Source organism: Schistocerca nitens, chromosome 2 (assembly GCF_023898315.1).
Source record: "Schistocerca nitens isolate TAMUIC-IGC-003100 chromosome 2, iqSchNite1.1, whole genome shotgun sequence".
Lineage (NCBI taxonomy): Eukaryota > Metazoa > Arthropoda > Insecta > Orthoptera > Acrididae > Schistocerca > Schistocerca nitens.
This window is the reverse complement of record NC_064615.1, coordinates 108,608,219-108,752,397: the sequence shown is the minus strand read 5'-3', so window position 1 is coordinate 108,752,397 and position 144,179 is coordinate 108,608,219. Positions and strand designations below refer to the sequence as shown.

Genomic DNA, 144,179 nt, shown 5'->3' with positions numbered 1-144,179 from the left:
GAGTAACGGTTATTAATGTGATAAACGAATTCCACATATTCAGGTGTAACAATGCTCTCTATCTAAGTAAAATGAAATGAAATGATCGTATGGCATTGTTGACCGGGAGGCCCCATGCGGGGAAGTTCGGCCGCCGTATTGCAAGTCCTTTTTAGTTGACGCCACTTCGGCGACTTGCGAGTCAATGATGATGAACACACAACACCCAGTCATCACGAGGCAGAGAAAAGTACCTGACTCCGCCGGGAATCGAACCCGGGACCCCATGCGCGAGAAGCGAGATCGCTACCGCAAGACCACGAGCTGCGGACTATTTAAGTAAAGATTACGGTACAGAGAAACATGGATGCTTATGTTACAACTGCCAGGCGATAAAAGACGTCTAAATATGGAACAAATAAAAGAAGTACACCACTTCATTTGTCTTACAGAAAATGATGCACAAAGTCCCTTTCTGTTTGGTTCAGTGATCTCTATACCATCTGGATATCGAACTTCATCTGTCTGAACGTGCTGGACAACGATGCTCGTACTTTTTTTTTTACTTTATTGTTATTTTAATACCTGTACAAATCAGGTAGGCTGGCAGCGGCACACTACGCCGCTCTTCAGCCATAGTGTTTACAATAGTATAAGAACGGAGAATGATAATGAACATAGTGACGGGCAAAAGAGAGAGGTCACAGAGACACAAAAAAAAAAAAAAAACACGGAGTCGTTCACACGTGACGATAACAACACTGAAAACACGTTGGCACGGCGCACAGATCACTGATGAATCCGACGGCACAAGTGAACGTAGTAGTGGGACGGCGGACACCAAAAACACTAAACGACGTCACACACACGAGACACAGAAGGCGATGATCTCCGGCGCGCAAATGTTCACTATGCGTGTGCAAGTCCGGGGACCTGCCAAGAGAGGAGGAGGAGGAAGGGGAGTGGGAGAGTGAGAGGGGAGAGCAGAGATGCCACGGGCAGGGGAGATAGGGGGGAGGGAGGAAGGGGGAGAGGTTCAAAAAATGGTTCAAATGGCTCTGAGCACTATGGGACTCAACTGCTGAGGTCATTAGTCCCCTAGAACTTAGAACTAGTTAAACCTAACTAACCTAAGGACATCACAAACAACCATGCCCGAGGCAGGATTCGAACCTGCGACCGTAGCGGTCTTGCGGTTCCAGACTGCAGCGCCTTTAACCGCACGGCCACTTCGGCCGGCAAGGGGGAGAGGAAGCCCGGGGGAAGAGGGGGGTGGTAGGGGACGGGGAAAAGGAAAAAGAAGGGAAGAGAAGAGAAGGGAGGGAGGGTGCTGAAAGGAAAGGACACCGGAAGTGGGGGGCGGGGCAGGGTCAAAGTTGATAGGAGGGGTAGATGGAGGGGACGAGGACATCATCAGGGAGAGGGAGCTGGCGGAAGCCACCTTGGGAGAGGGTGATGCTCATACGTCGTTTCCTGACTAATAACAACATCGCTGCTACGAAACATCACGAGAACGCAAAACGATAATACTCTTCGATTCTGCTCCAAGACCAGCCTATTACACTGCACAGTGATACAAAATTCAGAGCCAAGAAAACCAATTTTTTATGATGTGCTGAATGGTGGAACGTTTTTGGGCCTAACTACAACATGGCAGACTATGCAAATGACAGGAACGGCAGCCATGCCGAAATTTCATTCTCTGAGATCTGACATCTATATGAAGGTAGTATAAAGATCTCTGGTTTGGCCTGTTTAGCAAAAGCCTCTGGTCAAACCTCACAACGTTGATTTTAATTGCTTGATGTAAATAAAACAGAAACTCATATAGTATTACAGTAGTAATGTGCCACATTGGTATCCCTGTTTCATTCTTCATATGTTCACGTAATATCATTGTTGGACGAATAAACAAATTTCATAGAGAGCATATACAGGGTGATCCATTGATCGTGACCGGGACAAATATCTCACGAAATAAGCGTCAAACGAAAAAACTGTAAAGAACGGAACTTGTCTAGCTTGAAGGGGGAAACCAGATGGCGCTATGGTTGGCCCGCTAGATGGCGCTGCCATAGATCAAACGGATATCAACTGCGTTTTTTTTTTAAAATAGGAGCCCCCTCTTTTTTATTACATATTCGTGTAGTATGCAACGAAATATGAATGTTTTGTTGGACCACTTTTTTCAGTTTGTGATAGATGGCGCTGTAATAGTCACAAACATATGGCTCACAATTTTAGACGAACAGTTGGTAACAGGTAGGTTTTTTAAATTAAAATACAGAATGTAGGTACGTTTGAACATTTTATTTCCGTTGTTACAATGTGATACATGTACCTTTGTGAACTTATCATTTCTGAGAACGCATGATGTTACAGCGTGATTACCTGTAAATACCACATTAATGCAATAAATGCTCAAAATGATGTCCGTCAGCCTCGATGCATTTGGCAATACGTGTAACGACATTCTTCTCAAGAGCGAGTAGTTCGCCTTACTTATGACAATGCGCTGTAGCATGTTGTCAGGCGTTGTCGGTGGATCACGATAGCAAATATCCTTCAGCTTTCCCCACAGAAAGAAATCCGGGGACGTAAGATCTGGTGAACGTGCGGGCCATGGTATGGTGCTTCGAAGTCCAATCCACCTGTCATGAAATATGCTATTCAATACCGCTTCAACCGCACGCGAGCTATGTGCCGGACATCCATCACGTTGGAAGTACATCGCTATTCTGTCATACAGTGAAACATCTTGTAGAAACATCGGTAGAACATTACGTAGGAAATCAGCATACATTGCACCATTTAGATTGCCATGGATAAAATGGGGGCCAATTATCATTCCTCCCGTGATGCCGCAGATTTTCCGTTGCCCAATAGTACATATTATGCCGGTTTACGTTACCGCTTTTGGTCAATGACGCTTCGTCGCTAAATAGAACGGGTGCAAAAAATCTGTCATCGCCCCGTAAATTTTCTTGTTCCCAGTGGCAGAACTGTACACGACGTTCAAAGTCGTCGCCATGCAATTCCTTGTGCATAGAAATATAGTACGGGAGCAATCGATGTTGATGTAGCATTCTCAACACCGACGTTTTTGAGATTCCAGATTCTCGAGCAATATGTCTGCGGAGCAATATGTGTGCGGATTAGCAGCGACAGCATGTAATGGTACTTGAAACACGTAACCATTGCGGCACCTCACCTCAACCTCTCGATACCAGCAATATTTTACAGTGTTTCGGTAAAGTAGTTAACATATTTCTGAGACATTCAGATTTGATTTCATTAATGTAGCGGTGCTTTGATACATCGATATGTTTATATTGCAATGATATTATTCTTATGTGTATTATTTCTTTTGTCACTATGATCTTTGACGTACTCGTAACTCTGAATTTTGGGCGCGTAAGCGGTTATTGGAGAGTGAAGTCTTGGTCGTCATGTTGAAAAGACGCAAATTGTAATCAGTTTATGAAATGCGAACTTTAACAGTGAGGAAGATATTTTCAATTATGTTTTATATTGTGAAGTGATGGTGCAACAAAAGTAATAAAAAAGAAGTGTAACTTAAATTCGGAGTGCTGATTATTTTTTTGTTTCATCACCATTGTCTTAACTTGCAAAAGTTTAATCTTCAAGAACGGTTTATGAAACACGTCTATAAAACTTTTGAATATCGCAGAATAACACCTAGACCTCTTTGCATCCGAGCTTGAAATCATCACTACCTAGATTTTTCAACGATTGAGCGAGGAGTTCACAACGAGACCAGCGTGTGAAACACGAAAGGATGAATGCCTAGTTTATCAATTATTTCATGAAATGACTTTATTAACTGTGCTCTAATAACACCTGCCACATAATATAACTTTGTTATTGGCCGAAAATGCAATATTTAGCAGCGTGAGCAACACTACAATCATAATTAAATTTTACCTTTGTTGTGGTAGGGTTGTTAGAAGCAGTTAAAACACTTACTTGGGCATCATCATTTGTTGGAGGTCGCGGTTGATGCTTCACAAGTGGCTGAACGCTTCCTGCTTCCTTAAATAACGTAACTATCCGGCGAACGGTCCGGACACTTAGATGATGTCGTCCAGGATACCGACCAGCATACTTAGCACACAGCCGTTGAACATTTTGATGACAATAGCCATACATCAATACGATATCGACCTTTTCCGCAATCGGTAAACGGTCCATTTTAACACGGGTTACGTATCACGAAGCAAATACCGTCCGCACTGGCGGAATGTTACGTGATACCACGTACTTACACGTTTGAGACTATTACAGGTCCATCTATCACAAAGGGAAAAAAGTGTTCCAACTAAAACATTCATATTTCTTTACGCACTACACGAATATGTAATAAAAAACGGGGGTTCCTATTTAAAAAAAAAACGCAGTTGATATCCGTCAGCGCCATCTAGCGGGCCAACCATAGCGTCATCTGGTTTCCCCCTTCAAGCTAAACGAGTTTCCCTAGCGGTCTACAGCGCCACAGTCATGGACTGTGCGGCTGATCCCGGCGGAGGTTCGAATCTTCCCTCGGGCATGGGTGTGTCTGTTTGTCCTTAGGATAATTTAGGTTAAGCAATGTGTAAGCTTAGCGACTGATGACCTTAGCAGTTAAGTCCCATAAGATTTCACACACATTTGAACATAGACGAGATTCGTTCTTTGTAGTTTTTTCGTTTGATGCTTATTTCGTGAGATATTTGTCCCGGTCACTGTCAATGGATCACACTGTATATATAACAGAGAATGAACTTTCTCTCAGCTGTAAAAGTGAGCCACACTGTGATGCAGAAAGCCCTTCTCTGTAGCGGCTACAGTTGGAGCTGGCTTTCGCGCTTAGTTAATGAACCTGGAACAGAACGCACTGCTCATCTTAGGATCTTCTGTATTTTCGCACTGTCCTGTCAGGTACGAAACCAAAACTGACAAGGAACATTCAAGTACTGGCCGAATAAGGTTTTTCTGAGCTACCTCCTGTGCTTGGACCACAAACCCTGAGGATTCTGCTAATGAATCTCAGTCTGGCATCTGCCTTATATGCAGTTATAATTTGCATAAGATGTACAGTCGTTCCACCGTATGCATGCTCATAGATATTTCATGGATTTGACTGCTTCCGGTCATTGTTTCCCGATCCTATAAGCAAACAGTAATGAGTCCCTCTGCTTATTTATGCGCTATACGTTACATCTGTTTATGTATGGGATGAACTGACAATCCCTTTACTTACAAATCTTCCAGGGCTGACAGCGTTCCAAGTTCTGCGTGTACAATAACATCTGCGAAGAGCCTCATCAAACTTCCGACGTTATTACTAGGTCTTTTATAGATATTCTGAAAACTAATGGTCCGATAAAACTTGGATGAGGTAATGTCCGGGGTTACTTTTATGTTTGAAGAGTGTTGGAAGTAGTCTTCAATCCAGTCACATAACTTGTCATATTGTTTTTCCTGTCCCTTTGTCTGGCATCAGCGTACCTTCGGCACGTTTATGAACCGATTTGGCATGGATAGCTCAAAGCGTGGTAGGATGATCTTCCTGTCGCTACCCCGTTACCGTCCGGGGATAGCGTATTTTATCCCAACTGTTTGCGTGTGGTGTTATTCATGTGAAAGTGGACCAAAGTTCTCCGGAAGTTTGCGAATCGTGTAACTGAGACGGGACATGGGAAACCGCCTAAACACCACATCCAGACTGCCACACCGACCCTCGTCTTTAACTTGGTGGGCGGATTCAATATGGGCATCGCGGCGTTTTAACAGGCACGGCTAACCGGGCGGGTAATCACATAACTGGTCTGATAGCCCATAATTAGACTCGCGCCCCACTCTGCTTTGGCAGTACCGGTACGTGAATTCTTACCGTGACCGCACTTGGCATCATGGAAGCTCCGACGTCGGACAAAGGGAACGATGCACAGCAAAGGTAGTCAACCTTTTTTTACCTACCGCCCACCTTTGTATCTCCATTAGTAGCAAAATTTTCAAAGGCCAACTGGTTCCCAGTAACAGTGAATTTTAGAAACGCGGAGTAACTTTACTGTGTAAAATTTACAAAGGAGTGTTACAACAAGCACATAATAATAATCGCTTAGCACATGCGTGCTCAAAATTTTATGAAAACCTAATGAAAATCAAAGGACCTTCTCAAGTCTCAAACACCTATGATCTATATAGCACCATACGAACAGCAGTGCAGAGGCTTTCACACGACGTGGTTTCTACATCTCCACATTGGTTGTTCGGAGAAAAACGCACATTCAGTGATGGGTACGACCAAAGTTACTTTGCTGGTTTTTCCTACATGCCGTGATTCTGAAACCCCATTACGATAGTGTCCTTGAAGGAGAGGGAGTTCCACGTATTTCCAGGCAGAGATCGTAAATCAAAAATAACCAGCGAAAGACGAGATAGCAATTAAATATTTTCTAGGGACAATGGTTTGCGGGACAGTAGAACATTTTTCCATTCCACAGGAGTCGAGTAAGAAGTCGAGTAAGAAGTCGGGTGAATGTTAGGCCCTAAAGACGACGAGATACAAAACGAAGGTTTGTATACTATTGTACTTGAAACTTGTATACAAGGTATAACATACTATTTGATACATGACTGTCAGAAAATAAGCTGCTGTTTTGTAAAACAAACAGAGGCACTGACCTTCTGTTGTTCCGCATCGATGTAGCAACTTATATGGCCACAAGTGGTGGCGACGAGACGTGGTGGTCTTCCGTCTGTGTCTGCGTCTGTGTCTGAAGCTCGCACCCCAAGAATGAAGCAGTTCCGTGGTCTGAAATATAGAAGAAAAGGAGGATCACTGCGTCAAAATGGAGAGCTGAAAGCTCGTGTTCTCATCACAGTATTTCGATAGACATTACAAAATTTTCGGTTCAGCAACTACACTCCTGGAAATGGAAAAAAGAACACATTGACACCGGTGTGTCAGACCCACCATACTTGCTCCGGACACTACGAGAGGGCTGTATAAGCAATGATCACACGCACGGCACAGCGGACACACCAGGAACCGCGGTGTTGGCCGTCGAATGGCGCTAGCTGCGCAGCATTTGTGCACCGCCGCCGTCAGTGTCAGCCAGTTTGCCGTGGCATACGGAGCTCCATCGCAGTCTTTAACACTGGTAGCATGCCGCGACAGCGTGGACGTGAACCGTATGTGCAGTTGACGGACTTTGAGCGAGGGCGTATAGTGGGCATGCGGGAGGCCGGGTGGACGTACCGCCGAATTGCTCAACACGTGGGGCGTGAGGTCTCCACAGTACATCGATGTTGTCGCCAGTGGTCGGCGGAAGGTGCACGTGCCCGTCGACCTGGGACCGGACCGCAGCGACGCACGGATGCACGCCAAGACCGTAGGATCCTACGCAGTGCCGTAGGGGACCGCACCGCCACTTCCCAGCAAATTAGGGACACTGTTGCTCCTGGGGTATCGGCGAGGACCATTCGCAACCGTCTCCATGAAGCTGGGCTACGGTCCCGCACACCGTTAGGCCGTCTTCCGCTCACGCCCCAACATCGTGCAGCCCGCCTCCAGTGGTGTCGCGACAGGCGTGAATGGAGGGACGAATGGAGACGTGTCGTCTTCAGCGATGAGAGTCGCTTCTGCCTTGGTGCCAATGATGGTCGTATGCGTTTTTTGCGCCGTGCAGGTGAGCGCCACAATCAGGACTGCATACGACCGAGGCACACAGGGCCAACACCCGGCATCATGGTGTGGGGAGCGATCTCCTACACTGGCCGTACACCACTGGTGATCGTCGAGGGGACACTGAATAGTGCACGGTACATCCAAACCGTCATCGAACCCATCGTTCTACCATTCCTAGACCGGCTAGGGAACTTGCTGTTCCAACAGGACATTGCACGTCCGCATGTATCCCGTGCCACCCAACGTGCTCTAGAAGGTGTAAGTCAACTACCCTGGCCAGCAAGATCTCCGGATCTGTCCCCCATTGAGCATGTTTGGGACTGGATGAAGCGTCGTCTCACGCGGTCTGCACGTCCAGCACGAACGCTGGTTCAACTGAGGCGCCAGGTGGAAATGGCATGGCAAGACGTTCCACAGGACTACATCCAGCATCTCTACGATCATCTCCATGGGAGAATAGCAGCCTGCATTGCTGCGAAAGGTGGATATACACTGTACTAGTGCCGACATTGTGCATGCTCTGTTGCCTGTGTCTATGTGCCTGTGGTTCTGCCAGTGTGATCATGTGATGTATCTGACCCCAGGAATGTGTCAATAAAGTTTCCCCTTCCTGGGACAATGAATTCACGGTGTCCTTATTTCAATTTCCAGGAGTGTATTTCAGTTGGTAGCAAGCTATCGCGAATACTACTAAAATCCGTAACCCATCTAACTTTTCTTAAAATGCTACATGTTGGTCTATAGTATTAACGCCGTGCGTCCTTTCTAACAAGGCAACCTCCCCATCGCACCCCCCTCAGATTTAGTTATATGTTGGCACAGTGGATAGGCCTAGAAAAACTGAACACAGATCAATCGAGAAAAGAGGAAGAAATTGTGTGGAACTATGAAAAAAATAAACAAAATATACAAACTGAGTAGTCCATGAGCAAGATATGTAACATCTAGGGGTATGTGAGCTCAGTAGCGCTGTGGTCCAGTGGTTAGAGTGAGCAGCTGTGGAACGAGATGTCCTGGGTTCAAGTCTTCCCTCAAGTGAAGAGTTTAAGTTTTTATTTTCAGTTTATGTGACAAACTCTTATGTTTTCATCACTTTTTTGGGAGTGATTATCACATCCGCAAGAAAACCTAAATCGGGCAAGGTAGAAGAATCTTTTTACCCATTCGCCAAGTGTACAAGTTAGGTGGGTCGACAACATATTCCTGTCATGTGACGCACATGCCGTCACCAGTGTCGCATAGAATATATCAAACGTGTTTTCCTGTGGAGGAATCGGTTGACCCATGACCTTCCTATCAAATGTTTTCGGTTCCCATTGGAGAGGCACGTCCTTTTGTTAACTAATCGCACGGTATTGCGGTGCGGTCGCAAAACACAGACACTAAACTTATTACAGTGAACAGAGACGCCAATGAACGAATGGAGAGAAAATAACTTTGCGAAAATAAAGAAAGCAAACTTTTTACTCGAGGGAAGACTTGAACCCAGGACCTCTTGTTCCACAGCTGCTCACGCTAACCACGGGACCACGGCGCTCCTGAGCTTACACTAGCCTGGTTGTTGCCTATCTTGTACATGGACTACTCAGTTTGTATATTTTGTCTATTTTTTTCATAGTTCCGCACAACTTCTTCCTGTTTTCTCGATTGATCTGTGTTCAGTTTTTCAAGGCCTATGCACTGTGCCAACTCATAACTAAATGTGAGGGGGGTGCGATGGGGAGGTTCCCTTGTAAAAGTAGTCAGCTACATTTTCTCTGGTATTTCGGCAGATATCTTCAATTTAGTTTTTGAGTAGTGTAGTTCCAGTCAGCCCAAAACGAATACTGCTTGTCACGTTCCATGCGAGGCCCTGTGCCGACGGAAAGCGGTGGTTTGTTTTGTATTACAAACAAACTGATTGTTAAAGCGGAATTTTAGGTACGGATTCGATATATCAGTCCTAAATCACTCCAGTGCGATATTTGTTTTATCGGTATGTATTAACAGGAACTTTAAGACAAGATGAATAACCAGTACTCCAGTAACGGCAGCACTGCGCTGAACCGCGATAACAGCTAGCGTCGCCAAAAACTTCGTGTTTTACTGTTCCCCGTGCCACATATCGATAAAACGAATATTTCACCACGCTAATTTGGGACCGTTCTATCGAATGGGCTTCTGAAATCTCGCTTTAAAAATCATTTTGTTTGTAACGGGAAAGCTCCGATGTTTTATGTAGATGCTGGGCATCGCATGAAATACGTGTAGAGCAGTATTTGTTTGGGCTGACTACAATTACAAATTTCAAACACGAAATATGAAAAGTTTGTCGAAACGTCAGAGAAAATGCTCCTGACGTAGACATCTGCGGTGCACGATGCCTCCTCCGCAGGCAGAAGTAAATTATAATGAACATCTAGACAGGGTAAGGAATTCCCAATGTTACATCATATATGTGATTCTAAACACACTCCTGACCCGCTAACAGAATGAGGTAAACCGGACAGTCAAGTTCTCTTTAAAGACTGAAACCTATTTTATAATTTAATTGCTTATGGAGTCCGAAACTACGTTACATGTCTGTGGGTATCACACAATGACTTTTAGAAAATGGTAAGGATTAATTGAATACTATCACCAACCGACAAACCTTATAAGTAATATAAAAAAAACGTAATATGCTTTGTTACAGGAATATTACTTAGAAAAAGGAATAAACATACCTTGCAATTTTCTTCTGCCTGCGGAGGAGGCATCATGCACTGCAGGAGATGTCGCAGGCTTACCTAAACAGTACACAAAAGAGCAAACGTTAAGGATAGCAGGAATGCGGGAAATCAATAGAAGAAGTCTGAAATCAGCGCAAAAAATAAATTTCAGTGCGATTAAAATATTGTAAAATCACCATATATGCGTGGGCATAAAAAGATATAAATACGGTAGTTACAAATAAGTTGGAGTTTTTTCGGGAATCTAAACAAACCTTTCAGAAATAAATTTCAGACATGCCCGAAATGAAATTTTACACTCAATACGTGTTACAAGATTTTGTATTACGACAGAAAGGCGTCTACTTTCAGTAAGAAAGTTCTCCAAACACTATGGGTGCAGCGAGAAACTGAGATACGGATTTTGAGATTTTTAGTAGAGACAGGAATGTAAATAAATAGATCAGGAGTAAACCGGAATGCAAGATGCAATCATGATTGCCATGAATTTGAAACGGACGTGGGTGGGCCATGAAGTGAGTTGATCGCATGGTAAATGGACGAAGGAAGTCTTTTGTTAGGTGTCAAGAGATTTGGAAATGTGGGTAGTGGACATCAGAACAGGTTGGAAGCAAATTTGATACATATCGCCTGTAGAGATATAGATGAGGCTTTATCCAGCCACGGATGTCGAACGGCTGATGGTTATCTGCTAGACGTGGAACAATTGGTCACTATCACGCCTGTAAAAATCTGATTATTAACGCATGTAATGCGGAAGTCATTGGATACAAAATTAAGATTAAAGAATTTGGATGGAACAAAACACCGGGAGAGCATAGGGATCTGGAATTATTTCCCAAACAAGCACCTAAATGGCGTCTTTTCTAATTGGTATTATTGACAACGCAATGGAAACGCTACACTACCGCTTGCAGCACGTCCCATTGGTCTGAAGCTGAAAACGTCGCTTATGGTATTATAAAATGATTATGAGATTGTGTCGTTTAAAGTAAAAAATGAAAAGAATAGAGTGTTTTCTTTCGTTCTGGGAGTGCCATTGTTATCGTGTTATATCAGCGCGTGATGCAGATATGGTGCTCGATTTCTTCGAGCTATAGCCGTAAAGCGTCTAAGATATTAGTAGTAAATTTATTCCTGGGAAGCAATTTGCAGAGGACTCCTTTCGTATCACACCAGCTGCATATGATATTTTTGGAAGGGAAAAAGTATTTCGTTGGTTGTTGCTTTACGAACAGACTTAAAAAAGTGGTTCAAATGGCTCTGAGCACCATGGGACTTAACTGCTGAGGTCATCAATCCCCTAGAACTTAGAACTACTTAAACCTAACTAACCTAAGGACATCACACATCCATGCCCGAGGCAGGATTCGAACCTGCGACCGTAGCGGTCGCGCGGTTCTAGACTGTACCGCCTAGAACCGCTCGGCCACCCCGGATGACGATCAGACTTACACTATTCTTTTCTTTGTGCTGATAAATTTACGCTGCCACCGGACATCACTATTCAAACGGCAGGGTTGATAATCACCCTATAGCTGAAATTTATTCACAGTTGCGAATTCGAACCACCATCAGTAGTATAATAGAAAATAACAACGAAAATTTGTGTCGTACCGGGACACGAAACCGGATTCCCCGCTTTACGCGAGGTCGCCTTAGCCGTTTGGCTATCCGAGAGTGGCTCACAGCCCTACTCAGACTTCCATTGTCGTCGTTCCTGGGTCTCAGCCTGTACTCGTACACACATTATGTAATTCCTGAACAGAGGGAGGGGAAGGGGGGGGGGGCGGCATACGATAATGCATCGCGTGTGTTGTTAAGAAGAACGACGCGATGTTCCTTCCTTGAGACGCATCAATGACGACATATGGAAGATTGTGTCTGCCAATGGATCGATAGCGTCCGGGTAGCGAGAGCACTTAAGGCGATCACTCGCGCAGTGAAAGAAATCTGGGTTCGACTCTCAGCCCAGCCGGCTGCGGTGGCCGAGCGGTTCTAGGCACTTCAGTCCGGAACCGCACGACTGCTAAGGTCGCAGGTTCGAATCCTGCCTCCTTAGGTTACTTAGGTTTAACTAGTTCTAAGTTCTAGGGGACTGATGACCTCAGATGTTAAGTCCCATAGTGGTTCAAATGGCTCTGAGCACTATGCGACTTAACTTCTGAGGTCATCAGTCGCCTAGAACTTAGAACTAATTACACCTAACTAACCTAAGGACATCACACACATCCATGCCCGAGGCAGCATTCGAACCTGCGACCGTAGCGGTCGCTCGGTTCCAGACTGTAGCGCCCAGAACCGCACGCCCACTCCGGCCGGCCTAATTCCCATAGTGCTCAGAACCATTTGAACCATTTGAACTCTTGCCCCGGCACAAATTTTCACTGTCGTTATTTCCTTCTGCAGCTGATTGTTGTTCGTATTCGCAACTCCAAATACATCTCACAACGGCTGCGGTCGGCGCAGTGCCTGTTCTGTCGGACAAACGTGCATGTCTGAATGAACATCGCGTGTTAAGAAGAACTAACAACACATACATTGCTATATCGTATTCATCCTACAGGCGTCAGCACATTCACCATTCATTGGGAGAAATGATCATATCACCGGGTTCTCCTGAATTTTTCAAACAGCCGAAGAACCAGTCGCCCTGTTACTTACTGCTTACAAGAACTGATGGCAACTGTCAAAATGTGGTGAGACTCAGTTACATAAAAATGATGTTGTGGTGCTAAGCGAAATGAAATAATTGTTCTTTAGACCAAAGATCCTCCTCATGATAGGGAAATTAGTCGCTGTGTAATCTGTTCACCTGAATTGGAAATGTGCCATGAGTGAACCGTCGATTGCGGTGTAAGCCTTAAGAGAACTGTTTACAAACTCATACGATACGATAAACCCACTTTTTATACTGCGTGAAGCTACAGGATCTCCAGAATGACACTAATGGCAAGAAAATCCGCATGAGCCGGACAGCTACCGATATTCAAAAAAACTGCGTTTCTTGGTAATGTCTTCCCCGGCGTCCCACAGTGCACCGCTGGGGTTACGCGATGAGGATGCACATGCATTCGCTGAGGGTCTTGTCACCTGTATCGAATGTAAGAGCAAGCGAGTCTTACGAGGCAGTGGGGGAGCTGTTGGCATGTGGGGCTGATGTGGCGAGGTTGGTACAGTGTTACCTTGGGCAGCCGTTCGGTGGAAGCATTTATACGAGGGCAGTTCAATAAGTAATGCAACACATTTTCTTTCTGAAACAGGGGTTGTTTTATTGAGCATTGAAATACACCAGGTTATTCCCGAATCTTTTAGCTACACAACACTATTTTTCAACGTAATCTCCATTCAATGCTACGGCCTTACGCCACCTTGAAATGAGGGCCTGTATGCCTGCACGGTACCATTCCACTGGTCGATGTCGGAGCCAACGTCGTACTGCATCAATAACTTCTTCATCATCCGCGTAGTGCCTCCCACGGATTGCGTCCTTCATTGGGCCAAACATATGGAAATCCGACGGTGCGAGATCGTGGCTGTAGGGTGCATGAGGAAGAACAGTCCACTGAAGTTTTGTGAGCTCCTCTCGGGTGCGAAGACTTGTGTGAGGTCTTGCGTTGTCATGAAGAAGGAGAAGTTCGTTCAGATTTTTGTGCCTACGAACACGCTGAAGTCGTTTCTTCAATTTCTGAAGAGTAGCACAATACACTTCAGAGTTGATCGTTTGACCATGGGGAAGGACATCGAACAGAATAACCCCTTCAGCGTCCCAGAAGACTGTAACCATGACTTTACCGGCTGAGGGTATGGCTCTGGCTCTGAGCACTATGGGACTCAACTGCTGAGGTCATTAGTCCCCTAGAACTTAGAACTAGTTAAACCTAACTAACCTAAGGACATCACAAACAGCCATGCCCGAGGCAGGATTCGAACCTGCGACCGTAGCGGTCCTGCGGTTCCAGACTGCAGCGCCTTTAACCGCACGGCCACTTCGGCCGGCGCTGAGGGTATGGCTTTAAACTTTTTCTTGGTAGGGGAGTGGGTGTGGCGCCACTCCATTGATTGCCGTTTTGTTTTAGGTTCGAAGTGATGAACCCATGTTTCATCGCCTGTAACAATCTTTGACAAGAAATTGTCACCCTCAGCCACATGACGAGCAAGCAATTCCGCACAGATGGTTCTCCTTTGCTCTTTATGGTGTTCGGTTAGACAACGAGGGACCCAGCGGGAACAAACCTTTGAATATCCCAACTGGTGAACAATTGTGACAGCACTACCAACAGAGATGTCAAGTTGAGCACTGAGTTGTTTGATGGTGATCCGTCGATCATCTCGAACGAGTGTGTTCGCACGCTCCGCCATTGTAGGAGTCACAGCTGTGCACGGCCGGCCCGCACGCGGGAGATCAGACAGTCTTGCTTGACCTTGCGGCGATGATGACACACGCTTCGCCCAACGACTCACCGTGCTTTTGTCCACTGCCAGATCACCGTAGACATTCTGCAAGCGCCTATGAATATCTGAGATGCCCTGGTTTTCCGCCAAAGGAAACTCGATCACTGCCCGTTGTTTGCGACGCACATCCGTTACAGACGCCATTTTAACATCTCCGTACAGCGCTGCCACCTGTCGGAAGTCAATGAAACTATACGAGACGAAGCGGGAATGTTTGAAAATATTCCACAAGAAATTTCCGATTTTTTCAACCAAAATTGGCCGCGAAAAAAAAACGTGTTGCATTACTTATTGAACTGCCTCGTAGTAGACGCTCGTGAACGCTCACCTTAACCGCTTTGGCTGTCCGGTCCCGACACACGGTCAGACCCAAACTTCCACATGTCGCCGGTCCTGCGTCCCAACCTGTACTCACACACATAATATGTAATTCCCGGACAGGGAACGACATTTTTATTGAATGTTGCTGCTCGGGGCGCGGTTCTACGGGCTTCAGTCTGGAACCGCGTGACCGCTACGGTCGCAGGTTCGAATCCTGCCTCGGGCATGAATTTGTGTGATATCCTTAGGTTACTTAGGTTTAAGTAGTTCTAGGGGACTGTTGACCTCAGATGTTAAGTCCCATAGTGCTCAGAGCCATTTGAACCATTTTTTTGCTGCCCGGTATCGACGGATAAATACGCTGTCGCAGTGACCGTGTTGTTAAGCAGTGTTTAAATTCTTCTCAAAGCCCAGATGATAACGGAAGAGACAGCACAGCCTTTGGGTCGGGGTCGATCCTCGCTAGGAGCCCCACGTAAAATTTTGTATCGTTCTCTTGTTTGGATCTAGGAAACCAAACGAAGACCAAATTTGCCAACACCGTCTCTGGCGAGCAACTTGAATTTGCGCTGCAACGAACTGCTTGTCTCATTTCGACGCTAATTAACTCGGAAACGACTCACGTATCGAATTTTTTACTAACAATTATTTCTCACCACAGCTTGCCTTGGAACACCGTTATAAACTTTTCAGACTATTCGCGACCAACTCGTTTTTGCAGTGTGGACTGAGCACTAACATGAAAATGTGACGCCTTGCTGGCTCTGCTAATTCACTGTTGAGATTACAGTTGTTTGTATGCTTGAATATACTTCCGGTTTTAGCTGAAGGACAACAGGCACTCGTATCGTCTAGTAATTTGTCCAAATGTCAGTGTATTGCCCATGGACAGTGCAAACGAGTAAATAGCTAGCTTTACAGTTTGATATTCAAAAATTTATCGGCTTTTGTATTAATGCAAGCCACCGATTTATCTTGTTTAACCGTCTCGTAGTGTTGAGAGCATTATGTTCACCCACACTGTAAGTGGATCACTGTATGCCTAGACTATTCACCTATCTTTCAGCACTCGTTTCGGCGGAGTGTAATGTTGATGCTTATTGTTATTGGTGTTGTATAAGAGCCTCCCTATTAAACTGTTTCAACAGCAAATACATTCCTATAACTCTGCTCTTGTTTAAGCTTAGTGAGAGATTTTGGCTAACTGCTAAACTATTTGCTTTGAAATGATAGTGTGGTGAAGTTGTTTTTATCCTTTAACGCCTTATACGTGTCCAGGCATTGGTTATTATTTTGCGTATGACTACTACACAAACAAACAATATTACAGTTGTCCCAAACTACAAACTAATACCCAGGCCAAGAATATAGTCTATTGGTCCCTCGTCATCATCAGGAACTCCGCTGGATCGCCAGGGAAAGCTCTCAGAGGACATTCTTGAATTACATGGCGAATAGTCTGCTTTTTAGTGCCACAGTCACAACTTGCTGAAGTTATTTTCTTCCACTTGTGCAGAGAGTCGGCAACCTTTCACTGACGGGTCTTATTCGGTTAAGAACTGGCAATATCTTGCGTAGCAATTCAGAGCCATGTGTCTTGATTGATATGCGCGGAATTTTGAGTTATTCTGTCGTACATTAATCTGCCATGTGTGGATCCAGTAGTCATCAGTAATAAAGCAGTTTCCAACTAAAATTCTTGCCGTTTCAAGCGGTGGGTGATGAGAGCGAAGCCTACCTTTGCTGAATTCTTGTAATGTCTGCATGTGGGAGGTTAGGAATTCTCTGAATTTTTTTGTAGTGCTGTACAAGTGCACTTTAGCGCCACAGAGATGGAGGTGGTATGTGGGGAAATATGGGTAGGCAGAAATGAGTTGTGGGTCTGATGGTACCAATTATAAGAGACATGGTATGGTTGGGCTGTGCATCAACAAGTTTTGTGGAGCACTACTCATCCAGGGTGGTGAGCAAACATTCCACAACATGGTAAACAGTCTCACAGGTGAAATAAGGACTGTTGATGCAGTTGATCTCCATGATGTGCCACAGAGTTTCTGGAGGATATTACTTCGACCTTTAAGTTTGGAGCTGTTCTTAATAGTTGTTGTTAGTAAATGAGCATTCTATCAAAATCTCGTTATTTAAGTCATTTTATTCGATGGGAACCCTGATTTAAGATCTGATTTAGTTCCGTTACTTGGTTATCGTGTCATATTACGCAAAAAAGTGATATTCCTCTTTAGAGTGTAAAGCATATAGTGGCTTATTTCATTTGAATAAATGTGATGAAATTATTTCTTACGCTTGTTTTAGATTACTGAAGACTGTGATTCCCTCTGTATTACAGTTAATCTGCCTCGGACAGTCCACAGAATTTCGGGAGGTCGAATCCGGTGGTTATTTCGAAGATGATGTGACATGCATTCCACCAAATATGATGTTAGGTGTAAATTCTGCATGCCTTAAAAGTGTTTCCGTTCGTGGCCCTTATTGTTGTTTTTAATTTCTGTAAGCTGTTCTTTTTAATTAATTATTTTACAAAAATTAAGTAAGTGATTGTTCATGTTTATTTCTTGGTGTGTTCGTCTGTCTCCTTTCACTACCGAAATGAATGTTCTGTCTTTTGGTAATTTTGAGGTAGCTCAAATAGTACAACGGTATTCGCCACTTATTCGACGTTATTTCGCATTTCTCTGAAGAGACTAATTATTATTACGTGATTGGTAGATATATAGAGAGTATCACTTATTAGACTACTCTTGAAGCTTCCTGACGTTAAAACTGTTTCCCGATCAGGGATTCAAACCAAGAGCTTTTATCTGTAGCGCGCAACGCTCTTCTCTACTGAATCACGCGAACACGCTTCGCGTTCTGATGTAAAGCTTTAGGTTGACAATATTTCGCACTTCTCCAAACTATTCAAACTCTTCCCTATAAAAAAACATCTGACAAAGAACAGTCTCTCGTCATGTTTAAAGGGAGAGTCTGTTCTATGAAACTTTCTGAAAGATTAAAATTTCTTGCTGTTCCTGTGCTGTGACCGGGAACCTAAGATGTCCTGTAACAGTTGCATTGTGTCAGAAGGATTACTTACTTAGTATACGAGGCTGCATAGATTAGGCTTTGTTCTAGCTGACAAATTTTGTGCTGAAAGATGTACGATTTCGCCTTGTTTGACGTAAGATTTCGAACTGTGTTCATAGCGTGTCTCTGAATAGAAAATAACAACAATGATCTGAAAAAAAATCTTGAAAAAATATGAGACGATCACTTAGTGAGACGCGCACACCGCTTAATACAATTTCTTTCGCCATGCCGCTCGTCAAGAGCAAGATTCATATGCTGAGAACGTCTTATCCAAAATAGGGTATCATGGAAAGTTTAGGGACGGCGCGGTGCCAGCAGAGTCATAGTTTAAGTTTTTGGCGGGCCGTACAAGATTTGTCCATTAAACAGCAAAGAGGAGGGCTAGATAGCGCTAGGGGCTTCCCCTCCATAAACACAGTGCCATAAGAGTAGACTGCAGGGATTTTCCATCCAGTTTCTTTGTACGGACAGATACATAACCTTCAAATGAAGAGACGCAGCAGTAATATCCTGCCAAATAGCAAAGCAGCTGCAAAGTGAGAACACCACGCAAGAGATAATTTACTACGACAAGGCATTTCGCTAATACCTTGTATCACCGTCTCTAGCCTTAATTCGACGAGGAAAACAATCTACAAGTTACTTCAGGTATGTCATATTCAGATGAAGCTACTCTTTCATTATCAGGCCCCACAAAGCTACCAAATGCGAAGAAGTTGCTTACTATTTTTCACCCACTGTTCCACGTAGTACCAGACATTTTATGTGGGATAAAGTACCAGTGATTCAGCGGTCTAGTCGAGACGCGAAAATCCTCTTAAATGTTGATCGAACCATGAACTTCAGCGTGCAACCCTATGTGTCCAAAGCACATTCATCGAGCTCATGTAGAAAATAGGGTAATCGAGAATGTTGAGATACTGAATCTGAATGAGTGCGAAAACAGCCCCAAAATATCACAGAATCTCTTATGTTCAGAATGTGTTTTGGCCTGCTGAAGATTCATGCACCACTGCGAGCCGTGGCTATTTGCGAAGTGCCCACCTCCGAACGTCATTGCATGCAGTTCGCTTGGCAACGTCCGCTCTAAAACTGGTTGAGCTGAGGAGTGTTCACTGGCAGCAGGATTCTCTATCGGAATAGTGGCGACTGACATTAACAAGGCGTGAAACTCGTCTCGGGTCTCCGTTGCTTACGATCCTTTTACGGCCACCGTTTATAATCCGTGTTACGTTACTGCGTGTGGTACACCCTTCCATGCAGTCAGGTTGGAACTACGCGTTTACACCCAAGAAATCATGCAGCTACATTCACGTTATAATCGTGGGTAAGTCAAATTATGATAGCTCCTTTCTGCCATTCAGACACGAATCCACGTTGACACAACTGACTGGTTGGTTCAAATGGCTCTGAGCACTATGGGACTTAACATCTGTGGTCATCAGTCCCCTAGAACTTAGAAAAACCTAACTAACCTAAGGACATCACACACATCCATGCCCGAGGCAGGATTCAAACCTGCGACCGTAGCAGTCCCGCGGTTCCGGACTGAGCGCCTAGAACCGCTAGACCACCGCGGCCGGCACACAACTGACTGATTGATGCATATGATATGTGTGAGAAAATCAATCAGACTGATTTATTATCTAAAATTCTTTTTAAGATTTTAATCAACAATACAGTCCCCTTCAAAGTAGTTTCCTTCGGCAGCTATACAACTGCGAAGTCGTTGTTCCAGTCTTGGTAGGAGCGCTGAAGGGCTGCAACTGGTAGGGATTTAACATGTTAGTCACATTCTTTTTTTCAAGATTTCCAGAATCCCAAAATGACCTCATTTTGAGATATTTTCGAATTTTGGGAAAAGAAAAACGTCGCAGGGACTCAGATGAGATGTGTAAGGGGCTGTGTATTGGCAGGAATGCCTTTAGAGGTCAAAAACGCCTTGTGACACTGGGCGCTATCATGATGCAGCATCATCTTGTCTGCAATGTCCAGTCTCACTCGATTCACCCTTCTACTTAGCCTTTCAAGGACATATTTGTGAAAAAACACTTGGCTGACGTTCTGTCCTGGAGGACCAAATTTTTATGCTCGATATTCCTGCTATCATAAAAGCAAATCAGCATTTTTTTGAACTTAGATTTGCTCATTCGAGCGTTCTCCGTCTACGAGATGTCTGAGTTTGCCACTCCTTACTTTGCCGCTTTGGCTCAAGACCGTACTCCAAAATCCACGACTCATCACCTGGTATCACACAGCTGAACCATTCGTGGTCATTGGCAATCCTCTCAAGATGATCAATGCACACGTTTCTTCGATCGTCCTCCTCAGTTGTGAGGGTTTTCGGCCCCATTTTAACTCTAACCTTTCGCATGGGCAAAACTTCCGTCAATATTTGATGTACGATGGAAGTATTAACGTGATCCTCATCTTTAAACGTCGGTCTGATATCACCAGAGCAAGCACAAGTTCGACGTTTTCGTCGGTTTTTTTTTTTCTTTTTTTTTTTGGGAATTAAGGGTTTCCTGAGCGAGGCTCATCTGCAGAGCATGTTCCTGGCATTTTAAAAATAATTCTTGCCAGCGAATAACTTGTGATATTGATAATGATGTTCCCAAAAGAGCTGTTTCAACTTTCCAAAGGTCACACTCCCGGATTCCGTTAACACAAAACGTGATGGCATAACGTTGCTCCAAATTGCGCTGTTCCATTTACGTAACACACAACAAAAACACAATGTCACTGATGGCGCTCTCCAAAAATCACGTGATAGTCCTACGGAGCTGAAACTCGGAAAGAACACATGGAAGGGATGAAAATACCGATCTACACAAGCAGAACAACGCAGAGTGTTGTCAGTCTCATTACTTTTCTCACACACTTCGTACTCATCACCTTACTGCAATGGCCTACGTCAGCATTGGAGGGTTATACGGTCATCTGCTACCAATTCCACACCTCCTCAGTGTTGCAAAGTGGCCAGTGTGCTTTGTGTAGTTAGTTTATTATTCTAGCATAAAATACATTTCGACCACCAATATGTGTCTGCTCATTAAATTTTATGTATATTATACTTGCGTTTCATATAGTCGGCTATGTCAGATTCTGCGAGAAGAGGTCCCAGATGTTTTTGCTCCCTAGACTCGATATAGATTGTGAGTTGTTGGAGGAATGCAAAATTATAGTAGAAACTATTAGCTTTTCCTCATTTTTCGATGTTATTTTTGGACATTTGTGTTCACACACATGACGCGAATAATGAAAATTTTTGAAGGTTTGCGCAGGCCCAGTCACCTGCTGAACATTCAGAGCTTCGAAAGCTATTTATTGCACGAGGTAGAGCAGAAAAAGAGGGCCAAGAAAGACAGGGGACAACAACAGCAGAAAAGTTTTAATGACACTTCCTGAGGAACGAAATCCATATTGGATGTCAGAATCGTTTTGAACAGTGCAGAGCATTGTCATCTAACCTCAAAAACAAGCTTGTCACATAAGTAGGAGATACCCGAGAAGTTTGTTAAACTCAAATGAATTCTGCCTATTTAAAAATTCCCTTGCAGAAGGTATTGTGCCACAACACGAACCAATCGTCTGTGGCTGTCAGAAGCGTATTCAGATGTGAGTGCATGCAGTTAAAAAGTGCACAGACGGAAGCGAACATTAGTGGAAGGATCATATCTAAAAGGCTGGTTCGTCTACAGCTACGTCGGCGAAATAAGTCTTTCGGGACAAAGGTCTGTTTACACTTAGAAATTAATTGAAACACTGACTAGGCCACAACTGTGAATTACTATGAAACTTGTATTCGTAGTTAGTGATACTTTTGTACGCCATCTGTCTGTAGTAAATGTGCACTTACGGTATCGACGGCTTTTCCGTTGCATTCTGTAGTTGGTAACTGCTTTCGCGGTGAATGATGGGAAGTGAACACGACGAGGATGATTAGTCAAGACGTCGGAACCAATGAGAAAATAGTGTTCCGTACGAAAGTATGTGTTGACATACTGGAATATATTGTGCAGAATGCCGTCAAATAAACCAGAATAAGTCGTAAAATTCTAAGTGTCACTCTAAGGTTACTGCGCAGTCGCAAGCACGGAAAGGACATTTCGCAAATACTCCACAAAGTTTTCGAAGAGATCAGTGGGCTACGCTACAGATCAGTCCGTTACCAAATGTACAACCACACTACAACATCGGAATACGAAGTAGTATCCCAAGAAATCCTGTCATATTCCGATAAACGTATGATAGAACTAATGTGAAAACCAGTAACCCGGCTAAATAATCCATAATAGCCACATCAATAACCGTCATTCTCTCGCTAGCCATGACGAAAACAAAAGCAGTCAATTCGTATCTTCCACCGAAACATGTCATTAGATTCAGCGATACTCATTGGCTACTGTCTGTATTACTAGTGTGATGACATTCAAAATTTACCCACATATGCTATGCTTTATCATTGTCACATGACGTTTGGAGTTCGTGTGTGTTGGCGACAAAAATTCTGCTCTACGCATCTGATTGCTCGCTCCATAGATATTCTTACTCTATGTTGAGCGCTCTGTCACGTAAACTCTCTGGAAGGGCGTCTGAGATCATCACGAGGTCAGTTTTAGTCTCTGACCGTCTTGTTGTTTACATAGAGTATGTTTTCGTAAACGTACTAAGAAATATCCACGATCTAGAAATGCTCAATAATAATTCTGTCAATAGTTCATACACAGATGAAAATTACATTCATGAATTCACCTCCACTTACAACATCGAGACGATTTACAACAAAGAAATTGCTGAAATGCACGCGCCGAAGGTAAGGAAGCCTTCATTAATTCCATGTTATTTCATGTACATTTTCGATTTCGTATATGGTAGATGGAGTTTTGTATCAGATGAATGCTAATACGCTCGTTCATGTGTGTGTGTGTGTGTGTGTGTGTGTGTGTGTGTGTGTATGTGTCAGAAAGGGAGAATTCTCCTTCCTGAAATGATAGATGTGTTAAAATCCTTAGGTACTTCAAGTAAATCACTTTACGTATGGTCTTGCATGCAGTAACGTGTAATACCCTTAAACGGTGCCCAGGAAGCCACGATAGGAATTAAATTATGTATTTCACAACTATGATGATGCACACTGTGAAGGGGACATTTAACGTTAGAAACACTATAATTACGTGAAATTTAAAAACAAATAAATAGTGTATTGCTTCACCATAGCCAATGAAAATGGTTCAATGTACTCAAGTTATTTCCGAATACGACACGATTTTCGAGGTTGTGACTTGGTTAGAACGTAATAGTGGTTGCGAATAACACGAACAGCAGTGAAATTTATAATCTTCGGTTGTCTCAAATATTTGGCTGTTTTTCCTTAATATATCGCGGTTGCTGAGGTGGTGGCAAGGATGGGACATAACAGCTAAGCTTAAATTGCTGTGAGGGAAACAAATTACCGAGCAATGCGATTAGTTGCCCACATGCAGGTCATGTTCATTTCCCATCATTCATCACTGGATACGTTACTACCATCAGCATGCAACGGAAAGGCCGTGAGCACCAAAAGTGCACTTCTAGTGCGGTTTTTATGTAGACACCGTCTGTTGTGGAGTTACGTAACAACGATAGCCTAAGATACACTGCTGATCAATAATGAGAGTTTGAAACCCGTAAGATACTGAAAAAGATGTTCTATACCTCTGAAAGAAATTCAGAGCTTTTCCATGTACACTCACACTGTTTTTGTTGTGGTCTTCAGTCCTGAGACTGGTTTGATGCAGCTCTCCATGCTACTCTATCCTGTGCAAGCTTCTTCATCTCCCAGTACCTACTGCAGCCTACATCCTTTTGAATCTGCTTACTGTATTCATCTCTTGGTCTCCCTCTACGATTTTTACCCTCCACGCTGCCCTCCAATACTAAATTGGTGATCCCTCGATGTCTCAGAACATGTCCTACCAACCGATCCCTTCTTCTAGTCAAGTTGTGCCACAAGCTCCTCTTCTCCCCAATTCTATTCAATACCTCCTCATTAGTTATGTGATCTATCCATCTAATCTTCAGCATTCATCTGTAGCACCACATTTCGAAAGCTTCTATTGTCTTTTTGTCTAAACTATTTATCGTCCATGTTTCACTTCCACACATGGCTACACTCCATACAAATACTTTCAGAAACTACTTCCTGACATTTAAATCTATACTCGATGTTAACAAATTTATCTACTTTAGAAACGCTTTCCTTGCCATTGCCAGTCTACATTTCATATCCTCTCTACTTCGACCATCATCAGTTATTTTTCTCTCCAAATAGCAAAACACCTTTACTACTTTAAGTGTCTCATTTCCTAATCTAAATCCCTCAGCATCACCCGACTTAATTCGACTACATTCCATTATCCTCGTTTTGCTTTTGTTGATGTTCATTTATACCCTCCTTTCAAGACACTGTCCATTCCGTTCAACTGCTCTTCCAAGTCCTTTGCTGTCTCTGACAGAATTACAATGTCATCGGCGAACCTCAAAGATTTTATTTCTTCTCCATGGATTTTAATACCTACTCCAACTTTTCTTTTGTTTCCTTTACTGCTTGCTCAATATACAGATTGAATAACATCGGGGAGAGGCTACAACCCTGTCTTACTCCCTTCCCAACCACTGCTCCCCTTTCATACCCCTCGACTCTAATAACTGCCATCTGCTTTCTGTACAAATCGTAAATAGCCTTTCGCTCCCTGTATTTTACCCCTGCCACCTTCAGAATTTGAAAGAGAGTATTCCATTCAACATTGTTAAAAGCTTTCTCTAAGTCTACAAATGCTAGGAACGTAGGTTTGCCTTTCCTTAATCTTTCTTCTAAGATAAGTCGTAGGGTCAGTACTGCCTCACGTATTCCAACATTTCTACGGAATCCAAACTGATCTTCCCCGAGGTCGGCTTCTATCAGTTTTCCATTCGTCTGTAAAGAATTCGCGTTAGTATTTTGCAGCTGTGACTTATTCAACTGATAGTTCGGTAATTTTCACATCTGTCAACACCTGCTTCCTTTGGGATTGGAATTATTATATTCTGCATGAAGTCAGAGGGTATTTCGCCTGTCTCATAAATCTTGCTCACCAGATGGTAGAGTTTTGTTAGGACTGGCTCTCCCAAGGCCATCAGTTGTTCTAATGGAATGTTGTCTACTCCCGGGGCCTTGTTTCGACTCAGGTCCTTCAGTGCTCTGTCAAACTCTTCACACAGTATTATATCTCCCATTTCATTTTCATCTACATCCTCTTCCATTTCCGTAATATTGTCCTCAAGTATATCGCCCTTGTATAGACCCTCTATATACTCCTTCAACCTTTCTGCTTTCCCTTCTTTGCTGAGAACTGGGTTTCCATCAAAGCTCTTGATATTCATACAAGTGGTTCTCCTTTCTCCAAAGTCTCTTTAATTTTCCTGTAGGCAGTATCTATCTTACCCCTAGTGAGATAAGCCTCTACATCCTTACATTTGTCCTCTAGCCATCCCTGCTTAGCCATTTTGCACTTCCTGTCGATATCATTTTTGAGACGTTTGGATTCCTTTTTGCCTGCTTCATTTACTGCATTTTTATATTTTGTCCTTTCATCAATTAAATTCTACATTTCTTCTGTTACCCAAGGGTTTCTACTAGCCCTCGTCTTTTTACCTATTTGATCCTCTGCTGCCTTCACTATTTCATCCCTCAGAGTTACCCACTCTTCTTCTACTGTATTTCTTTCCCCCATTCCTGTCAATTGTTCCTTTATGCTCTCCCTGAAACTCTGTACAACCTCTGGTTCTTTCAGTTTATCCAGGTCCCATCTCCTTAAATTCCCACCTTTATGCAGTTTCTTTAGTTTTAATCTACAGTTCATAACCAATAGATTGTGGTCAGAGTCCACATCTGCCCTGGAAATGTCTTACAATTTAAAACCTGGTTCCTAAATCTCTGTCTTACCATTATATAATCTATCTGATACCTTTTAGTATCTCCAGGGTTCTTCCATGTATACAACCTTCTTTCATGATTCTTGAACCAAGTGTTAGCTATGATTAAGTTATGCTCTGCACAAAATTCTACCAGGTGGCTACCTCTTTCATTTCTTACCCCCAATCCATATTCACCTACTATGTTTCCTTCTCTCCCTTTTCCTACTCTCGAATTCCAGTCACCCATGACTATTAAATTTTTGTCTCCCTTCACTACCTGAATAATTTCTTTATCTCATCATACATTTCATCAATTTCTTCGTCCCTCTGCAGAGCTAGTTGGCATATAAACTTGTACTACTGTAGTAGGCATGGGCTTCGTATCTATCTTGGACACAATAATGCGTTCACTATGCTGTTTGTAGTAGCTTACCCGTACTCCTATTGTTTTTTTCATTATTAAACCTACTCCTGCATTACCCCTATTTGATTTTGTATTTATAACCCTGTAATCACCTGACCAAAAGTCTTGTTCCTCCTGCCACCGAACTTCACTATATCTAACGTTAACCTATCCATTTCCCTTTTTAAATTTTCTAACCTACCTGCCCGATTAAGGGATCTGACATTCCACGCTCCGATCCGTAGAATGACAGTTTTCTTTCTCCTGATAACGACGTCCTCCTGAGTAGTTCAAATGGCTCTGAGCACTATGGGACTTAACATCTATGGTCATCAGTCCCCTAGAACTGAGAACTACTTAAACCTAACTAACCTAAGGACATCACACAACACCCAGTCATCACGAGGCAGAGAAATCCCTGACCCCGCCAGGAATCGCACCCGGGAACCCGGAAAATGATCCTGAGTAGTCCCCGCCCGGAGATCCGAATGGGGGACTATTTTACCTCCTGAATATTTTACCCAAGAGAACGCCATCATCATTTAATCATACAGTAAAGCTGCATGCCCCCGGGAAAAATTACGGCTGTAGTTTCCCCTTGCTTTCAGCCGTTCGCAGTACCAGAACAGCAATGCCATTTTGGTTAGTGTTACAAGGCCAGATCAGTCAATCATCCAGACTGTTGCCCCTGCAACTATTGAAAAGGCTGCTGCCCCTCTTCAGGAACCACACGTTTGTCAGGCCTCTCAACAGATACCCCTCCGTTGTGGTTGCACCTACGGTACGGCTATCTGTATCGTTGCCACTAAACTTAAGTAATACCAGAAACTTCAAGTGTCGAACCACTGGTGATGACATATACTCCAATTAGTTAAATTTAGCCACCTTTAAATAACCTATGAGTATGAATACGTCGACCATTTTCACTTATCTTTTAATTTTCTTCGTTTAACCTGCTTATGGAGCGCCGTTTAAATTTAGGAATTAGCTTGATGGTTCCTCCCTTCTCGTCCTCCCAGACCTCTTCACGAATTCACTATGTTTTTTCTCCCCTTTATTATTACCAGTTATTGCCAATCTTATTTTTAAGATTCTCAATCTCTGCTTTTGTTACTAGTGTCTCAAACGCTAAATGATTTCTCATTTGGATTTCATGTCTTGTACTGCTTGTCCATTACAACTTTACGCCTTGGTTGGTGCTGCCAGAAGCGGAGAATATCGCCAGGGGTTCAAAGATATTCAGTTATCTCTGAGCGCTGCCAACGTTCAACAGCCTTTTAAGACCGTAAGTAATACAGTGCACGCAGTTAGGGGCGTCGATGCCTGGACTGCGGCATGCAAACAACACTGGCCTCCCCTTACCATTCCTCTTCCCTCGTCAGTCTGCATGCGAGAGCAAGGCACGCCTCCTCTCGCTCCCGACAGCCACCGCACTAGTCTTCAAATTATCATGGATCAATAGAATATTTGCGATACTTTCTTATAAACAATTAATTTTTGCCTTCTTTGAGGTAAATCTACTTGTTGTCCATTCTATAAACATGATCACACAATATCAAGGGTCTCTTGTGTACAGTGCTTGTGAACTTAGCTAGTGATGTGTGGAGGTCACATTTTCTGTTCTTTATTAAAATTTCTTTTCCTTCTTTAGGACCACATAGTTTCCTAAAAAAAATTCCACCCCTGTTTTCCAACTTCCGTAATTTTAGAGTCCCATCTACAAGTTATTGTTGATGAATGTAGTGCTTCTGTTGAAAGGACTGTATTGTAATCACTATTTTACTCTGAATTCTGTTTTCCTTTTCAAAATTGATAGCTTTTCTAAGTTTGTACCACTGTCTAAACCTCATAGCAGTAGGCCTCTGCAAATATATCTGAAGTAGCTTACGTATAAAATCGCCTCATATTGCATCTTTAGCGGAACGTTCCAGCTATTTTGTAAATATTTTTTCCTGTAATATGTTTTCTCATAAGGTATCTCGGCTCGATTATTTGCATATCTTGTGTAGTTCCTCTGTATTATATTTAGTTTCTTCTTCAGCGTCTGTGGTCGCCAATTAGGAGGTCATTCTGCTGTTTCAGACCTTTTTAGGACAACTTCCTGAGGAGTTTTGTGTTACTGGCATACACGATATGCCTCTGTGTTTAGCATGTTTTTTTCTGCAATTGGGGTATTAATGAACATTTCCATTCCTTTAAAATCGGCTCAGTTTCCAAGATCTCTGTATATTCTATTTTAGAGTTCATTTCCTCGAAGCTTCCACATCTCAGCAATAATACTATCTCCGCCAGGGGTTTTGTTGTGATTCTAAGCTACGTGGTGATATCTGCTGTTTCCTTTATTGTCGCTGTTCCTGAATCGTGATTTGCGACGGTTTTAGAAGTGGAACCTTGCTACTGAATGGTCGCATTTGAGAAGATCTTGAAAGTATCCAGCATGCATCATGCAACGCTCTTTAGTTTTTGTCTCTGTAATATTGCATTTTTTCGACGGAAACATAGCGTTGGTGACTGGTAACGAGACAGGTTCTCCTTGAGGGTTTTGTAAAAATTACTGATTTGGTTTTTTGTGGATGTCCCATTCTATTAATGTTAATCTGTTTTGTAATCCTCTTGTTTTCGTTTGCGAATTATCTTTAGGGCAGACACCCATCTTTTAGTACTTATGTTTCCATTCCATTGATTCCATTATTTAATATGGTCCTCTATAGCTTTGTCACAGCTTTTTTCTGCCATCTATGTTTGTCATTACCTGGCGACTGCCTTAATTTTAGAACTGAGCTTTCTAGTGTGCTGCACACATCTCGCCAGTCTCTTGCACCGCCGGCCGAAGTGGCCGTGCGGTTAAAGGCGCTGCAGTCTGGAACCGCAAGACCGCTACGGTCGCAGGTTCGAATCCTGCCTCGGGCATGGATGTTTGTGATGTCCTTAGGTTAGTTAGGTTTAACTAGTTCTAAGTTCTAGGGGACTAATGACCTCAGCAGTTGAGTCCCATAGTGCTCAGAGCCATTTGAACCATTTTTCTCTTGCACCTTGTTCAAGTTCGTGTTGATATTTCGTTTCAGACATTCAGCGTCTACGCTTGGGAACCACTTGTTTTTAGGTCTAGATCCACTGAGGTGGAAACTCACTTCCTTGCGGTATTATTTATCCGAGTCAAAACTCCTACTCCACCCTCTGACGTTCTGTATTTCAGACATATTCTGGCTTGTTGTTGTTGTGGTCTTCAGTCCTGAGACTGGTTTGATGCAGCTCTCCATGCTACTCTATCCTGTGCAAGCTTCTTCATCTCCCAGTACTTACTGCAACCTACATCCTTCTGAATCTGCTTAGTGTATTGATCTCTTGGTCTCCCTCTACGATTTTTACCCTCCACGCTGCCCTCCAATGCTAAATTTGTGATCCCTTGATGCCTCAGAACATGTCCTATCAACCGATCCCTTCTTCTAGTCAAGTTGTGCCACAAACTTCTCTTCTCCCCAATCCTATTCAATACCTCCCCATTAGTTACGTGATCTACCCACCTTATCTTCAGCATTCTTCTGTAGCACCACATTTCGAAAGCTTCTATTCTCTTCTTGTCCAAACTATTTATCGTCCATGTTTCACTTCCATACATGGCTACACTCCATACAAATACTTTCAGAAACGACTTCCTGACACTTAAATCTATACTCGATGTTAACAAATTTCTCTTCTTCAGAAACGATTTCCTTGCCATTGCCAGTCTACATTTTATATCCTCTCTATTTCGACCATCATCAGTTATTTTACTCCCTAAATAGCAAAACTCCTTTACTACTTTAAGTGTCTCACTTCCTAATCTAATCCCCTCAGCGTCACCCGATTTAATTAGACTACATTCCATTATCCTCGTTTTGCTTTTGTTGATGTTCATCTTATATCCTCCTTTCAAGACACTGTCCATTCCGTTCAACTGCTCTTCCAAGTCCTTTGCTGTCTCTGACAGAATTACAATGTCATCGGCGAACCTCAAAGTTTTTACTACTTCTCCATGAATTTTAATACCTACTCCGAATTTTTCTTTTGTTTCCTTTACTGCTTGCTCAATATACAGATTGAATAACATCGGGGAGAGGCTACAACCCTGTCTCACTCCTTTCCCAACCACTGCTTCCCTTTCATGTCCCTCGACTCTTATAACTGCCATCTGGTTTCTGTACAAATTGTAAATAGCCTTTCGCTCCCTGTATTTTACCCCTGCCACCTTCAGAATTTGAAAGAGAGTATTCCAGTTAACGTTGTCAAAAGCTTTCTCTAAGTCTACAAATGCTAGAAACTTAGGTTTGCCTTTTCTTAATCTTTCTTCTAAGATAAGTCGTAAGGTTAGTATTGCCTCACGTGTTCCAACATTTCTACGGAATCCAAACTGATCTTCCCCGAGGTCCGCTTCTACCAGTTTTTCCATTCGCCTGTAAAGAATTCGCGTTAGTATTTTGCAGCTGTGACTTATTCAACTGATAGTTCGGTAATTTTCACATCTGTCAACACCTGCTTTCTTTGGGATTGGAATTATTATATTCTTCTTGAAGTCTGTGGGTATTTCGCCTGTCTCATACATCTTGCTCACTAGATGGTGGAGTTTTGTCATGACTGGCTCTCCCAAGGCCATCAGTAGTTCTAATGGAATGTTGTCTACTCCCGGGGCCTTGTTTTGGCTCAGGTCTTTCAGTGCTCTGTCAAACTCTTCCCGCAGTATCGTATCTCCCATTTCATCTTCATCTACATCCTCTTCCATTTCCATAATATTGTCCTCAAGTATATCGCCCTTGTATAAACCCTCTATATACTCCTTCCACCTTTCTGCCTTCCCTTCTTTGCTTAGAACTGGGTTGCCATCTGAGCTCTTGATATTCATACAAGTGGTTCTCTTCTCTCCAAAGGTCTCTTTAATTTTCCTGTAGGCAGTATCTATCTTACCCCTAGTGAGACAAGCCTCTACATCCTTACATTTGTCCTCTAGCCATCCCTGCTTAGCCATTTTGCACTTTCTGTCAATCTCATTTTTGAGACGTTTGTATTCCCTTTTGCCTGCTTCATTTACTGCATTTTTATATTTTCTCCTTTCATCAATTAAATTCAATATTTCTTCTGTTACCCAAGGATTTCTATTAGCCCTCGTCTTTTTACCTACTTGATCCTCTGCTGCCTTCACTACTTCATCCCTCAGCTGGCTGGAGTCAGCAATATGATCAGTGTTGAATTCCTCTAGTAATTTCACGTTTTATTTTTATACTTCCGTACTGCGTGTGAGGACATGGGTTTCAAATTGAAGGCTCTACAGAAGTCTACAACAGACTTCCTACTTTTATTCGTCCTCTGAGATGCTAGGTGAAGGCATGCTAGCCATTTGCGTTCTATATCGCTCCCATCCTGCACATTGCAATCACGCAACAAAATTTGGACGTGCCATTATGGGACCTTACTTATGGTTTCCTTAGAGTTCCAAAAAGTCTTCGACTTTCTGTTGGTTTCTCCTCTGTCAGTACTTATAGGAACATGTACGTTGATCACGGCATATGCTTTGTTGCTTCATTTCACAGTAAAAATCGCAGTTTCTTGAAACGGAGAGTTAAAATCGACTACTGAACCAGTAATCGTCTTTGTTACAAAAAGGACTGTCCCAAGAACTGTTATGTTTCCCTTCGTACAAAGGGGTGGTTTACACTTATACATCCTGTACTGTTTAGAAACAGGATTATTTTTATCCAGTTAACATTTTTAATACAATAGGGGCTAGCTGACAGTTATTCAACAGCGTATTTCAAAAAATTAACCTTTACTTTCGCTTATCTTCGCTTTGTCTGGTTTAGTGCCAAATGAGATTCTAATTGCTACTAAGTATGGTCTAAATTATTTTGCTTCATTTTGTGCTTCTGTCCCCAGTTATTCTTTTTCATGCGTTCACTATAAAGATTATAGATTTTTAGAGAAGGTTGTACAGTACTTTTTCTTATATACAGGGTGAGTCACCTAACATTACCGCTGGATATATTTCGTAAACCACATCAAATACTGACGAATCGATTCCACACACCGAACGTGAGGAGATGGGCTAGTGTAATTCGTTAATACAAACCATAAAAAAATGTACGGAAGTATGTTTTTTAACACAAACCTATGTTTTTTTAAATGGAACCACGTTAGTTTTGTTAGCACATCTGAACATATAAACAAATACGTAATCAGTGCCGTTTGTTTCATTGTAAAATGTTAATTACATCCGGAGATATTGTAACCTAAAGTTGACGCTTGGGTACCACTCCTCCGCTGTTCGATCGTGTGTATCGGAGAGCACCGAATTACGTAGGGATCCAAAGGGAACGGTGATGGACCTTAGATACAGAAGAGACTGGAACAGCACATTACGTCCACATTCTAACACCTTTTTATTGGTCTTTTTCACTGACGCACATGTACATTACCATGGGGGGTGAGCTACACGTACACACGTGGTTTCCGTTTTCAATTACGGAGTGGAATAGAGTGTGTCCCGACATGTCAGGCCAATAGATGTTCAACGTGATGGCCATCATTTGCTGCACACAACTGCAACCTCTGGCGTAATGAATGTCGTACACGCCGCAGTACATCTGGTGTCTCTTGGGTTGTAGGCACATCACGGTACACATTCTCCTTTAACGTACCCCACAGAAAGAAGTCCAGAGGTGTAAGATCAGGAGAACGGGCTGGCCATTTTATGCGTCCTCCACGTCCTATGAAACGCCCGTCGAACATCCTGTCAAGGGTCAGCCTAGTGTTAATTGCGGAATGTGCAGGTGCACCATCATGCTGATACCACATACGTCGACGCGTTTCCAGTGGGACATTTTCGAGCAACGTTGGCAGATCATTCTGTAGAAACGCGATGTATGTTGCAGCTGTGTGAGCCCCTGCAATGATTCCGCACCGTACATTTACAGTCCACGGTCGCTGTCGCTCTACCTTTCTGAGCCAGCGAGGATTGTCCACGGATCAGTAATGCATGTTCCGTAGATTCACTGCCCCGTGGTTTGTGAAACCCGCTTCATCGGTAAACAGGTAGAACTGCAACGCATTCTCTGTTAATGCCCATTGACAGAATTGCACTCGATGCTTAAAGTCATCACCATGTAATTGCTGATGTAGCGACACATGAAACGGGTGAAAGCGGTGACGATGCAGTATGCGCATGACACTACTTTGACTCAGTACATCGGCTCTCGCAATGTCCCGTGTACTCATTTGTGGGTTCATGGCAACAGCAGCTAACACACCAACTGCACCCGCTTCTGCTGTGACGGGCCTGTTACGTACCCGTTTGCGTGCTACGACCATACCTGTTGCATACAGTTGGCGGTAGAAGCTTTGCAATGTGCGGCACGTTGGATGCTCTCTGTCCGGGTACCGTTCTGCATACACCCTGCAGGCTTCAGCTGCATTTCGTCGACACTCGCCATAGATGAGTATCACCTCCGCCTTTTCAGAGTTCGAATACACCATGGTCACAGTTCCTACAACACTACACTATCACAGACGTCTGGTAACACGGTGTACTACAGTTGGTCTGCGTGCGGAGACGAATGCAGAATAACAATAGCAGCAAGCGCTACATGCGGACACTGCGACAGCTAGACCAAACCACAACAGTGCACTACAGCCACACTCGTAAACACGGTCGTCATTGTAAACAAGTCCCTGCAGATGCTGCTCGCCGACCGTGGCCCGTGTTTGTTACAACACGCAACTGAACGTCGGAGGTTTCAAGCGTCAACTTTAGGTTCCAATATCTCCGGATGTAATTAACATTTTACAATGCAACAAACGGCACTGATTACGTATTTGTTTATATGTTCAGATGTGCTAACAAAACTAACGTGGTTCCATTTAAAAAAACATAGGTTTGTGTTAAAAAACATACTTCCGTGCATTTTTGTATGGTTTGTATTAAACAATTACATTGGCCCCTCTCCTCACGTTCGGTCTGTGGAATCGGTTCGTCAGTATTTGATGTGGTTTACGAAATACACTCCTGGAAATGGAAAAAAGAACACATTGACACCGGTGTGTCAGACCCACCATACTTGCTCCGGACACTGCGAGAGGGCTGTACAAGCAATGATCACACGCACGGCACAGCGGACACACCAGGACCCGCGGTGTTGGCCGTCGAATGGCGCTAGCTGCGCAGCATTTGTGCACCGCCGCCGTCAGTGTCAGCCAGTTTGCCGTGGCATACGGAGTTCCATCGCAGTCTTTAACACTGGTAGCATGCCGCGACAGCGTGGACGTGAACCGTATGTGCAGTTGACGGACTTTGAGCGAGGGCGTATAGTGGGCATGCGGGAGGCCGGGTGGACGTACCGCCGAATTGCTCAACACGTGGGGCGTGAGGTCTCCACAGTACATCGATGTTGTCGCCAGTGGTCGGCGGAAGGTGCACGTGCCCGTCGACCTGGGACCGGACCGCAGCGACGCACGGATGCACGCCAAGACCGTAGGATCCTACGCAGTGCCGTAGGGGACCGCACCGCCACTTCCCAGCAAATTAGGGACACTGTTGCTCCTGGGGTATCGGTGAGGACCATTCGCAACCGTCTCCATGAAGCTGGGCTACGGTCCCGCACACCGTTAGGCCGTCTTCCGCTCACGCCCCAACATCGTGCAGCCCGCCTCCAGTGGTGTCGCGACAGGCGTGAATGGAGGGACGAATGGAGACGTGTCGTCTTCAGCGATGAGAGTCGCTTCTGCCTTGGTGCCAATGATGGTCGTATGCGTGTTTGGCGCCGTGCAGGTGAGCGCCACAATCAGGACTGCATACGACCGAGGCACACAGGGCCAACACCCGGCATCATGGTGTGGGGAGCGATCTCCTACACTGGCCGTACACCACTGGTGATCGTCGAGGGGACACTGAATAGTGCACGGTACATCCAAACCGTCATCGAATCCATCGTTCTACCATTCCTAGACCTGCAAGGGAACTTGCTGTTCCAACAGGACAATGCACGTCCGCATGTATCCCGTGCCACCCAACGTGCTCTAGAAGGTGTAAGTCAACTACCCTGGCCAGCAAGATCTCCGGATCTGTCCCCCATTGAGCATGTTTGGGACTGGATGAAGCGTCGTCTCACGTGGTCTGGACGTCCAGCACGAACGCTGGTCCAACTGAGGCGCCAGGTGGAAATGGCATGGCAAGCCGTTCCACAGGACTACATCCAGCATCTCTACGATCGTCTCCATGGGAGAATAGCAGCCTGCATTGCTGCGAAAGGTGGATATACACTGTACTAGTGCCGACATTGTGCATGCTCTGTTGCCTGTGTCTATGTGCCTGTGGTTCTGTCAGTGTGATCATGTGATGTATCTGACCCCAGGAATGTGTCAATAAAGTTTCCCCTTCCTGGGACAATGGATTCACGGTGTTCGTATTTCAATTTCCAGGAGTGTATATCCAGCGGTAACGTTAGGGGACTCGCCCTGTATGTATAAACTTAATTGAGGGCTTTATTTTATTATTATATTTTAGCGATAATGTTTAGATTATTGTAACTTTACTACGTTTTACATCCAAATCAGTGAAGGCAGTAAAGTATAAAACAAGCTTCCAGCGGCTATTTTACGACACCATTTAATTTTTATTGGAAACTTTACTATGGGAAATAAACAACTGCATCTGCTTTTGATCAGGTTCGTCTGACAGAGAATCATCATTTATGTCTCCACGTAACAACGACAAACTACAATCGATCGTTCATAACCTCATAGTTTCAGTTTCTAAGTGTTCGATGAACTAAAGAAGGCCCATAGGGTATTGGTAATACTAGCTTTTGCCTTTTCAGATTAAATACTATTCCACAGCGTTCCAAACAGCTTTCTATATAACATTCGCGATGAGGGTGACAGTTATCCCGACTTAGATGACACTCTGCTGAATTTTCCGATGAAAATACTTAAAAATTCTGATAACATCAAAGCCGATGATAAATATTTCAGGTAATATAGTACGTTCATTATGTAAAGGATTAACATGAGAAGCAGTCTTGTAGTCGTAACTGAATTTTGTTAATAATAAATAGCTTCTATTCCGAAGGGAAGTAAGTCCCCAAACCCGCACCCAGCAGCTGTTACATCTAACTTCAGCCAATGTACTAGAGCATCAGATGTCGATCAAAGCAGTTGGTAGTTGTTAATGTGCGCTTCATAGTTCGTGAGCCTTTTTACAAATAGCTTAGCCGTCAGATATCGAAAGTAATGAAGCGCCAGTTCTGAAAAATAAGTAAATGTTAAAACTGATAATGTAACCTCCCCGCAAAAATTTAAGACAATGATAATGAGGCAAGTGTAACCTCTCCACAGGAAAATTAGTTAAGAGTGAAACAGGAAAATGGAGCCTAATGTAACCTACCAATAGAATAATGTTTAATAAAAATGTGAAATGGAACCAAGCTTAAACTCCCCACAAAATTAAAGAATGATGATTGATCATTAACCCACAATAAGATTAATTAAATAATGAACCATGAACTGAATGTAGCATCTGAACAGAAATAATTAAACCTGATAAATTTTATAAGGACAGCAGCGCTGACCTTCGGCCCTGTGAAATAATTATACCTGATAAATTTTATAAGGACAGCAGCGCTGACCTTCGGCCCTGTATTCTGAATAACAAAAGCAAAATTCTTACCTCAATAAAAACTGCAACTATATCTGCTCTTATCTATCGACACAGCTTCGTGCAATGCTGGCGTATATTTAATTTTGATTCTTGGAGGAAATGCATAGGAAAAATTCTTTAAATTGAAATGAATGCTTTTTCTTCAAAAGAGTGGGAAAATTCTTTAAATTGAAATGAATACTTTTTTTAAAAGAGTTACTTTATAAAAAATTATTATTGGGGCATTTTTGAACAAATTAATTACAATTAACATACATTACTAGATGTGCGCAATGCTGCGTCTTTACCTTCTACAACAATACATATCGTCCCGAATCGTGACCAGAGTCGCGAGAAGAGCACGCCGCCGACGCATGCCGACGTCTGCTACCGTATCCGACTGACTACTACTACAGACAGAGTACAACTGAACTACTGTTCCCGCCGACTCGCTACACGCAACTGCCTAGCACTGTCGTCTCGCGCGGTCAAGCGCAGACTAGCAACGATAAATAACTCTCTGGTCAGAGATTCTGTCATGCCTCGCCATCGCTGGTAATGAATACATACGTGTTTCAGTAATGAAGCTTAATAATGGGTGGTGTGAGGTTTACTTACGATTTAATAGAGGTTAAGATGATTGTAAAACTGACGACACTGTAACACATGTTAGAGTGTCTCACTTGGACAAACGTGACGTTAGCAACAACGCAAGCTTTCACAGCACACGCAACGTTCGTTCATCGGTCGTCCCCGAAAATTCAAATGAAAGTAAGTTCATAAGTTCATACGAGAAGTGAATGATGTGTTTTAGCTGTCATGCAAACGGCGAGAACCTATTTAAACGGGCGTCCGGAGTGGCCGTGCGGTTCTAGGCGCTACATTCTGAAACCGAGCGACCGCTGCGGTCGGAGGTTCGAATCCTGCCTCGGGCATGGATGTGTGTGATGTCCTTAGGTTAGTTAGGTTTAATTAGTTCTACGTTTTAGGCGACTGATGACCTCAGAAGTTAAGTCGCATAGTGCTCAGAGCCATTTGAACCATTTGAGCCTATTTAAACCTGCCCCCCTTTCATTTCCTCCAACTGATTCTAATCGGGTTCCGGAAAGACTTTTAGTCTTACGTGGAACTCTTGGCGAGCTGAACGAAACCATTAGCACATGAAGTAATGATGAAGATAAATTACTAGTATACGTCTCGCAGTTTCTTCGTTTTCTGGACTAATAGGAATGGCTGTTGTACCAAGGAGAATGAAAAGCTAGGAGAAATATGAACAAGGCAAAATGCAATTATTTGGTTCAATTCAAACTTGTTAATGTGTTTTTATCCGTGTCACTTTGAATTATGAACCTGTACATGCTTATTTTAGCTTTGGAGATGTCAGTTTCGAAAAAATCTCAACTTTGTTCCGTTTAGAAGTGTCAGATTTGTAAAACGTCCCGACTTTGTTTAGAACAAACCTAGAGACTATACTCACTAGCCCATAACAACTGGAAATCAATACTTATATTTAGTGTATATCTCTACTCTCCATATTCTGTTATTACTTCTGTAGTAGTGTGAAATCAGTTTCTGTTCTTCTAGAGAATCCCCTCGGTTTCTAAATATATCAGACAACGTTCCGACGTGTTTTACGCATGTTCAAATATATATCTTGATTTTCTTGTGTTTGTAATAACTGCTATTCAGGTCATTTTTGTGTTATCTTGTGTTGTGACAATAAATCAAAACAATTTTTTTTTCCAGTATCCATGATTCTGTCCAAGCTGCAGTATTTTCTTTATAACAATTCGTTTCAGCTATAGCTGTATTTTCCTGCAATTTTGTATATTTAGTTCACCCTCAGGACAACTCTTACATCTAACTAACAACCATTAATGAGATAACGTTAGAATATACATAGCACACGGGCAGTACGTAATAATAATGGTACTAGTCGTAATAATAATAATAACAATAATAATAACAGATATAGTAATGAATAGAAGGTTCAGTATTTCAGAAATATTTCTTATTAACATTGTGTTAAGCAAATTCCTCTTTTATGTTGAATGTTAGTAATTACACTAAGACAGAGGTATGACAGTAATAAGGAAAGAGTCAAATGTGGAGGAAAATTTGACGGAAGCGTGTAAGAGCGAGAAATAACAGGCTAAGGCCAGCAGCTAAAATGGAAAGGAGAAAACAGAGATAGATAGCATTGAAGAAACCATGAATTGTGGAGACAACATGACAGAGGTATTAGTTTACTGTAGGACAGAAGGAAAACAGTAAGAACATGTCAAGAGGGAAACTACACCGATATTACAGGTAAAGAAATAATCTCCTTTTTAATTCAGAGCTGTTATAAAACTCATGTTGCTGGGTAGTTTTTCTCCGGAATTGTGGGACTGAAATGGAGAAAGATATGGAGAAGACTTTGGTGTTACGTGCCGGTACAGCTAATTTCAATTTTATAGGTTGACCAATTCTGGGTGAAGAGTTGCATGTGAAGGAAGCTGTGGTATGGGTTCTTCAGCAACGTGTCAAGTACAGAGTCAACAGCGTGTACCCTACATTAATTTCTTTATAAGTTGATGCCATCCATACGGTAATTCGGCGGTAGTACACACAGAGCGTTCTATAACCTCGGTTAAATCTTGTGGTCGATCCATTCAGTGGGTGAATGGTTCTCCACTGATGGTGGGCATAAGACACCAACGATGATCAAGATCAAGAAAGCATCGAGGTCAAAATTCTCATTTCAGTGACTCGATGTTCGTATCGACTGAAGTAGTTTGGAATATGGTGGAACGACTGTTATGCGTTAATGCGGCCACTGTGTTTGTTAACTTACTACGAGGGAACTAAGTATCGTTAAAGAGAGAGAATTCTACTAGCTTAGGTTCTTCACCGATTGGATTTCGATAATATTATCACCAAGATAGTGAAACCTATACGTTAGGCTCAGGCTGTAGTTCCTGTTATCGTCGCTGGTAGCCTTAACGTTGGTCACAAGATGTCACATTGAGTCTCATTTAGAAGTACTCCATTGTTCTGTAATTTCTGTCACGCTATTATCCTCGAGTGTCCCTGTGTTTAGCAGGTAGTGATAGTCACGACTGAGTCCATGAACTCCATTGAGGTTCTGCTTTCTTGAAATTTGAGCAGGGTGCAAGGATGTCCCATGAGCGTCCACATACATCTATTCCCCAAGGAATTGTTTCATTTCAAATGTCCCCATAATAGTTTGGACCAACATGGAGGGTTATACCGTAACCTGCTCCTTCTGGTACTAGCGCAGCTTTTCTGGACAATTCAACACGTCGATCTTCCTGTACAGCGCAACTAACGAAGTCCCTTTTGGGCGGAGATGTAAAAATTCCTCCAAGTCACTCATTTCATCGGGTGTGTGTGTATGACGTAGGATTAACAGCTGCTGTTACTGCCTGCTGCAGGTATCTGTACTAGAATGCGGTGACGCTAACCTCTGCTGTTGTGAAATCTTAGCACAGCGGCAGTGTGTCTGCTCTGGAGACCGTAATAGTTTCAGTGTGGTTGATAGCTCGGCCTATATCTGGGGTAGCTTTGCCAAAAACTGCCATGGCGATGAGTTGGAGCTAATGGACGTTGAAATGCGTGGTGCATGTTTCCCTGTAATACCAGCGCTTCAATTGGAGGGCGTCCACATTGTTAGATAAGGTGCGTGATGGCTTCCCACGGGCTGTCTCGTGTGTAACAGGTCTAGTTTGTCTTATATACTACCCGAATCACAATTCACTGTACCAGACGCCGCCTTAACGTAGCTGGTCAGCTCCGCAGTTAGCCCTTGTAATAATCTAGTGTTACTTAACACTCCATGTTGCAGATAATTCAGCTGGCTTGCAAGCCATTTAGCCAGAATTATGTGGCCTTCCGCTACCATGCATTACCATGTCATTCATCCGTCTCATATCATCAACGTCAGCCAAGACAATTATTACCAATCTTCCTCATGCATCTATCCACTCCCGACTGATGACCCTGTAGTTTATTCCCTTTACTCTCCAAACCAACCAACCAACCAACCTGTTCACCCCCGTTTATGCCATCGATGGGCAGCTGTAACTGCCCCCAAAGCAACTGTAAGTGGCTTCTGATATTCGGTATGCACCACGTACTTCTTACAGCAGCCCATTCTCCTTGGTTTACCGAGCGAGGTGGCGCAGTGGTTAGACACTGGACTCCCATTCGGGAGGACGACGGTTCAATCCCGCGTCCGGCCATCCTGATTTAGGTTTTACGTGATTTCCCTAAATCACTCCAGGCAAATGCCGGGATGGTTCCTCTGAAAGGGCACGGCCGACTTCCTTCCCTAACCCGATGAGACCGATGACCACTCTGTCTGGTCTCCTTCCCCAAAACCAACCAACCAACCATCTCCTTGGTTTGTTGATGGATCTTAATGTAGGCTTGTTCAGCCTCCAAATAGTATTTGTTACTATGAGGTGCTGTACGACAGTTTTAGTGTCCACAAGTGATCTCTTATATCGATGTCTTGCTGGGTGCACAGGATTCCATCCCCTACTGACCACACATGCAGGGTGTTCACTCTTCTGAGGCTGCAAGGTTGGAGCAGCACACATAGCACCACGCTGTTTTGTGCTGTGTCTGTTGGTGATGTTGCCTATGCAGGTAAACACAAGCCACACTCCTCTCTTCTCTACATCGACCTACCTCTTCGTCTCAGTGCGTACGGCAAGGCAAACGCAGACTGCCTGGGAGCGGTTCGCTCACTTTGTCGTGCCACTATTCCTTTCCTAATCCCCTCGACCTTTTTCGGTGCCGTCACCGATAATGGTGATAAAGCGTCCGGCGCACCCTGAGGACATCGAATACGCCCAAAGCAGACAATTTTTCTATGTGCAGGAAGCTATAACTAAACATTTACCATCGATGTCAATGGTGTGGAACATGATAACAAGCAAAAAACTTTTTACTTTGGTGTGTATGGGCTCATCATCACCTGTGGACCTACACAGTATTTAGGTAATGTGGCATCACGTTGTCCCACGTGCTCCTACCACTCGAGGGCCATGATGCTAGATTTTTTACTTGTACCCATACTGGTACTTCCAAAATTCTGCATTGATGCGCTGGGTTTTACTGTGGGGATGGCATCCTCTCTATGCATTACCTCGTATGGTGAAGGTCTCGTCTTCGTGTGCTCTTTTGAATTGAAGGCTGCTGGAACAATAGTTGTAGCATATCCCAGTCGTTATGATTACTGTTGACATAATGACTCAGTATCTCCCCTATCATTCAGTGAACAGATTCTGCTACGCCATTTGCTTGCAGATGTAAAGAACTTGTTAATTTACGAATTCGTAATGAATGACAAAGTTGCTTTTTCAGTTGCATCATGGAGGTTGTACCTCGATCCGTATTTAAAGTCTGCGGTGTACCAAACGTTAATAACGAATTATTAACTGTCCCTTCACCTCTGTGTCTGCTTGTTGATTTGGAATAGCTATCATTTTTATAAAATGCAAAAAATGAACTACTACCATAAACAGATAAGGATCTACTGCTGGTATATGCCTAAAAGTACTCAACAAGTCCTATCTGATCATCTCAAATGGTTTGCTGTCCACTGACAATCTCTTCAGTGGATACACTGATTTTTTAATTGAGCTTATAGTGTGCATAGTTCACAGTTCTTTACATATTGCTCAACGTCCTGCTTATGTGTCCTCCAGCAATATTGTTCGGCTGAATGCCACTCTCTTCTACAATTTCCATTACTTGCCAATATATGATCATGTACCTGTTTTAACACTTCATTTTGCAATGTTGCACAAGCTACAAGGCGAGGTCTTAGTTTTCTTTGTTTACTTAACAGTCCAATGTACACAATGAACTGTGGCTGGATTGCAGATAGCTTATAATCCATATCAATTTCTTATGCATTCTGCTAACCTTCAGAGGTGGAATCTACTCCTTACATAGCACAGACTTTCTGACTTATGATATTGGCATTTTATCCAGAGTTGCAAGGTCGATGAGTCTCCTTAAAAATAAATTCGCTAAGTTTTACCACCCAGCTTGTTAATCAGTTGGGTAGGACTTTGAATGCTAATTGTCATCTCAGCACGGCATGATCTGTATGACCGTTAATTTTATTCTAAGCAGATAACATCAAAAATAAGTTGTTCTATACATGACACACTGATCACACTTCTTCATCATGGAGCAGCTCTTCTACATTGTATTCAGTTGTCGTGAGACATAGGTGACTGGACGTTCTGCCTCGCTCACTGACTTAGTGCGTGACTTCATGTATTGCATGACAGCACAAATTAGTTCTTATAATTTGAGAAAACTGGTACTAGTCCAGTTATTAATAATTCCTTCAACTGACTGAAGACATCCTTGCAGTCTATTGATAAGTGGAATTTCACTCCTTTCTTCAACAAATGAGTGAGTGACCGCGCTATCTCCACAAATTTTGATACAAACTTGTAATAATTTGCCAGGACTAAGAAAGACTGCTACTCATATTCTGTATGCGGTTTACAAAACACTGCATGGCTTTTATTACCCAGAAATCCGTCCAGACTCCTGTGTGACTAATTATGTGCTCCAAATACCGCACTTCCTCCTTTGTGAAGTAACATTTTTCTAACCTGAGTGTTAAGTGCAGTGCACACAACTTCTTAAACACTTCAATTAGACGTCTCCCATGTCCTTCAAAAAGTCTCTGTCTAGATTTTAGTCCCTGCAGTATCCCATTTAAGTGCCACTGAAATACGACTGATGCATTTTTCAGTCCAAGCAGCCAACATCGAGACTGTTAATGTCCTGACAGGACCGTAATTGCTCCGTTTGGCTGATCTTCAAGCACTGCCTCAAACTGGTGTTAACCACTTCGCAGATCCATGGTTGAAAAACAGGCGCATTGCCCCAGGTTATCTTATGTTTGCGTTGTAACCATCTGTAGCTTTACGCTTGTTAAAGTATCAATAGTCGCGACGAAAGCAATACCCCCTCGTATCTGCATTTTTCTTTCGTATAATTCCCAGGGACTGGTACGTACTTCTATTATGTCATACCACAACCGCTGGTTAATAAGTTATTCCATCCCTGGTAGCAGTTGATGTGGGAAATGGTACGGCTTATGATACGTAGGCAGGTCATTTCCAGTTGGGGTTCTGAGCTATGTCACTGGGTTTGCTAGCAAAGACCCACAAGCATTAAACAGATCCCCTTATTCCGGCAGTAAATGTCCTACTGCTGTCTTCTGTCCTCCATACAAATGAGTTACTTCTCTCACAATGAAGCTAAACCGGCGTCTTGCTTAAGCTTAGGGTGCAAATTTACTCTATCAAAAAGAAATCCAGCAAGATTTCTGAATTAGCGACAGTCAACCCACTTGGACAATTCCACGTCTGTGACCCCGCAACTGTCTACCCCAATGAGCACTACCTACTCGTTGCATGCATACAAAACGTCATGCTTTAAACAATTCCTCTTTATTCCTTAACGGCTCTACACTGCGGTGACAGAAATCATGTGATACCTCCTAATATCGTGTCGGACCTTCTTTTGCCCAGCATAGTAGTGCATCAAGACGTGGCATGGACTCAACAGGCCTTTGAAAGTCCCCTGCAGAAATACTGACCCTGCTGCCTCTATAGCATCCATAATTGTAAAGGTGTCTCCGATGCAGGATTTTGTGTGTGAGTTGACCTGTTCATTATATCCCATAAATAGTCCATGGGATTATTGTCAGTCGATCTCGGTGTCAAAGTAGCCGAACTTTACTAGGACCCACTCATTTCAGCCCACACTGTTATAGAGCCACGATCAGTTTGCACAGTGCCTTGTTGACAACTTGGGTCCATGGCTTTGTGGGGTCTGCTCCACACTCGAACACAACCACCAATTGTTACCAACTGAAATGGGGATTCATCTGACAGGGCCAAGGTTTTCCAGTTGTCTAGGGTCCAAGTGATATTGTTAAAAATACAGGAGAGGCAAGGGGAAGCATGAGATATCGTGCTGTTAGGAAAGGCACACGCGTGGGTCGCGTGCTGCCATTCTCCATTAACGCAAAATTTCTTCGCACTGTGTCAACGGATACGTTCGTCGTAGGTTCCACATTGATTTCTGCGGTTATTTCACGCAGTGTTGCTTGTCTGTTAGCACTGAAAACTTCACATAAACGCCACTGTTCTCGGTCGTTAAGTGAAGATCGTCGGCCACTGCGCCATAAACCTTTCACATGAATCTCCTGAGTACAAATGAGAGCTCCGCCAGCGCACTACCCTTTTTTACTTCGTGTACGCGATACTTCTGCCATCTGTATATGTGCATATCGTTATCCCATGACTTTCGTCACCTCAATGTGCAATATACTATACATTTATTGGCATATTTGTTCCCACGCTTACCAGCAGTAATTTTCCCACACCGTGCTAACCATCATCATGCAATTTGATCCTTAGCGTGCATGTACACAGTTTAAGTGCTTCCCCTTGCACCATGGATGAAAGGTATCGCAGTGTGACTCTGTTAGCAGTTTCCCCCCGATATAGAAAGGTCCATTGAGTTCTATCGTGTGTTGATTAAGATTATTTCTAAAGTGATGCTCTGGTGAAAATGTTAAGACAAAGACTGCTCAGTAACTACTGCCCGTTTGAGACAAACTGTTCGTACAAGCCCAGAGATCAATACACCAACCCAAAAACTCAACACCACTTAACCGAGCGAACGCACGAAATTTCCACCCACTTCACTAAAAATACATCATGGTGGGCTAAACCTCCTATTGTCCATGACGTCCAAACTTCCAAAGGCCATCAGTGAAGCCACATCAATAAAAACTTGTTCCTTCTTCCATCCACGAATGTCTTCAGAGCTCCCACTCTCATTTAAGAGTGGATTACTATTCCCATCCTATGACCACCTTTCGCAATTCCTGGTAGACATATGTAGACATCTGTTTGCAATATCGTTCCGTTTGCCACAATTGCTCGTATTTCTTACACTTCAGTGAATAATATTTCTGCCTTATGTAGCTCGTACGTCCATATCTATAACATTTAACAACTATGAAGGAAAATTCCTTTCTTATGTTGTCGATATTGTCATTAACTGTCAACTCACAGATACTGACGTTTAGCTTTCTCACCCTGACCACAAAGTTTTTGATGGACTCTCCGTTTATTTGCGACAACTGTTCTCTGTAATACTTACAGAAACTTTTTCCCTGATATGTTTGGAGCAAGGCTGCCTTTTGATTTTAAAATGTCTGAAAATTCCTCAACCCCTTGTCATACATTGCTTAGTATCTCATAACGTATGAATTTGACGATAGATAAAACCTGCTCTTCTGACCAACACTCTAACTTGGCGGCCGTTAACTGGTTGTCTACGAACGTCAACATGCCCTCACCCACCTCACCCAGAAACGGAGAGACTATGGTAGCTGTATTAGCGTCTTGGTTGGGTACCACCGTACTGGACGAGGAGTGATACGTCCTGTCGCCTGTCAACTCATTCAGTTGCGTTCGCAGCTCCCTATAGTCTACCTCTTCTCAACCTCTCGATCGGTCATTACAAAGACCATGTTAACGGTAAAAGCGAAATTTCGTAGGAAAGGAACAAACACTGACACCACATTTTCTGTAGGTGGCTACAACTAAAGCTTATGTCTGAGTGCCAACCGTGGGCATACCCTAGTTTCTCTGGAGTAATGCACAGGTCTCCTATATTTGAAACAAAAGGTAGGGGGTGCCTGGGCAGACAGAGCACTGTTAACCGACGAGATGTGTTGCGTAACTTAACTACGCGCAAACCACCATGTGTTTCCTTATTGTGTTCTCTAAAATGGTTCAAATGGCTCTGAGCACTATGGGACTCAACATCTGAGGTCATCAGTACCCTAGAACTTAGAACTACTTGAACCTAACTAACCTAAGGACATCACACACATCCATGCTCGAGGCATGATTCGAACCTGCGACCGTAGCAGTCACGCGTTTCCAGACTGAAGTGCCTAGAACCGCACGGCCACCGAGGCCGGCGCTCTCTAAAACCACTTACCCACTTACGTAGCTCAGTTAGCCCCCTTTCACCACTTGAAATTTCCACGAAATTCTCAAATCCAGGCTCCACTAGTCATACTGAGGAAATGCTGCAGATCGCCGTTCCATGAAGTCGCTCTTCGGTACTGCCCCTCTGACACCAGTGTTACAAGCTATCCAGTTCTGGCTGCAGAATTGCGTGTATGAGAAGCTGTCTTTTGAGCTTTCCAGTACCGATGTGAAAGTGAAGTCAATAACGCTAACTCCCTAGGAAAATTTTTATCACTACATGCGACCCATATAGTAACTCGAAGGCGGCGGCCCAGGTGCTGTTCTCAGTGGTTGACGCCCAAAACGGAATGCTGAGACTGCACGACGGCAGCTGGAGGTGACAGCCTCCTTGCTGATCCCGTAGTGTGTCAACTCTGCAGCGTGGAAAGGTGTCTGTTCCCTGTGGCCCATCGCTTCTGGAGAAAATCTGGAGGCGCGCCGAGTTGAACTGTGGACTCTCAGAGGTCGAGTGGTGTGTCACCCATTGGTGGCAACTAAGCAACCTCTCTCTAGTGGGTCACGTGCGAAGCCTGGAATCATCAGGACTAGCTCGCACGCACGCTCGTGTGTGTGTTTGTGTGTGTCTGATTAGTTATTAGTTTCAATAGAGAGAGAGAGAGAGAGAGAGGGAGAGAGAGACAGGATTAAACTTACAGAGATTGGGCAAAAATATGGAAACAGCGTTAGAAAAGCATGTTTTCATTACAAATTCATAATCTAGCTAAACCTGCAAGTTGTGCTGTTGTATTTGACAACGGACGGCACCTGCGCAATGTGCTCCATACGTTTCAAGTGTCAGTCTTGGTCAGAACAGCGTTCTGTGTAGTTGCGAGTGGATTATGTCGGAGCTGAATTCGATCGTGGGCAAATTGTTGGATGCTTCCGTAACCAAGCTAGGCGAAGTGTATGGTGTTCCAAGAGGCACTATGTCGAAGACTTATACCGCGTACAGGGAAACTGGGAAAACATCATCCACTAACTTAGAACGCGGGTAGAATTGTGTGTTCAACAAATGTTCACTGAAGAGAATTGTTACGGAAAATAAGAAGACAATAGCTGCAAAAGTCAATGCAGAACTAAATATCGCACTCGCCAAAACTGTCAGCACCAAAGCAACACGGAAGGAGTTCTAAAAGCAGGGCGATCTGGAATTCTAAAACAACTCATAAGTGATGCAAATGCCCATAATGGGAAAACATGATGCCGAATCCATAATAACTGGAGTATGGAGCAATAGAACAAAGATGAGTCTTGTTTCGCACTGTTTCAAACGTCTGGCTACAGTTACGTCGCAACAGTGAGACATGCCGGGGCTTTGGTGATGATTTGGGCCACCATATCGTGGTATTACATGGCTTCCATGCTTACCCTTCAAGATCGCATTACTGCCAAGGATTATGCGACCTTTTACGGTGATGAGGTCTATCCCATGGTACAATGTTTGTTCCTCAGTGGTGATGTTTAATTCCAGGACGACATGGATCCTGATCACACAGCTTCGGATGGTCCAGGACTGGTTTTATGAACACGAGGATGAATTGTTACATCTCCCCTGGCCACCACATTCACCACATCACAGTATGATTGGGTGTTCGTGGTCTACGTTGGACAGAAGAGTGCATGATCCCTATCCATCTCGAGCATCGTTAGGTGAACTTGCAATTATTTTGCAGAAAGAATAGCGTAAGATCCCATTCAAGCCATACTGTACCTGTATTTATCCATTCCGAGACGACTGGAAGCTGTTTTTATATCGTATTAGGCATGGTAATGTGTTGTGTTTTTGGTTTTTACATAGTTTTCTCACTTCTATAGTTATGTATACAAAACTGACGCGTCTTTTGTGGCCGCCACTTGTTGACAAATTTTCTGTTGGTTTCTATCTCGGGTTCTTCGGCCGACGTTTGTTTCATGTGCTGTCTGTTTATGAAACAACGAGAAATTTATAATTTCAGGATGAGAAATTGTATACAAAACTGATACGTCTTTTGTGGCCGCCACTTGTTGACAATTTTTCTGTTGGTTTCTGTCTCGGATTCTTCGGCCGAAGTTTGTTTGATGTACTGTCGATTTATGAAACAACTAGAACTTCATAATTATAGGATGAGAAATTGTATATAACCTATTGAAATACTGACGATGGCAAAAAGTCGAATAAACATATCAAGAAACTTGTTATTACTGAGAAGATTGTCACTTTCAGTCATAAAAAACTACAAGTTTAGAAAAAGTATGATACTTAAATATTACTTGAAACTGCTGCATGTGAAAGAGCTGCAAAATCAGATGTGTCTGTGTATAGATTGATACAATCGGTAGTTTCCTCTCAATCTTGAACTTCAGGTGAATATACTCTATGTGAATACCGCGACGACAGAAATTGTCGCATCTGTTGCAATAGTTGCGAAAAATGTTATTCTGAATACTGAACTGCTAATCTCGTTTAAGTTGCGTTTTCGCCTTTTAATATTCACTGTTACCCTTAGAAGGGTTCAGAACTCGGATTAAAAATCAAGGTGGAAAGATATCAGTGGTAAGTTTTGCTGACGATACTTCTATCCTCAGTTAATGTGAGGAAGAATTACCGGACCGGTTGAATTAGCACACAGTTTGGATTGCGAAAGACGAAAGTTTGAAGTTGATAAATTTGCTGCGGGATGAAGCATGGAGGACATCAAAAGAAAAGTAGATCTGGCAAAGAGGACATTGCCCGCTAAAATATATCTGCCAGAACCAAATATAAATTCTAGCTTGAGGAAGAAATTGCTGAGAAAGTAGTTCTGGAGTAAAGTACTGAGTAGAAGTGGATTATTATCTGCGGAAAAATCGGAAAAAAGTCAGTCGAAGGGTTTAAGATTTGATAGTACACAAGTGCGCTGGAAATAACAGAGCGGACAACAGAAGATCATACAAAAAACAGTCTAGGTTCAAGGATGTTGATTGTAAGTGCTATTCTGAAATAAAGAGGGTGTTTCAGGAAAGAGCGTTCTGGCGGTCCGCATTAAACCAGTCAGAAGACTAGGAAAGGAAAATCTGGACAAGTACGGGTAGGATTCGGTTTCTGAGGCTTCCATACATATTTGATGTGTATATACAATGAAGTGTCAAAGAAACTGGTGTAGACACGGGTATTCAAATACAAAGATATATAAACAGATAGAACACGAAGCTGCGGTCGGCAACGCTTATATAAGACAAAAAGTGTATGGAGCAGTTGTTAGATTGATTACTGCTGCTACAATGTCAGATTACTAAGATCTAAGTGAGTTTGAGCATGGTCTTATAGTTGGTGCACGAGAGATGTAGCGATGAAGTAGGGATTTTCCCGTGCGACCATTTCACGAGTGTACCGTGAATATCAGGAATCCGGTAGAACATCAAATCTCCGACATCACTGCGGCCGGAAAAAGATCCGGCAAGAACGGGACCAACGACGAATGAAGAGAATCGTTCAACGTGACAAAAGTGCAACACTTCCGCAAATTGCTGCAGATTTCAATGCTGGGTGATCAACAAGCGTCAGCGTGCGAACTATTCAACGAAACATCATCGATGTGGGATTGCGGAGCCGTAAGCACACTCGTGTACCCTTGATGATTGCACGACACAAAGCTTTACGCCTGGGCCCGTCAATGCCGACATTGGACTGTTGATGACTGGAAACATGTTGCCTGGTCGGACGAGTCTCGTTTCAAATTGTATCGAGCGGACAACCTCATGAATCCATGGACCCTGCTTGTCAGCAGGGGACTATTCAAGCTGATGGGGACTCTATAGTGGTGTGGGGTGTGAGCAGTTGGAGTGATATGGGACCCCTGGTACGTTTAGGTACAACTCTGACGGGTGATACGTACGTCTGGATCCAATCACGTACGTTGTGCATTCCGACGGACTTGGCCAATTCCAGCATGACAATGCGACACTCCACACGTCCAGAATTGCTACAGATTGGCTCCAGGAACACTCTTCTGAGGTTGAAAACTTCCGCTGGTCACCAAACTTCCCAGAGATGAACATTATTGAGATTATCCATGATGCCTTGCAAAGTGCTATTCAGAAGAGATCTCCACCCCCTCGTATTCTTACGGATTTACGGAGAGCCCTGCAGGATTCGTGGTGTCAGTTCCCTCCAACACTACTTCAGATATTAGTCGAGTCCATGCCATGACGTGTTGCGGAACTTCTGAGGGCTTGCGAGGGTCTTATCGATATTAGGCAGGTGTACCAGTTTCTTTGGCTCTTCAGTGCCGATCAATACAGTAATAATTTCGTGTGACTCAGTGGTCTGGTGCAACTATTTCTTATTGGACGCCACTTTTGCGATTTGTGGCTCGCTAACCTACCCAAGTTATCCAAATGGAAAATGGGATATACAGTTTGACGTGGAATCCGAACTACGTGTTGTTTCTATCGACTACATATCGCTGAAAGGTGAAGACTAAAATAAAACGAAGACGGCACTCGGTTTACCGCAACAACACCAAACTCGACTTCTACGTACGATAGTTAGTTAATCCATAGGTTGTGATGAGAAAGTTTATGAATATAGAAATATATGACATATCTAAGACTATAATTTGATTGCTTTATTTACACCGCCAAGGGACTGTAGAGTTTAGTATTTAACATAAATTTCAACTTGATACATCTAACCATTCCTGAGGAAAGGAGGTGTTAACAATCAACCAGACTGATAGACAGAAAATGTAAGAAGAAAAATATTTTTATGTGATATGACTGCAATTTAACAATTATCGGACTTTTTCCTTTATTTGTATTGTAGAGCCTTGCCCCATGCCAACTTTTGTAATTCTCGGTCAACGGTAAGTACCCTCTAGGTTTTGGTGAGTGAGTTTGCCAGTATGAAAATATGTGACATAAATGGCGTATCTTAGGATTGCACTAATATTTGGTGTAAATAATACCTTTACCCTTTTCTGAGGAAAAGGAGTCTTAACTGTGGGACAGAGAGAGAGACGGACAACAAAGTGATCCTACAAGGCAGGGGCAGTGAACCTTTCCTACCTACCGCCAATTTTTGTATCCAATTTTTGTATCTGTCTTAGTAGTTAATTTTATACTCTCCCACCGGTTCCCCTGTAACGGTGATTTATAAAGTAGAGAAGTAAATTTCGATTATAAACATCACAAAGCATAGTTACAGTAAATTAAAGCGTATAGCAATAATTACTTACCAGGTACTCTAAGTCAAAACGTACCCACCAGGGTAGCCGAGAGCGCTAACGCGCTGCTTCTGGACTCGGGTAGGCGCGCCGGCCCCCGATCGAATCCGCCCAGCGGATTAACGACGACAGCTGGTGTGCCGGCCAGCTTGGATGTGGTTTTTAGGCGGTTTTCCACATCCTACTAGGTGAATACCGGACTGGTCCCCACGTCCCGCCTCAGTTACACGACTCGCAGACATTTGAAACACATTCACACTATTTCACGATTTACACTAGACGCAGACAGTTGGGGTACACTACTTTCGCCCCGGAGGGTTCAAAAAATGGCTCTGAGCACTATGGGGCTCAACTGCTGAGGTCATAAGTCCCCTAGAACTTAGAACTACTTAAACCTAACTAACCTAAGGACAACACACACATCCATGCCCGAGGCAGGATTCGAACCTGCGACCGTAGCGGTCGCGCGGTTCCAGACTGTAGCGCCAGAACCGCTCGGCCACCAGCGGCCGGCCGCCCCGGAGGGGATGGGGTGGCGGCAGGAAGGGCATCCGGCCACCCCTGCCATCAACCATGCCAATTCCGTACTTTACCCTGCCGACCCTGCGCACAATGCGGGAGTCAGGCAGTAGCAAAAGAAGAAGAAGAATGAAGACTGTAAGTCAAAACTTAAGAAAACTTAGTGACAATGTTTTTAAAACCCCTTCCACCTACAGCCCACCATGACAACCAGAACGCCCACTAGTGGGCGGTAGGGACCAGGTCGTCTACCACATCTGTAAGGGTTCAGTTTTTAACGATTGAGATACGGAACCCCCTGAAACAAGATAAAAAATGTTCCATATGTTTAGTACCAAAACTAGTAGTTGTAAGATAGTTCATGAGATCACACTTTTGTAGTTAATCCACTCCTCAACACTTTTAAATATTCTGTTATAATTGTCTGTAAAGAGTGTAATTAGATAAAATTCTCACTTACACAACAAACAAAACTTAATTCTTGAAACTCGAAAGTCGAGCAATACTAGGAACAACTAAGAGGAAGAAGGATGTAAGAGGTTACCAACATATGCAGTTGCCAGAAATATCCAATAACACCCGAATAATGACTGTACGAAACCACGTGACTTCTACAGTCTTCACTTGGCTGTTGTTTATGTAACGCCTTTCCTACATGCAATTCTGAAAGTGAGAAAAATTTCCACCTAAAATAAAAGAAAAGTTATTCTAATCACTAGTTTTGCCATATCTTTACTACTGTGATTTATTTCATAACAGCAAAGATAGTGGCAACTTTAGAATGCCGCTGGGGTAGCCGCGCGGTCTAGGGCGCCTTGTCACGGTCCGTGCAGCTCCCCCCGTTTGAGGTTCGAGTCCTCCCTCGGGCATGGGTGTGCGTGTGTTGTCCATAGCATAAGTTAGTTTAAGTTAGATTAAGTAGCTTGTAGGCTTAGGGACCGATGACCTAATTAGTTTCGTCCCATAGACCTTACCACAAATTTCCTAAAAAACTTTAGACGACTCGCGTTAGCAGTGAACATCACGAGGCAGAGAAAATCCCTGACCCCGCCGGGAATCGAACCCGGGAACCCGGGCGCGGGAAGCGAGAACGCTACCGCACGACCACGAGATGCGGGCCAAACCATTTGTTCTCTCCTCGGAAAAGCTGCTCATTCCAGATGCTTACCCACGCAGCCTCCTGTCACACTGTGAAAGGTTTGTGCGGTGCTGTTGTGTTAACAACAACAAAGACTTGCAAACAATGGAAGCTGCAGCCCTGGTCATACAAATCTGAAACCGTTTTCTTATTTTTATTGCATATCGATTTCAATGACAGAGCGATCATATTCAGCTCAAGACTAAGTCCTGCCCAAAATACAACTTCAAACGCAGTTGTTAATAGTGAAGATCACACCAAGTATCAGTGTGGTGTGCGTACTGTAACACCTTCGGTACACACACCATCAGATTATTTGACTCGTCGCTCTAACGAAGTAGGCGAGTGTCAGCAATATGTCGCGTGGTCTTATCGTGGCGTGTTTATCTTCTGGCGTTAGGTCAGACCATAGAAATGCCACTTGCACGCTTAGAGTAATAGATTGACGGTGACCAACTTTAAACAGAACTTGATTAATTTTCACACACATTTATTAAAATAATAACAAGCATAAAAATGACTTAACTTGGTGCTGGATGCTATTTACAATTGACAATCTGAAGTTCCTTTGGTCTCGATACGTTAATCTTATTCTCACATATCTCTGAAACTTGACAAAATGTCTACACATTTCTCTTCATGGCTATGTACAGGAATAGGATAATCTTATTAGGCGCAGACTGAAACTTGACTAATGCAGACTGATCCAGACTAATGCGGACTGCCTAATCGGAGGTTTGTACACTCGTTATAATACCTCGAGGGTTCAGGTATCACTGCGCGAGTGTGATCCGCGAGAAGAAAAGGTTCTACGTTAGCGGCAGTCTCATTGGCTGCGTGACATATTAATACGCGGATCGGCGGAAACAGAATTTTGTCCGTCTCTTAAGACAACGCCATCTCGTAGTGCGGAGACGGACGAGCGCTGCGCCTGCGCTGTTGTGCTTAGCGGGGCGCGCTCTATTGGGAAAGTTGTGTACGCGCTGACTACGCGGAATCGTGTCTGATAGTTGGTATTTTTGAAGTTGCATTTTGTACACGATTGTGTGAGCAAGGCATCCTATTTCACTTGGTGCCGCACTGAAGACGATCACTCAGTAATTGAAATCAGTGTGCAGTAATAATAAAAATAACAAATTTATAGAACCAATGCCGGAGATTCCCTTCTTTGTAATACTTGTTGCTTGTTCATGGTGCACAAATTTCATAATGGAATACAACGCCGGCCAAGGTGGCCGAGCGGTTCTAGGCGCTACAGTCTGGAACCGCGCGACCGCTACGGTCGGAGGTTCGAATCCTGCCTCGGGCATGGATGTGTGTGATGTTCTTAGGTTAGTTGGGTTTAAGTAGGTCTAAGTTCTAGGGGACTGATGAGCACAGCAGTGAAGTCCCATAGTGCTCAGAGCCATTTGAACCATTTTTTGTGTGAGCAAGGCATCCCTATTTCACTTAGTGCGGCACTGAAGACGATCACTCAGTAATTGAAATCAGTGTGCAGTAATAATAAAACTAACAAATTTATAAAACCAATGCCGGAGTTTCCCTTCTTTGTAATACTTGTTGCTTGGTCATGGTGCACGAATTTCCTAATGGAATACAACCTTAAAAACGGCAAAGTCATATTCTGTGGTAACTGTTTCGTGTATAACTAGACAGAAGTGCACTAAAACACGGCAACACTGTAACGTCACGATGTGTGTGTTTCAGATCGACCGGCAACCTCCTTCTTGCCCTCGATGCAACCGTTCTGCTGCTCCTCGCATATGCCGACACAGTGAAGAGTGCCGACGTCAGTGGCCCATCACGTATTATGGAAGCAAATGACACTCAGAGCACCAATAAATGGGAAGCATCACCGAGCACTGTAACCAATATTATGACTGAGATTGATTTCATTGGCAATAACAGCAGTTCTTTTGTCGCTAAGGGCACTATAGAATTAAACACTGCTCACTACTCCCCACCACATACCACAAATTCCAACTTACAGTCAATTGACAACTCGTCAGTTACGAAAGCACGTGTTGCAGAGAAGGCACGTGGAAAAGACGGGTGGAACAGTCCCAAACGATGGCGTGCCTCCGACGCAACGATGGACGGCAAAGAGAGGGGTAACGTCGCAGCGTTAAACGAAACAGTAAGGGCTGGTTCTGGAGGGAACACCTCCCATGGCTGCAGCCTCAAGAACCGGATGTCTCGTCCGAGGCTACGGACGCCGTGGGAAATCATGCCACGGACAGGCAACGAACTACGAATCGTTGGCGGCCTTGCAGCCGAAATCGAGGAGTTTCCGTACATTGCATCGCTGCGCTACCGCGGGTACCACCGTTGTGGCTCCAGCATAGTGAACAGTTTCTGGCTTCTCACCGCGGCGCACTGCTTCTTCGATCTCAACACGTATCAAGTGACCTACAGTACTGCCAACTACTTAATCGCGGCTGGTGCGCCGTATTTGACTAACAATGAGACCGGTTCCTGCAACAACTATGAGGTACGTATGTTCGTTTGTGTGGGACGTTTGTTTGGTATTGTGCATTTACTACTGATACTGTGGGATGAATGTCCTGCTTCGAGACATGTGTGTATCTCCTTCATAGCAAGGCATCCCATTTCACTACAGAGGCAAGCAAATTAACGTTAATGTAACTACTGCACTGATGTGACAAAAGTCGTGGGATACCTGATAATGTCGTGTCGGACCTCCTTCTGCCCGGTAGAGTGCTGCAGCTCGACGTGCCTTGGACTCAACAACTCGCTGGAAGTCCCTGCAGAAATATTCAGCCATAGCTCCTCTGTAGTCGTAGAAGTGTTGCCGTGGCAGGATTTTGTTCAGGAGCTGGACTCTCGATTATGTCCCATAAATGTTCGACGTGATACATGTCGGGTCATCTGGTTGACCAAATCATACATCTCAATCTACATCTACATCTACATCTACATCCATACTCCGCAAGCCACCTGACGGTGTGTGGCGGAGAGTACTTTGAGTACCTCTATCGGTTCTCCCTTCTATTCCAGTCTCGTAATATTCGTGGAAAAAAAGGTTGTCGGTATACCTCTGTGTGGGCTCTAATCTCTCTGATTTTATTCTCATGGTCTCTTCGCGAAGTATACGTAGGAGGGAGCAATATACTGCTTGACTCCTCGGTGAAGGTATGTTCTCGAAACTTCAACGAAAGCCCGTACCGAGCTACTGAGCGTCTCTCTTGCAGAGTCTTCCACTGGAGTTTATCTATCATTTCCGTAATACTTTCGCGATTACTAAATGATCCTGTAACGAAGCGCGCTGCTCTCCGCTGGATCTTCTCTATCTCTTCTATCAACCCTATCTGGTACGGACCCCACATCAGTGAGCAGTACTCAAGCAGTGGGCGAACAAATGTACTGTAACCTACTACCTTTGTTTTCGGACTGCATTTCCTTAGCATTCTTCCAATGAATCTCAGTCTGGCATCTGCTTTACCGGCGATTAATTTTATATGGTCATTCCATTTTAAATCACTCCTAATGCCTACTCACAGATAATTTATGGAATTAACTGCTTCCAGTTGCTGATCTGCTTTATTGTAGCTAAATGATAAAGGATCTTTCTTTCTATGTATTCGCAGCACATTACACTTGTCTACATTGAGATTCAATTGCCATTCCCTGCACCGTGCGTCAATTCGTTGCAGATCCTCCTGCATTTTAGTACAATTTTCCGTTGTTACAACCTCTCGATATACTACAGCATCATCCGCAAAAAGCCTGAGTGAACTTCCGATGTCATCCACAAGGTCATTTTTGTATATTGTCAATATCAACGGTCCTGCGACACTCCCCTGCGACATACCTGAAATCACTCTTACTTCGGAAGACTTCTCTCCATTGAGAATGACATACTGCGTTCTGTTATCTAGGAACTCTTCAATCCAATACTCTCGAGTTGTCCCGCGAATAATTGCGGTCCAGTGACATGGCGCATTGTCATCCACAAAAATTGTATACTTGTTTTGGGAACAAGTACACGAACATAACCATTTTCAGTCAATGAGGCTCTACGCCACAATCGAAACCTATCATCAGTTTTTACCAACTAGAATCGGGACTGATCGTACCAAGCCACAGTTATCCAGTCGTCGAGGTCCCAACCGGTATTTTCAGGACCCTAGGAGAGGTGCTGCAGACGATGTCGAGTTGTTGGCAAAGCCACTCGCGTCGGTCGTCTGCCCCTAAAGCCCATGAACGCTGAAGTGCACCGCGCTATCCTAACGGATACATTCGTCCTACGTCGCATATTACGAGGGCAGTTCAATAAGTAATGCAACACATTTTTTTTCTCGGCCAATTTTGGTTGAAAAAACCGGAAATTTCTTGTGGAATATTTTCAAACATTCCCGCTTCGTCTCGTATAGTTTCATTGACTTCTGACAGGTGGCAGCGCTGTACGGAGCTGTTAAAATGGCGTCTGTAAACAACGGGCAGTGATCGAGTTTCTTTTGGCGGAAAACCAGGGCATCTCAGATATTCATAGGCACTTGCAGAATGTCTACGGTGATCTGGCAGTGGACAAAAGCACGGTGAGCCGTTGGGCAAAGCGTGTGTCATCATCGCCGCAAGGTCGAGCAAGACTGTCTGATCTCCCGCGTGCGGGCCGGCCGTGCACAGCTGTGACTCCTGCAATGGCGAAGCGTGCGAACACACTCGTTCGAGATGATCGACGGATCACCATCAAACAACTCAGTGCTCAACTTGACATCTCTGTTGGTAGCGCTGTCACAATTGTTCACCAGTTGGGATATTCAAAGGTTTGTTCCCGCTGGGTCCCTCGTTGTCTAACCGGACACCATAAAGAGCAAAGGAAAACCATCTGTGAGGAATTGCTTGCTCGTCATGTGGCTGAGGGTGACAATTTCTTGTCAAAGATTGTTACAGTTGATGAAACATGGGTTCATCACTTCGAACCTGAAACAAAACGGCAATCAATGGAGTGGCGCCACATCCACTCCCCTACCAAGAAAAAGTTTAAAGCCATACCCTCAGCCGGTAAAGTCATGGTTACAGTCTTCTGGGACGCTGAAGGGGTTATTCTGTTCGATGTCCTTCCCCATGGTCAAACGATCAACTCTGAAGTGTATTGTGCTACTCTTCAGAAATTGAAGAAACGACTTCAGCGTGTTCGTAGGCACAAAAATCTGAACGAACTTCTCCTTCTTCATGACAACGCAAGACCTCACACAAGTCTTCGCACCCGAGAGGAGCTCACAAAACTTCAGTGGACTGTTCTTCCTCATGCACCCTACAGCCCCGATCTCGCACCGTCGGATTTCCATATCTTTGGCCCAATGAAGGACGCAATCCGTGGGAGGCACTACGCGGATGATGAAGAAGTTATTGATGCAGTACGACGTTGGCTCCGACATCGACCAGTGGAATGGTACCGTGCAGGCATACAGGCTCTCATTTCAAGGTGGCGTAAGGCCGTAGCATTGAATGGAGATTACGTTGAAAAATAGTGTTCTGTAGCTAAAAGATTGGGGAATAACCTGGTGTATTTCAATGCTGAATAAAACAACCCCTGTTTCAGAAAAAAAATGTGTTGCATTACTTATTGAACTGCCCTCGTAATTTTCGTGGTTATTAAGCGCAGTGTTGCCTGTTTGTTAGCACTGACAATTCTGCACAAACGCCGGTGCTCTCGCTGGTTAAGTGAAGGCCGTTGGTCACTGCGTTTTCCGCGGTGAGAAGTACTGCCTGAAATTTGGTACTTCCGGCCAACTTGTGACACTATGGATATCGGAATACTGAACTGTTTGTCCCATGTGTCTAGCTTCAGCTACCACTCTGCGTTTAAGGCCTGTCAATTCCCGTCTTGCTGCCATAATCAGATGCCGGCTGGGGTGGCCGAGCGGTTCCAGGGGCTACAGTCCGGAACCGCGCGACCGCTATGGTCGCAGGTTCGAATCCAGCCTCGGGCATGGATGTGTGTGATGTCCTTAAGTTAGCTAGGTTCTACGGCACTGATGACCTCAGAAGTTAAGTCCCATAGTGCTTAGAGCCATTTGAACCATAATCAAATCGGAAACCTTTTCTCACGAAACACCTGAATAGAAATGACGGCTCCGTCAGTGCACTGGCCTTATATACGTTGTGTACGTGATACTACCTCCATATTTATTTGTGCACATCGCTATCCCATGACTTGTGTCGCCACACGTGTGTGAAATGAGCAACGCCATGAACGTACCAGAAATAAGGAAATTACAATGAAATCCAGACCATTAGCTGCTTACAGGCATTGATAAATACCAAAGGGGACAGTTGAAATGTCTGCCGTGACCGGGACTCGAACCCAGGATCTCCTGCTTGCATGGCGACGCCCTATCCTACTGAGCCATGTCTGAAAGAACAGATACCATCTTGATATAGATAGCTGCTTACATGCGTTGATAAATACCAAAGGGGACAGTTGAAATGCGTGCCGCGACCGGGACTCGAACCCAGGATCTCCTGCTTGCATGGTGACGCTCTATCCGACTGAGCCATGTCTTAAGGAACAGATACCATCTTGATATAGATAAGACTTACCGGCCAATGATCTTCTTCAGTGCGGATCCACACACGTTGCTCAAACTCTTACGGGACTCGGTAGATTGACTGCCTCGAGTAACGAGTATAGTAGTCAGGGGCACTACAAATGTAGTGTGTGGACAGTAAGTTGAAAATGTGCGTCTCACGGGGAGCGCTGCCATGTAGGCAGGAGATCCCGGGTTCGAGTCTCGTCGGGAGACACATCTTCAACTGCGCCTTTGATATTTATCAACACCTGTAAACAGCTAATGTTCTGGAATTCATTGTAATTTAATTCTTCAAGAGCTGCAATATCACCAATGGTATCTGTTCTTTCGAACATGTCTGGAATAACAGATACCATCTTCATATATTCATACTAGAAATAACGTCGTTCAACCCGTGAATGTAATATTTTGGCGTAGATTATAATAAAAAAAAAATTGCTGTTGTGTAAGGATACCTGTATTGGGTCATCTAGGAAAATTGAGACTTCAATAAAAAAAATTAAAGCTTGAGAAAGTAGGAGAAATTATGTACGTGGAAACATTTATCGTGATTCGAAAAATGTATAATTATATGAATTGGTTTGTAAATGTATAAAGGATCTAAAAAAATATTTATTTTTGAAGCAGCATTTGGCCAGCTTATAAATGCACTGTCTTTAACTACATCCTTGGTTTCCTAAACTGAATCCTGGTGAACATGAAGATGACGTTTGAATTCAATTTAAAAAGCCCTAACTACATTTAACATACTCATATTTTCTTCTGCATTGGCCCCAATCGATCACAACCATAATGAGTCCTCTCCATACACCATGCAGTGAATCGTATTCCTCTTTTCCTCTTTCTAGGATGTGTTACAAAACCAGGATACTGTGCCAGTCATCGACCCTACCTTGGCAGGGAATTCGTTGTTCGTGTTCTTTGTTTTTAGCTGTCTGTATGTCGAAGAAGTTAAAACTGTACGACTTGTTTCTCTGTAGGAGCTGGAGCCAGTTCCTATGCCTTTATCTAGGCCTCATACGTTGGTGAGCACTGATGTTGATGACGAGTGTGACTGTTTTCAGAACTGACAGAGAAATCTCCATCAAACTATAGAGTTGCAGCCCAAGCTGCTGCTGCAAAATCATTGCCATCGAAGATATTTCTGTTAACAGGTCATTTTTTGTGTTGTGGTGGACAACGATTTATAGCTTTTGGAAGTTTTTTCTCCACAAGACAACACAAAAAATGACCTGTTACCAGAAATATCTTCGATGGCACCGATTTTGCAGCAGCAGCTTGGGCTGCAAGTCTATAGTTTGATGGAGATTTCTCTGTCAGTTCTGAAAACAGTCTCACTCGTCATCAACATCAGTGTTCACCGACGTATGAGGCCTACATAAAGGCATAGGAACTGGCTCCAGCACCTACAGGGAAAGAAGTCGTACGCTTTTAACGTCTTCGACATACAGATGACAGTTTAGTAGGTATATTTCCTCGTTTATTGTATCACTTTCACGAGAGCTTTGCGGACACTATTGAGTCCTTTCCTACTGTGGGTCGGTGAAGGATTCTTCTTATTTGGAGAACTGTCCTGTTTATGCTGTCTAGTGCTTTTTATAGTTATCGACTAAAGAATTTTAGCTTGTCTGACCTGGAGCCTCTTCTAGTTATATAGTTAATTAGTCAGTTACATGTTCCATGGATGATTCTGCTCGATAAATCGTAATGATGTGGAACGAGTCATCTTGCATTCACATCACAAATTACTTTGTACATATGGTTACATCCTGAACATATCTAGGCTTTTTTTTTTAAAGAAAAAAAGATATGCAGATGTTGTGAGTCAGTAAGTCCTACGAACAAAATTTTACACGTTATAGTAATAGAAATCCTTCCGTAGCATGAACAGAGTTGTCAAGGAGAAACTCTCCGTTTGTTTTCAAATTTTACTTAGCTGTCTGTCAGACGTTTTATATCACTGGATAAGTGATCCAGAATTTTAGTGCAACATTGTGCACCCATTTTTATGCTAAAGACGACCATAATGTGAAGTAATGAATGCAATTTTTCCTTCTGGTATTGTAATTATGTACACCATTGTTCCTTCCGAACTGTTGTGGATTATTTACCATAAACGTCATGAGGGAATAAATGTACTGTGAAGCAGTAGTCAGAATGCCCAACTCCTTAAACAGATGTCTACAAGATGATCGCGGGTGAGCACTACATACTATTCTTAGAGCGCATTTTTGTGCAAAGGAGGCTTTCTTTCTGAAAGATGATTCCCCAGAACATTATTTCATACGACGTCATTGATTGAAAATATGCAAAATATGTCAACATACTTATTTATCTACCGAATATAGGCAATGATTCTAAGTGCCAAATGTGGCCTGAACGAAGTTGTTTCAGGAGTTCCAAAATGTGCTTTTTCCACTTTAAATTCACATCAACATAGACATCAACAAATTTTGAAGTTTCCACTGTGTTTATTTATATTATCTCCGCGACATGTGTTACACCTATCGCAACAATGTATGTGGTCGCAGAATATTGCATGACTAGAGTGGATTCAATGAACTATGAAAAAACCGAACTGTTAAGACAGACCTCGTCATTTGGCACTGCGTTCTGAAGGAGGCTACTGAAATTCGAGTGGCCGACGGGCCGATCAACAGATACAGTGGCTATACCCTAAGCAAAGTCTGAGACTCAGCGCTCAGCCAACAAAAATCACAGCGTCGACCAACAGCCATTTCCACCTCCGACGGGAGCTACAGAACCATTGAGGAATCTGGGTTCGGGCATAGAGTTCGGCGATACCGACATCCACCACTGCACCGGACGCGTTGGCTACCGCGTAATGGGGGAAGGATTGGGGAGAGGTTATAGCATAAAGCAGGCAGGATGTTGAGACGACGCTTATTGTACAGATGTCACCTGAAGATGACGGCAAGCACGCTGTCCAAGTATCATGTTACTAAGATGACTGCACCCAGCTGGACACCCTAGAACAATGCAGACTGTCGATTCGCCGGTAAAGCTTAAGATCATGCACTAGGTTCCTCAACTGGGAGGAGATGTATCAGAGACTTAAGAAGCTGGATAAGCTTCCCGACAGGAAATATGTCTATTCAGCTCACTCGCCTTCTTGATGAGGTGCCTTGACTATAGCATAATCCCAATATTCGGGAGGATTGGCCATCATTCAAAAACAGTGGCTGCCCATTCGATCATAAAAAGAGTCAGTCTGGTCCTAGTAAGGGTGGTGTTGGTGTTGGTGATGGTGGTATGTATAGGGCGCTCAAAGAGGTCATCAGTGCCCTTACTCAACTACCTTGTAAGGGGAAGGATCCGGAACACACGTCGGCGACTGGACACAACATCCAAGGAATTATTCACACTCCACCTAGAGATGGCTTGTCTACTCTCTCTTGATTGCTGGGAATGGATTGATGCTGTCTCTTGGACTCATGAGGACTGATATTGATGCAGTGCTACTACCAAAGAAGTCTCCGAGTTCGAACGTCCGGCAGCAAGAGGGTAACAGGTGCAAGAAAAGCGGCGATGAACCGTGGTCAACCTCACAGAAAAAGAGATTGACGACGCAGCACAATCAGTTCCGGAAAAGGGACTCAATTACACTCAAACACCGCCTATTATACTTGTTGCAAATTTGGTCAGTGTTATGGAACAAGTAATTTCGACACTCTCTAACGACGATGCGGAAGAAATACCCCGGAAAACGTGTCAAACTCTCACCAGAGCCTTTCTACCAGGTGCAAACGACACGAAAGCGGAAAGAGCTGCCATTCAAGAACTACAGAATGATACTGAAATAGCCATTCTATCTGCGAACTGTAACACTTCCGCTATCAGAGTACAATCTCAAAAGACACCATCTATTTTAAGATCCAGCATACACAGGATTGAAGGGAGATCCGATCAACAGAGTGAAGAATAAGACCATTGAGCTTCTGCACCAGTCCCGCCCGAAGTAAATCGTTAAGAACCTTCGACTATGAGCTGCTGCACCACCAAGGCTCTACAGCTTACCAAAGGTTCCCAGATATGATGATGTTCCATTGAGTCCAATTTTGAGCACATAGGAGCACCTTCGTACCAGCTGGCCAAACATCTCACCTCAGTATTAAGTGCCTATTTCGGTAATTGTCAGCACCAGTTCAGGAACTTTCCACATTTCACTCAACAGCTGCAAGAACTATGTCTTCTTGATGAGGACCTTACTGTGAGCTTTTGATATAATGTCCCTCTTCACCAGAGTGCAGCTTGCTGATTCCCTAATCTCTTCGAATTGGTGTTCACATCAACATTCATTCTCCTCAATGGCAAGTATTACGAACAAATGAATGGAGTCGTCATGGGTAGCCCTCTGTCACTGCTTGTGGCAAACTTTTTAATGCAGAATCTTGAAGAGAAAGCTCTGGAAACAGCTGCAATGAAGCCTACATGCTGTTTCAGACATGTTTATGACACATTTGTGATGTTGCCATATTGGAGTGAAAAACGTCAGGAGTTCCTCCAACATCTGAACTCTCGGCACCCCATGGATGTGGATGATAATGGCGACCTCCCCTTCTCAGACATCTTAGTACGCGCGTAACGGACGCCGCTGTGGGATACAGCGTGTACAGGAAACCACTCTCACTGACTTGTATCTCCATACTGTCAGCTGTCAATATCCTTCACAGCGTGAAGGGGTACACAGGGACCGTGCATTATCGGACAAGGAATGGTTGGAAAGCGAGCTCAACCACCTTAAGGACATAACCAAGCGGGACGGATACGGCGGGAGACAAATCCGACGAGTCTTCTTGCAGAAGGTACAGGCCTAACAAATACAGCACGACGACCAGGGTGAGACAATAGCATGTCAGCAGAACGCCAGCAAAGTATCGAATAAAATCGGAGAAATCCTGGTTCGACGTAACATTACTTGTGTTTTCTGTCCACCTCCAAAAATGAGTGCACTATGAAGTTCGAAGGAAGACGACTAGCGGTTCCGTAAACCGAGTATTTACCGTATTCCGTTTAAATTCGGTAAGGCATTCTTCGGGCAGAATGTGCACACAATCGATGAAAGACTGAAAGAACACAGAAGATACGCTAAACTTAAGCAACCAACAAATACAGCAGCTGAATAACATTGGATGGCTGCAGGGGATTCAATGAAGTATGAAGAAACGGAAGTATTAAGACTAGAGATGACCAAAACTGTACTTTTCAGAGATCGGATCAGAACTTGTCAATCACTGGAATGAACCAGGTCTTTTTCATGACTCACCACTCACTCATAAAATAAGCAAAAGGAAGGCACATTGCCGTTTTAATCCAGGTCACTAAACCTATATTTTTATCTCATTTGGTCCTATTTTGAAGGAAATTATAAAGAGGAGTAATAATTTTGTGTTATGCCGCTAGTACTTTTGCAATATAAAAGTTTTAAATATCGTCTGTTGTAAAAATTACAAATGTTGCGATGAAATCCTAAATGTTTTTATCAAGTGGAAAAATTTTAAGAATGAAGACTGATTCTTGTTATATTTTGATACTTTTATTGGAAAAAATACAGTATAAGAATTATAACATAACTGTAATTAAAGTGTATCTGCAGTCGTCATTTACAGTCAGTATTATCAAATATGTACCCAAAAACGAAAAATTAGCTATAATTGACATTCATAAATAAAATCCGATCCATTCGATGAGAGTCTGTTTCTGTGTCCTGCTTTTGAAAATATTCGTCCACAGGGCACTGATGTTGCTGCGATGCATGACGTTTTTATAATCAATTGATGCAGCTTTGGCCACAGCAATTTCCTTGTGTCCAACCAGTTCAAGAGATCGCAGTTTCTAGGCAAATACCCCTCCGCTCTATATTTGCCCAAGTCGACAACTGCCGCACTTCCCAGGCCGTGACTTCCCTGAAGCTGACCACTAGTTTATCAAACTCCTCCCGAGCTGAAGAAGTCTCATGCATTATGGTGGTAACTGGTTGAGAAATGAGCTGTGTTTTTTCTTGTTGATTAACCAACGCTTTCATTTCTGAAACAGCCTTTATACATCAATATTGAAATGTTTTCTCTGCTGAAAATCCCTGCCTTTTGAATCAGAGGTCCCATAACGTTGCATAACCAATCAGTTCGTTCCTGGACATAGCTCCGAACCACTCTGATAACCCCTTAAGGAAATTATAAATCAATGACTCTATTTCTTGACGACATTCTTTAGTTTTGTATTGAAAAGATTCCAGTAGCCGTTCCATTAATCTTGGCAAGAGTTTCATTTTTGAAAGTGAGACTATTTTCTCTGAGGACACCTCTTTCGTTAACTCATCGAAAACTTTCAAACTCTATGAAACCTATTACATTACCTCCAAGTCTGCATCTTTTAAGTTTGAGGTGATCGACTTTCCACCTAAAATAGCGATACAAGAAATTATGGGATCTTTATTTAAAGCAAACCCTTGCAACATTTCATAGGTAGAGTTCCATCTGGTTGGGACGTCTTGTTTCAGTTTCAGTCGGTAATTTTTTAAATTTTCCTCCATTTCAGCAAGTTTCTTTAAAGCAAAGGGTCTCTCCTTAAGAGAATGTATTCTTTTGACCTCGTCAACGGCTTTCTGTATGGGCTTCTGAAATGCGTGTTGCACAGTGAGGTTAAAAGATTGTGTAAAGCATGGGATATGTGGAAGTTTGAGGAGTATGGTACTTAATTTCGTATTGGATGCATTGTCTGTTATTATGGAGGAGATTTAAAAACCGATATTGTATTTGACAGTAATGGACATAAACCAGTTTGACCTATGTTCTGCAGTGCGTCTATCTTCAAATTGTGAGCGCTGCAAAGGCTATGACTGTAGTTCACTCATCTCATCTATGAATTGTGCTATGAAAGCACAGAACCTTACGTTATTTATACTCGTCACGCATCAGACATAAGGCAGACTGCCTTTGCATTGGCCAAATCATTTTCCATTTTATCGAGTAACTCATCATACAAACTATGAATTAGAAGGTTTGACAACGTTTGCCGACTTGGTAAGTAAAATTTTAGGCAAATAGTAAACGAGAAGCAGATAGGAACTTGGTGCATAACCTGACGATATTGATGAGCTGGATACAACTTGAGACTCAGTTTGCCTTTCTGAGAGGATACCTTCACCCGACATGGAAACAGACCTCCGAGATGACGGTTCACGAGAAATGATTTCTCGATTTTCTGCATCGATTGATAGCGATCTTGATCGGCTTCCTGAGCCGCATCGTTCCAGAGGTACTGTAGGAAACTTTGATTTTAGATGTCCATTCAGGTCTGATAATGAGCCAGAAGCCATGGAAGTTATCTGCTAACAGTAGCGGCATTTTTGTTTTTCTCCTTTTTATGGTAAAACGATACCGTACATCGCTCATAATCCTTCTCGTCGAAGGTAATGTGGTTGACATATTGTTGTGAAGCACTGAAAAGTACGCTGGAAAAATTAAAATTTTTACTGTTAACGTAGACATTTAAAATTGCAAAAGCTCAAAGTGAAAACAAATGTACATGCAGCACATTCTATAATCAGAAGTTATAGAGAAAGATGTAAACCCACAGTCGTGAAATTTGTATCATATACACTACTGGCCATTAAAATTGCTACACCAAGAAGAAATGCAGAAGATAAACGGGTATTCATTTGACAAATATATTATACTCGAACTCACATGTGATTACATTTTCACGCAATTTGGGTGGAAAGATCCTGAGAAATCAGTACCCAGAACAGCCACCTCTGGCCATAATAACGACCTTGATACGCCTGGGCATTGAGTCAAACAGAGCTTGGATGGCGTGTATAGGTACAGCTGCCCATGCAGCTTCATCACGATACCACAGTTCATCAAGAGTAGTGACTGGCGTATTGTGACGAGCCAGTTGCTCGGCCACCATTGACCAGACGTTTTCAGTTGGTGAGAGATCTGGAGAATGTGCTGGCCAGGGCAGCAGTCTAACATTTTCTATATCCAGAAAGGCCCGTACAGGACCTGCAACATGCGGTCGTGCATTATCCTGATGAAATGTATCGTTTCGCAGGGATCGAATGAAGGATAGAGCCCCGGGTCATAACGCATCAAAAATGTAACGTCCGCTGTTCAGAGTGCCGTCAATGCGAACAAGAGGTGTCCAAGACGTGTAACCAATGGCACCCCCTACCATCATCCCGGGTGATACGCCAGTATGGCGATGACGAATACACGCTTCCAATGTGCGTTCACCGCGATGTCGCCAAACGCGGATGCGAACATCATGTTGTTGTAAACAGAACCTGGATTCATCCGAGAAAATGACGTTTTGCCATTCGTGCCCCCAGGTTCGTCGTTGAGTACACCATCGCAGGCGCTCCTGCCTGTGATGCAGCGTCAAGGGTAACCGCAGCCATAGTCTCCGAGCTGATAGTCCATGCTGCGGCAAACGTCGTCGAACTGTTCGTGCAGATGCTTGTTGTCTTGCAAACGTCCCCATCTGTTGACTCATGGATCGAGACGTAGATGCACGATCCGTTACAGCCATGCGTATAAGATGCCTGTCATCTCGACTGATAGTGATACGAGGCCGTTGGGATCCAGCACGGCGTTCCGTATTACCCTCCTGAACCCATCGATTCCATATTCTGCTGACAGTCATTGGATCTTGACCAATACGAGCAGCAATGTCGCGATACGATTAATCGCAATCGCGATAGGTTACAATCCGACCTTTATCGAAGTCGGAAACGTGATGGTACGCATGTCTCCTCCTTACACGAGACATCACAACAACTTTTCACCAGGCAACGCCAGTCAACCGCTGTTTGTGTATGAGAAATCGGTTGGAAACGTTCCTCATGTCAGCATGTTGTAGGTGTCGCCACCGGTGCCAACCTTGTGTGAATGCTCTGAAAAGCTAATCATTTGCATATCACAGCATCTTCTTCATGTCGGTTAAATTTTGCCTCTGTAGCACGTCATCTTCGTGGTGTAGCAGTTTTATTGGCCAGTAGCGCACGAAAAGGTCTGAATCAGTCAGTGATTAAGGAACTCGCGAAGACAAGTGTGACAATGCGCGAGGTCTTTACTGCAGTGAGAGAAAAATTTTGAAAAAAAAAAAAAACAGTGCAAATGAACTCTAAAGCCTGTGCTTTAGGAGCTACTAACTTGTCTACTCATGCAGCCACTAATTGTACCAGTATCTCTGTATTCGTACTGTAGAACGTGATTGGCCATCACTTTCAACTCATTTCGATGAACTCTGCCGCATATTTCTGAATATCGACATCCATGTCTTTCTTCTAACGAACGTGGACACTTGCCTCAAGCCAAGCGCGCTTCCAGTTCCGTAAATAGAGACTCCATTGTCCTAAGACACCACAGAAGTAACGGGTAAGGAGGTGGAATAGCGGCGTGCAAACGCTTTGACTTATTACCGCCCGTGCTACTCGCATCAAATACTAATGAAGACAAACAAGACGAATATACGTTCGTAAACATCAAATCCCTTAACAAAATTTGCCTAATCTGCGCCTTCCACAGACCTCCGAATGTAGGAGGGATAGCCTGTTTCAGAGCTGACATTTTAAAATAATGCTAATAACACATAAATATTCGGCCGTTTCTAGTTTCTTCTTTAAATGCAACAATATTTCAGCTTGCAGCTACCCATATATTTTCCACGAAATCCACAAGCAAAGAAATTCATGCCTGGAATCAGCTCACAACAACACGTTATGACTTATTCTCTAAAATATCCAATGGATAAACTATAACAGACAACATACAGAGACTGTAAGTATATCAGTGTACCTGAACTAGAAACAAAGGTGCTAGAGATAATTTGGGAGATGTTTTCCATTCCATTTCTGGACTTGAAAGACAAGCTCCACGGATTTACTACCAATCTAACTCAATTACACAATAAATGTTCTCCCTCAAAGAACGGAAACCGGAAGGGGAAACCTCCACCTAGACTAACGGAAGAGCTAAAACAGTTCACGAATTCGGAGACGTTGGGCATTCGACTTACAAACGACCTCCAACCCTTGAAAATAAAACATATTACAAGCAAAAAGGAAACGGAGTCATTCAATCTGAGAGAAACTGTAACTAAGGCATGTCAGTACATTAATCTAAAACATGAAGACCAGATGCTCTATGGAAAAGCTTGTGTTATGCAGAGAAGCTGCAGGTGATCCCTTTGTCCCAACCAAGGAACTAGATCAGTATTTGACTTTAGCGATAACAGCCATTGAACCGTAAACAAAACATAGACTTACTGATTATTTCAAGTAGCTAAATGATGGTAGTCATGAAAAATTCTGTCTTGGTGTGACAACGCCGTCGAAAATCCTTCAGATCAGCATATACTGTACAGGATGGCGTCGAGGTCCAAATGATCAAGCTTATTGTTGACCCATTACTGCTCACAACAACTACTGTTCCCTAGACCTTCAAGCTCTTGCCTGGACAACACACCAGAAACACTCGTTCCCATCTGATCAGAATGCAAGCAATAGAGATCCGATTATTAAGAAGAGTAGCTGGGTACGTTCTTGATTATATTATTACCCAGTGGGCAGAAGATATTTAGGAAGAAAGACGAAGATCAACGATTTCAAGCGAGAGGCCATAACAGCCAAATGCCTAATACATGCAGAGAGAAGAAGAAAAGATATCATGTTAAAAATATTACGATTTTAAGTAACTGTAATTTCAATAAGTTTTCTAACTACATATAAAATTCTGGTGTGATATGAGAAGGATTCTAAAGGCATTCATCTGTCCAGGTTAAATGAATAATTAAAAATTAAACATAACACAAGGGTTGTCCCAGGAAGAATGGTCAAAATTCAGGGATGACAGAAACGATCGTTTGAAGAAAAAAACTTCGTGTGGACATATGCAGAACTCTGAATTATTTCCGAGATAGAACATATTTCATGCACATTGTTATTTATTTTCATGTACTACAGTAGTTTGACGAAGTCGAGACGAATAATTTGATATAGGACACGTGGGCTGTCAAACAGGAAAAATACCTCAAACTGTCTTACAAAACCCATATACGTTTCAGCGCGTGCGCGTCGCGCAAGATTTTAATTATTTTCTCGCTCTCTTCAAGCAAACTATAAATCCAAGAGAAAAAATGAATAGGACCTTTTTTATAAGAAATTTAATGTATTTTAATTTTGTATTGTTACACGTTTTCGCTACAGGCCGCAGATTTCAAGTTATTCAATTAAAACCTACAAAAGAACTTTGGATGTGGTCCATCTCAGAAACACTTTGGAGTAGGTCATATGTCCTTATTTAGTTTTTTGCTTCAAATGATGGTTCCTGTCATATCCCTGAATATTGACCATTCCTCCTGAGACAACCTGTATGGACGGATTATCATGTACATTAAAATAATTATATTTTGCACATACCGTAATTTTTTATAAGAAGCTGAACTCGGATGGAGAGGTGTTCAGTCAGCAAAGCGAATTGCAAGCTGTTTCACTGTCGCGAGAGCGCAGAGAACAAAGTGAAATCTCAATTCGCTGTGTGATGTGCTCCATGCGATCTCATTCCTGAGAGAGCTGGAGAGTAGCGAGCTACCTAGCAATCCGAATCATAAGAGTGTGGGGAAATTGAGCTTCACTGTGATTCGATACCTTATACTGGTGGGAAGCAGTCATCATGGCTTGTGGTCCAGTTGGTGAGAGGTGTCGGAGCGCCGAGCTATTCGGAAGGGAGCGATGCCTGGGTCACCTAGCAATACGCTCCCACTGTGCAGTGGCTGAAGATCGCAGCTTATACGATCGCTGACAACACATTCGGAGTGTGATGCTAAGACAAAAGATAAGAAGTAACAACTCACTCAGAAGTATGTAAACGCTTATTGAGCTTCTGAATTGTGAGGTTTTCTTTTCAAATGAATTGCAGAAACATGATGGGGAGGTGTTTTCTACGTAAATGCACCGTTCTAAATCACAAATTCTTGGTTATCCTTGGCAGCTGCGCAGTCAATGCGACAGATTGTCAAGTGAAACGACGTGAGTTCGATTACTGGCTAGGTTGCAGCTTTTCTTTTCCCACTCAGGGACTGGGCGTACTGTTGGGCTTACTTTTGTTTCGTCATAATTAGCATTACTATTGAGATGGCTGAATGGGTTCGGCCTGACAGCCAATAAATTGAAGAAAAGGAGCTTTCTTTATTTTCTGTTGCTTTCAAGGATGAGAGAAGCTACATGTAGTCACAATGTATGGAAATCCACATGTGCACATGGTCTATAACACATTTTTTGTAGCTTGGGAAACATTTTCTTAAAGATGTTGTGTGGAGCGACTTTGCAGCAACATACTGGAGAATTTTCATTCCCCTCGTTACAGCCACTAGAGATGAATTTTGGAATCAGATGAGGTTCCATTCATTTTTTCTGAACCACTCATCAGCCACTCCTTAGAAGGATCTGTTTCTTTGAATTAATTCAGGAGTGGACTGCCCATCACTAGTTAAGACGGACTTGGCGTTCTGGAACTATGTTCTGAACGAGGCTATTGGAATTCAAGTGGCCGACACGTTGATCGACAGAGACAGTGGGCATATCTTAATCAAAGCTTTGGACCCAGCGATCAGCTAACAAAAATTACAACATCGGCCGAGAGCTACAGATGCACTAAGGGACTGAGGTTCGGGCCCATCCTTTGGCGATGCCGTCCCCCCACAGTCCACCCGATGCGTCGTGCGAGTGGGTGGTGGGGGAAGGTTTAGGAACAGATCGTAGTATAAAGGGGGCGAGCTTTGGTGAAGAAGCTCATTCTGCATGCATCACCTGAAGACGACGGCTAGGTATGCTTCCGAAATATAGTGTTATGAAGACGACTGCACCTTGCTGGACATCTGTGAAAAGTGCAAACAGTGGTTTCGCCGGGAAACCTTAAGGTAACGTATGTAGCGATTGCTGATATTGTCTGTGGTGGAAGAAAAAATAAAATATTTAAATTTCGGGGCATCACTTCTTTATTAAATGATTAATTTCCTGAAGTACACAGTAATTTTAATTCGTCAATTTTATTTATCGATTCACTGTGCGTTTCGAAGGATGAGACCCTCATCTTCTACATTTCCTAAAATGATGATAGAAGAGATCGTACAAGTTTCTGGGTGTATTATGATACTAGCTTCCAGTGGTCACATGCTGCTTATCCGAATCATGTTTGCTTAACAGCCTTCAGTTTGTATGAGTTTGAGTGTATGAAATAATTTCTACGCCGTGTATTGTATATGGGGTTTTGCAGAGTATCTGTGTGTGTGTGTGTGTGTGTGTGTGTGTGTGTGTGTGTGTGTAGACGTGTAGAATTCCATGTCTTCGATGTGCGTGTATTTCTACGGCAAAGTCTTCATGTCTTCGGTCTCCTTGTTCTGCCTTTACCCGAAACGTCACTAAAAGTCATAAAGTTGCAACACGACTGTCTCACAAGCGAGGGAATACCTCGCTGATAGTGTTTCTGACGAGAATACTTTGCATTCGGACCACAGCCAATTTAGTCTTTGATATTAATGAGGCTCAAGCTGTTCTCACCGCACAGATACACTATCGTCATTCATTTGTCTTCGAATGCTGTTTTCACTGCGGAAAGCTCTGGAAACCGAGACTGCGACTGAGGTCACTCTTACCTCGAGCATTCCAAGCATACTTTATGAGATCCAGATTAGAAGACTGTGGTACTCACAGAAACTGCTAAATTGTGTACTGTTGAAGGAACTCGTAAATGAGGATATCCTTATGCAACCGAGCGTTGTCGTCTTGTACGATGAACCCACCACGTACAGCACCCATACCTGACGGGGGAGCTCAAAAGCATTAAGGGTGTCATGTGAAATCGTAAGTCGAAACGGAAACGACATTTACGTCTGCGTGTCGACGATTGAACAGTTTGGTCTGTAACTGTTTTTAGAGGCTGTGAAAAAAAGGATGGAAGTTTAACTACGTTACCACCTTCGTCTGCTTTACCTACGTACAAAATCTGCCAATAGATCTCCACCTCATTTGCTCTGATAAATTTGAACCTATTAATGTGATGTTTAAAGCTTTCCCGGCGTACTGATTGTTCCATAAAAACACGGGAGAACTGCCGGATTTCAGTAACGTTCTGCCACGATTTTCGGCGCAGAGTCTTCTGGCCATCTTCAGGTGAGTAGCACTGTAGTAGCACTGGCGAGTACGCTTTTTTTTTTCCTTTATTGTATTTCAATTCCTCATCGGGGCGGGCTGGCAGCAGCATAGGCGCTGCTCTTCAGCCGAAAGACTTAGAACAAAACAATAGAAGACATGTAAAAACAGCAAAGGAGAGAATACGGTGAACATAGATATAAAAAAGGGGAACATCATGGAAGGCAATAGACAAAAATCGGGGTGACTGTAAAATGGAGATACAAAACTGGTTAAAAGTAGCACACACAAAAAGCCACACACTGCGACGGTTAAAAGAACACAAGGCACAGTATGACTGGAGCATAAGCGAGTACGCGCTGAGATCTGCTATTTAAAGCCATACTGAGGTGACATTGCGCATGCGCTGCTCAGTCATAACAACTCCGTACGCTGCGCCTCGCGCCCTCCACGGTGAAAGCTTGGCGTATCGATATCAGGTCGATTTTCATCTTTATGCGGATAACTACGTCGACTACGAAGTTTCTCTAAAACAGGATTACAAGCAGAGTTTAGGCGATAACCGATATCTCGATTGATGAGAGTCTCGTTGTCAGACAATCTTATTTCCACAGATTCAGTGATAATCGAGCTCCAAAAGTTTGATGTAGGGTCCAAAATCTTTGTGTCGTTGTAATTCATGGAATGGTCTGTGGAAATACAATGTTCGGCGATTGCGGACTTGGTGGGTTGGAGAAGGCGAGTATGCCGCTGGTGTTCCACAATGCGTTCCTGCACAGTTCGTGTTGTTTGCCCTATATATGATTTGCCGCATTCACACGGAATCTTGCAAACACCTGAATTACGCAGGCCCAGATCGTCTTTAACGGATCCCACTAGTGATGAAATTTTGGAAGGGAGGTGAAAGATGACTCTCACATGATACTTTCTCAATATTCTGCCTATCTGTGAAGGAATATTCCCAATAAATGGTAGATAAGCAGTCGACCTGAAGGCCTCTTCCTCTTCTTTGTTCCGTCGTTTGTAGGTCTGGATCACTCTGTTCACTTGCCTAGTTGTTAAACCATTCTTCGGAAATACTTTTTGCAGGTGTTCCAGTTCCGCTTGAAGACTGTCGGCATCAGAGATGGTAAGGGCACAGTGGATCAAGGTTTTGAGAACGCCCATTGTTTGTGCTGGATGGTGGTAACTAGCAGTTTGCAGATACAGGTCTGTATGAGTGGCCTTCCTGTACACCGAGTGACCAAGTGTGCCATCACTCTTACGTCGCACCAAGACGTCTTAAAATGGCAAGCAACGATCTTTCTCTATCTGCATGGTAAACTTCATGTTTTCATGCATGGAGTTCATGTGACGTAAAAATTCTTGGAGACGGTCCAGACCATGAGGCCACACTATAAAAGTGTCGTCAACGTATCGCCAAAATACTGTCGGTTTAAAAGTGGCAGAGTCCAGTGCTCTCTCCTCAAAATCTTCTCTGTGGAGGGCGCGAGGCGCAGCGCACGGAGTTGTTATGACTGAGCAGCGCATGCGCAATGTCACCTCAGTATGGCTTTAAATACCAGAGCTATGCGCGTACTCGGCAGTACTACTACAGTGGTACTCATCTGAAGAAGACCAGAAGACTGCGCCGAAATATCGTGGGAGGAAGTTACTGACATCCGGCAGTTCTCCCGTGTTTTTATTGAACCTATTAAGTTTAACATTCCAGATGTCTTGTCTCATTCTTCCAGGTACAATATTTCCTACTCTCTCACTTACAGCAGTCTGCTGTATACAAATCACTAGTGTAGGTTGCAGTGTCGTCTATTGTGTAATATTTTAAGTTAATCTGCTTTTACAATTTCCTCTAATTAACGGCACTATATACAATCACAGGAGTGGCGCGCTTTGGACCTCATCTCAGTACATCCAGACTTCGACGCGGAGCAGCTGCGGTCTGACCTCGGCATGGTTCGTCTCGTCAGAGCGCTGCCGTTCCTAAAGCAAATTCAGCCGGCGAAATTGCCCGAAACAGAACTGGACTTAAGTAAAGAACTTAGCGCAGGCCGACTCTGCCACGCAGCCGGGTGGGGCTCGACGCAGCCGGTGTTCAGGATGGACCCCCAGGCACAGACGTGAGTATCAGCTGTCTTTCCCCTCTATCCCTGCCACACCCCGACCTGCTCTCTCCCTCAACTGCCTTTCGCTTTTCGTCACCATCAGCATGCACAACTAGCTTGACCTCTGAATGAGGTGCAGTTTGCTAAGGTGTTGCAATGGCGAGACTCAATAGCGCCCCTCAGTTAGGCGTACGCACATACTGAGTTTGTTTTTGCACTTTCTTCTGTCTTTGTTCCGAATTAAAAAAAAAAAACATTATAGTAAATCGTCAAATATCAACCAACGAATACGATGCCAATTACAAGTACTGAGTGACGCGATGCAGCGCATCGCACCGTGGAATCCCATTTGGGAGGAACGCGGTTCAAATACCCCTTCAGCCTTCCAGATTTACGTTATCTACGATATCTCAAAATCTTTTCTGCTACCAGTCACGATTTTCTTTTGTTGACTTTTTACGTGACACGTTTCGGGAAACGATACCCATTTTCAATTGTGCTTCCTCTTTGTACTGAGCTATTTTCATGTAATGTTTTCGGTGTGTGAGGCTCTGCTTTGTTTTGTTGACTTTACTGCAAAATGTAAAATAGTGCAGTTTTTGGTTACCTATCAGTTTATACATGTAGTTAGTGGCGAAATTTGGAAGAAGTTGTACTTACAGTTTTTCTACGGTCCACTTGTGCAGAGTCTCACACATGTTAAACATGGCACACAATTTTTAGTACACGGCGTACACCGAGAGTAACTTACATAAACAAGCATGTTTCTACACATAGATAATTTTACAGGTCGTTTACAGAGTACGATATGCTTTTGTAAAGAGGGTATTTATCTTAACAGTATGGATCATAGTTTGCTTACATCTATTTTACAATGATGCTTATTTTTATGTGTTACTATTTTTATTGAAGTAAATTGCCAAAGCATCTGAAGAAATTCTCTTTCGAACTTTTTGTTTAATATTTTGTCCTCATATTTTCTCTAATGTGTATATATCTCCAGCTCTTCTAACAAATCCATTTTGTGTCCTTTATTTATTCGGAGGAGTACTTCGACATTTTTGTCTGCTTTTCCAAATGGGTATCCCGTATTATGTATGTCTGTGGCTATCTCTGATGTTGTGTTTCTGTGTAGGCTTTAATGATGTTGAAATTTCGGACTGTTTGTCCTAAGTAGAAGGTGGAGGATTGCTGGCATGTTAATTTGTATATTCCAGAACCTGACTATGGTTCATAAGCAGACTTTATATTATGTATCAGTTTTTGTTATAGTTTATTTGATATAGGAAACACAACTTTTACTTCATGATTTTTGAAAATATTTGCAATCTTATGTGATATATTACCAACGCATAGGATGCTAGATACACATTTGTTTTTACCTTTTTCTTCTGTGGAGAATAAAAACAATTACGACTGGTAGAAGAAAAGTTATTTATAAACAAAACCATTGTTTTCACAGTTGCAGGCTTTCACGAAACCATTTATAATGGATAAAATCAGATCTCTAAATCACTTACTTAAAGAAACGTGACAATCGACTGCGCTTGCCATGTTGGTACTATTCCGTATTGAGTACCGTCTCTGTCCATGTCCTCACTGGCAGGACGTTGAAAGTCTTCCTCCTTTTGTATTAATATTAAAGATTGATTTTAAGAATTTAATTACTTTATAAATAATGACAGTGCGCAAAGAGAGGTGTGCAGAAATGCCCACAACTAGGAAATCACAAAATTCTTCATTTGAAGTTGATTGACTTTATAGTAGATGTGCGTGTTCCTTGCGTCTCCACTTGTTTAGTGTCAGCTACAGCACATTGGACTTGTTTTATTATAGAAGAGTCACACCTCATTTTGTGCATGTTACAGTAAAATCATGTTTATATGAACGATACATTGCTACACGTTTCTGAACAGGCCTCGAGGAGAGAACTTGGATTATCGAATAACACTGATTGGATGCTATTTAAAAAGAACATATAGTTCTTCACATATTCGTAACGATCAGAGTCACAAAAAAGCTATGAAGCATTATTATGTACCCCTGGTACCTATACAGCATTTGGTTGACAAACTTTCTACTTTCTGGACAAATATTTATTTGCGATGTTCAACATAAAAGGGATACACTGTATACTCCTACATACCCGCAGCCCTCTCACCTTTACTTCGTACTAGCTTGGCATCTGTGTTCCTGATGGCCATATAACTGTTCCTCTTTTCCCAAGCGTCTTCCTTATGCGGCATCCACCTTTCTTATGTTGATCAATTTTTATGCAACTCTGCATTTCTACTCTAGACATCCCAGTTTTCAGTTTTGCAATTTCCGTCTACCTCCTTTTTAGATACCTGTAGGCCCTTTTGCCCATTTCATTTGCTGCAGTTTTGTGCGTTCGCCTATCGTCAGTTAAATCTAGTATATCGTGTGTTACCTGATGATTTTTACTGCTTTTTGTCTTTTTGCCTGTACCATCCATAAACCTACATAAACGATTTAGGAGATAATCTGAGCAGTCCTTCTAATTGATGGAAGTTGCTGCTGTAATTTACCGTCACGTAGTCATCATATAACCAAAATGAATTGCAAAATGATTTAAACAAGATATCTGTAGCCAGAATGAGATTTTCACTCGGCAGCGGAGTATGCACTGAAATGAAACTTCCTGGCAGATTAAAACTGTGTGTCGGAGCGAAACTCGTGGTCTTCAGACTCGGGGTTGTGAGTCGCGCTTGGGTAGCTCAGTTGGTAGAGCACTTGCCCGCGAAAGGCAAAGATCCCGAGTTCGAGTCTCGGTCGGGCACACAGTTTTAATCAGCCAGGAAGTTTCATATCAGCGCACACTCCGCTGCAGAATGAAAATCTCATTCTGGAAACATCCACCAGGCTGTGGTTAAGCCATGTCTCCGCAATATTCTTTCTTTCAGGAGTGCTAGTTCTGCAAGGTTCGCAGGAGAACTTCTGTAAAGTTTAGAGGATAGGAGACGAGGTACTGGCAGAAGTTAAGCTGTGAGGACGGTGCGTGAGTCGTGCTTGGGTAGCTCAGTTGCCCGCGAAAGGTAAAGGTCCCAAGTTCGAGTCTCGGTCCGGCACACAGTTTCAACCTGCCAGGAAATTTCAAGATATCTGTAGGTTTGGAAACTGGCAATTGACTCTAAATAATGAAAATTGTGAAGACATCAACGTAAACACTAAAAGGAATCCGCTAAATTGCAGTTACTCGATAAATTACACAAATCTAAAGAATGTTCAAAAATGGTTCAAATGGCTCTGAGCACTATGGGACTTAACTTCTGAGGTCATCAGTCCCCTAGAACTTAGAGCTACTTAAACCTAACTAACCTAAGGACATCACACACATCCATGCCCGAGGCAGGATTCGAACCTGCGACCGTAGCGGTCGCGCGGTTCCAGACTGTAGCGCCTAGAACCGCTCGGCCTCTCCGGTCGGCCCTAAAGACTGTAAACTCAAATAAATACTTAGGGATTACAGTTTCGAATAACTTAAACAGAAACATTCACGTAGATAATGTCGTGAGGAAAGCAAAAGAAGGGCTGCGATTTATTGGCAGAACACTTAGAAAATGTAACCGGTCTACTAAAGAGTCTGCTTACACTACGCTTGTCCGCCCTCTTGTGGAATATTGCTGTGCTGAGTGGGGCCCGCGTCGCCACGGATATGATAGCACGAACTGTGGTGGCAGTCACTAAAACAAAGGCGTATGTCACTGCGGCAGGACCTTCTCATGAAATTTCCATCACTAAATTTCTTCTAAGAGTCAGAAAATATTTTGTTGGCACCCAACTACATAGGGATAAATGATCATCATGATAAAATAAGAAAAATCAGAGCTCAGATGGAAAGAAATAAGTGTTCGTTTTTCCTACGGGCTGTTCGATAGTGGAAAGGCAGAGAAGGGTAGTTCGATGAACCCTTCTCCAGCCACTTAATTACGAATTGCAGATGCAGATGTAGATTCACTACTGCCGTCATTATTTCATCTCTCCAAGCTACGCATTCATCTTCTATAGTACTCTGTCCCGGTCAGTCGTTGCCTGACATCCCCTTAGAAATCCTGTATACTCCCACAACCATGCAGCCCTTTCACCTTTACTTAGTACTAGCTTGCCATCTGTGTTCCTGATGTCCATATAGCTGCTTCTCTTTTGCCAAGTGTCTTCCTTATTCGGCATCCAGTTTTCTGATTCTTTCAGCATATTTAGGTCCCCTATCCTGCAGTTTCTTCAACTTTACTCTGCAGTAATAATCAATGAATTGTGCACAGAATCTACATCTTCTCCTGGGAACATTTTGCGATTTAAAATCTGGTTCAGAAATTTCCGTCTTACTATTATGTAACCTTTGTACATTCCGGTGTTTCCAGATATGTTCCACGTATACAATATCCGTTCATGGTTCTGAAACAAGGCACTAAGGATAATTAATTATTCTCCGTGAATTATTTTACTAGACGACTACCCATTTACATCACTTTCCACAGTCCATTTTCTCCTTCTATCTTTTCTCTCTTCTTTTTCGTACTTTATAATCACAACTAAATTTTCCTCTCCATTAAAAAATTCCATCTCATCATACATTGTTTCAATCTCTTCATCATCTGCGGGGCTAGTAGTGGTATAGACTTTTACTGTTGGAGTGGATATTTGCGCCGTGTCTACCTTGTCTACGATAATGCTTTCACTATGCAGTACATAGAAGCTCACACTTTCGTATTTTCTTCTTCATTATTAGACTAACTCCCGAATTACCCCTGTTTGATTTTGTTTTTGTAACTCTGTACTCTCCTGACTTTCAGTTACGCTCTACTTGACATCCCAGTCACAAAATCGTATTTTCGTACCATATCTAGCTTCAGCATATCCATTTATATTTTTAATTTCTCAAACGTACCTGCCTGATTGAGGGATCCCACATTCTGCACAGCCTCTGCACACAGACACGCAGAACTCGAGTTGTGTTTTCTTCTGGTGACAGCTTTCCTCCGTAGTCCCTGCCCGGATGTCCGAGTGGGAGTCTACTTTATCTACGGTATATCTTACCCAAGGGGGAGAAGAGAAGTTTGTGGCACAACTTGACTAGAAGAAGGGATCGGTTGGTAGGACATGTTTTGAGGCATCAAGGGATCACAAATTTAGCATTGGAGGGCAGCGTGGAGGGTAAAAATCGTAGAGGGAGACCAAGAGATCAATACACTAAGCAGATTCAGAAGGATGTAGGTTGCAGTAGGTACTGGGAGATGAAGAAGTTTGCACAGCATAGGGTAGCATGGAGAGCTGCATCAAACCAGTCTCAGGACTGAAGACCACAACAACAACAACAATCTTACCGAAGAAGATTCCATCATCTTTAAGCCATCCTGGAGAGCTGCATGTACTCGGGATACAAAACGCCTGCAGTATCCCCGCAGTAAGAACGTAGCAAGACCAAATTAGCCTCTCATCAAGAATGTTGGTGGTATAACTTGTAAAAAGGCTTCTACCCTCTGCGCAGGTACCACATCATTTCGGTTACACGTAAATATGGATGTCTGTATCACTGAGGCATGTAAGGCGCCCAACTTTGGCAGAGTCCATGGTTCATTATGAAGTTACTTCCATAAAAAAGATTAATTAACTCTAAAACTTTAATGAAGGCTTATTTCTTATTATAAATGTGAATGTGAACTTTATTTGCTGACTCGTAATTTTCTACATACAAATTCCCAATTTTCTACTGCCCTTTCAGTTCTTTTATATGATCTGATCAGAGAAATCTGAGGCATCATCCCAAGCTGTACTAAACACGAGGGTGTCTGGATGTATTCAAAGTGTCTCTACTAAAGCACATTTGCTCACCTTTATGCAAGACATTAACAACTATGTCTACATCAGTTTCTCATTTCATTGTTTTGTATCCCACTGAAATAACATTTCTGTCCTCGACTGTTTGAGTGTGCTGTGTCAGGATACTCTTTTAGTAGAATTTCGGGGAAATTACTACTTCCACCTAAGGTGTGTACCGATGAGCTTGTGAGGTAACGGGCGAGTTGTGACGCCCCGGAAGTATTATATGTTCGGAGTTGGGGCGGCCGCACAGGACAGTCGTCAAAGCCGGGGCCCGGCAGCAAACACGTGGTGCCGGACGTTAGCCGGACGAGAGGGGTAGCCCCAGCGCGTGGTCCAGCCGCGTGGCTGGGAACTCGGCTGTGACGAGGACGGTGCTTTGTGTCGACGAAGGAGACTTGTATGCGGAGAGTGTAAATGATGGCGGACTTTGTGAAACCATCATGGCAGACATTTCACAGTTCGTATAGAAACTAATAGTAGCCAGATGAATCATCATACCTCAAAAAGAAACATGTACATTACGATTGTGATGGTGTAATGTCTTTATAAGTTTAAAGTTTAGTATCTGACGGTAAATTATACAAGTAACACCCAGCAACGAATTTCCAAAATATAAACCCTTCATCCGATTTTGTCGGTCGCCGTGTCTTTAGAAATCTCTCGGTATAAACCTAAATTGGTATGAATTACAGGCATGTAACTTGAATAGTACATGAGTTATTGGAGGTGAAAGTGGTCGATTACTATCGATCGCGTCAGTACTCCAGTTACACGAAAACGCCGTAGCAGCATGCTTATAAATATATTTGTTCCTCTGTGTTTTTGATTGTATCCGGTATATACTATTCATGAAGAAATTGGGTAAATATTTGCTGTATTTTAGAAAGCACAGAGATATTAGGCTACTGGCCTCCCTTTTGTTCTATTCCTTTGATATATGTTTATTTAATTTGTTTCCGTATCTAATAATGTGTGTTAGAGCGTGTTTATGGTCCAGCGGTAGGAATATTTATTTAATTTCAAGTTATTTAAATGTAAATCCAGTATTTAGAAAGTGTTACATTATGTTTGTGAATGTGCGTTCACTTGAAGATTTGGGGGGAGCGCTCTAGCCAATCACAGCGCCCGTGAATGGGGAGACTGGATGGAAGTGACCGAAGAGCATCGTTTCGAGGGAGGGCCGGGAGTTCGGGAGAGTACAGCACAGGACACGGAGAGGCTGGACATGAAGGCGCGACGTACAGTCGGCGGGAAGACTTTGCGTGGTCGCAAAGGATAGAAATATTTCGGAGTGCTGACCTGTGCTCCTGTGTGATTTCCGTGGCTTCTGCAGTGAAGACGTAGAGTGCGTTCAGAAGTGAATATCTCGCGAGCTATGTTGTCGTTCATAACTAATTACGTGCAGTAGGAATCTTTTGTTTCCCTGTCTTCCAACTTACATTTTATTTAATTGCTGGACCATCGACACCACTAAGTGTTTCACAGAAATATACCGCATTCTCAAAAGTACTTCTACTATCGAGCTCATCATTTAAAGTCGTTAAAATAGTACCTGCAGATTTTATTTAATTGCAATCTCTCATTTATAAATTTATGTTACATTCATAATTCGCAACTGCTGAGTGATAGAAACCTTCGACCATTCGATTCATGTGTGTATTCTTATCGTATACTGTAGTCTCAGCAGTATTTGGCCTGTAATGAGGCAACTACGTATCCCAGCCCCTAGAAAACGAAACCAGCCAAAACTTTTAGTATTTCAACTCTGAGTCGGAGGGTGCGTAGTTGAGGGCCACCATTTCATTGCATTTATTGTTTTGAAAGCCCACAAGCTGGAACATGACTAAGGAAAATTGAGTAATTGAATTAGATAGACATATTGTGATGACTGTGAAAGGTCTTTCACAATTCTTATTACAGACTTCTGTGGGATGTAGAGGGACGTAGTAGATAAAGTGGTTACAAGGAACCGATGCTTCGAAATGTACCGTTTGGAGCAAAATAAATATGAAGACTGGATCACTTTCTAATCGAACTTCCCGCGTCGCGTTACGAACGTAGCGGAGACTATGGTCCCTGACCTGTGTAATCCACGGCGTAAGCTCATGCATTGGCAATGTTTAGAATGCTCGTCGCCGGGTTCCCTTCTGTGTGACGAAGAGTGTCGTCCTCAAAGTCGCAAGTGCGGCGCTTCGATAGAGCACCACAGTCAGTCCTACCAGTTGCGAACTTGCCTGTCTCTCGGCTCTAATCTTCCTGTCGCATGAAAATGGTGTGTGACGTCATAATTATCTCGGGGACTAATGACAATGTTCTCTTCTCATTTTGTATGCATTTCTTGAAGCTAGGTATTTGAAACTAATCTCGGGGACTAACGATGACCGTCTCTTCTCATTTTGTATGCGTTTCTCGAAGCGAGATATTTGAAATTGATCGGATGATCGAACTCGTTTTCTATCCAGACGGCACATTTCCGGACGTGAGCTCCTCCTCTATCTACCGAATCACCTCCTCAACCTGTAGTGACCTGTAATAGGTCTTCATGTGGCAACGAACGTCAGGGACGTGAAATTAAACAGTATATTTCATAAAAGAAAGCTGCCTGTAAGCCTCTTCACTGGTTGCACCACTTACAAAAACAATACACGGTCACCCCTGTCATGTGTCGACGGTGAAGTTTACCACTGCTCATTTGTAGTGACTGGTTGTTTAAGACAGAGCATTTGTTGTGTACATAGTTCCGCGTAGTCAGCGCGTACACAACTTTCCCACTAGAGCGCGCCCCGCTAAGCACAACAGCGCAGGCGCAGCGCTCGTCCATCTCCGCACTACGAGATGGCGCTGCCTTAGAGACGGACCGAATTCTGCTTCCACCGATCCGCGTATTAATATGTAACGCAGCCAATGAGATTGCTGCTAACGTAGAACCGTTTCTCCTCACGGATCACACTCACGCAGTGATACCTGAATGCTTGAGGTATTATAACGAGTGTACAGACCTCCGATTAGTCAGTCTGCATTAGTCTGCTTTTGTCTGCACCAGTCTGTACCAGTCTGCACCAGTCTGTACCAGTCTATAGTCAAGTTTCAGTCTGCACCTAATATGATTACCATATTCCTGTACATAGCCATGAAGATAAATGAATAGACACTTTGTCAAGTATCAGAGATATGTGAGAATAAGATTAACGTACCAAGACCAAAGGAACATCCGATTGTCAATTGTAAACAGCATCCAGAATCCAGTTACGCAATGTCTATGCTTTTTATGATTTTAATAAATGTGTGTGAAAATTAATCAAGTTCTGTTTAAAGCTGGTCACTATCAATCTGCTATTCTAAGCGTGCAAGTAGCATTTCTATCGTATGACCTAACGGCAGAAGATAAATACACCACAATAAGACCACGAGACATATTGCTGACACTCGCCTACTTCATTAGAGCGACAAGTCAAATAATCTGATGGTGTGTGTACCGAAGGTCTTACAGTATGCAAACCACAGCATTACTCTTTGCATGGAACATTACCCGTTACCGAAACTGTCAGACATCTTTTTCATTTATGGTGAGGCAAGGTGTAGAATGGGACATGTGTCATCCTTACTGGAAGATATGGACACCGTTGTTTGAAATTCGTGATATTCTAGATTATTAAACCACAGAGAGTTGGTCAGTACTATCGACAGGAACTGGTTCACACAGTCGAATCTGAGATGGTGGTATTGGATCGCTTAGGAGGAGATTCATCACCAAGTAACTTGCCCACGAAATGTGAGCTTTATAGGGTAATGTTTGAATAACAAGCTGCCCCTTTCTGTAGCGCTACTATCAGCATCGCCATACTCCCATTTTCCTTGGTGAAATTACAGGAAAGTGACCAGAATCAATTCGGTACGCCGACGACTCACACGCTCATAGTGTCGTACTACGTTGGGATGGACTATGATTTCCCCTAGATCACGCGTTAATGTATTTGTATGCAAGTTCAAGCCTACAGCATTGCCAATATTGAGAGTGCGATGAACTGGCGCCTACATATTTGTTGTACCGATGCTAGGGACTGTGGAAAGGAATTATATTTTAGAATTAAGAGGGATGTGAGAGCCTAACATGGCACGTTGATTATGAAATTAAAGAAGAAAATAAAGATTGAAAAGGAAAATGAGAGTAGTTATTTCTGCCACTCAGATCACATATGGTCAGATTTTTAATGTATGTAAAATTATGTTTAATGAGAGCACAGATTATGTCTCAGTAACTGATATTTGATAATTACTCGAAATATTCAGTATGTTGCTGAATGGCAACACATCTAAAATAATAAATATATCCAAATTAAATAAAAATTTCTACGTTCAATCTGTTGGTTGGTTGGTTGATTTGTGGAAGGGTACAATCGGATTAGGGAAGGATGCGGAAGAAGTCGGCCGCGCCCTTTCGAAGGAATCATCCAGGTATTTGCCTGAAGAGATTTAGGGAAATCACGGAAAACCTAAGTCGGATGGCCGGACGCGGGTTTGAACCGTCGTTTTCTCCCGAATGCGACTCCAGTGTGCTAACCAGGGACTGTGTGCTAACCACTTCGCCACCTCGCTCCGTGTTCTATCTGTCACATAGTGTATTGGGAGTCAAACACTACACCCAGATTTTTTTTGACTGAAACTGGTTTCCTAAAAAAATCATGCAACAGAGGCTTAAATACAATGTAGGTCTAAGAGTGCCCAGTGTGTACAGTATCCTCTGTATATGCGACAGCATCTATTTAGGCCAAACTAGACTAACACGACAAAAGTCATGGGATAGCTGCTAATACCGTGTCGGACCAAATTTTGTCTGGGGTAGTGCAGCATCTCATCGTAGCATGGACTCAACGCATCATTGGAAGTCCCCTGCAGAACTATTTAGTCACGCTGACTCCATAGCCATCCATAATTTCTGAAGTGTTGCCTATGCAGGTTTTGTGCACGAATGGCTCAAATGGCTCTAAGCGTTATAGGACTTGACATATGACGTCATCAGTCCCGTAGACTTAGAACTACTTAAAGCTAACTTAAGGACATCACACACATCCATGCCCGAGGCAGGATTCGAACCTGCGACCGTAGCAGGTGCGCGGCTCCGAACTGAAGCGCCTAGAGCCGCTCGGCCACAGCGGCCGGTGTGCCCGAATGAACTCTCTATTACGTCCCATAAATATTCGGTGGGATTCATGTCGGGCAATATGTATGGCCAACTCATTCGTTCGAATTTTTCCGAATGTCCATCAAATCAATCGAGAATAACTGTGACACTGTGACATGGCGTATCATTGTTTGGGAACATGAAGTCAGTGAATGGCTGAGAGTGGTGTCTACGTAGCCGATTATATCCATTTCCAGTCTATGATCGGTTCAGTTGGAGCAGAGGATCCAGTACATTCCTTGCATTCCTTGTAAACACAGCCCACACCATCATGGAGTCACCACCACCTTGCGCAGTGCCTTGTTGACAACTTGGTCCATGGCTTCGTGCGGTCTGCGTCACAGTCGAACCATACTATGAGCTCGTGCCAACTGAAATCTGGACTCAACTGACCAGGCCACGGTTTTCCAGTAGACTAGTGTCCAACCGATATCCTTACGAGCCCAGGGCAGGCTCTGCTTGTGCTGTCGTGAGAGGTAATGCCTGAAATGTGGCATTCTCAGCACCCTCTTGATACATTGGATGTGGGAATATTGAATTCCCCAAGATTTTCGAGATGGAGTGATCCATGCTCGTAGGTCCAACTACCAGTCTTCGTTCAAAGTCTGTTAATTCCCGTCATGCGGCCATAATCAAGTCGGAAACATTTTCACATGAATCACCTGAATACATCTACATCTACATCTACATCCATACCCCGTAAGCCACCTGACGGTGTGTGGCGAAGGGTACCTTGAGTACGTCTATCGGTTCTCTCTTCTATACCTGTCTCGTCTTGTTCGTGGAAAGAAAGATTGTCGGTATGCCTCTGTGTGGGCTCTAATCTCTCTGATTTTATCCTCATGATCTCTTGGCGAGATGTACGTAGGAGGGAGCAATGTACTGCTTGACTCCTCGGTGAAGGTATGTTCTCGAAACTTCAACAAAAGCCCGTACCGAGCTACTGAGCGTCTCTCCTGCAGAGTCTTCCACTGGAGTTTATCTATCATCTCCGTAACGCTTTCGCGATTACTAAATGATCCTGTAACGAAGCGCGCTGCTCTCCGTTGGATCTTCTCTATCTCTTCTATCAACCCTATCTGGTACGAATCCCACACCGGTGAGCAGTATTCGAGTAGTGGGTGAACATGTGTACTGTAACCTACTTCCTTTGTTTTCGGACTGCACTTCCTTAGGATTCTTCCAATGAATCTGTGTCTGGCATCTGCTTTACCGACGATTAATTTTATATGGTCATTCCATTTTAAATCACTCCTAATGCCTACTCCCAGATAATTTATGGAATTAACTGCTTCCAGTTACTGATCTGCTATATTGTAGCTAAATTATAAAGGATCTTTCTTTCTATGTACTCGCAGCACATTACACTTGTCTACATTGAAATTCAATTGCCATTCCCTGCACCATGCGTCAATTCGTTGCAGATCCTCCTGCATTTCAGTACAATTTTCCAATGTTACAACCTCTCGATTTACTACAGCATTGGTCTGATAGTCCGTATGCTCTTACTTTATTTATTAAACGATTGTGGGGAACTGTATCAAACGCCTTGCGGAAGTCAAGAGACACGGCATCTACCTGGGAACCCGTGTCTATGGCCCTCTGAGTCTCGTGGACAAATAGCGCGAGCTGGGTTTCACACGACCGTCTTTTTCGAAACCCATGCTGATTAACTAAAGAGTAGATTTCTAGTCTCCAGAAAAGTCATTATACTCGAACATAATACGTGTTCCAAAATTCTACAATACAAACGACTGTTCCGCCAATGCACAGCCCTTTTATACCTCGTGTACGCGGTGCTTACCGCCATCTGTATATTTGCATGTCGATATCCCATGACTTTTGTCACGTCGGTGTATTTGCACCGTTGCTGAACGTTGCGCAGAGGGCATTAAATAAATGGAGTTTGAAACTTCGACAGTGACTGAACAGTGCCTGGAGAACGGAGGTGAAAATACAATTTGAGAAGACTAGTGTCTTGGCTTATACATCGTCACATTAGCATTCCGTTGCAAAGGAGGCACTGGCTTTGTAGTAAACGGCAAAAATTTTAACCAAGACCAGAGGTACGTATAAATGGGCGCGCAGTTTGTTTATCGAATGGAAGCGAAGAGACATCTTTGGCGTTTACAGGGGAGCAGGATCGACGCTTTCAGATGTAACACCTGGCCTTCATGCTATTTAACGTAATTCTATCCGGCATCTAGTCGGTACTGCTTGGAGTTGCCTCACTCCACTTTCTGTTTAGTTGCCCAACTCGCCCCTCTCTGGAAGTTCCCAGGCGCTTCTAACGTGCCTATATACAGGGCGATTATAATTAAAGTCAACCTTTCAAAACGGTGTAGGAATAACTCCACTGGTCAGAATGACGTCAAATTTCAACGGAATATTATCGGAGAAGGGGGAAATTGTGTGGCAGAAAAAAAATAGTCTGAAAATTGATCAATAGATGGCGCTGTACGTGTTAGAATACGTAAATGAAAACACTTGTCATGCGCACGACCCACTGAAGTTGGTATAAACACGCCGGGTACAAGGCTTGACCTCCTTCCGCGTCTGCGACGTACGTCATGACTGTCTCAATGCAGGATCGCACCCTGCTTGTAAAGCTGTATTACAAGATTGATGACTGTGCGCACTTCACTCTGCAGAAGTTCCGGACACTGAAGGGTTTGAAAAAAGGTTTTTGTCCGATGACTAAATTCGAAGATACGTGTTCTTTTGATGTGCAACCTGGTAGAGGGAGGAAACGAAATGATTCGACGTCAGTGGAAGCAGTGGCCACAATAATGCTGGTGGAGACGAGTGGTGGTGTGCAAACGTGTAGTCCACGGAGAATTCCCGATCATTGGACATACCCGTGAGCTCGGTGCTTAAAATCCTACGGAACATCCTCCTTTGCTATCCATTCTAAATTACCCATGTGCACGAGCTGTTTCCTGTTGACCTGGCAGCAAGAGAGACCTTGCTTTAGGATTTCTTGCTCGCATGGAAGTGGACAATGATTGGCCATGGAAGATTTACTGGAAAGACGAAGCCCACTTCCACCTGACAGGATATGTCAATACACAGAATTGTCGAATATGGGAAACGGAAAATCCACAAGCAAACCAGCCAGTACCACTTCATCCTAAAAGGGTCACTGTGTGCTGCAGGTTTGCGGCATCATTTATCATAGTGCCATATTTTTTCGAAGAGACAGGTGCTTCCGGCCCTGGTAAGCGCTATGAGTGTCTTTTGCGCAACCGTGTCATTCCAGCTCTACAACAGCGTGGATGTGTGGATGGGATAATTTTTGTGCAAGATGGCGCACCTCCGCATATTGCAAATCCAGTTAAGCAGCTGCTGAAGCGCCATTTCGGAAATGCTAGAATTGTCAGCCGCCATTTCCTTACAGCCCGGCCGTCCCGATTATGTGACCTCAATCCGTGTGACTTCTGGCTGTGGGCTATCTGAAAGATGTTGTGTTCAGTATTTCGATTGAAAACCTAGTTGCATTGAAGGCAGGCATATCGCAACACATTCCGAAGGTGATACCGGAAATACTTCGATCAGCTGTGAAACATGCTGTTTCTCGTTTTCAACTCGTTGCAGAAAACGGTGGACATCATATTGACCATATTTTGGGCCAGTGACATTGAAATTAATAATCAATTTTGATTGATGGTTTTTATGCGGTGTTTGGCCTCAGGACAGTTAAAAACCGATGTGATTGGTGGTTTTTATGCGGTTTTTGGCCTCAGGACAATTAAAAACTGATGTGAGTGATGCGTTTTATGTGGTGTTTGGCCTCAGGTCACTTAAAAACCAATTTTTCCCATCCGATGTTATATGACCTTGCCGTGGCGGACGGGCTTACGTAATTAACACTATCACACCTGTACACCCATACAAACTGAGTAGTACAGTTAGTTTAACGTCAAACGTACACCTTAGGCATTGTTGTATAATTCACTTGTCATTTGTAGTAGACCACTATTAAATTATGATGCTTACAGCTCTATCTGTTGTTACATTTTGTAACTATTTTCTTTCTTCTACCATAAGTTTTCTCCCCTTCTCAGATAATATTCCGTTGTAATTTGACATCATTCTGACCAGTGATGTTATTTCTACAGCGATTTGAAAATTTAACTCCTGACGGCGATAGCATAGGCAGCAGTCGAAAGAACGAGTATATTATTCAAAGCTTGAAAACTGAGAACAATTTACTTGCATGACAAAACTTGTAACAAGTTTATTTTATTTTCTCAGAAAAGTTGCTGAATTAAGCTACTTGAGTAGTATTTTTTGTTTGTAGAACCTTTGCTTTTAAATACTCAATATGCATGTTACAAGGATCCTTTGCATCGTTCGTGATGGGATGATTTATGATGTGCAATTTTTCTAATTTTTCCACAGGGATAAATGGGTGTACTGCAGGCAGACTGGACGGGTGGTTCTGCTGAAAGTACTGCAAAAAGTAGAGCTGCCTCTCATCACAATTGAAAGGTGCATGGAGCTCTACCACGGAGAGCCCGGCTTGATGTCAGCGGACGCCAACTTGTGCACACTCTCCAGCGAAGTGAAGGACGCCTGCAACGGGGACTCCGGGGGACCGCTCGTCTGCATGGACTACTTGGTAGGAGTTGGGCCTCTGCAGTACACTGTGTAGCTCTCGTTCAGAAAAGGGTCTAGGAAACATAAAAGCATCTGTACACACAGCTACAATTTGCAGCAAGGCATCAGCATCTAGACATTTTCTGTGAAAATGAGAAAAGGCTGTATCTTGTACAGATGCTTTTTAATTCCAAGTGTATATTCTGTGATTCTATTCTGTTCGGTCTTTCTCAAGGAAGCTCATGGGGCCTGAAAAAACGCCTGCGTCCTACATATCTGAGACGTTAGACTTTTTGATTATATTTCACAGTGTCGTGCACAAAAACCCCAGCTACGTTCCAGAGGACGTCTGAGATTTTTTCTCTTGCTCTGTCTCACCTACTGTCCTATCAGCTAATAAGGCCCTCATATCTCTATTCGAACTTGAGTTGAAAATTAGGTGGATATACTCGTCACATATGTTGTGATTGTAGTAAGTGAATGCCATTATTAACTCGGACCAAACATCCATGGTAACATAAACCCGCTGTAGTTCATTTAACTTACTCAGTGCAAGTTGTGATTACTAAACATTTGTCTGACAGGGAATCTCTGTGACAGAAATGTGTCAATACAATATGAAAAGGTTCAAATGGCTCTGAGCACTATGGGACTTAACATCTGTGGTCATCAGTCCCCTAGAACTTAGAACTACTTAAACCTAACTAAACTAAGGACATCACACACATCCATGCCCGAGGCAGGATTCGAACCTGCGACCGTAACAGTCCCGCGGTTCCGGACTGAGCGCCTAGAACCGCTAGACCACCGCGGCCGGCTATGAAAAGGAAATAAAATTTGTTTAGAGTATAATACACTACTGGCCATTAAAATTGCTACACCACGAAGATGACGTGCTACAGACGCGAAATTTAACCGACAGGAAGAAAATGCTGTGATATGCAAATGATTAACTTTTCAGAGCATTCACACAAGGTTGGCGCCGGTGACAACACCTACAACGTGCTGACATGAGGAAAGTTTCCAACCGATTTCCCATACACAAACAGCAATTGACCGGCGTTGCCTGGTGAAACGTTGTTGTGATGCCTCGTGTAAGGAGGAGAAATGCGTACCATCACGTTTCCGACTTTGATAAAGGTCGGATTGTAGCCTATCGCGATTGCGGCTTATCGTATCGCGACATTGCTGCTCGCGTTGGTCGAGATCCAATGACTGTTAGCAGAATATGGAACCGGTGGGTTCAGGAGGGTAATACGAAACGCCGTGCTGGATCCCAACGGCCTCGTACCACTAGCAGTCGAGATGACAGGCATCTTATCCGCATGGCTGTAGCGGATCGTGCAGCCACGTCTCGATCCCTGAGTCAACAGATGGGGACGTTTGCAAGACAACAACTATTTGCACGAACAGTTCGACGACATTTGCAGCAGCATGGACTATCACCTCGGAGACCATGACTGCTGTTACCCTTGACGCTGCATCACAGACAGGAGCACCTGAGATGGTGTACTCAACGACGAACCTGCGTGCAAGAAAGGCAAAATGTCATTTTTTCGGATTAGGTTCTGTTTAGAGCATGACGATGGTAGCATCCGTGTTTGACGACATCGCGGTGAACGCACATTGGAAGCGTGTATTCGTCATCGCCATACTGGCGTATCACCCGGCGTGATGGTATGGGGTGCCATTGGTTACACGTCTCGGTCACCTCTTGTTCGCATTGACGGCACTTTGAACAGTGGACGTTACATTTCAGATGTGTTACGACCCGTGGCTGTAACGTCCATTCGATCCCTGCGAAACCATACATTTCAGCAGGATAATGCACGACCGCATGTTGCAGGTCCTGTACGAACCTTTCTGGATACAGAAAATGTTAGACTGCTGCCCTGGCCAGCACATCCTCCAGATCTCTCACCAACTGAAATCGTCTGGTCAATGATGGCCGAGCAACTGGCTCGTCACAATACGCCAGTCACTACTCCTGATGAACTGTGGTATCGTGTTGAAGCTGCATGGGCAGCTGTACCTCTAGACGCCATCCAAGCTCTATTTGACTCAATGCCCAGGCGTATCAAGCCAGAGGTGGTTGCTCTGGCTACTGATTTCTCAGGATCTATGCACCCAAATTGCGTGAAAATGTAATAACATGTCAGTTCTAGTATGATATATTTGTCCAATGAATACCCGTTTATCATCTGCATTCGTTCATGGTGTAGCAATTTTAATGGCCAGTAGTGTACAAAATCGTACTTAACTTTGGGAAGAATCTGATGGATGGCACTCTATGTCTCGTAGCTAATGCGATGATATCTAAAATAACTTTACTGTCTCTTAGCAGTCTACACTGAAGTGACAAAAGTCTTGGGATAGTGATGTGTGAATATGCAGGTGGTGTTAGTACTGCGTACACAAGGTATACGAAAGGGCAGTGCATTGGCACAGCTGTCGTTCGTACTCAGGTGGTTCATGGGAAAAGATTTTCTACGTGATTATGGCACATGACGGGAATTAACAGGCTTTGAACGTGGAGTGGTAGTTGGAACTACACACATGGGTCATTCCAACTCGGAAGTCGTTAGGAAATTCAATATCCCGAGATCCAAAGTGTCAAGAGGGTGCTGAAAATAACACATTTCAAGTCATTACGTCTCACCACGGACAACGCAGTAGCTGACGACCTTCACTTATCGAATGAGGATGGCGACGTTTGTGTGCAGTTGTCAGTGCTAACAGACGAGCAACACAATGCGAAATAAGCACGGAAATGAATGTGGATCGTACGACGAACGTGTCCGTTAGGATAGCGCGTCGAAATTTGGTGTTAATGAGCTGTGACATTAGACGACCAGGGCGAGTGCCTCTGCTAACATCACGACATCGCCGGCAGTACCGCCGTGTGCCGCAAGTCTCTAGAGGAACGGAAGGTTCCAAATGATTGGAAAAGAGCACAGGTAGTCCCAGTCTTCAAGAAGGGTCGTCGAGCAGATGCGCAAAACTATAGGCCTAAATCTCTAACATCGATCTGTTGTACAATGTTATAACATGTTTTTTGCTCGCGTATCATGTCGTTTTTGGAAACCCAGAATCTGCTCTGTAGGAATCAACATGGATTCCGGAAACAGCGATCGTGTGAGACCCAACTCGCTTTATTTGTTCATGAGACCCAGAAAATATTACATACAGGCTCCCAGGTAGATGCTATTTTCCTTGACTTCCGGAAGGCGTTCGATACAGTTCCACACTGTCGCCTGATAAACAAAGTAAGAGAGTTTTTAGAAAACAGAATACAGCATGTTGTTCTCAATGGAGAGACGTCTACAGACGTTAAAGTAACCTCTGGCGTGCCACAGGGGAGTGTTATGGGACCATTGCTTTTCACAATATATATAAATGACCTAGTAGATAGTGTCGGAAGTTCCATGCGGCTTTTCGCGGATGATGCTGTAGTGTACAGAGAAGTTGCAGCATTAGAAAATTGTAGCGAAATGTAAGAAGATCTGCAGCGGATAGGCACTTGGTGCAGGGAGTGGCAACTGACCCTTAACATAGACAAATGTAATGTATTGCGAATACATAGAAAGAAGGATTCTTTATTATATGATTATATGATAGCGGAACAAACACTGGTAGCAGTTACTTCCGTAAAATATCTGGGAGTATGCGTGCGGAACGATTTGAAGTGGAACGATCATATAAAATTAATTGTTTGTAAGGGGGGTACCAGGTTGAGATTCATTGGGAGAGTCCTTAGAAAATGTAGTCTATCAACAAAGGAGGTGGCTTACAAAACACTCGTTCGACCTATACTTGAGTATTGCTCATCAGTGTGGGATCCGTACCACATCGGGTTGACGGAGGAGATAGAGAAGATCCAAAGAAGAGCGGCGCGTTTCGTCACAGGGTTACTTGGTAACCGTGATAGCGTTGCGGAGATGTTTAGCAATCTCAAGTGGCAGGCTCAGCAAGAGAGGCGCTCTGCATCGCGGTGTAGCTTGCTCGCCAGGTTTCGAGAGGGTGCGTTTCTGGATGAGGTATCGAATATATTGCTTCCCCCTACTTATACCTCCCGAGGAGATCACGAATGTAAAATTAGAGAGATTCGAGCGCGCACGGGGGCTTTCAGACAGTCGTTATTCCCGCAAACCATACGCGGCTGGAACAGAAAAGGGAGGTAATGACAGTGGCACGTAAAGTGCCCTCCGCCACACACCGTTGGGTGGCTTGCAGAGTGTAAATGTAGATGTAGATGTAGATGCAGTACCTCTCCTGGGCTCGTGACCATTTCAGTTAGACCCTAGACAACCAGAATACCGTGGTCTTCTCAGATGGGTGCCGAATTCAGTTGCTAAGATCCGATGGTAGGCTCCGAGTGAGTCGCAAAGCTCACGAATCCAGGGATCCAAGTTGTCAACAAGGCACTGTTCAACGTGTTGGTGTTGGAGACCATTTGCAGCCATTAATGGACTTCATGTTCCCAAACAACGATGGAATTTTTATGGATGATAATGCATCATGTTACTGGGTTACAATTCTTCGCGACTGGTCTGAATAACATTCTGGACAATTCGAGCAAATGGTTTTTCCACCCAGATGGCCTGGCACGAATCCCGTTGAATATTTATGAGACATAATGAAGAGATCATTTCATGCACAAAATTCTGCACCGGCAATACTGTTGCAGTTAAGGACGGCTATAGAGTCAGCATGCCAACGGCTTTGCCGCAGTAGTAACACCGGTTCCCGTCAGATCACCGAAGTTAAACGCTGTCAGGCTGGGCCAGCACTTGGATGGGTGACCATCCGGTCTTCCGAGAGCTGTTGGCAAGCAGGGTGCACTCAGCCCTTGTGAGGCAAACTGAGGAGCTATTTGATTGAGAAGTAGCGGCTCCGGTGTTGTAAACTGCCACATACGGCCGGGAGAGCGGCGTGCTGGGCGCATGCATATCCGCATCCAATGACGCCTGTGGGCCGAGGATGACACGGTGGCCGGTCGGGACCGTTTGACCTTCGTGGCCTGCTCAGACGGAATTGGGCTGTTGTTTGTTAGAGTCAGCATGGCTGCATCCTGCAGGAGACTTCTAACTATGTGTTGAGTCCATGCTACTACGAGATGCTGCACTGCACCGGCTAAATGTGGCCCGGCACGATAATAGGAGGTACCCCATCACCTCAGTGTACGTTCTGATACAAACAATCGCCTCTTTTGTCTAAACTGTTTTTCTGACTGTTTCAGTCGCGTAGCAGGCATTCCGTGTGTTTTCCACGTTTGGCCCTGCTGTTTGCTTGGTCGTGACGACAGTTTTGTAATGAATAAACCAGTATCTTTTCACTGTTTTGCTCCAGCACGTACTGTACATGCGTTTGTTTATAAGCCCGAATCAATGGGAGACAGTCTTCTCCACTTTGGTTGATTAGCGTAATCAGATTCTTCCTTAATATATTGTCTGGCAAGTGTACCATAGTCATATCATTAGTGAGTCTGCAAAGGTTTGTAGCTCTGATATCACTTCCTGAATCACTGGAAAACTCGGATGTTGCTAGCGGCAACAGGAACTTACGAATCCAATTAATTCGTAAGCACTTCTCTCTTATTCTGTCGTTAAGTCAGAACAACGGACAGTCACTAGTTGAGACATATGTGACAACTTACGTAGCCTGCGTATGCTAATAAAATGGTTTTTGTTCCACATAACCTGATATCCGTGGTATATCACAGTGTTGCTCTAGTCGCTTTATGCAGTTGTTCCAGGACTCCAGTTTTCGATCGAATGCCAGAAAGGGCGGCGGCAGCATCTTTAACTAGAGTAGTTGTTGTTGTTGGTCATCGTCCTTTTGTTCTTCAAGTTGGTCCAAGCGCACCACCAAAAGCTTCTGGGTTGCTGGCTGTTGTGGTACTAAGGCTAGCACTAGGTGACAGACGAGTTCCGATTGGTTATGCCTGAAAAATATGGTCACAACAGTTTACAAAATTCACAAAAATCTTCCGGCAGATGAAAAGAATTAGCAATAGCAGTATGTAATAACGATAGAATAAGGCCAAGCACGGTTGCTACAAAATAAAACTAGTGAATGCAGCAATCTACTTCAAGGAAAAATACAATTTGCACAACATAGTAATTCCTTCCGTTTTTCGCCAGAGTCATTTCTTGTTACTAGGCGCCTAATGTTGGCGAGGATGATATGGGTTTGCACTGGTCACCACTTTTCCTTTTCTTCTCGTCGCGAGCAGCCCTGCTGGTCGCTTTTCCGATCGGTTTGTTAGGTGAGCGCACCGAGTGGTAGGGTTACCGCAACCAAGCCTCCGTGTAATTCTGTAAGATGTTCGGTAGCGAGTCGGTGCGGCTCCTCGTTCCAGCCGATCGAAGACAAGTGACCACAGCTCCTAACGTGCTCACCCGACGACTGCGCGCTCAGCACTGCACACCGCAGCACACACAGCGCCCCACACCAAAGAAGGCAGCGGACACAACTACCAGAAATGCTCTTCCAATCATAATCTGAGACTGCAGGCGCATTGAGAGCCTTCACAATTTCGTCAGTGTGCCTTGAGACGCACGATATCTCATGCCAGCTTATTTGTGAGCTCCTACCACCTTTTGATAAGAACCATGTCCCAAAAAGTTGAGAGTTGTCATAGCCAAGAAGAAAAAAAAACCATTTAACTGATGACTGATAAGAATTGTTCAACTGATTTAGTCGTTTCTGTACTTACTGAAAAAATGTAATTTCTGATTTAGTCGTTTCAGAACTTGCTAAACAAATGTACCTTTAGTTGCAAAGGTACGGCTGTAGCTCTTCGATCGACTCTCATGTTCAGCTGAAGTTCCTCAACCAGTTCCTCCCTGCTCGGACCATACCTCGCCACAAAGCTGCTCTCAGGAATTTCAAAGGGCTTCGCTTCATCCCGCAGATTATATTGCCATATCGTATGGCACCGCATTTCCTCGAGCTGCCTTGGTCGCCCTTGCCTCCTACTTAAGAGTACCGTGAGCACCGTATACTCTTCCCCGATTCTCGACTGAAATGTTGCAAAATAAAATTTATGAACTCACATTCCACTTGGAGGCATCCCAATGATTCTTTAGTAAAACATAATCAATGAATTCAAAACTAATAACCACTCAATATTTCTAAAATTATATATTATCTCCACATTCAAAGCACAATAAACTGCATGAACAGCCTTACCAGAACCTCACGACCTCTTGGTACAGCAGACAAATAATAAGCAGGTGGACCGGTAGTTAACAGGCCTCAGTAGCATACAGAATAGTAACATTGGTTACCACACCGAAAATGACATCACTACCGAGTCTTATCTACCGAACCGAACGGTATGGACGATACGGAATAAGGCTCAGTAGCGTACAGAATGGCAGTATTGGCTACCACACGGAAAATGACGTCACTACCGAGGCTAACGTATCAAACCGAACGGTATGGACGGTACGTAATAGGACTATTGTTAAAGTACAAGATTTAAATGCAAGCTAACTTCTTAATGTTTTCTTAGCAGAGGAAGTATTTCTTTGTAGATACGAAACTAACAATTTTTAGCTGTAAAAGTTGTTGTGTTTGCTTTCTGTGATATTTATTATGGTGCAGAATAATGTTTTAAGTTACTGGAAAGAAAATACTTCGGCGCCAACGGAGCCACTATACAATAGGCCTCTGTATCTTACTCGACACTTTCCCTCTCTTCCCAGAAAACGAAAGCCTTATGTTCGGTCAGTTGAGCGTTGGCATTCAATGTGCACTATATAACTGTTAATATTTTTGCTGATTCTAGCGATATCTAATTTCTGTGTTGACCATGTGTAACCTAACGGAATATTGTTACCTTTATGCAACTATTTTTCTCTTCGATTACTCTCCAAAGAGGATAGAAGAGCTCCATTTGTAATAATTTCGGCGCACAACAAAGGATATTACACTGAATAAACACTTCAGCTGCCTACTTTGTACTTTTATCCTCACCTCAGTAGAGAAAGGATTGTACACTGGTGTAATCTTATTGTATGACAGTCCCTCTGAGAAAGGTACTGATTTTACGAAGATTTGTGGTCGCCAGCACTACAGGATTAATTTTACTTAATTCTTTCAGAAGTTATTTAACTATCACCTGAATCAATTTACGTTCTTACAGTTTTCAATGTTCTGTTTGGAATGAAGATAGATGAAAGCGGTGAGATTTTGAGGTAGCTCATTGCAATTACGTATTAATGAAAACTGAATAACTGAAGATTAAACGATAATAATATCAAAAACTGAAGCATTAAGTGAATTAGCAAGGTTACCAGGTAATTTTATGTCCACACAAATAAATTTAAAGCTGTGTTTCCAGCTTTATGTACTTACAACAATCATGCTTTGTCGTGATTCTGAAAATAATTGTACTATCTTTTCACAGTTTAGATTTACTCAAAATTATTTAAACAAATAAAGAGAATGGATTCACGGTAGCTTAGGATAACAACTTCGACAGATAATTTTAACTATCGGTATCTGTTCAATAAGCAAATGTGACGCCAGGCTATCCTGTCTTCAACGGTCTTTTCGTTTCGTTCTGTCCTTTCCACACCTCTTCGTGCTAAGGTCATCCACACAACCGGGAGTTTCAAACCCAAAGTGAATTTCTTATTTTCTTATTAACTTCGTTAAAAACAATATACATATTCAAATAAACTACGAATATTACAGTCGTCGTAATTATAGAAAACATTCATTATTAATCTTTTGTTTCCTTTTAATAATATCTGTTACTTCAGCTACTTTAAATATATTGTCAAAGACATTTAACATCGTTAGAAAACATCGCTACATTCAACATTACTTGAAAACAATGTACTTTTATGAAACTATTCTTGTAGTTACAGTCTAGTCGAAAAATCAGAATAAACTTTTTGCTCTGATTTAAGATGTTACGTTACACAGTCTATAATTGTCACTGTAGGTGATAGCAAGCTGGCACCTTTAGGGAACCGTAGCAGGGACAACTTTTCTGCTCATGTAGATGTTCGGGCTGAATAAATATAAGCACTGAGTTACTGCATTCACTGCAACAGAGAGCTCAATAATCCTTTCCGTCCAGGTCAGTCACACAACCACCTTTGAATGACCTCCGTTACTATGTCGGAAAATTGAATAACTTCTTACAAGAAGCGCAGCTGGAATAATGTGTACAGTAGGAAAGATGGTAGGAAGGTTTACGTTTTATGATCGTGCCCTTTGTCACTACTTGAAGCTCCAGTGTACGCTGCCCCTTCGTGTCGTTTGTAGAGTCATGTGAAGTTCACACCTGACTTTCGAGAAATATACATTTTTTCAGCGGTCTTGGCAGATGTGCTATAGTTCTAGAGTTCTCCGTACAAAATTTAAAGAGTACTTGGAAAAATTTTAATCTTGTAAAAAATTAATATCCAATAGAGTTGTGATGACAGTTCCAACCACAGTTCTGGACAACGCCCCAACGGTCTCATCGGAAATCCTAATTCATTTCTTGTGAAGGTAATCGTTTATAATTGCAGTAATGTGCGACACACTTCACTAACATACATCTTTTCGTTCGGAGGTTGAGCTCGCTGCCCTAGTTGTGATCGGTGCATGTGGATACAAGTCGGCACACATAGTGACGAATATCGCTACGCATCCGACTGCTCACAACCCCATCAATCTAACGGTAGATGCGATTTTTTCATCTGGTTATTGCGTTGTATCACAACAACTTTAATTTAATTTGATATTCTTTGCTACAATTAAGTACCGGATTTGAAGATATCTGTCTCTATAATGTTCTTTCAGTAACTCCTGCTACTTCATTGTTCGATACATACTGGGATTTCCCAACATTTAGCAAGACATACGCTATTTTCTTCACAGATGAGTTCAGACGCTTCATACAAATCTACCATTTTTTGTACCTCCATACGTTCAGGGCGCAGCATAGCTGGACCCTGAGATAAATCATGAGTGCTAAAGCGGCGATCTTAAGTGTAGCTGTATGGATTAATAGATCTAGAACAGACGTTGCTCAAGCAGTCAAAACATCGCCTCGCAAGCTGAGTATAGCAGTCATCAGCCGCTAAAACACGCTCCAAACTGACACACGCAGCTAATTTTATTAATTTACGTCAGCTCAAAAGACATTTAGTTATTGGAGTGCCAATATCAGTAGTTTGAATTCATCTTCTCGACGAAAGGGTGAATGCTGTCGTGGACCCCGCTTATGGTGCTACAGATGCTGGAGCGTGTCGTTTGGTGAAGATAACTCTGGGCCAGGATTTCTGAATGCGAAGATTGAGAGTGAGTGAGTGAGTGAATGAGTGACAGAAAGAGAGAGAGAGAGAGAGAGAGAGAAGTGGCGCAATGAGACCTCAGAACTTGGAGTTGTCTCTTGTTTCACTTCCAATTGATGCCTAGTAGTCTAAAATGAATGATGTTTGTAGACTTAATTAACACTTTTTAACGATTTAATTAATGTGTTTAAACAACATCTGTTAGAACTCAGGAATCTTACATACATTAGTTTGATCGATTTATCCGTGACATTGTTTTGTCTTCAACAAATGTCATGGATGAAAAGCCTAGTATTCATCTGTATGTCGTCTCAAAGACACACAGGCTTATATAACGGCGTTCGAATGTTCTTAGCTCTAGGAAATGGTCATCGCGTAATAAATTCCAGAAATTAATTAAGGGAGAATCATTTCAATATGAAAAAAGCTTCTCAGATTTCATTTTCAACAATGAAATTGTTTTTAAAATAATCAGCTGCATTTCTGTGTCACTAGGAGTATACGTTATATTTCGTTGACGAACTAAAAACGGGCATCAGACTTATGAAAACGACTTTCATATAGCCCTTGCACTGTTTACGTTATCCAGTATATTTGGTCGAATTCTGTTATCTGCCTCACATTCCCTCTGTTCTTTGAGTTACGGATATATATTCAAATAATCATTTTATAACTGAGAAATGATCAGTTTGGAAGTAATTTTAAATGGACGGGCGCTTTTGCCTTCTAGTTTCAAATTTAGGCTTTGAGATGGCAACTAACTTCAACTAAAAAAGCCAAATCTAATTCCTTGTTGCCATATCACAGGGTTTATTTGGCAGATAGAGTATTTTCCTGTCCTAAAAAATGAGAAACAGCGTTTTTCAAGTATCAAAATGTATTGAGAAGCTGTCTTTTAGAAATACTGCGTCTTACCATGTAGGAGAAGTTCACTATACTCCAAATCGACAATTCACAGCACCTTCAAAACTGTCATATTGTTACTCCGTAGCTCTGGGAATATTGACACATTTCAGAAGCAGTGGCATAACATACTGCATTTTTAAGGTTTTAAGATTTTTCCACGCAATGTCACTTTGTGTATAATGCAGTAATGTTTTAGTACAGGATGATTAAAATGTTTTCTAACAAAGTTGCAGTGCCATTGACTCTAGCAAGCATTGACGGCTCTCCACCAATACCCACATAAATCACCTTACTCTGTGACACACTTTTAAATTTTTGTGGACATAATTTTACTTTATCAACTATTTCTGATCCTATTGTTGTAGCATGCAGTGTCTCCAGACTGATAAGGTCTTCGAGGACATTAAAATGAACATCAGTTCCAGTTACAAAAATTATATCTCTCGATTTGAGGCGTCTCGTCACGGCCCGCACGGCTCCCCCCGTCGGAGGTTGTAACCTCCCCCTCACTTATCGACCTTAATGACAGTGAAAAATCACAGTAAGACTCAGTTTTTACGGTTTCTAACACACAATTCAACAAAACCTAACGTTTTAATCTCACAGAACGGGCATATGATTAGTGAAGCTGAACAGTTCAAATTTCTAGGTGTTCAGATAGATAGTAAGCTGTCGTGGAAAGCCCACGTTCAGGATCATGTTCAAAGATTCGAATGGTATCAAAAGTGAGTCATACTTCGACAAGTAAATTAGTCTATTTTGCTTATTTTCATTCACTTATGTCATATGGTATTATGTTTTGGGGTAACTCTTCCCATTCTAGAAGGATATTTTTGGCTCAGAAATGGGCGGTTCAGGCAATAAGTGGTGTGAGTTCACGAACCTCTTGTCGACCTCTGTTCACGAGTCTGGGTATTTTGACATTGGTCTCTGAATATGTATGTTTCTTATTGTCGTTTCTTGTTACCAATATTAGTTTATTCCCAAGAATAAGCTGCTTTTGCTCGGTTAATAATCGGCAGAAATCAAACCTCCATTTGGATCGGACTTCCTTAACTCTTGTGCAAAAAGGTGTGCAGTATACTGGTGCATCCATTTTCAATAAGCTGCCACTCGAATTAAAAAATCTTAGCAGTAATCCACGCGCTTTCAAATCGAAACTGATGAGTTCTATTCTGTCGAGGAGTTCCTTGAAAAATGAAGCTGATTCTTATTGTTTTGCTGATAACGTTTACTTAAAACTTATGGACAGACTTTTTTTCAAGTTCATGAACATTTATTTTTATGTGTTATTACTTTTATGTTGTAAGTTCATGTACTGACACGTTCCATGACCTTGGAGATTTGCTCCTCAATTTGGTCCTGCGGAACTCGACGAGTAAATAAATAAATAAATAAAAACTAATGAGTGAAGTCCAGGCAAAACCTGGCATAATTAATTTCTGGTATTCATTACGCAGTGAACATTTCCTAGAGCTATGAAAATTTGTGTATAATCTATAGGCTTATGTCTCTTTGAGATGATGTACAGATGAATACTAAGCTTTTCATCCATGACATTGGTGGAAGCAAAACAACGTCTCGGGTGAAAGAATCAATGTGCTTAAAATTCTTGAGTTGCAACAGATGTTGTTTAAATGCATTAATTAAATCGTTAAAATGTTAATTAAGTCCACAAACAACATTCATTTTAGGCTATTAAGCATCATCTGGAATTGTGTTTAGTGAACAGAGAAAACAGACATCTCCAAGTTCCGAGTCCTCAGTGCTCCATCTCGCTCATTATCTCTTTCCCTCTCTCTCTCTCTCTTTCTTTCACATACACACTCTCTCCATCTCACTCTTCGCATCCAGAAATCTGGCCCAGAGTTATCTTTCCGGCAGCTGTAGCACCATAAGCGGGGTTCACGACAGCATTCGCCCTCTCATCGAGGAGACGATTTCCGACTACTAATGATTGGTGCCCCAATAAGCATATGTCTTTTGAGCTTACGAAAATTAATTAATGTATTGTGTGAGTCAGTTGTTATACTAACTTCCTCTAACCGAGCAATATCCTACCCCTATCCCTGTTTTCCAACTCTGGCAATGGTACAAAAGGTGCTTGAATTGTATGAGGCGCCTCAACTGCTCTGTGAGAAAAACAGTGTATGTCTCGCTAAATGCTGGGAAATCCCAGTATGTGTCGACCAATGAAGTAACAGGAGTTCGTGAAATCATATCATAGAGACAACTATCTTCAAATCCGGTAGTTAATTGTAGCAGAGAGTATTAAATTAAAGTTGTTGTAATCCAATGCAATAAGGAGACAAAAAAATCGTAAGTACCGTTAGATTTCTGGCGTTGTCAACAGTTGGATACATAGCGACATTCGTCACGATGTGTGCCGACTTGTACCCAAGTGCACCGATCAGAACTATCACAGCGAAGTTCAACCTCCGAATGAAAAACTATATGTCAGTGAAGTGGGTCTCACATAATCGCAATTATAAACGATTACCTTTACAAGAAGTTAATTAGGATTTCCGATAAAACCGTTGGGGTGTTATCCAAAACTGTGATCGGAACTGTCATCACAACTCTAGTGCGATTTCGTATATTTGCTGTAGTGAAGACGTGTTCCTTAGTATTGCAGTTATCTCATAAACTATTAATTGTATAACAAAATCATTAAGGTTTTCCGTAGAGCTCTCGGGAGCTATTCAGAATTTGATCACAAAATTTATTTCCCAATTTGGCTATTAATTTTTTTTTAAGATTAAAGATTTCCCAGATACTATTGTTTCGTTCGTGAAATTCTGCAGAACTATTTAAATTTTGTACAGAGAACTTTAGAACTATGGCATACTTGTGAAGATCTCTGAAAAAATGTATATTTCTCGAAAGTCGGGTGCGAACTTCATGAGACTCTTTTGTAGATATTTATGCTACTAAACTACCAGTTGCACGTTGCCTAAGCTTACAGCGGCAAGAATACGTTGATTTTTAATGCTTTGCGTGATTATAGACGGAAGTACAAATTTAAAATGCTGACATAATCTACGCCTTAGGTATAATCTAATGTTGACTTTTTAACCTGATGAGACGAGAGTTACAGTTAGAAATTTGTATTGATTTTATGGCACCGTTTTTGGCGGCGCGCAAATACCTGGGTAATAGTTGTTCTGTATTTGAGGTTGAGACCGCTTAGCGAATTCCAGTAAACATTACATGCAATTTCAGGCCTTCAAGAAGCTTTTTGTGGCTGACATTCCCTGCAAAGTAATGAATGAAAAAAAGTTTATCGCTTAATTCAGTTTCGCTTTTCATACGATCAAACTTCAGCATCAGGCGTGACATTTCAGTTTATTACATTTTTACTGCTCACTCTATTCCATCAAAGTTTGCAGACAAAAATTACATCGCTTAGGAGGTGGCACCTGGCCACAACACTGGAGTCAGCATGGCTCCACATCCCTGTCAGTGTCTTCCAGAACCTCACTGACTCTCTTCCAGCATGTCTCCCAGCAGTCTGTGCTGCCAAGGAAGGTTATTCGGGCTTTTAACAGGCGGTCATAATAACGTGGCTGGACAGTCTATTCCTGTTAAGTTTTAGACCGTACTGTTATTCCACATGCATTATGTATGTTAGAATCAGGTTTAAACTTCTTTCATTCTCTTACTACGAGGGTAATCCCAAAAGTAAGGTCTCCTATTTTTTTATAAGTACACAATTCTGTTTGTGTAGCAGTTTGTCACACTGTTATGAAGAGTGCTTCACGCACTGAGGCGCTCTGTCTTGGCTTGGCAGCAGTTGACAATGGAGCTCCCGTTGGATGTTACCGCCAAGTGCGAATTCTGCGCAGTTATTCGATTTTTGAACGTAAAGGGCACTGCGCCGATTGGAATCCATCGCCAATTGACGGAAGTGTATGGTGAGTCGTGCATGGATGTCAAAAAATGGTGTAGAGAGTTTGCAGCTGGTCGGACCGAAATTCACGACGAACAAAGGATCGGGAGACTGTCAGTTTCTGAGGAGACAGTGTTGAAGGTTGAACAAAGCATGCGTGAAGATCTACTGGATGATCTCAGCACGTTGGTTCCTGAGGTTTCCCAAAGCACCGCTCACAGAATTTTAACGGAAACACGCCAGTTCATAACTTTCTGAACAGCGTGGCGGCGAGCTGGTATGACATGGCCATACAAAAACTGCCACAGCGGCTACAAAAATGCATCGACAGAAATGATGATTATGTCGAAAAATAGCTAAATGTTCAAGCTGTAAACTGATGTAAATCATTCTAGAAATAAACAGGTCTATGTACTTATAAAAAAATAGGAGACATTATTTTGGGATTACCCTTATATCTTTTGAAACCTGACTTTTCAGGGTGCGGCTTAACGAAGTTCAAACACGTGAAAGGTCCGCACCAGGGTTTTAAGTACACATCATTCGACCATTCTGACAAAGTTCTTTATCATTTAAACACTATATAAACTAAGAGAAACAGTTTCTGGGATAGACAACAAATGCATTAAAAACAAACAAAGGAAACAACAGTTTGGATACCAGCAACAGTTAAAAAAAGAAACAGAGCTCTTTATCAACCTATACCTCTTTATAGGCAAGCCCATAAAACTGGAAACCTGTAATGTCAAATTACGATCAAATGTTATAATAATTTAAACTACCGACAGTATATGTGTAAAGAAAGGGCACAACTTGGGAGAACCATAACGGGCGCGAATAAATCAAATACAATTTTCCATTACTTTTCACAAGAACGTTACAAACTTGCCCCACTGGGCTGACTCAACATTTAAACAACTGCGAAACTAAGGCGCAAGAGCCTAAATTCTGGAATTAAAAAAAATACAAATATGTTTTTCCTCTTATAAGATTTGACTGGTAACACCAAACACAATAAACAGAACCCAACAGGGCGATGACGTGACAAAACAATGAATAACTAAAAGCAGTCGGTCTGCATCTAGGCACCGCGCCCACAAAATACAGTGAATTGTGGCCAAACCAAGCACGAGGTGCCAAAAGCCAGTGCCGTTACAGCCCACGACATTATAAGAAAAGAGGGGGAGGACTGCCACATTAAATAAACTACTGAACCAAAAGGATGATCAATTTACAACAGGAGTAGCTTCCCACACCAATTAAAAAAGACTTGGCCAAGTTTAAAAAGATGTTAGACTGTTAAAATAAGTAGCACCAAACTGGCATTGAATAACTGGCCTCTTAGGCCCTTAGTGTGAGAAAAACAGCAGTTTCATGAAAGTGTTACTAGATTACTATTCTGTAAGTTATCAAGCGGCGACCTCCACTGACTGCTTAGACCTGTAGAATGAGGAAAGCGAGCGGCAACCTCCTAGGCGAAGATGGTGCAGGTCGGCATGGCGTGTAGAAGCACACCTGCAAAGACACTACGGTCCAAGAGTCCCACCAGGTGGCATTCCACACTGTCCCTGACGCTGGAACGGACTAAAGGACGCTCATCAGTCGTGCAGTTACACCCCTCTGCGAGTTTGCTACAGCTGAGAAAACGTGTTATAGTACACATGCACTGTGGGTATCACAAAACAAGTTTGTAGAATAGAAAAATAATCCCAGAAGTACTGCCGAGCATGGACTAAGAGCTCTAAATAGGCAGAAATTTGCAGGTCAACTCTTCCCCTCTCCGATTTACAAAGGCACCGTGAACGACACAGGTAGGACAGTGAGACTCTTACGTGGCCGGAATAGTCACGCACACCTCTAAGAGTTCGATGTACCCTTTCAGACAAGAAGTGTGTTTCCCGGAGCCAAAATTCAAACTAGAACAGGCAACAAGGGACTTTAATTCCGCAGCCACGAATCAGTTACCATGCACAGCTAGATTACAACATGACAAATTAATCAATTACGAAAGACTTCAATGAGCTCTACCATAACAAATGTGTTATACACACACAAACTTTCCGTTGCCCGAAGTCAGTTTACCTCGCCACAAATTTGAGCCGCGTGACCCCCTTCACACTGAAGCACCACCGGTCCCAACTCACTGCTCCCTAAGGCATCGCCTCACTTGCCCGATCGTGGCCCCACCACCACGCCCCCTAGACGAACAGCGCACTCAATACTGTGACCGCGAACTCATGCGGACGAGTCGGGTAGTTTGTAAAAGTAAAGTGAGCTTTACCAGACATATGAGTAGTGTATCACTCACAACCACGCAAAACTGCGCGAGGACAGTGGTTGTGAAAACATTCTGTCCGAGAGGGACAAAAGGCGACTGTCACGCCTTATAAATGGAAATCGATTTTAAATTCTGCAGCAGTTGTTGCTGCCAGTGAATACCAGTCCACCTGAAGCTGTTTCAAGGCCCATTAGGAAGTTAACTATGTGCAGTTGATATTTGGAGTCTAGTACCTCGCAAACCGACGGACCGCTGAAACTGTATGGTGTCTGATGTAGGCGTATTGTGTAGCCCAATGAACCCTGATTTTCCCTGTTTCCAAATGAATCATTGTACCAAGTCCTCTGCTTGCCCAATAAAGTATATAATTCTCTCTCTCTCTCTCTCTCTCTCTCTGTGTGTGTGTGTGTGTGTGTGTGTGTGTGTGTGTGTACCATGTAGTTCAGGCCCTATGTGGTCATGCGATATTTTAATGGTGTACCATGACTAGCACCCATTCAGCAGGGTACCCGCGCAAATAAATGAGGTTTGTTATTTCCACATTCTCGCTAACCGATAGTTTCCCTTCATCTTCGCTATAAATACATTGTGGGCACTTCTATCTTTCAAGATCACAATAACCATGTTTACAAAGCTCCGCGGGTGTGTTCCTTGTTTGAAAACACTTATGAACCCTGCCCCATGTCAACCTGCTCGATAAGAACCAAACTCAGTCACATACAAAACATTGGGTCATTTTGGACCAGTGTGTTTCACATCGAAATCAAAATAGTTTAATTTTGCTGCTGTACGGGATCTAATCATTAATGAATGGTTTCAGCTGGATACGGCATATCTAAACAAACTAATGCTAGTGTCTGTCATTTACAATGGTGGGGTCTAACTTTTGCCAGGTGTAATTATTATAATTGTTTAATTAATCGTAATGTAAAAAGCATTGTCTGTGAAAATTACTGCCCGTATATAAAATAGAGCCTGAAGCTACTAAACTGATCACGTTATGCTAATATAAATGAAAAGCTTATATCTTCTAAACTCGAAAATCTTCGATTTGTTGAAATTTAAATCTCGTTCCTATTTTCCAGTCTTTGTTAAAAAATTATAGTAAGTGGTGAACGGTTGCAATCAACGGTGGATCCCGTCAGGTTTCAACAAGGAATACGAATCATATGTGCTGTAGTGGCGTGGGGTGGAGTGTCACTACTGTGCAGGATTGGGCTGCAGCAGTAGATCGTGGCGAGGCTGCTGGCCATCGGCACATCATGGAAATAGTATCAGAGAGTTGGACACTTTTGGGAATCACACAACTGGACTTCCAGTGCTGCGACGCGGCGGCCGCGTCCCCCTCAGCGAATGGCATGGATAACCGGCAGTGCACTGCGGTGACCAGCTGTCGGCCAGGAGGCCGGCGGTGATGTTGACGTCCAGGAACAATGATACCGAGGAGACTACTCAGCGGGACGAGCCCTAGTTGGGCGCGGAGCTGCTGCTCGCTGTTGCCGCCAGAGGCCCAGAAAACTGTCCTAATTCTTACAGGGGCTGGAGACTGCCCCCCCCCCCCCCCCCACAGTAGAAGCGCGTGGTGGTGGAACTCCAGAACCAAAGCGGCTCATCACTAGAAAGGCGCCGAGTCGAGGGAGGAGGACTCAACTCCAGAATATAGTCCGACAGTGGCGGACGACCAAACTCGTGGTGGCTTCTGGCTGACCTATTTTGCTCCGGTCTCTGGCATAAAATCCTTTCGTCGTATTGCCGGGATGTGAATACTTCTGCCAGAAATGAGAGATGTTTATACTGGTTAGAGCATTATTTGTTCTGCCAATGTACCACTTCCAGCATTATTCACCCTGAAAAAGCCCCATCTTTGCGCTTCATTGTCAGTATTGAGGTGTTTGGCCTGGCTCACCTGACAATGCGTGAATAGTTCTTTTGATGCAACAGGCATTTCAACACTTGGCCCCTGCCAGCTGCTTATTCCTAATTCAGCTACTGTGACTGAGCTGCCATTTTTCACAGTGCCGCCGAAAAAATAGTGAGGGTGCGACAATATGAACGCTACTAACCAGTGTTGTCATTGGACCTAATACACTCTTAAAAAAAAATAACTAAAAAGAAAAACAAAGGGGACGCACCATGAAGGAACAATACGAATCGGTAGATGTGATGCAAATGTACAGACAAACAAATGATTACAATGTCGGAAACGCTGGGTGATTTATTCGAGAGAAAAGCATCACAAACTGAGCAAGCCAGTAACGCACTGGTCCACCGCTCTCACTTATGCAAGCAGTCGTTCAACTTGACATTCAATGACAGAGTTGTAGAATGTCCTTTTGAGGAATATCTTGCCAAATTACGTCCAAATGGCTCCTTAAATCGTCAGAATCCCTTGATGGCTGCAGGGCCCTGCCCATAGCACTCCAAAAGGTCTCAACGGGTAGAGATCCGCCGACCTCGCTGGCCGAGGTGAGGTTTGGCAAACACGAAGACAAGCAGTAAAAACTGTCGCCGTGTGCGAGTGGGCATTATTTTGTTGAAATGTAAGCCCATGGTAGCTTGGCATGAAAGTCATCAAAAGGAGGCGTAGAATATCGTAGAAATACCCTATACTGTAAGACCGTCACGGATAACAACAAAAGAGATGCTCCAATGAAATGAATGGCACCCCAGACATACACTCCTGGTTTTCAGGCCGTTGGTGCGCAGCAGTCAGTCTGGTGTCCCACCGCTGTCTGTGACGTCACTCACGGAGTTTGAGAAGGTCCAATTTCTTGGAAAGCACCTAGAAGTTTCAAACTTTTTTCCAGCGTACTACAGTAGAAAAAAAGGGCTAGTAGGACTCGCCCTCTAAGGGTTCAGTTCGTACTTAATTATGTATGTACACAATAATAATAATTTCGTGTGGCTCAGTGGCCTAGTCCAAGATTTCTATTCGGCGACTTGCACGTCCATAACCTAGCCCAATTATCCAACGTAGAGAAGGGCACCTACAGCTTAATATTTGTACCCGTTCCCGCGAAAAGGGGGTCTTAATGGAGGGACAAAACATGGCTAAAAATAGCTTTTATGTGACAGAATGGCAGGTTAACAATTGTTTCCATTACTTGTATTGTGAAATATTGCTTCTTGACATATTTTGTGAATCTGGGTCAACAGTAAGTACCCTACAGGTTTTCATAAGCGAGGTTGCGAGTATCGAAATGTATGACGTAAATGGCTGTATCTTTTAACTACACTGACATAGTAGCTTTAGTTTTTGGCATAGGCCAGGGACCGTATACCTTAGTACATGCCATAAATTTCAGCGTGATACTTCTACCCTTTCCTGAGGAAAAGTGGTCTTAACAGACGCACAGACAGACAGACGGACAACAAAGTAATTATATATGGGTTCCGTTTTTACCAATTGAGGTACAGAAAGCTAATGAATATACTAACGGGTGTCCTTTGTTCACGGGCAAATAGTGGGCTAGTGTTATGATTACTCTACACAGCAAGGGTAGCAGGCGTCCTTGAGGGCACTTGGGAACGGATGAGGGACACGTATGCTGCTAGCACGCTTATTTTGTGCAGGGACTTCCACAGTGAGCGCACTGCATCGGTTCCTTCCTGTACATCGGTAATGGCTTTACAAGCAAACGGCAGTGAAAAGAAATGGTTCAAATGGCTCTGAACAGCTGAAGTCATCAGTCCCCTAGAACTTAGAATTACTTAAACCTAACTAACCTGAGGACATCACACACATCCATGCCCGAGGCAGGATTCGAACCTGCGACCGTAGCGGTCGCGCAGTTCCAGACTGAAGCGCGTAGAACCGCTCGGCCATTGTGGTCGGCGCAGAGAAGAGAGTGACGCCAGTATTTCGGCACTCTTCTGTGTAGGGTCGCACCCATCTTGATTGCAATAAAAACCAAAACCGCTACCTCAACAACGGAAAGGCATAATTTCTCGAGAAGAGAGTGATAACAGAAAACACTTTAGGTATATCGCTTTAGTTCAAGTATATCTACGTCTACGACCATACAAGCCACACTGCAATGAATGGCGGAGGGTACATCGTATCAGTATTATCTGTTTTGTTTCCTTTTCCTTTCGGCATATTGGGCGCGTTGGAAAATGACTGTCTTAAAGTTTCTGTACGCGCCTCGGTCATGATCCTAATAGGAGGCGAACATTGATGGCAGCATAGTGGTCGCACAGTCATCTTAGAATACTAATTCTCTATATTTGTCCAACAGCGTTCAACAACAATTACATCGTCTTTCTTCCAAAGCAGTGTCATCTAAGTACTCCGAGCATTTTTGTTACCTTTCGTATGCGTCTTACTGACCCGTTACTCGTCTCTGAATTCGTACGACGTCTGCTGCCAAGCCTACTTGATAAGGAATCCAAACATCGGAACAGTATTTCAGAACGGGTCGCAGTAGCGTGTTGTATATGATTTCCTTTAAATATCACCGAATTTTCCCACAGCCAGTCTAAGTCATCCATTCGTGATTTGCTAATACTGATTTTATTTGATCCATTTCATATCGCTTCTCAGTTTTACAGCTAAATACTCATGTGGTGTGACATGTTCCAGATGTTCATCACTAATCACCCCGTCACTCTCGACAGATTAAACCTGCAGTTTAGTAGACTAACGGAAAATCTTTGCTAGAAATTAGTGAGAGTTCGCTAAAGAATAAAAAGGCCCACATTCCAGCATTAATATATTGTAGTCGAAGAGACAGAGGGTTATGGTAGTGACCAAGCAAAAGCGCAATCTTTCCACATAATGTGTTATTGAGAATTCGGAGAATTCACAGTTTTCGTAATAGAAAGTTTTCAGTATCTTGCTCGACATAAGTAAAAACTACAATTGCAGGCCCTTTCTTCCACGGCGTTCATACTACCATGGAATTAATGCGTTATTTATATTGTTACAGTATTGTTCGTGCCGTTCTCAAGAACATTATAACATATAAAAGTAGCATTGCGACATCCAGCGCGAGTGACGCCAGTAACATCAAAGTTCGTACCCCTTTATAATAATTTTTGTCTCATGCTATCGATGCGTATAACCTATCTATGCTCGAAGAAATCAAACACGACCGCCAATAACACAGGCAGCTTGAATCAACACACTGGCAACAGGTCACTGTGGATTTCCGAGGATATTTGGAAAATTAAGTGTTAAAGAGAGTCTCAGTTATTTCGTCTGTTTCCTCTCCAGTTGTCCAAGTGTTCAATTCAAGTTGCTGCCGTAGTGAGGCGATTACGGACGAGTGAGCTGTGGAAATATTTCCCACTTTTTGATAAATGAAGTCTGTTCGGTAGAGAGTTGTGGTAGAAATCATTTTCGACGAATCATACATATCGGTGAGCTTTGCGACAAAGTAGACATGACGATCCGTAGACTCCTTGATAACAGAGCCAGGTATTATTTTCTCGCAGTATGGACCTCCTGTCCGCAACTCGTGGTCTCCCGGTAGTGTTCTCACTTCCCGAGTACGAGGTCCGGGGTTCGATTCCTGGTGGGGTGAGGGATGTTTATTCGCCCCGAGATGACTGGGTGTGTTTTGTCGTCTCCATCACCACCATTCATCCCCATTACAGTTGGAGGAAGGCAACGGCAAACCACCTCTATTAGGACCTTGCCTAGTACGGCGGTGCGGGTCTTCCGCATAGTTCCCCTACGCTCTGTCAAGAAGCATGGGACTTCGTTTCATTTTCATGGGTCTACAGCTTCTATGAATCTTTTAAAGGATTTCATCTTTCTATCAGCTATTACAATTTTTTTTTTTTTTTTTTTTTGCGATTGCAGTCTCGGTATTATGCGATTTTCAAGCATATGTTGTAATGACAATGTTTTAGGTGATGCGTAATTATCTTCCGTCTCTTGATTCTATTTTTAAAACAGGGGTTTTAATACCGCAGAAGACAGCATACTGGGCAATATGAGCATTTAAAAAGTTATTGTGAAACCTTATTTAAGGGTCTGTTATTGCGAAAACTTATTTAAGGGTCTGAGAATGTACTTTTATTTATTTTCTCACTGTCAGATTTTCTATTCGAAGTGCAACACTCCATACCAGAGATCCCACCGCTCGTAGCAGTTGAGTTGTGCACCCACTGCCACTTTGGAAACGCGAGATGGTAACCAGTTAAAAGTCCGACTCGAACGGTTGCCGCAGAGCTGACGTCACATGATCCCATTGCACAGGCTGTTAACAAAGATACGTTCAATGGAGTAAGTCACAGATATGTGAGTGCCTCGAAGACTTCTTAAGTAATAGAACCCAGTGTGATGTCCTTGACAGGGAGTGTTCATCAGAGACACGGGTATCGTTAGGAGTGCCTCAGAGAAGTGTGATACAACAGCTGTTGTTCTCTACATACGTAAGTGATTTGGCGGACAGGATGGGCAGCAATCTGCGGTTGTGTGCTGTTGGTCCTGTGGTGTGCGGTAACGTGTCGACGTTTGTTGACTGTAGGAAGATACAAGACGACTTACACAAAATTTCCAGTTGTTGTGATGAATGACAGCTAGCCGTAATGTGGAAAGTTGTAAGTTAATGCTGATGGGTAGGAAGAACAAAACTTTAGTGCTCGGATACAGTATTACTAGTGTGTGCTCGACACAGTCAAGTCGTTTAAATGTCTGGGCCTAACGTTGAAAAGTGATACGAAATGGAACGAACATGGGGGTACTGTGGTAGAGAAACTTCCTGGCAGATTAAAACTGTGTGCCCGACCGAGACTCGAACAGGTCCCGAGTTCGAGTCTCGGTCCGGCGCACAGTTTTAATCTGCCAGGAAGTTCCATATCAGCACACACTCCGCTGCAGAGTGAAAAATCTCATTCAGTGTTAGGCAAGGCAAGTGGACGACTTTGGTTTAATGGGAGAGTTTTAGGAAGGTGTGGTTCACGCGTAAAGGAGAACGCTTTGGAGACACTGGTGCGACCTATTATTGAGTAATGCTCGAGTGTTTAGGATCCGTACCAGATCGGGTTGAGGGAGGACATCGAGACAGATCGGAGGCAAGCTACTAGATTTTGCTACCGGTAAGTTCAAACACGTAAGTGTTACGGAGATGCTTCGGGAACTCAAATGGGAATTCCTGGTGGAAAGGCGACGTTCTTTCCGAGGAACGCTATCGAGAAAATTTAGAGATTCGGCATTTGAAGCTGACAGCCAAACGATTTTACTGTCGCCAACATACATTGCGCGTAAGGACCGCGAAGATAAGACACGACAAATTGGGCTCATATGGAGGCATACAGACAGTCGTTCTGCCCTCGCTCTATTTGGGAGTGGGACAGGGGTGGGAAAAACTAGTGACAGTGTACGGTACCCTCCGCCACGCACCATACGGTGGACTGTGGAGCGTCTGTGTAGATGTAGATGTAGATACAGGTTGGGAATTCGTGAAATTTAAGACTGTCATAAATCAACAAAAATACCAGTTACCGAAACGTAGCGTTAACTACAGTAACTTTTATGACTATATACAAATACAGCTGTGTGGCCGGCCGAAGTGGCCGTGCGGTTCTAGGCGCTGCAGTCTCGAACCGCGAGACCGCTACGGTCGCAGGTTCGAATCCTGCCTCGGGCATGGGTGTGTGTGATGTCCTTAGGTTAGTTAGGTTTAACTAGTTCTAAGTTCTAGGGGACTAATGACCTCAGAAGTTGAGTCCCATAGTGCTCAGAGCCATTTGAACCATTTTGAACAGCTGTGTAGTGCTAGTGCATAATTTCTCTTTGAACGTAGGACATTTAGAGGCATGGTCCGCTGCGCAGGTTGGCGTGGTTTCGTGGGGCCGCGGCTGCGCAGGCCCGGCCCACCCGGGTGTGTACGCCCGTGTAGACACCAATCTGCAGTGGATGCGCGAGACTATGGCCGACGTTTCGCGCAACGCCACTTCTGGCTCAGCAGGCGTCGCCGCCGCCTTCTTCTGCTGGCTGCCGGCCGCAGTTCCCCATCTAGCCTGCTTGTACGAATGTCTTGTATCCGTCCTGCTGCTCTACTGATTACTCTGTGTAGATTATTAAACATAAAAATGACCACCTCTTTTCAGACATTTATTCATTGTGACATTCAGCCAGGGAAGAAAATGGTGTTCTCATTCTGTACTTCATGCAACCCGCTTTACTAGAAAGATGGAGAGCAACATTTGTTGGGAAATCGGATGTTTAAATCGTTTCTCAAGCTATTTCTGCGCCGTTGATTAATATTGGGATTTTGAATGTACAGACGAATTGTTAATTCCATTTAATGCCCAGTGTTTCGATGACCGACCCAAAAGGGCGTAGCGGACCCCGGGAGTCGGACTCGGTTATAAATAATAGTGCGACACCAACAATACTTCAGTCTGGTTGCAATCCAACACTGTTCGTAGCACTTGAAGGAGACAGTTGGGTCGGTCGTCGAAGTATTTTGCGTAAAATGGAGTAAACAATTCGGCTGAACATACGGAAGCACAACATTAAGACGTTACATATGTTTGCTGTGACCAACACGAAAGGCATCGCGAAAGGCTTCAGTCATCATACGTCAACTCCATGGCACATAGTCCACATCCGTCAGTTCCATCGAATATTTGTTGGACGATATCGACAGGTATTTGAGGAACTACCCTATCATCAGGAAGTGGTAGATGGATGAAATAATTTTTTTATGCTAAGAGAGTATCGCATTGTGAAGGGACAGATCAAGAGAAGATGGATAGTTTTTATGACGCACTCAGTGATGTAGTTGTTAGAGTAAAGGACAAGGACAGTGTTCTGCTCATGGGTGATTTTAATGCCAGGATTGGAAATCGAACAGAAGGGTATGAAAAGGTTATGGGTAAATTTGGAGAGGATATGGAGGCCAACAGGAACGGGAAATAACTCTTGGATTTCTGTGCCAGTATGGGCTTAGTAATCAAAAACTCCTTTTTCAAACATAAGAACATTCACCGGTATACTTTGTAAGGAGGGGGAACCAGATCTGTCATTGACTATATAATAACAGATTAGGAATTCAGGAAGGCTGTGAGGGACACACGTGTATTCAGGGGATTCTTTGATGACACTGATCACTGTTTAATCTGCAGTGAAATTGGTATTGTGAGGCCGAAAGTGCAGGAGGTCGGGTCCATATGAAGGAGGATAAGAGTGGAGAAACTTCAGGATGAGGAAATCAGGCACAAGTACATAACAGTGATCTCAGAAAGGTACCAGTTAGTTGAATGTAGTCAATTACAGTCATTGGAAAAGGAATGGACAAGGTACAGGGACACAGTACTAGAAGTGGCTAAACAATGTCTTGGAACAGTAGTGTGTAAAGGTACGAGGAAGCAAACAGCTTGGTGGAATGACACAGTCAAGGCAGCCTGTAAAAGGAAAAAGAAGGTGTATCAAAAATGGCTACATACTAGAACTCAGGTAGACAAAGAAAGTTATGTTGAAGAAGGAAACAAAGCCAAACAGATAATTGCAGCATCCAAGAAGAAATCTTAGGAAGACTTTGGAAACAGGTTGGAGACTTTGGGTCAAGCTGCTGGAAAACCGTTCTGGAGTGTAATTAGCAGTCTTCGAAAGGAAGGTAAGAAGGAAATGACAAGTATTTTGGACAGGTGAGGAAAACTGCTGGTGAATCCTGTTGATGCCTTGGGCAGATGGAGGGAATATTTTGAAGAGTTGCTCAATGTAGGTGAAAACACGATCAGTAATGTTTCAGATTTCGATGTACAATGAGATAGGAATGGTGATGGAAATAGTATCACATTTGAGGAAGTGGAGAAAATGGTCAATAGATTGCAGTGCAACAAATCAGCTGGGGTGGATGAAATTAAGTCGGAACTCATCAAATACAGTGGAATGTCAGGTCTTAAATGGCTACACAGGATAACTGAAATGGCGTGGGAGTCGGGACAGGTTCCATCAGACCGGACGAAAGCAGTAATCACACCAATCTTTAAACATGGAAACAAAAAAGATTGCAACAACTACAGAGGTATCTCTTTAATCAGCGTTGTGGGTAAAATCTTCTCAGGTATTGTTGAAAGGAAAGTGCGAGTATTAGTTGAGGACAAATTGGATGAAAATCAGTGTTGCTCTTAGAGGTTGTCAGGACCAAATCTTTAGCTTGCGGCAAATAATGGAGAAATGCTACGAGTGGAACAGGGAATTGTATCTATGCTTTATAGATCTAGAAAAGGCATATGACCGGGGTCCTAGGAGGAAGTTATTGTCTGTTCTACGAGATTATAGAATAGGAGGCAAACTTTTGCAAGCAATTAAAGGTCTTCACATAGATAGTCAGGCAGCAGCTAGAGTTGACGGTAAATTGAGTTCATGGCTCAGAGTAGTTTCAGGGGTACGACAAGGCTGCAACCTGTCTCCACTGTAGTTCATATTATTTACGGATCATATGTTGAAAACAATAGACTGGCTGGGTGAGATTAAGGTATGTGAACACAAAATAAGCAGTCTCGCTTATGCGGATAACTTAGTTGTGATGGCAGATTCGATTGAAAGTTTGCAAAGTAATAGTTCAGAGCTAGATCAGAAATGTAAGGACTATGGTATGAAGATTAGCATGTCCAAAACGAAAGTAATGTCAGTGGGAAAGAGATATAAACGGATTGAGTGCCAAATAGGAGGAACAAAGTTAGAACAGGTGGACGGTTTCAAGTACTTAGGATGCATATTCTCACAGGATGGCAACATAGTGAAAGAACTGGAAGCGAGGTGTAGCAAAGCTAATGCAGTGAGCGATCAGCTACGATCTGCTCTTCTGCAGGAAGGAAGTCAGTACCAAGACTAAGTTATCTGTGCACCGTTCAATCGTTCGACCAACTTTGCTGTATGGGAGCGAAAGCTGGGTGGATTCAGGTTACCTTATCAATAAGGTTGAGGTTACGGATATGAAAGTAGCTAGGATGATTGCGGGTACTAGTAAATGGGAACAATGGCAGAAGGGTGTCCACAATGAGGAAATCAAAGAAAAACTGGGAATGAACTTTATAGAAGTAGCAATCAGGACGAACAAGCTTAGATGGTGGGGTCATGTTACACGCATGGGAGAAGCAAGGTTACCCAAGAGACTCATGGGTTCAGCAGTAGAGGGTAGGAGGAGTCTGGGTAGACCAAGGAGAAGGTACCTGGATTCGGTTAAGAATGATTTTGAAGTAATAGGCTTAACATCAGAAGAGGCACCAATGTTAGCACTGAATAGGGGATCGTGGAGGATTTTTTTAAGGGGGACTATGCTCCAGACTGAACGCTGAAAGGCATAATCAGTCTTAAATGATGATGATGATGATGATAAGAGAGTATCGTGCGTGATCAAGAGTGGACATTATGTAACATGGAGGGCTAGACTATATTACAAAGTGCATTGTAAAACTGTGAGAAAAGTAAAAATTATTCCATTGCATTGTGACAGGACGCTACAACAAGCTTTGAACTATTTCAGAATAAAGACAGACTCGGTAACGAAATTATTTGACATCAATGACGCGTTTCACCCTTTTGGGGCATCATCAGATTATGAAAAAATAGCTGGATGTGAAATTCAGCCGTCATAAAGTATTTGTGTGCACACCATAAGGACATTGTGCTGCGTGCTCCGTGCGGCTCATACTACGTTTATTTTGTAAGCGTGCCACTATTTTGTACTACTGTGGCGGGGTCACCTAGTGTGTTAAGGTCCATCTTGTACTTTATACGTTTTCAAGACGGATGGATTACATATCCAGTTGCTAATATGTCCATTTTCAATTTTATATGGCATTGTGGGTTCAAATGGCTCTGAACACTATGGGACTTAACTTCCGAGGTCAACAGTCTCCTAGAACGTGGAACTACTTAAACCTAACTAACCTAAGGATATTACACACATCCATGCCTGACGTAGGATTCTAACCTGCGATCGCAGCGGGACCGCGGCTCCAGACTGTAGCGCTTAGAACCGTTCTGCCACTCCGGCCGGCTATGGCTTTATGATGAATGGGTTTTATGTATAGTTACTTTTACACTATGTGATGATGCCCCAAAAGGGTGAAATGCGTCACTGATGTTAAATAATTCCTCAACAAACACTGTTTTATTCTGGTGTAAGAAAAGTCATTAAAATATGAAAATACTCCTCTGGCAACCAGACAGGAAGTATTTATTCCATACGAAATGTTGTATACGGCTTCGTACACAGCGGTAAAGAGGCATGGGCTACAGAGTGGGGTGGAAATTGTCGTCGCAGGAAAGCAGGACAGGAGCAGAAATGATTAGCGAACAAGTTCACACAACAAGCAGAAGATTTACTTAACCCGTATTTCTTCAAACTTGTGAAGACTCATTACAATTGGTGCAGCAAGAAACAGAGTCCAGATATCACAATGGCAAGAAGTAGAACTCTCTATGTACTAAAGTAGGAACGCAGAAGACAAGGCCATGTCCAGGCGGTGACTGCATGGTGGGGTGGCTCAGAGCGACAGTGGGTTGAGTCACTGCCGCTGGGCATCCTATATTGTGGCGGCAGAGGGCACTTGTAAGACTTGTAAGTAGACTGTTTAGGTTTTTATGTTGGTAACGTCACCTAGCGCTCTGTATGAAAATCACTGGCTGTGCTGTATGCAGTCTGTGGCTGGTGGGCATTGTTGAAATAGTCGCTATTGTAGTGTTGGGCAGTTGGCTGTTAACAGCGCGTAGCGTTGCGCAGTTGGAGGTGAGCCGCCAGCAGTGGTGGATGTGGGGAGAGAAATGGCGGAGTTTTGAGAGCGGATGTCCTGGACGTGTGTCCATCAAAGACAGTAAATTTGTAAGACTGGATGTCATGAACTGATATATATATATTATGAGTTTTGAACACTATTAAGGTAAATACATTGTTTGTTCTGTATGAAAATCTTTCATTTGCTAACTATGCCTATCAGTAGTTAGTCCCTTCATTAGTTAGAATCTTTTATTTAGCTGGCAGTAGTGGCGCTCGCTGCATTGCAGTAGTTCGAGTAACGAAGATTTTTGTGAGGTAAGTGATTCATGAAAGGTATAGGTTATTGTTAGTCAGGGCTATTCTTTTGTACGGATTTTTGAAAGTCAGATAGCGTTGCGCTAAAAGTATTGTGTGTCAGTTTAAGCACAGTCATTTATAATTTTTCTAAGGGGACGTTTCACACTGACAGTCCAGAGCCACTGGTGGCATGGCGCAGTGGTCATGCTTCATTGGGTCCACCAGATCCCACACGACCGCTTTTGGTGTTGGACGGAAACTTGAAATCCAGTGATGAGATACCCCAGGAAAATCTAAACTAAAGAGGCACTACAGACAAGTCAAGCAAGTCAGAAAATATCTTTAAAGGTACATAATGAGCTGATCAGACGTAGCCTCCATTTTGGAGACTATTCCAGTTTTCTATTAGTAGCATGTAATTTAAGTCTGAAGAGTTCATTAGTGAATATGCTACAGTTTCTAGGAAAAGTACTCATGAATAGGTTGGATAAAATTCGAGCACGTCCTACATGTTCAGAAGGACTTCATCAGCTGTCTAAAAATAAATACTCTAATACTTGTGATGAAATTATCAGTTAAATAATCAAATGTAGCTAGACTGAGTAGCATCCTAAGGCTTTGGCACACAAGAAGCTGTCTGTCGCGGCGTGTAGCGATCGTGCGACCTTATGGGCGGTGGGCGATGTGTCAGGGTCACATACAATCTGTGTGAGTGATCTAGTGTTGTCGTAGTTTTCCGAAAAGCAGGTTTATAGTAGCATTTTGCACTGGTTAAAGTGATTTTGATTTTTTTCTTGGAAAACGAGTAGTTCCTATTACCAGCAACTCTTGCTTCTTTTAGCAGTACAGTGCAGTAGAAGGAAAAACGTTTTTGAATGCAACCAAGTTAATGAAAAAAGAGAATAACTTGGTGAATACTACGGGCAGATGGTCCCGGCTTGCCGAACACTGTTTTAGGCGATCGTCTATCTCATTCTCTTCAGCGTAGCTTTAGATACAGGTATAATGAACAGGAGACTGCTGCCCCTTTCGCCAAAGCACTCAAAGCGACAGAGGTACTGGCTAGGTCTACAGTATATTTACTCCATCAGTACAATTACCGGGTTTTTTAACAGAAATATATGATTTTGACTTAACCTGTTATTATGATTCTTCATCGCAGGTACCGTTAGCATATTTTCGGTCCCATCACTCCCATTTTCAGTTTACATTCGTTTATGAGATACAAAATCCTTACAAATACCTGTCACTTTTCACTCGGTTCTATGCTATCGACAGGGGATCTAAGATTGAGTCCAATATTTCCATAAGGCTTTTGACACCATTACTCACAACAGACTGCTAATCAAATTGTGTGCCCTTGGAGTATCGCTTCAGCTGTGCGAGCGACTGGATCCGAGATTTCCTCTCAGACAGGTAGCAGTAATAATCGACGGAAAATCATCGCGTAAAACTGAAGTGATATCTGGCGTTCCCCTTGGAAGAGGTATAAGCCCTCTGATGTCCCTAATCTATATAAATTTTTTACGAAATAAATCTATGTAGCTCTCTTCGGTGGTTTGCATATGATGCTCTCATTTACCGTCTAGTAAAGTAACCAGAAGTTCAAAACCCATTGGAAAATGACTTACACACAATATCTGAATGGAGCGAAAGTGGCAGCTGTCTCTCAGTAAGAAAAACTGCGAGGCTGTCAATTCGAATAAATGCTTAGGAGTTGTAACCAGAACAACGTAAGTTGGAACGAGCACATTGATAATGTTGTGCGGAAGGCAAACTAAAGAATGTGAGTCATTGGCAGAACACTTAGAAGATGTCTGCTAAAGAGACTGCCTACACTACTCTTGTTCGTCCTCTGTTAAAGTACTGGTTTGACAGAGGACATCAAAAAAGTTCAAAGAATGGCAGCCGTTTTTTTATTATAGCAAAACAGGATAGAGTGTCACGGTAATGATAAGAGAGCAGAGATTGCAATCATGATAATAAAGGCATTTCTCGTTGCGGCGAGATCTTATCATGAAATTTTAATCACCAATTTCCTTTTAATTTTATTGGTACCAATCTACGTACAGAGAAATGATCATCATAAATAAATAAGAGAAATCAGAGCTCGTACAGGAAAATTTAAGCTTTCATTTTTCTCACATGCTGTTAAAGACTGGAACAGCAGAGAAATAGTCTGAAGATGGTTTCTAAGAACCCTCAGCTAGGCGGTTTTAATCTGAATTTTAGAGCGGTCATATAGATGTAGATGTAATCGAAATCACGTTCTTGCACCACTGCTCACTTACGACGTATTGCAGTGTATGGAAAAATTGAGAAATTACTTCATTCACTACCGACAACTCCCTCACGTCGTACCTTGAGTTGAATTTCCTGACAGCGGCTTATAGAGTCGTTCTTAATGAGATGTGCTGCTTATTTGTAGTAGGGACTATGAAGTTAATCCAGTGAAGACTAATGTGCAACAATTACTCAATGATTGAAATGCACTGTCAGATCGCTGAGGCTGGCAATAGGTCCAATACGACGGCTTTCTACTTCAACCTATCAGTGGCCATATACACTGATTGGCATGAAAAACGCAACCCTTCATCTTCTTATAAAAATTTAAATTTATTTTAAATTTATTACACTTTCACGACTCTAATCCACTATCTTATGGTGGAATAGTGTGATACGGTCCCATCTGAGTCTCCAACAATGAAAAAAGAAAGACAGTTATTAACAAATTAAGCCAGAGATGCATACTTCAAGTTAATTTTGAGTAAGTTCATAAAGTTAATGCATCTTTGTTTTGATGTTATACACTTCACACTTTACTTCATAGGCGTTGGAGATGATCTCTGAGACATTTGTTCATATCTGCAAAAGCGTGTATTGCCCCCTCTTGCGCCAATGACGGCATTCATCCTTTCTGGCATGCTCCTGATTAATGCGGTAACGTCTTATTGATGAATCATATCCCCTTCTTCCACGAGGGTGTTCCGTAAGTCCTGTAGTATCTCTGGAGAGTGCTGATGGGCTCTTCTCACCTGCCAGTCCCAAATGTGCGCAGTAGGATTCAGATCAGGGCTTCGAGCAAGCCAACCCATAACATGAATCCCTATCTCATCCAAGAACTCGTACACGATTCTCGCAACGTGTGTATTGTATTGAGCGTACAATCATCACCAGTAAATGAAGAGAAAGGGACAGGATGCTCCAGAAGGATTTACTCCACAAAAAATGTGCGGTAGGGCTCCTATGCTCCACAGAGACCAAATCCGTCCTTTCACTTGTATTGGTTCTTGCCCTCACCATCACAAAACAACCCTAAAAAGGCGTCCTGGATGAGAATGTGCCAGGGGAATACCTTTCCTCTGGCCTTCTTTAGACCCTCTCTCTTCCGTCAGGTGATCGGAGACCAAATCGCGACTCATCAGTGAACAACACTTGACCCATTGTTGTACTGTCCAGTCAAGATGTTCCCTTGTGAAACGCAGTCGTGCTGTTCAATGCTATCTGTTGAGTTCCGGACCTATAGCATGTCTTCTGGACTGTAGATTGGCTTCTTCCAGTCTTCCTCGTAACTGGTGGAGTCGATTTTGTACTTCAGTAGTGGTGGTGTGATGGTTGTGGAGAACTCGAAGTTGTAAGAAGCGGTCATCTCTCTCTGAAGTTGATCTTCTTGGGCCTGTTCCTGGTCTCCTTGCAAAGCCTTCAGTTCCCTGTACCTTCGTACAGTTCTAGAAATTGTGGAAGATGTAGTCCTCAACAATGCTGCAATTTAATGCATGCTGTAACCATCTTCCACCAAACAGCTTGTTCAAGGCTTAACGGAATGTTTACTCCAGAAAGATCCTACACACACGTGTGATTGAGAGGAAGAATTCAAGGTACAACAATACGGGCTAAAAGAGTGGGAAACACTATCTGCTCTCATTCAGTGATTTGTTTTGCAAGTTGTGCAGGAAACAACAATCGAGACTAGTGTAATAAACAATCAACACTTCATTGTTTGCTCACAAAGCGACGCCAATAAAATACCCCATCTCAAAACATTGTTCGAAGTGCTTCACTTTGATTGAGTAGGTAATTACACAATGATTACACGTCATTTATTGGGTGTTGCATTTTTCGTGTCGGTCAGTGTAGTACAAATGAACACCTTTTCAGCAAATGAAAAGAAATATAACAAAAGATGCCACTTTAAATTAACACCTGCCGGTTGTTGACCACCTGGCACGGTAGCCGAGAGCGCTAATGCGCTGCTTCCTGGACTCGGGTAGGCGCCGGATCGAATCCGCCCGGCGGATTAACAACGAGGGCCGGTATTTCGGCCAACCTGGATGTGGTTTTTAGGCGGTTTTCCACATCCCGCTAGGTGAATACCGGAATGGTCCCCAAGTTCCGCTCTAGTTACACGACTTGCAGACATTTGAAAATGTTCGCACTATTTCATGGCTTCCACTAGACGCAGACAGCTGGGCTACATGGATTCAGGGTGGCTACAGGAAGGGCGTCCAGCCACTAATATTGCCAAATCCGAAGTAACAAGGCCGACCCCGCGTTGAAGCGGGACAAAGGCCCAAAAAAATGACGAATGAAAATGAAAACCAGTTGTTAACCAATATCTGAATTTTTACAGAGTAAGCTGTTGTCAGAGTGTTTTATTGTGCAATTGTTTTGGAACACCAATAGCCATATGTGGTTCATGAAGATATGCACATCTAGTGGCGTGAGAATTGTGACGGTGACTTTTTCGTTCTCAAAGAAGGCAACAGTTTCGAGACGGAACTCTCGCCACGGACATCCATCTTAATGAGACCACATACACATATAGCAGTTTCGTCACTTAGTGGATCGTCAGTTTCATATCATTTTTATTTCAATGCTGAGAGTCTGTTGGCATGCAATCTTTCATTTATTATCAGCTATGTGTCGTTCACAAGTACTAAAATCCCGAATATTTTGGTTATAGAAATGTAAATTTGATATTGTGTTTTTCTGCCTTATGGGTACGATACAATAATTAATTTTTCAAGGGTGACGTCATTTTTACGGCTTTACTTCAATATTTGCACGTTTACATGAATATCGTCTGTTTATGACCCAACGGTTTGTTCTCCTGATATTGGTGAAAACTAACAATGCATTTGCCTCTAGAAAAAACGCAACAATTTTGCTCAACAATGTATTCGTACATGTTGAAAATAAACTGATAATTCACCTGATTATTGTCGTATCGGTCTTTTTAACTTTTACCGCGTAAGAGTACTGAAACGAAAATATCGATATGTTTTATCGCTACTGTACCAAATGTAATGTCCATTTGTGAAATATCAATAACCGTTTGTCGTTTGTTTAGTCTTGTTTTTGAAAGTGCGCACTTCAGTTGTTTTAGGAAATGTTGGAAGACGTGATGGCTGGGTGTTGTGTGCTGTCCTTAGATTAGTTAGGTTTAAGTAGTTCTAAGTTCTAGGGGACTGATGACCATAGATGTTAAGTCCCATAGTGCTCAGAGCCATTTTTTTGTTGGAAGAATTTCTAATTACAATCACATTTCGTCCTAAACGGACGTTCGAACTCACTTTACTTTTTTATTTCATTATTAGGTCCTTTTATAGGTATCTTCAGATCATTTTTAGTGATAACGTTCCGTGTACTTTAAGTCATACAAATGCTGGCCCTGTTTTACAGATTCCTTTTCATACTCGTAAACTAAATGAATTCTCAGTATGAGCAGCTGACCCCACTGCTCCCCCTCTACGGGAGATCCTGCTTCACTTTACAGATTCGATGTAGTTAAAATGGGTCTAACAGAATATCTGATTTATCGATTTCTGTTGTACTTCATAGCGCTATTGTGCAGGACACTGGCATAAGTGTCTAAATCCAAAGCAAATGTATAGCAGAATCAATTTCCTAATCTGGATGTCATGTCGGAATCACATTCGTTTTGAGTAACTAGCCGAGAAGCGAAGTACGAGCATTTTCGTCCGCCTTGCTCAGAAGGCAACTGTTCTATATTCGGTCTCACAAATTAGAACACTAATCTTATCTACAGAGTAAAAATATTTGTGGAATGGTATTTTGCGCTTGCCAGAATCGTCACGTGGCTCTAACATGATGCTGTTTAAATATTAAATTTTAACTTCAATGTCAGGCTATCTGTTCTGTTTTATACATTTATTTATTAAGAACAGCAATTGTTGCTGCTGCAGATATAATTCGATAATTGTGATGTCAGCTAATGTGAAAGCAAAAAACTCTCTGGTTCGGTGACAGGCTGATCTGTAGCGTAGTCCGAAGCCTAGCTTAGGTTGGAAGCAACACTTCGGTAGCGAGTTGGCGAAGCCAACGAACGTGCAACCAAAAAACTCTGGTTGTGGTGACAGGCTGATCTGCAGAACTAGGTTAGGTTCGGATTTTACAGTTTCACTAACAGAAATTACATTATTAGTATTACTCTTAATATATATTTGATTGCTTTTTTTCTTCGACCATGTTACGAATTACAGCACTGTACTAACAATAGGACCTATTAATGCAGCTTACATTTCCTATTGCAAGTAAAAGGGAAAATTACATTAACTGTATTCGTCATCACAAGTATGTCATTCCTACTTTCAAAACAAATTACCAATTAATAGGCTATGCTTGAGACCTCATAACATATTGTACCTTTTTGACAGTGAGACATGCGGCAGTTACAATAATAACATTCGTTGTGACGAATCTTTCACTACAAATTCATGTCACCAATCACCATATTGTGATTCATTGCGTTCTAAATTCAAAGCATAAATTGTTGAGTTTGAAACTAGCGGAAATTACTTTCATCATTTTCGTTGTCACAACTATATCACTGGCATTTTACGAATATGTTAGGAATTAAGAAGTTAGGGTCAGCTTTGAGGCTGCAAATACATTTTTAATTGTTGCAGCCGAGAGGCGCATCAATGGTATTTATTGTCTTTATTGATAAAAATGTTTCACTGTTTTTTCGATAGATCATGGGTTACGACGCTGTCGTCTGGTTTGCTGACGTTAGCACAATTTAAACAGCTGCGAGTCAAATCAGAAGTAACTGCATTTAATAATGCTCGTTCACAGCAATGTCTCACTCCGTCTTCCGAATGCTTTACATCGAAACACGGCGACCGCCTGATTCTCTCTCATTGACTGCGTAGCATGAAATGCTAACACCTTCTTCTGTTCTCATCATACATCACGACAAGCGTTGACAATATTCCCGCACGAAAGGCGGAAGCTCGCCACTGGCCCTATTCAAAACGTTTACCGAAAGAGGGGACCAATATTTTTCATTGAAAGTACTATAAAATCAAGTGTCCTGTGAGGACGTGTACGTCAACGATAAAAATTCCATACTGAACCTGAACATCTGAAATTCACTGTACATAGATATTCCTATTCTGCGGTCACGTATGCTTATAAATCAACCTCTTTACGAAAACACCAGAGATAACTATTAACCGATGTTTACTCTGTAAAGTTATCTTTATAACCTCTGGTTTCTTCCATGGACGTAATGTATAACCACGTTTTTTTTAAAAAACTGTCATAAAAAATTTTGTTCAGTGGATGGGAGAAACTGATGTTGCTGTAAACGACCTCCTCAAGAGCAGCTTATGTGGCACTGAATTGCTGGTACACGGACAACCATGAAAATGTAGGTAAGGATGAGCCTTATGAATATATAATAATTTTACTGCTGATGCTATTGTTGTGTATGTGTGTCTGTGTGTTTCGCATTCCATGTTAGGATTGCCATACCCGCAGTAATCGTATTAATTTTGTCTGCGAAATATTTTTCGTGCTGTTTCTCCATGGATTAGACGTCAGCCTCTAGAAAAGTTCAGTCGAGTAATAATTCTTCTTCCTGTGTAAGCAGGTGAAGTTCAGATTTAGTGCGGAACGGAGTGGGTCTCATAATGGTACTTTGTTTCGAGTTTATTGTAATAAATTAATTCCCTCTACTCAAATATTCTACTAGCCACTGGAAAGTAGTTCGAGCATAGTGTTATGTATTTATTATCCTACTCCATTTGCTATTGAAAGTGGGAAAATGAATGTCTGTATTGCGTAACGCGCCCTGATCTCTCTTGTGCTCATAGTTCCTAAGGAAGAAAAATGATACAGGCAGTAAAACTGTTAAACAATCTTCTTTGACTACTGGTTGTCAAAAATTGGCGTAGTAAAACTGTTAAACAATCTTCTTTGACTACTGGTTGTCAAAAATTGGCGATGACGTTTTCGCGAGAAGACAGTCTCGTCTCCTATTTCTAAAACTGCCTTATATGCCTGTATGTACTGTGCTGATCTGTTGTGATGCTCTGATGTGATTCAAAATTTGTTTGATGTTTTGTATCCCACCTGCTTCATAAGGGTTCCATACACTTGACCTGTACTCGTAAACTGCTCTCACCAAGATCTTGTTGCACTTTCCCAAATTCCCACATAAATCAAAATCTCTCCATTCACCTTCATTTCTACTTAATTTTATATGTTTGACTCATTTCGTTTCGCATCTTATTGATAACCCCAGATGTTTAAGCTCTGTGTAAGGCTCCAGAAGTTTACCCCCGTCTTTGTAATGTGATACTAGGAAGTAATATTTTCTTGTTGTGGACGTTATTTTGCATTTATCCACATTAAAGGAGAGTTAGTAGCTATTACATTAAGTGGAAATGTTGTACAAGTCGTTATGTGTTTCGTTACGATTATCCAATGGCGTATACAGAAAAATCTCAAGGAGGGGGCGCTAAAGATGTCTTGAGCTACCTTTACTTTTACCATAAGAAAAAATAATCACGTCACATGCAAAGTTTAAGAAAGTCCGTATTTATAACGCTGCGTATCGAAGGTTCTCTGTACAAGAAAACAGTAGAATCTTCCAGACTTTTCTCGAACAAATGCCAGAAAGAACAACGTTTGGAGATCACTAGAATGGCCGCGACTTCTCTTACTCGATAACTCGATTCAGTCGAGTCGACTGACGAAAGAAACGACCGAATAGCGTGCAAGCCGACAGGGTGGGGAGGGGGGAGGGGGGAGGCGGCGCTGGTGGCAATGCGGGCGGCCCCGCAAAGGGGGAGGGGGAGCCCATCATATGTATCCTTCTCTGGGATTATCTATATTCTAAATTCTGTACATCTTGATGACTACTATGCAATTCACACTTAAGTTTTTGGCAGAGGCATCGAACACTATTTCACTCTATTTCTCTACCGGTCCACTAGCTAACAGCGACGGGGGAAAAACGAACACTTAAATTTCTCATGCGAGCACTGGTTTCTCTTATTTGTCTAAATGATTGTTTCTCTCTATGTGGGTGTGTGTCAACAAAATATTTTTGCATTTTGCCTCCCGTGGTAGCCGCGTGTCCAAGGCGCGTTGTCACGGTCCGCGCGGCTCCCCCCGTCGGAGGTTCGAGGCCTCCCTCGGGCATGAGTGTATGTGTTGTCCTTAACGTAAGTTAGTTTAAGTAGTGTGTATCATCGTATCAGTGACACACTCCCCTCTAGTTCGGGATAAAACAAAACGAGCCCCCCTTCTCTGAATCTTTTCGATGTCCTCCGTCAATTCTATCTGGTAAGGATCCCACACTCCACAGTAATACTTTAGCAAAGGGCAGACAAGCGTAACGTAGTCAGTGTTTTGAATAGGCCTGTCGCCTCTTCTGAGGGTTCTGCCAATAAAACGCACTCTTTGGTTTGCCTTCCCACTTCACTATCAGTGTGATAGTTCCAATGAAAGTGTTCGTAATTGTAGCTCCTATGTATTATACTGAACTTACAACCTTCAGATTTGTGTGATTTATCATGTAACCGAAATTCAACAGATTTCTTTTAGTACTCATGTGGATGACTTTACACTTTTCATTATTTAGTGTCAATTTCCACTTTTTGTGCCAGACAGATAACGTGTCTATATCATTTTGCAATTGCTTTTTCACCGTCTGATGACTTTACTAGACGCTAAATGACAGCATCGTCTGCGAACAGTCTAAGAGAGGTGCTCAGACTGTCTCCTAAATGATTTATATAGATGTTGAACAGCAGAGGGCCAACAACACTTCCTTGGGGAACACCAGATATAATTTCTGTTTTACTCGATGACTTACCGTATATTATCACGAACTGTGACCTTTCTGACGGGATATCACAAATCCAGTGGCACAACTGAAACGATACTGCGTAGACAGGCAGTTCGATTAGAAGTCGCTTACGAGGAACGGTAGAAAAAGCCCTTTGGGTTTCTAGAAATACGGAATCAATCAGGGTACCCCTGTCCATAGCACTCATTACCTCGTGTGATTATAGAACTAATTGTGTTACACACGAACGATATTTTCCGAATCCGTGCTGACTGTGTATGTGAACTCAGCGTTTACCTCGAGTTAATTCATTCTGTTAGAACAGAATACAACTTATAAGAACCTATTGTATATCGACGTCAGTGATAGAGATCTGTAATTCATCAGATTACTCCTACCTTCTTTCTTAAGTAGTAGTATAACTTACCAGTTTTTTTGGTGCAGGTCTTTCGTCGAGACAGCCTGTTTAAGTGATTGTTAAGCATGGGCAATCAACATACTCCGAAAGGAATTTAATTGATGTACAATCTCGACCGGAGGCTTGCCTTTATCAAGTGATTTAAATTGCTTTGCTACAAGAAGAAGATCTACTTTTAAGTTACTTATGTTGGCAGTCGTTCATGATTTGAGTTCTGGAACATTTACTTCGTCTTCTTTGGTGAAGTTCTTTCGGGAAACCGTATCTAATAACTCCACTTTAGTGACACAGTCGTCGGTAAGATTATCATCGCTATCGGGCTGTAAAAGTATTGTATGTGTATTTCCTCAGCCGGCCGTTGTGGCCAAGCGGTTCTAGGCGCTGCAGTCCGGAACCGCGCTGCTGCTACGGTCGCAGGTTCGAATCCTGCCTCGGGCACGGATGTGTGTGATGTCCTTAGGTTAGTTAGGTTTAAGTAGTTCTGATGACCTCAGATGTTAAGTCCCATAGTGCTTAGAGCCATTTGAACCATTTGTATTTCCTCCCATATGACCAGAATCTCTTTGGATTATCTGCCAAATTTTGAAACAAAGTTTCGTTGTGAAAAGTATGAAATGAATCTCGCATTGAAGTCCGCGCTAAATTTCGAACTTCTGAAAATCTACGTCAGTCTTGGGGATTTTGCGTTCTTTTAAATTTGGCATGCATTTTCCGTTGCTTCTGGCACAGTGTTCTGATCTGTGTTTAGTACCATGGGGGGAGGAGGTGGGGGGGTTCACTTCAGGCTCTTATTAATTTATTTGGTACAAATCTCTCCCTTGCAGTCAGTAATATGTCTTTGAATTTAAGCAACGTCTGGACCACACTTTCACAGTTCGGAACGAATGGGGGCTGTCTCTTAGGTAGCCGCCAAGCGAATTTTTTATCTGCTTTTCTAACAACAGGGTGCTCTGAAATCCCCCCTTGCAAACTTCTAGGACTTGTACAGAAGACTGGGTAGACAATATTTTGAATTTGAACCCATGTTCGGAAACGTACCATTTCCGTGCTTCAGTCGTTGGAAAACGTATTGGTAACCCGAACACTTTTACAAGTACATTACTGGCCATTAAAACTGCTACACAACGAAGATGACGTGCTACAGATGTGAAATTTAACCGACAGGAAGAAGAGGCTGTGATATGCAAATGATTGGCTTTTCAGAGCATTCACATAAGGTTGGCGCCGGTGGCGACACATACAACGTGCTGACATGATGAAAGTTTCCAATCTATTTCTCATACACGAACAGCAGTTGACCGGCGTTGTCTGGTAAAACGTTGTTGTGATGCCTCGTGTAAGGAGGAGAAATGCGTACCATCACGTTTCCGACTTTGATAAAGGTCGGATTGCAGCCTATTGCGATTTCGGTTTATCGTATCGCGACATTGCTGCTCGCGTTGGTCGAGATCCAATGACTGTTAGCAGAATATGAAATCGGTGGGTTCAGGAGGGTAATACGGAACGCCGTGCTGGATCCCAACGGCCTCGTATCACTAGGAGTCGAGATGACAGGCATCTTATCCGCATGGCTGTAACGGATCGTGCAGCCACGTCTCGATCCCCGAGTCAACAGATGGGGACGTTTGCAAGACAACAACCATCTGCACGAACAGTTCGACGACGTTTGCAGCAGCATGGACTATCAGCTCGGAGACGGTGGCTGCGATTACCCTTGACGCTGCATCACAGACAGGAGCGCCTGCGATGGTGTACTCAACGACGAATCTGGGTACACGAATGGCAAAACGTCATGAATCCATGTTCTGTTTACAGCATGATGATGGTCGTATCCGTGTTTGGCGATATCGCGGTGAACGCACGTTGGAAGCGCGTATTCGTCATTGCCATACTGGCGTATCACCCGGCGTGATGGTATGGGGTGCCACTGGTTACACGTCTCGGTCACCTCTTGTTCGCATTGACGGCACTTTGAACAGTGGACGTTACATTTCAGATGTGATACGACCCGTGGCTCTACCCTTCATTCGATCCCTGCGAAACCCTACATTTCAGCAGGATAATGCACGACCGCATGTTGCAGATCCTGTACGGGTCTTCGTGGATACAGAAAATTTTCGACTGCTGCCCTGGCCAGCACATTCTGCAGATGTCTCACCAATTGAAAACTTCTGGTCAATGGTGGCGGACCAACTGGCTCGTCACAATACGTCAGTCACTACTCTTGATGAACTGTGGTATCGTGTTGAAGCTGCATGGGCGGCTGTACCTGTACACGCCATCCAAGCTCTGGTCGACTCAATGCCCAGGCGTATCAAGGCCGTAATTACGGCCAGAGGTGGTTGTTCTGGGCACTGATTTCTCAGGATCTATGCACCCAAATTGCGTGAAAATGTAATCATATGTCAGTTCTAATATAATGTATTTGTCCAATGAATACCCGTTTATCATCTTCATTTCTTCTTGATGTAGCAATTTTAATGTGCAGTAGTGTAGTTTGTTATGTGTGACCCAGTACATCACCTGTTTTACAAGTCTACTTTTTAATAACCAAAGAAGCAAAAAGGAAACTTAATCTGTTTTCAGAATTCTTCCAGTTCGGGTGTACTGCGTCTCCTTAGAGCACCGCGGTCACTTCTCGTGATAGCGAAGGTACTCCTTTCTCGAAACCGTTGCGTAATTGTGTCGAAAGGGTATCCGATGGAGTCGGACTTTGAGGATAACGATCTTGATGAAGGTGACGGGCAGCTCTTCTGTTACCGTGACGTCGCCATACGGAAGGATCATGTCGGTGTCTTCTGCAAAAGTGTTTTCAACCCTGTTAGTTTAATACTCACAGACACGTGAGTGAGGCTTAAACCAGTCCAGAGAGGTAGGACAGACGTCAAATGCCATCAGCCTATCCGACGTAAGCACCCTCCAACTATGACTGCCCTAGCAAACATGTTTTCAAACGGCTGCGGCACGGAGGCCACACGTTTTCGGGCATGGGTTCCTATTCAAAATATTATCTACTCAGTCCTCTCCACACGTCCTAGAAGACTGTAAGGGGAATTTTAGAGCACTCCGTAGACATATTTTCAGTTACGTGGGGGGGGATTGGATCTTTTCAGTCTCGCTACAACATCCTTGTGGTCACAAATCCCTGGATCCGTCATAGTGCTTCTTGTTTGTTCGGGATTATTTGTTGCTAAGAGGTAGAGTAAGAGAGTATACTTTCGCAACTGTTTACACTTTGAATGAGCTCCTGAACTAATTGATCAAATTAAGTTTTGAAGAAAGCATTTAGTGCGATTCCGAACCAATTTTTTTATGCCTACCACTAAATTTAAATGCGTATTTTCGCAATATAGAATGTTCAAATGTGTGTGAAATCCTATGGGACTTAACTGCTAAGGTCATCAGTCCCTAAGCTTACATACTACGTAATCTAAATTATCCTAAGGACAAACACACACACCCATGCCCGAGGGAGGAATCGAACCTCCGCCGGGACCAGCCGCACAGTCCATGACTGCAACGCCCTAGAGCGCACAGCTAATCCCGCGCGGCTGTCGAGGGTACACTGAAGTCACCACCAAGTATAGTAATATGCCAACTGTTTTTAATCAGTCCTTTCTGAACAGTTAGTTCCTTTGTAAAAATTTTGTCTGAACTTAACTATGGCTTTAGCTTTCGGTACTCGTAACGATTTCTGCATAAGGGCTTCTTGTTAGTGTCTGGCTCTCTGGTTCTTTCGCAACACAGTTACTATGTTTCGAGGTCAACCCTTGCCTTGGGTTTGACATGGACCCTTTGAGACTGAAATTCTTCTTGTTCTTTCCCACTTTTTGTTCCTTATCTAGCGACTACAGTCTCCTATAGAAAACAGACTTCTCAGCGATCAATTGAGAATACTGCAGACTCCCGTAATTACTTATTTGAAATCAAGAGCTCCCACTGCATACTTAAATTTACTCTCTGGTCGTCAACTCTCTTTTTGCGGGAGCAGTTTAATCTACAGGTAATATTAATTTTCTTTCCATTTATGGGCATATTGTGGCAGAAATGAATTAATATTATCCTCATTAATTAATTGATTATTCTCATCTGAAATGTAGACAGACGTGTTGATTTTGCAATGGTCAGAGAAGAGGTTTACTGGAGTTGGACATAAACCTCCCAGATGTGTCATCATAATGTTTACCGGCTTAGGTGTATCATTTATACAGGGTGTTACAAAAAGGTACTGCCAAATTTTCAGGAAACATTCCTCACACACAAATAAAGAAAAGATGTTATGTGGACATGTGTCCGGAAACGCTTAATTTCCATGTTAGAGCTCATTTTAGTTTCGTCAGTATGTACTGTACTTCCTAGATTCACCGCCATGATTTCATACGGGATACTCTACCTGTACTGCTAGAACATGTGCCTTTACAAGTACGACACAACATGTGGTTCATGCACGATGGAGCTCCTGCACATTTCAGTCGAAGTGTTCGTACGATTCTCAATAACAGATTCGGTGACCGATGGATAGGTAGAGGCGGACCGATTCCATGGCCTCCACGCTCTCTTGACCTCAACCCTCTTGACTTTCCTTTATGGGAGCATTTGAAAGCTCTTTTCTACGCAACCCCAGTACCAAATGTAGAGACTCTTCGTGCTCGTATTGTGGACGGCTGTGATACAATACGCCATTCTCCAGGGCTGCATCAGCGCATCAGGGATTCCATGCGACGGAGGGTGGATGCATGTATCCTCGCTAACGGAGGACATTTTGAACATTTCCTGTAGCAAAGTGCTTGAAGTCACGCTGGTACATCCTGTTGCCGTGTGTTTCCATTACATGATAATGTGATTTGAAGAGAAGTAATAAAATGAGCTCTAACATGGAAAGTAAGCGTTTCCGGACACATGTCCACATAACATATTTTCTTTCTTTGTGTGTGAGGAATGTTTTCTGAAAGTTTGGCCGTACCTTTTTGTAACACCCTGTATTACATCATAATCATCGTCATCATCATCGTTAGTTTTCTACCAAAAATCAAGTTTTCACATGATAACTCTTCATGCCCTCTTGTCTTCCCCAACTGTCTTTAGGTCCGAGTAATTCCTGCTTCCCTTTATGTCGTCCATATCTTGTATTTCCTCCTCCTTCTCAGTCTTCTCCCTCGAACTAGATCTTCGAAAGCGTCTGTCAGCAAGCGCTCCCTTCTCGACGAACGTCTTATCCAGTTTTCTTCCTTTCTCTTATAACCAGCAGCAGTCTTTTCCTCTCACCAATCCTTTCAAACACTATTTCGTTACTAACTCTTTCCAGCTAGCCTATCTTCCCCATTTTCCTCGACATCAGCATCTCAAACGTTTCTAGCTTTTTCTGATCTCTCCTATCAGTGTCCATGTTACTGCCTCTGTTGTAATTTATTTCCCAGTTAATTACGATTGAAGAAAGATACGTGTTTGAGGATCACTTTTCAATGTAATATATATGCAACGCTTTTGAAATGGTTGTTTCCTGTCTTTATATTGTTATCTTTGAAACCCAGCATGAGTGAGCGGTGAAAAACCACAGTAGTTAATGAGGTAGTAGTAAATATACTCAGTGGTCTTCGTCTACATCTATACTTCTCAAGTCACCTTGCAGTATGTGGGGGAGCGGAATTGTTCGCGGGATGAACGATTGCCGTTTGGCTTCCGTATGAGCAGCGTGACGCAGAACGCCTCTCTTGTAACATCTGCTACTAGGGTTGGTTGATTATCACCGTGAACTTTCGTGATTACTGAATGAACCTGTAACGAAACGTGCGGGTCCTCTTTGGATCTTCTGTGTTTCCTTTATCAGTCCTATCCTGTACGGAACCCTGACTGATGAGCAGCACTCAAGTATTGGTCGTACGAGTTTTTTAAAGGCACTTTTTGTTGACAGACTACATTTCCTAAGGATTCTTCCAGTGAATCTGCCTTGTCCGCGATAAATTTTGTGTAGTCTTGTAATGGTGTTGCATTAATTTGTTCTGAAAGCGGTGCTGATATTCAAGACCATAAAAGTGGGTTAAAAGCTGTGAGCTATCTGAGGAAGTTAAACTTGCATTACTGCGCAACTGTTTCACCAGGTATCCAGTCTAGCTTACCAAATTCCCAACCAGACTAACATTAATTATAATCTTTTAGTACTCATCTTACGATAACCAGTGATTTTATATATATATATATATATATATATATATATATATATATATATATATATACTCCTGCAAATTGAAATAAGAACACCGTGAATTCATTGTCCCAGGAAGGGGAAACTTTATTGACACATTCCTGGGGTCAGATACATCACATGATCACACTGACAGAACCACAGGCACATAGACACAGGCAACAGAGCATGCACAATGTCGGCACTAGTACAGTGTATATCCACCTTTCGCAGCAATGCAGGCTGCTATTCTCCCATGGAGACGATCGTAGAGATGCTGGATGTAGTCCTGTGGAACGGCTTGCCATGCCATTTCCACCTTGCGCCTCAGTTGGACCAGCGTTCGTGCAGGACGTGCAGACCGCGTGAGACGACGCTTCATCCAGTCCCAAACATGCTCAATGGGGGACAGATCCGGAGATCTTGCTGGCCAGGGTAGTTGACTTACACCTTCTAGAGCACGTTGGGTGGCACGGGATACATGCGGACGTGCATTGTCCTGTTGGAACAGCAAGTTCCCTTGCCGGTCTAGGAATGGTAGAACGATGGGTTCGATGACGGTTTGGATGTATCGTGCACTATTCAGTGTCCCCTCGACGATCACCAGTGGTGTACGGCCAGTGTAGGAGATCGCTCCCCACACCATGATGCCGGGTGTTGGCCCTGTGTGCCTCGGTCGTATGCAGTCCTGATTGTGGCGCTCACCTGCACGGCGCCAAACACGCATACGACCATCATTGGCACCAAGGCAGAAGCGACTCTCATCGCTGAAGACGACACGTCTCCATTCGTCCCTCCATTCACGCCTGTCGCGACACCACTGGAGGCGGGCTGCACGATGTTGGGGCGTGAGCGGAAGACGGCCTAACGGTGTGCGGGACCGTAGCCCAGCTTCATGGAGACGGTTGCGAATGGTCCTCGCCGATACCCCAGGAGCAACAGTGTCCCTAATTTGCTGGGAAGTGGCGGTGCGGTCCCCTACGGCACTGCGTAGGATCCTACGGTCTTGGCGTGCATCCGTGCGTCGCTGCGGTCCGGTCCCAGGTCGACGGGCACGTGCACCTTCCGCCGACCACTGGCGACAACATCGATGTACTGTGGAGACCTCACGCCCCACGTGTTGAGCAATTCGGCGGTACGTCCACCCGGCCTCCCGCATGCCCACTATACGCCCTCGCTCAAAGTCCGTCAACTGCACATACGGTTCACGTCCACGCTGTCGCGGCATGCTACCAGTGTTAAAGACTGCGATGGAGCTCCGTATGCCACGGCAAACTGGCTGACACTGACGGCGGCGGTGCACAAACGCTGCGCAGCTAGCGCCATTCGACGGCCAACACCGCGGTTCCTGGTGTGTCCGCTGTGCCGTGCGTGTGATCATTGCTTGTACAGCCCTCTCGCAGTGTCCGGAGCAAGTATGGTGGGTCTGACACACCGGTGTCAATGTGTTCTTTTTTCCATTTCCAGGACAATTTAAATAGAAAGAAATAAATCAGTTTATATTTGGGGATTTATTTTAACATTGATCATTGTTCCGTTAAAATTTCAGCATATCAAACTTGATTCATAACTATACTGGTGCCTTATTTAGGATTGTGTAAATGTGAGTTTGTAATCTTACGGAACACATCAAATAGGGAGCCAAGATTGGGAGACTACATACAACATTGCATTCATAAAAGAACACACGAAGAACGTTGAAACATGTGCAAGAGGAAATTAACCACAACCAACCGACTAAATTTTCACCCAAAGAAGTTACGTTCGTAGCGCAATCCTGTCTGTCATGAAATTACCACACACTGGTATACTAAATTCATACTAACTCTCTGTGAAATCTTCCCGAAAAGAATAGCTGAGGGCTACTTTGATGCTTACACCACATGCTTCACGTGGTCAACTTGGTTTACACAAAGAATGTAGCTCCACAATAATTTTGATAATTAAAATAAATTACATCGAAACGAAATTTACAAAAGAAAAACCTCGAACTGGTTACTATCGTGTTACTATTAACCTGATGGGTCAAACAATTGTACAGGGTGATTCAAAAAGAATACCGCAACTTTAAAAATGTGTATTTAATGAAAGAAACATAATATAACCTTCTGTTATACACCATTACAAAGAGTATTTAAAAAGGTTTTTTTTTCACTCAAAAACAAGTTCAGAGATGTTCAATAAGGCCCCCTCCAGACACACGAGCCATATCAACCCGATACTCTAACTCGTTCCACACTCTCTGTGGCATATCAGGCGTAACAGTTTGGATAGCTGCTGTTATTTTGGATAGCTGCTGTTATTTCTCGTTTCAAATCATCAATGGTGGCTGGGAGAGGTGGCCGAAACACCATATCCTTAACATACCCCCATAAGAAAAAATCGCAGGGGGTAAGATCAGGGCTTCTTGGAGGCCAGTGATGAAGTGCTCTGTCATGGGCTGCCTGGCGGCCTCGGGTAGTTGACGTTAAGGTAGTTACGGACAGATAAGTGCCAATGTGGTGGCGCTCCATCCTGCTGAAATATGAATTGTTGTGCTTCTTGTTCGAGCTGAGGGAACAGCCAATTCTCTAACATCTCCAGATACTGTAGTCCAGTTACAGTAGCACCTTCGAAGAAAAAGGGACCAAAAACTTTATTGGCTGAAATGGCACAGAAAACGTTCACCTTAGGCGAGTCACGTTCATACTGAGTTGTTTCCCGCGGATTCTCAGTGCCCCATATACAGACATTGTGGCGGTTGACTTTCCCGTTAGTGTGGAAAGTTGCTTCATCACTAAACACAATCTTTGAAACGAAGGATTCATCTGTTTCCATTTGAGCAAGGATAAAATCACAGAAATCGTTTCTTTTAATCTTATCAGCTGCAGACAATGCTTGAACCAATTTCAGACGATAAGGTTTCATAACTAACCTTTTTCATAGGACTCTCTATACAGTTAATTGTGGAATTTGCAGCTCTCTGCTAGCTCTGCGAGTCGATTTTCCTGGGCCGCAAAGAAATGCTTGCTGGATGCGTGCTACATTTTCATCACTCGTTTTCGGCTGTCCAGAACTTTTCCCTTTGCACAAACACCCATTCTCTGTAAACTGTTTGTACCAACGTTTAATACACCACCTATCAGGAGGTTTAACACCATACTTCGTTCGAAATGCACGCTGAACAACTGTCGTCGATTCACTTCTGCCGTACTCAATAACACATAAAGCTTTCTGTTGAGCGGTCGCCATCTTAGCATCAACTGACGCTGACGCCTAGTCAACAGCGCCTCAAGCGAACAAATGTACAACTAAATGAAACTTTATAGCTCCCTTAATTCGCCGACAGATAGTGCTTAGCTCTGCCTTTTGTCGTTGCAGAGTTTTAAATTCCTAAAGTTGTGGTATTCTTTTTGAATCACCCTGTATAAGCACGTGGAACTGGTCTCACAAAGTACACCCCACGTGGGTTGAACATAAAGAAAAGTTGCTATATTGAAAAATATTGTCAAGACGAGACGTTATAATCTCATGCACATTCGCATTTAAGATTGATGATCTTAGTTAGAGTTACTGATCAACATGTGGTTCCACTTTACTCACAAAGTAGTGACAAAGCAACTATCGGAAGATATTCTGAACTTCACACTCGAATTACACTGCATTGCAATTTAAGATAACATTAGATATTTTAGAGCTAAACCTGAAATAAAGGTGATTAAATTTTCATGTAGGTTGAACTTAAGAAATCCATTGTCCTACGGACTTAGCAGACACGCACTTAGCCGGAGATCTTACCACTTCAGACGCTCGCCGCAGACAGACCTACCTGGGCCCCTACCGAGCGTGCTTAACAGATACAAACGGAAGTGACCAGAGAGGCAGCTTCCTATACCAACATGACAAGGGACGGACAGGACCATACTAAGAATATAAACCTCTCTGCTATTAGAAAGCGTAGCTACCTGTTCCGACGTTGGTGCTACTGTTCTCCAGCAGACAGGCTTGTCTGCTACCATCAAGCATGCAAGCAGAAATACATTTGCTCATTCATCCTCTCACACAGAAGGGAAGGGGGATGGCAGTATCTTATCATATACAGTATATATAAGAAAGCGGATGTAGGTTCCGTATGAGACTGTGTGACATGAATTATATATAAACTGTGTTTTAAAGTGTAGTAGTGTGACAGATCGTTCTTGTTTATGTGTTAAAGTAACACGTTTCACTGCTCAGTCTCCTCCCAGATAGTCAGAAACACCACAGTAAATTTAGAAGAGGAATTTATGCCGTAAATGACAACAGATTTAAGAAATTAACATGAAAGGAATCCAACAGAGACCTTTCAGTCTTTCCATTTTAAATCGATCAATACACATGCTCCAAATATTTAATGGCAGCAACTGCTTCCAGTGATTGGTCTGCAATGGTGTAAGCATACAGTGACGGATCTTCCTGTCTGTATACACGCAATACACTACATTCCATTTGTTTATTTTGA

General features: G+C 43.1%; 1 protein-coding gene and 1 pseudogene across 1 annotated transcript; both read left to right on the top strand.

The window, feature by feature from the left end:
• The first annotated feature begins 54,157 nt into the window (after positions 1–54,157).
• Positions 54,158–118,032, top strand: LOC126234861 (serine protease 27-like). The gene is made up of 5 exons (XM_049943602.1): positions 54,158–54,243; positions 55,892–56,675; positions 76,796–77,034; positions 92,447–92,666; positions 117,802–118,032. Exons 1-5 carry the CDS (start codon positions 54,158–54,160, stop codon positions 118,030–118,032), a joined length of 1,560 nt encoding a protein of 519 aa, XP_049799559.1.
• Positions 97,357–97,474, top strand: LOC126238222 (5S ribosomal RNA; annotated as a pseudogene).
• Positions 118,033–144,179: the final 26,147 nt, after the last annotated feature.

Bases quoted from the DNA above. Each gene is read 5' to 3' on its own strand.
- LOC126234861 (XM_049943602.1), top strand. From the start codon at position 54,158: ATGCGGGCCAAACCATTTGTTCTCTCCTCGGAAAAGCTGCTCATTCCA. The intron at 54,244-55,891 runs GTTTGTGCGGTG...TGTGTGTTTCAG, and splicing joins CTCCTGTCACACTGTGAAAG to ATCGACCGGCAACCTCCTTC. The intron at 56,676-76,795 runs GTACGTATGTTC...ATACAATCACAG, and splicing joins GTTCCTGCAACAACTATGAG to GAGTGGCGCGCTTTGGACCT.